The sequence below is a fragment of the Erythranthe guttata genome, chromosome 2, assembly GCF_056151865.1.
Source record: "Erythranthe guttata isolate IM_541 chromosome 2, IM_541, whole genome shotgun sequence".
NCBI lineage: Eukaryota > Viridiplantae > Streptophyta > Magnoliopsida > Lamiales > Phrymaceae > Erythranthe > Erythranthe guttata.
Genome location: NC_142534.1, coordinates 11,443,064 through 11,587,242, shown reverse-complemented (window position 1 = coordinate 11,587,242; position 144,179 = coordinate 11,443,064). Strand labels below are relative to the sequence as shown.

General features: G+C 35.9%; 5 protein-coding genes, 1 long non-coding RNA gene and 1 pseudogene across 7 annotated transcripts; 3 read left to right on the top strand and 4 right to left on the bottom strand.

Moving 5' to 3' along the window:
* Positions 1 to 42,406: 42,406 nt before the first annotated feature.
* LOC105969771 (uncharacterized) lies at positions 42,407 to 45,552 on the top strand. Its single transcript, XM_088814990.1, has 2 exons — positions 42,407 to 42,722; positions 44,072 to 45,552. The coding sequence occupies exon 2, from the start codon at positions 44,167 to 44,169 to the stop codon at positions 45,550 to 45,552; it is 1,386 nt and encodes a 461-aa protein (XP_088671116.1). The 5' UTR covers positions 42,407 to 42,722; positions 44,072 to 44,166.
* A 6,319-nt stretch (positions 45,553 to 51,871) lies between these two features.
* LOC148772331 (uncharacterized) lies at positions 51,872 to 52,396 on the bottom strand. The gene has a single exon (XM_088814989.1). The coding sequence runs from the start codon at positions 52,394 to 52,396 to the stop codon at positions 51,872 to 51,874; it is 525 nt and encodes a 174-aa protein (XP_088671115.1).
* Positions 52,397 to 75,104: 22,708 nt separating this feature from the next.
* Positions 75,105 to 76,933, bottom strand: LOC148772330 (peroxidase 27-like). Its single transcript, XM_088814919.1, has 4 exons — positions 76,664 to 76,933; positions 76,012 to 76,200; positions 75,749 to 75,914; positions 75,105 to 75,669 (listed from the first exon to the last, which is right to left on the bottom strand). Exons 1-4 carry the CDS (start codon positions 76,871 to 76,873, stop codon positions 75,260 to 75,262), a joined length of 975 nt encoding a protein of 324 aa, XP_088671045.1. The 5' UTR covers positions 76,874 to 76,933; the 3' UTR covers positions 75,105 to 75,259.
* A 3,443-nt stretch (positions 76,934 to 80,376) lies between these two features.
* On the top strand, positions 80,377 to 92,382 carry LOC148772329 (uncharacterized; annotated as a pseudogene).
* A 6,699-nt stretch (positions 92,383 to 99,081) lies between these two features.
* On the bottom strand, positions 99,082 to 100,779 carry LOC105969717 (beta-amyrin 28-monooxygenase). The gene is made up of 2 exons (XM_088814987.1): positions 100,774 to 100,779; positions 99,082 to 100,573 (listed from the first exon to the last, which is right to left on the bottom strand). The coding sequence occupies exons 1-2, from the start codon at positions 100,777 to 100,779 to the stop codon at positions 99,239 to 99,241; spliced, it is 1,341 nt and encodes a 446-aa protein (XP_088671113.1). The 3' UTR covers positions 99,082 to 99,238.
* A 2,097-nt stretch (positions 100,780 to 102,876) lies between these two features.
* Positions 102,877 to 104,783, bottom strand: LOC105975407 (putative protein FAR1-RELATED SEQUENCE 10). Its single transcript, XM_088814986.1, has 3 exons — positions 104,716 to 104,783; positions 103,621 to 104,345; positions 102,877 to 103,507 (listed from the first exon to the last, which is right to left on the bottom strand). The coding sequence occupies exons 1-3, from the start codon at positions 104,740 to 104,742 to the stop codon at positions 102,877 to 102,879; spliced, it is 1,383 nt and encodes a 460-aa protein (XP_088671112.1). The 5' UTR covers positions 104,743 to 104,783.
* Positions 104,784 to 104,914: 131 nt separating this feature from the next.
* Positions 104,915 to 106,947, top strand: LOC148772328 (uncharacterized). Of its 2 annotated transcripts, XR_016035136.1 has the most exons (6): positions 104,917 to 105,249; positions 105,618 to 105,685; positions 105,793 to 105,862; positions 106,330 to 106,424; positions 106,532 to 106,597; positions 106,713 to 106,947. It is a non-coding gene; the product is annotated as an uncharacterized LOC148772328 (long non-coding RNA). The 2 variants fall into 2 exon arrangements; XR_016035135.1 differs by having other exon boundaries at positions 104,915 to 105,249; positions 105,793 to 106,424.
* Positions 106,948 to 144,179: the final 37,232 nt, after the last annotated feature.

Here is a 144,179-nt window from a genome sequence, read left to right as displayed (position 1 = left end):
AATAAGCATGTGTACCCTCGTTAAAACCTTGGCGAGTAACGAAAACCATGTGGAAAAAATAAACCGTGCACGAAGGAAAAAGAATACTACAAGGCACCCGGGTATCTTCTAGATATTGAGTACCTACACGGTACTCCCCCTGATATGTACAAGAAAGTGAATCTGGATAATTTACTCAAGTCAATAGCCTTAACATGTTTTCAAAAGTTTACTTTAGGCAAAACTTAGTCTAGAAGTTGGAGTAGTTATCTCGAATTTTGATCTGCGGGATCATTATTTGTTTAAGCTATTGTTGTTGCAGATTGAAGAAAACTTCAAAGCTATGTACTTGGTTGTCACATTTAATGAAGCCCATCTTCATTTGCTCAATGTATATTCTATTACAGTAAAATACAATCCCGTGGGATCTTCAGTGTTAGTCAGTTCAACATGAATCTCGAACATGCCTAATCATGGCTTCGGGCCATGTGCATTCACTCACTATCTCGTGATGCAAACATCATGCATGATTTAACTTAATAACAACTAAGGTACATTTCATAGAACCCCAAAACATAGGTATTTTTCCAATACTAAACCATAGATTGTAAACGAGCTTTGTCTGAATATGACTTCTAGGCAATGCCAATATAAACCATAAGCTTCGCATCATTCAGTAATGCATACGGCTTGTCGGTAAGGTGAGCTAAGTCTACCTAATAAATTTACCAAAAATGCTAAATCATACCGAGTACATGGAGTTAAGTATAATAATCCATATATAATACATTTACATATGACACTTCTAGTGCTAACATTTTCTCGTTCTCTTCCATGGGACGGAATGAATCATTCGACCTATTCCATTATCGAACTCCCATAGGTGTTACTCGATAATTTATCTTTATCCATAACATCTTCTGGATGTAATTCGATTGATGGACAAAAATCTAATTGAAATGATAAATTTTAAGTCGGTGATACAAAAAATTAGTCTCATTTAGATCTTTGATCTTCAACTCAAATTTTCAAAAATTGAGTTTTTCTTACTTGACTTCTTCAGGAGTCCAAATCAAGTTCATGTCCTTAACATAAATTCTAGTAATAGAAACAATTGAAACCAATTATTGTTCACATATTCTCTTCCGGAGCAATTATTTACTTTGGCGATTATCATATATTCTTCGAGAATATTTCAATCCATAATTTAAGTGAACGTCACGGCCCAACTAAGTTTATGTTCCGTGGTCTGGAACTATGGTCTCGGGAAAACATAGTCCTTCATGAACTTTCATGTAAATATTTGTATCTAGATCCATCTAAGATACTTTGTGACCACATATTTAATAACATTCATCATGAAAATCAATCTTAGGTTGCTTGGGAAATCCTTGAACTGAGATGAGTCTTCGAGCTCCCAATCTTATTTGCTCATAAATCATTGTATATGAGATGAGTCTTCTGGCTCCCAGTCTCGATCGAGCTATGAGACGAGTATTCGAGCTCCCAATCTCGTTTAAGCTAAGAGATAAACCTTTTGGTTCCCAATCTCATTTCATTAATTGAGCTATGAGATGAGTCTTTTGGCTCCTAATATCGTTTGATCTATGAGATGAATCTTCTGGTTCCCAATCTCATTTCAATCCTTGAGTTATGAGATGAGTCTCCTGGCTCTCAATCACGTTTGAGCTATGAGATGAATATTATGGTTTCCAATCTCATTTCATTCCTTGAGCTATGAGATGAGTCTTTCGGCTCTCAATCTCGTTTGAGCTATGAGATGAATCTTCTGGTTTCCAATCTCATTTCATTCCTTGAGCTATGAGATGAGTCTCTTGGCTCCCAATCTCGTTTGAGCTATGCGATGAATCTTCTGGTTCCACAAGCTATGAGATAAGTCTTCCAACTCTCAATCTCATTTTTCTTCTTTATGAGTACTCACTTATATCCCATGGGTGAAATTCAAGGAGGCGTAGGAACTAATGGTCTCTGCACTATTCATTTTTCAAGGAATCAAATTCAGCTCTGATTATTTTTTCTCATTTCGGCCCATCATCCCATTATTTACACTTATCAATTGATCGAGGTTTTATATTATCACTCGATAAAAAGTTCAGTAGCTAATTTGTAAGGAAATTTCTCATTGATGATTATTTCTGCTCGATACCACATCTCATTCATGCATGAATAAGTAACCCATATTTTCCTATTCACGGGAATGGATATTGATGTCGAGGCGTCCCCCGACTTCGTTTACCGGACGAATCCTTATTATGGAATTATTTTATGAGATGGATCAGGTGGGATACCATTGGTACTAGTGCTAGCCGGATTCGACTGTTGGGAATTCATTCTCTTCCGGAGATGAGAATCCTTTGATCTCATTACTCTCCCCCTCTTCTGGGCAGGGAGGCAAGATTGGTTAGAATGGATTGATGACCTACCTATATTTTATCCTTCTAGGACATCTATTATTGCATGCTTATTTTACATCTCGTCATTTTTTCAAATAAGAGAATGAGTCTGGTATTATTCGTCATACAAGACTTCATGTTGTTCTTCAGGAACATTAGTGTTGACATTCTTTGCAGATCATTTAGCAGTCGTCCCACACGATTTTACATCGTTATTCAGGAACGTTAGTGTGGATGATCTATTAATCTATATATCATCATTTCTCTGACATAGGGGATCTTGATGAGACACGGTGGGGTCGTCCCACACGACTTCACGTCGTTCTTCAGGAATGTTAATGTGCAAGTGCTTTCCTCCCCCTAATAGCGGGAAGACAGCCTCATCAAAGTGACACTCCGCAATTTGAACGGGTAAGAAATCGTCTGTCTAAGGTTCCAAATTTAAGTTATGGATGGGGATACATAGCCCCCATATATCTTCCAAGAAAGGAATTGAATCATTACATATATGGGCATATGACATATAATCAAATAACTTGATTTCAAGCAATCGACAACTTATGCTTCTGCCATTCAAATTGTGGTTCTACATAATCGTGTCGAAAATTCCTCTAATTTTCCAAATGTACGCTTCTCGCCGTACACGTTAAAGGTGATGCACATATTTTTGATTTATTTTCTTCAATGGTTTCAACATAGTAACCATTAGCTCAAATAATTTTTTTAAAGTTCAACAACGTTCTATTGGAACGTGGAGGAAAAAAGAGCTACTTTAATGGCAAAAGGCGGACATTACCACAACCATTTATCAAAACTACATCTGCCTCATTTAGTTATCCAAGATGGTCTTTGCTACTAATGGACATGAAATTGATAAAATACGACTTATCTCTAGGGATAGTATGTGTAGTCCCACTATTTGCCAAAGATTTATCCTCACGTGTCATATCTAGAGAGTTATATATTCTAGTCACGTATTTTTCAGTACTTCAGCAACTGAATAAAATTCAACAGGTAAAAATAACTTAATCATAATATCTAATTTATATACATATAATCACATAAACATATGATCTAGAGCATAAACTAAAAATCCACATACGAATATGGTTTATAACAAAAGCATATGAATTAAGATGATTGAAATTCAATAAACTGATAACTAGAAATATAAAATGAACATAATACATATTTCAGGAAATTAAAATTCAATCATATCCCAATATGGTTTAATTGATAAGATGCGCCCAAGTATGGTATTGAGCAACATGCTCCACATTGAGAACATTATCTATATCGGACTAGTTTATGCTTGTGCATTGTAATTTACAATTCCAGCAACAACGTTTATCGCACTACAGGTGAGTGACCAATGCCCATATCCACTACATAGATAGCATATATCCATATTTTTATTATGATTATGATTTTACATGAACTAGGATCGAATACACATGTTCCTTGCTTCAGGCAATAGCAAGGTTCTAAAAGGCGGTTATCGGGTACGTGGCGGTTAGGGACCGCCACACGATAAATCGGCGCGGCGGTGATTTATCGGAGATAAATCGGAAATATATCGGTTTTAAATTTAGTGTAATATATTTCTAAATATTATTTGTAAATACTCAAAATATATATAAAAGAATATTTAAACATAATTCTATCCTATCATTCATATGTTATTATATAATTCTAATTACTCAATAAATAACAAAAATTTAAAAATAATAAGATCATAATATAATAAAAGATTCTTACGAAATACAAATACTACGCAAGTCTTTTGCATCAACAATTAATATAAACACAACAAAGCATAAATTGCGGGGTAGTACTTTGTTTGGTTTTGGAAGTTGAAAGAATTGGAGAAAAATAAAAAAATAAAAACATATTTTTATTTTAATTTAAATTAAAAAAAAAAAAAAAAAAAAAAAACCGATTTTTTGACCGATATATCGGTTTGACCCGCCAAAAACCGCCGCAAACCGCCTCGCCGTAAAAAACCGATATTCCAAACCGCCTCAACAAAATCGTAAAGGTTTATAACCGATACCGATATGGCGGCCGATATATCGACCGCCACGACCGCTATTTAGAACACTGGGCAATAGTATAGTATATTGGGGTTCAAAACAATTTGTGAGTATCAGCCCATAATTTTAAGGATTTTTACTGATGAATATAGTCTAAACAAAGAACTTCATCTAAGTGTGTCTTCATCAGAATCATAGCCTCGGTTTTCTGGACTTTGACTAGAAAATTGCGCTCGACAATTATTCTCAATTTCATACTAAGCAAGTGCATCTTAACATCCATTTTTCACCTAATACAATCTTCACCAAATACATTAAGATGGGTGAACTCAAGATTGCTCATGTGTTTCATGTTGAATCAAATACAGCATGGAGTATTAGTGCTTTATGGAAATGTAACCTCCATAAGCAATTTCATGAATATTTGAACTTATTAAAACTTCCGGTCTAATAATCATACACCACATGTTCATACACATTCGTGGATTTCATAAGATAAATCATAACGAAGAACCAAATATTTTTTTATCGCACTTAGTGGATCAATGTAATAAAATTCTCAATTAGAGATAGACCAAAGTCTTCATGCAATTAAGCCAATGAAATTTTTCCAAACACCAAAGACATAGTGCGATAAAAACCCGAAACCCGAAACCCGAAACCCGAAACCCGAAAACCCGAAACCCGAAACCCGAAACCCGAAAACCCGAAACCCGAAAACCCGAAACCCGAAAACCCGAAAACCCGAAAACCCGAAACCCAAAACCCGAAAACGCTCAGTAGTATTCGTATAAAAGATAATCAAAACCGCATAACTTGCCATTATATAAATCATAATTATCATGTATATAAAACTCATACAAATTCTACGAACCAATTTGAAATGACTGAGATAGTTAATTATTAATTAACTAAGCAGATTCATAATGAAAAATTTATACAATCACATTGGGCATAAGTGATAATACGTAAAGAGCATGAGACAAAAGAATATACCACCAGATTTCATCACTTTGAATCTCAAACATTGACAAGAATCATATAACGTGATTGAAACGGTCAAATTCATGACGATATTTCATACTTGAACATGCAGTACTTTTGCCAAATAATAAGATATCATTTCACATGCTCATAGAAATTATTTTATGAAATAGGAAGAAATTTTAATCACACTATAGAATAAACATTACCAATCAGCTCACTCTTGAACACATATATATATACTTCATATATTTCATGCCATTAAATAGATCTATCATGCATCTCTTACGAAATCAAAGTTGCAAGGAGATTAAAGTTTATTTGAAATGCTTAAATCCAAATATTACGAATGGTGATACATTCTTCCGAGATTACCGTTTCACAAACCCGGATCACAAGTTCTCCAAGTAACCTTGTCCCGCGAACAATTACCTTTCCATGAGCACCTCGAATTTTTTGAGTATCCTATCCCCAAGAACCATTGTCTTTCCACGATAATGGCGAGCACTTTGTATTGGTAACGTGTTGTAAAATGACCTATTTAATCTAGCTTTTTGTTTTGTGATTGTGGAAATACATAAGAACGTAATAACAATAATTGAGAGAGAATGAGAGAACACAAGTGAACAAGATCCCTAGAGAGATAATTGCGTTTAGGGAAGGGGAAAATCTCATTTATATAGGTGTAATTCACCGGAAGTTAAAAAGTGTGGAGATAATGGGGCAGTGGAAAGTTTAGAATCTATAGTAGAATATGAGGTTTCAACCTCTTATGTGTTGGGACAAGAAAACACCCTTTTCCATATTATTTACAAAAAAATATAATATTTTTCAAAACTTATACAAGTGATATAAAGTGAATAAAAAAATTATAAAATTAATTATATTTAAGTTCTACAATAAAAAAAGTTTGAAAGACAAGACGGCCAGCGGTGGTCGACAAGTTTGATACATATTACTTACAAGAAACAAGATTCAAAAAAATTAAACGGTGAAAATTTGGCAAATGAGAATAGACACGATGAAAGTTGAAAGTTTGATGAATGAAACCCCAAATTAATTTGAATATATAGATTAGCTATTAAATACAATATATTTATACGGGTCGGTTCTGGGTTGATTCCAATAAGATCTGTAACCCGAACTAGAACCGTCCGGTTCTAGAAGTTTAAACTCATTACCCGACCTAGAACCATTTAACTTACCCAGACCCGCCCCAAACGGGTCGGTTCCGGGCCTAAGACCTGGCAAACCCTTACCCATTGCCATACGTACCTATTTATCACGGTAGAATAAGAGTACTTGATAACCTTCTTTGATGATGTGACACGATTTGATTTGCTCTTTTTAAATTAATATTTATCTTATATAACTTGAAAGATAAGAAATACTCCTATTGGTCAATAACTAATGGGTGAGCATATGGACGGATCCCCTATTAATAAGCAAAAAACGGACTCCACTAAAAATCTAACACGTGTACATGTTTAATAAAGAAATAAGAAGTGGAATATTATGCTCCAGTTACATATTAGAATCCATTTCAAAATACATATTACTCTATTATATATATATTTTTTGTATCTATTTTTATGGGGGAATACGATGCTACACCCGGTGATTTTCACCGGGTGGCTCTTTTCTTGACATGTGTCCTTTTTTATTTATTTTATAATTATATTTCTAAAACCCATTGGGCCATAACTGAACCCGTAGTGGAAATCTTATTAATTTGAGTGTCTGGTTATATTCACCAGGTTTAGCATAGAATTTCCCATTTTTATGTATCTTTTTAATTTTTTAGCAACCCTTGTTTGTTCATTAAAAAAAACTTTGTAATTTCTTTGTAATTTCGATGTCGATGTAACTTTTTATTTCCTATATATAATATTAATTAAAACAAACAATAAAATTAGTATATTAAATCTTATAAATTAATACAATTGAGACTGACAAAATTAGAATCTTTTTAATTAATATATTACGACATATGATAATAAAAAATAACATTTAAAAATAAATTACAAAGTGTTATAATGTGCATATAATTTATCAAAACAAAAACGTACATATAAGTTTTATTTAAATAAAATGGAAAAAAAAGGGACACGAATTAAAAAAAAAAAAAGAATAAAAAAATTTAATTGCCAATATAAACTCGTTACTGTTAACTAGAGTATTTTGAAATAGAAGCATATTCATTGTTGTAAACTAGAGCAGTTAAAATGGGTTGCAATTTAATAAAAGTATGTACACGTGTTTCTTTATTAGTGGCGTCCTATTTTCTCACATTAGCGGAGCGTCCGTTTTCAATTTAATCTCATAATTAATTGATAATTATCTTTTATTATTTAGAATGGAAGAAATAATCGTATAAGCTAATAATACTTATTTAATAATTATATTAGAAATTAAATCCATATTATATAAATAAATATAATAAAATTTGACCTTTTACATTGACAAAAGATTAAAAATCACTTGAATTAAGAATCAAATATCCAACTTTTGCATCTACTTGAGTACCCATTTTAATAGGCAATTCCACATATCTTGGAGAAATGAGTCTCTAAATGGGCAGTAAGCCCATGAGAAGCAACTTCCAGTATAAACTTAGAAGCCGTATCAAACGTTATCTTTAAAAATGAGCATACAGAGTTGGAAATACCCCATTGTCTGCTCGGGGCTAGATAAGGACCCGTGTGTGTCATATAGTCTGCAATGAAACTGAAATGTTTGTATTTGATCTTCACATCGTAAATATCAAGCGCGTGCTTCACCTCTCGTAGGATAGTTTCTCTAGTTCGTTCCACTCCGTATGTAATCAACATAGTGTGTGTATTATTTGATTACAGACGATTGAGATCCTTATGATCGTGTATCTCCTAAAGCGATGTCTTATTCTTCGAGGTTCTTTTCTCCTCCTCTATTTTATTTTTTTCTTAGCGTTCCAGATTAAAATTATTTCTTCTGGGTCGTATTGTTGTATTTAGGATTTTGTGTAAAATATTTAGTTATATTAATATATCAATTCCCTATTATTGATGCTAGGTTTTAGTTGAGAATCTTTGTGTAGCTGTATATTGTAGTGCTCGTTTTCTATGTTATTCCAACCCCAACGATAGTTAATGGACAACGTACATGTACATTCACTTTCTAGTACCGAAGTGTTTACATTTTCTTTTGGTTGATATACAAATTAATTACACTTCTATTTATACTACTTTGCATCTCTAATAATTGGACGGTGGTAATTGATTTAATTTCTATAGCACTCCATAAATTGTATATACATATTCTAGAAGATAAGTAAAATTGAGAGGCTTTTTAGAGAATTTTAGATAAATCTTTACAACAATTTCCTATATATATTTCTAGAATATCCACATCTATAAGTACGCTAATTCGAACATTGTCTTTTGAACTAGTTTATTAGTTAGATTTTGATCAAACTCGTACATAAATAAATTATTTTATGATAATGGCCGTGGGTCGTTCTATCACATCAACAAATTATGGAATGAATTAAGAAAATGAAAAGATTAGAATTCATCTTTGAGGAAAAATCAATAGACCGGAGTGGGTCTTTGAACAATGTTGCGGAAAATCAAACTCAAACTGATACCAAATTGAATCTTATATATATCGAATTGTCCATGATTGAGAGAAATAAGCAAAATATTTGACTATACATGCTTTGAATTATGGAAGTTAGTTGTTCTCCTTTGTTTTTCTATTTATTTTAAGGGTCTATTAGTAAAACTCCTCTAGTGTTTCTTTTTAATAAGAGTGGATTCACTCACTTTTTCAACACTACTTTTATTTACTAAAAAATATCCCTCTAGAAGCCACGACTCAATTAGGGAAAAATGGCAAATGAATGGGGCCTTAGAAGAACTGCTATAATCACGTTTCTCAAATCGCCAATTTTTTGCACTCGCATTTCTTCCAAAACTTCCACGTCCAAACACAAAATCTAGGGCGAAAACACCAAAGCGCCGACGACAATACGTAGAGCCAAAAAACAGCGGAAGCTACAAAATCAGAAATTTAATCGCTTGGAGACACTCAGTCTCATAAAACAACTGCAAAATTGTCCTAGTTGTTGTCGTTGAGTACCCATCTACGTCAACGAGAACAAGTATACCATTCTTTTTTCTAATTTCGGACGTCATAATTGAATGAAGAAGATGTCTGCACAATAACTTCCCCTCACCGGTGTTCGAAATATACTACATTATCTTCCACAAAATAGCATGATTTTGCTTTTTTCCCTTTTTTGTTTTTTTTTTTGGGTTCAGGAAACATGGGATGAAATCACTGAACCATATTGGGAACGTGGATGCGGATAAACAAATCTACTATTTTTTTTAATAAATAGTTAATTTCATATGAAACTATCCGAATAAATCGACTATCTATTTTTACAATTAGTCAAATTTACATGAATTGGGTGTAAAAATTACAGGATTGGTGTGAAAAAAGTAGATTTACATGTATATGTTCTTATATTAGTATCATAACTCCAATTTGTGGTAGGATGACAAAAATAGTCGGTTAAAAAAACAGCTGATGTTGTTAAATGTTTAGTCAAATCTGTTTGATTTGTACTGTATATGATGACTTCGAAGAAAAGTTGAATTAAGAAAAAAACTAGCCGATTCTGTAACCATTCTAAACACATGCAACGTAGAAATATTCGGTTTTATAAAAACATAGGCAATTCTATAAAAGATAATCATTGTTATGAAACTTTTTTTTACATGAATTGAGTGGAACAAAAACTACAGGTGTTGTGTAAAAATTGAGGTTCAGGGTTGTATATTTTTTTATAGTTGAATTGGTGTTCCAATTTGTGATCGTTAGATGGAAATGGATCGTTGTTTTTCAGAATAAATAGTCGATTTCATATTAACAATAGTTGATTAAAATTAGGTGATGTTCTTAAATTTATATTCAACATGTGTTTTTTTTTTTTTTTTTTTTTTTTTTTTTTAATGCAGGAACCCGCAGCCAACCATATAGGTGCACTGGGTAAACCTACACTCTCGTATAATAGCTTGCAAACCATACGAGAGATGTAAACCACACTAGGCTAACCATGTATACCTACACTCTCGTATAATAGCTTGCAAACCATACGAGAGATGTAAACCACACTAGGCTAACCATGTGTGACAAGCTCGACCTAGCGACCGTTGGCAAGGGAATTCGAACTTGGGTCAATTGACCCAAACTCCCTTGCTCCAACCGCTAGGCCACCCTTGCGGGTAACATGTGTTTTGATTTATATTATTTATGTTAAAGGTTTGATTTAAGAAGAGAGCATTCCATTTCATACACTAGAAAAATAGCTGATCTTATATTAAAATAATTGATTAAAGAAAATAGTTAATTATGGTGTTGTTTGCATACCTTGTTTGATGTCCAATTTCTTTTAATATGATTTTGATCTATATTGTTTTAATAGAGTGCACAAAAAGATAATACTCGTTTCATACACTAAATAAGTCTTCGAGCAACAATCAATCACCAAGGAAGAAGTTGAAATAGACTTTTCTTAATGTTCGAGATACGTGTAGACTTTTCTTTTGTTATAGCTTGTCTTGTCCTATTATATAAATCTACATTAGTATAAATCATTGTTATGTTGCGGACAATATTATGTAAAAACAACTATAATTCTTCAATTAAAACAACTATAATTATATAACCAACTACATTTATGTAAACAACTATATATGTCTATGAATAACATAACTCAACTGAAAAATTGTAATTTTCAGTTGAAACAACTATTTTCAATTAAAATAACTATGTTTCAGTTTAAATAACTATTTCTCATAACTTATCTCAAAGTGCACCTAAAATCAACTACAAATATGCAATTCCACTATAAAACTGCGATAATGCCAAAAACAACTAAAGTTAATAGAAAAAAAAAAGTTTTAATCGTAAAATTATTGAAAATCAAGTATAAATTATCGAAAACAACTATAAAAAAAAAGGGTTTATTAGGGATAACCCCTTGTTCATATTTTCTAATGAGGTAGATCCAATTAATTTTTCCCTTTTTGATATACACCCAAATATGCCAACTTGGCACAATATATTATTTAATTTCCCTTTAATACCCCTGCTTTATTTTTGAACGGCATTTATTTCCTTAACTACATGATATGAGATTGCTGATACGTTGCCTAAAATCACGGAATAAAATTACGTGAGTATATTGGCGGTTTCGTTATTATCACAACGTGTACAATCGGTTTTGAAGAATTTCTCCATCGATTCATCGTTTCCATCGGCTTTGAAGAAGTTTTCACCGGCGTGGAGGTAGGTTCGGATCTGAGCGTTCATCGTTGTCCGTCGTTACGAGGGTATGAACTTTTTTTTTTCGTTTTTATTTTCGCTGTATTTGTGCGGGGGTTGTTGTGTTATGGTGGGTAGACATTTTAAGATTTGTGTTGATACGTTGATTATATTGGTTGTAAAGTAGATCGTTTCTTAAAAAAATTACGTCGTCACATATACATCCTTATTTTGTCTCATGATGTTTGTTTGGAAGAGGATTCACATAGTTGCCAGAGGATGGTTCACACAGTCGGACCAGAGTTGTTTTATATGAGTGTCGTAGTTGGTTTACGCAGTAATCGAAATAAATATTTGGTGTGGTCGAGTTGATGAAGTTGAAACTGACTGATAGTTGTTTTGTTTGTTTACAGCAGTCGATTTTAATGTATTAGGTAGTACATTGGAATGTATTTGGTAGTCTATTTAATCAATTATTTGTATTATGCATTTTTTAAGTTCATATGATGCTGAAGTTGTTATTTCTGATGATGATGGAACAGGGGGTGGGGGTGAACTAGTTGGAGCCGTTGATGCCACTGGAAGTGAGGCATTGAATGCAGGCTTTGTGCAGTTGTTCGAAGAAGAAGTCGACTGCATTCCTGATGATAGCGACGAGGACATAAACTCAATGAATTCAAATGATTCCGATGGTTGTTATTTTCCAAACCGCCCTAAGATTTGATATGTTTAATTAATGTCGTGTTTACGATGTAATGGCTCGGTAACTTCGGTTAAGTGTTAAACCGTTGTAATACAGTAGTATACTATTATGAATACCGTATGATACTACCATTATCATTTTATTATACTATTATGAGATTATTAATGTACTAGAGTTTTTTAACTCGACATATTGGTTTGATTGTGTTATGATGTGTTTTAAGTATTTTATCAAAACCCTAGATTGAAATTATGAGATTATTAATGTACTATTTTATTGGTTATGTTGGAATTACTTTGCGTTGGTTTTGTTCTCAATGTTCTTGTCATTTCAGTGGTATATTGTTTGTAACACAATTTCATATCACTACTATAACCGTAATATACTATCATAGCAGATTAATGTACTATATGAAATTATTAATATACTATGTGGTTGAATAATACGGGATCCATAGTCGATTAACGAGATCCATAGTCGAATTAGATCAATGAGATATCCTATTACATGATATGGGATAGTCTAACAATATTAAAACACAAATCTGCCGCCATCACTTATCAGATCTAGGATTTTGTTGATTTTTCGGCCCAATAGTCAAATAACTAAACCCATAATCGAATTAGATATATAGAATAGTCTATTAAATGATATGAGATAGTCTATTAATTTTAAAACACAAATCCGCCGCCGTCACTTCTCAAATCTAGGATTTCGGAGTGCAGAAAATCGTCAATCGCCGGTATATAAATTTATGGTTTTCTTTGGGACGTTTGCAGATTTTGGTAGTGGGTTTGTGGGGATAGAGTTTTAACGGGAAAATATGGAGGGATTTGATATTATTTCAAAAGGTAAAGTAATGGGATTTGTGGGATTTGATTGAGGGTACTGATATAATTTAGAAAAATATGGGTTTTTATCAAAATGACAAATTTGAGTTTGGGTCTACCCCTATTATTTGTAAGACTAAGGGAGTTATATCTAATACACCCTAAAAAAAATAATTGCGTTTAAATAGCAACAACACGGAGTTGTATCCCATCACAAAAACCCATTGAAATAACAAAACAAATTCATTGCATCAAAATAACAAAAAAATAATTCTTTCAACTATAAATTTGTATCAATCAATAAGAAAACAAAATCAACTACGAAAGTGTTAAAATATATCAAATCTATACTATCTATAAAAGTGGGAATGTTATGGGAGGTTTCTTCCATTTTATGTGAAAACTAAAATGACCTTTTCAATAGATAATGTACTAAGTTAATACAAGGATAATTAAGTAATAACATCTAAATTAATAATAATACATTACAAATGTCTCTCTTTTACAAACTAATAATAGTCTTCGAGTGAAAATCAATTTAATAGAAACTCTTCACCATCTTGACGCATTAAATTCTCTTAAAAAAATAACTCCCCACAATTCTCTTGAAAAACACAATTATCTTTAAAAAAAAAACACTATCCACATAAAATTGCAATCTACTATTATCACAAGACGTTTCCACTCATGTTTATTTTTACTTTGATCTAAAAAGGTAATCCATACGTCCCTTATTATATGTTGTTTTTTGTGGTGTGCCAAATATTAAGAAATTCAATAAATTTGTATAAATTGTGTATCGTTTTTTCGCAATTAAAAGCAGGTTACTACATATAAATACGTACTTGAAAAATATAATGGATATCTTTTATGAACCATTTATCTAAGGCTTAATAGCATTTCGCCACCTATACTTTGCCCGTTTTTGCACTTTACCACCTTAACTAAAAAAAGTTGCAAGGGCACACTAAAACTCACTTTTTTTACGCACATAACCACCTACGGGGAATATTCCGGCGAATCTTCTCATTTTCCGGCGCACGCGCGATGCACATGCTTAATGGAAGGGTTTTTTGGTCATTTCACCTCAAAATTTTTGTGGGGCCTGCTTTTTATCTCACCTCCCTTTCTCTGTCTCTCTCCCTTTCTCCTGTTTTACATGCTTAATGAATATATTTTATCTTTATAAGAAATTAATTATTTCTTCATATACCCATCTAGCAGATGTGTGGACTGGGCCGTATCCTTTAATAGCAGTGTATTCGTTGAAGTACTGAGGCACCGATAAGCCCAAAAATATCGGAACTGCTAAAATGAATTTGTTTCGGAAACTGTTTAATTGGCAGAACTGAAGGAAACTGAAGCCACCGGCACCTATTTATGTTGTATAAAATAAATGATTATTCTATTTTAGTAAAATGTAAAACAAATTCAGAAAAAAAAATTAAAAAAATCGAGTGTTGTATAATTACCGGCGTAGGCAAAGAAAATGCAGTACAAAGCAGCAACGATGGGTGCGGGAATCGAAGCAAAAACTGCTCCGAATTTACCTGTTAAAAAAATATGTATTGTCGTTAAAAGACAAGGACTGAAAAGAAAAGCATGAATACGACAGATATCTGGACTACCCGTCGACTGCCGACTCGAGTCAGTCCTATTAGGCCAACATTCTCACTGCAACGAGAGAGAAGTAAAATGATTTAAATATATATACTATAACAACGTTGTTGCGTTGTATGGTGGTGCTGTTGTGATCGGGGGAGGCGGCCTCCTGCAGGAACCGCTAGAATGCCCACTTCGATGAGCTGCAGTTCATCCCCATCATTTTCGAAGAGGACGCAGCGACGGCGGCGGAGGAAGATTGATTCTTGAGAAAAGCACAAAGAATGAAGAGAAGAAGAAGATGATGATGGGCATGCCTGTATATGTGTGGGTGTCCGAGAAAAAGAGAGAAAGGGAGAGAGAGAGAGAAAGAGAGAAAGGGAGAGAGATAAAAAGCAGGCCCCACAAAAATTTTGGGGTGAAATGACAAAAAAATCCTTCCATTAAGCATGTGCATCGCGCGTGCGCCGGAAAATGAGAAGATTCGCCGGAATATTCCCCGTAAGTGGTTATGTGCGTAAAAAAAGTGAGTTTGGGTGTGCCCTCGCAACTTTTTTTAGTTAAGGTGGTAAAGTGCAAAAACGGGCAAAGTCTAGGTGGCGAAATGCTATTAACCCTTTATCTAATATATATAACGTTTTTCAATACTATATTTGAAAGGATTAATAAAGTATTAATTAAATATAAATGTTACAAATGATATCTAATGCATCATAAAATTATTATTATGTTTATTTCATTGCATTTCATGTATATGACCCACTACAACTACATAATTATTCAGTGATGAAATAAATTGAAGGCATAGAGGAAGTGATTCTTAAAGTGACATATACATAATTTTATTGTAAAAGGTTTATCGTTGTTTATTGAATAATTTTTGAATTAAACAATACTCTGTTCAATTTATCTGTGATAAAAACAATCAATATAATTTAACCATTGATGTAGAATCTCAATTATTTATAGGATATCCATTTTATCGTTTATGGAAGTGTAATTTGACGGAACTATTGATAGGATTAGTAGGACTTTTAACAATAATCACCCCTTTGTAATGTCTAAAAGTATAACGAGTCCTTATGAAAGTAAGTCAAAGCCAACAAGGTTTCTGCGAGTTGCACGATGCACTTGCCATAAAAACGAATGGTGATTGGCTTTTAGACTTAAAGAGACCTATATACCCTTAAAATTATAAATTTTGAAAATAAGCCACAATACGAAGTTTTCAATATTTTCAATTAAGTCTGTTCAATTTTTCAGAAAGGCCCTCTTCTTACTTAAGTCAGGGAGTGAATTGCAATTTTTCCAGTAATACACTGAACATAGATGAGCCGCTGATCTCCTTCTAGCGAACACCCTCTCCGAAGGGGCTGTGAAGATGGGGTTTTTTTTTTGATATATTTAATTTGTGGTTTTTTCATTTTGTATATTTAAAATCAAAATGTTTTTTTTTAATATTTATTAGGGGTAATTTTGTCATTTCACATAAGTCAACAAACATTTTTTATATAAAGGACAGTGTGCCTTACAAAATGTAGAGGAATCATTGCTATTTATTTTAACATAAGGGTTTTTTAAACGATTAGAGATTGCACAAGGTTGGTTAGTGCTACAAGCTGAAATTTAATAATAAATTAGTAATATGAAAATGTATTATGCCAATTTGCACGAGCTATAATATGTGGGATAGCATCTGAAATAAATTACAATCATGAAAAACTACATGTATAATGCCAATGACCAATGTAATACATGTTTATAAACTTTTCACCCATATTCAAGCTTGTGATATTGTATTGTTTCGTTACCGTTAGATGTGGATTATATTGATACATTATACGAGATATATATTAAAATAATACATTTATCACAAATTCATAATGAATACCTAACAAAAATACAGCATCAAGTAATTTGTTAAAATAATAATTATTCTCTCTTTTATTTATATTTATATTTAGGAAAAATTAGCTCACCCCCTAATTTGAGATAATTATGTGAGGTAGACCCCCCTCTAAATAATAATTTGAGAAAACCCATTTATCTTAGATATAGCATTCCTCACATATTTAAATTGCCCAATATATATTTTCAAACTCTAATTCAATTATTATTTTTTTCTCTCCCTTCTTCTCTTTCCCCCGTTTCTCTTCTGAATATCCATATCCCACCACTCTCTGCAACCACCATGGCCTACCATTGCTCCTCCGCCCCTCCACTACCGCCCACATCTCTCCACCCGCACCACCCACCTTTCAATTCCATTCCGATAATAAACAAGAAGATAATTGGCGAAGGAGGCGGCGGCAGCTCCGGAGGACGAGAGCAGCAGCTGTAGATTCGGTGGAATTGGCAGCAAAGGACCTGGAATGGGTGCAAGTGTTGGTGGAGGTGGAGGGGGCATTTTTCGTGGTGGAATCGACATTAATAATGGGAGTGGTGGACTGGGTATAGCTGCGGGGTGGTGATGGTGTGGTGTGGCGACGTTGTGGTGACGATGGAAGGCGAATCTAGGATTTTTTGGGTAGATCGGGCGGAGAACGGCGCGGACAGAGAAAGGTCGATGCAGGTTGGACCTGTAAGCCACTACTGAAAGTTTAATCCATTATGTTCAATAGTCGCTTAAGGTTTAATCGACTATGTTCAGTAGTCGATTAAGGTCAATCGCTACGTTTTTCAATTCATTTTTGGCTTTTTAGTTATTGATTCCATATTTTGCCGCGTGTAGTCCGACTTGGGGCATAGCGGTAGTGTATTCCATAAATCAATACATTTGTTTTTGTATATTTGTTGTTTTGTAAAAAATAGTTGGTTTTTTTTTTTGTTTTTGTTATTCATTTCGGTTGGTTATTGTATGGATTCTTTTGTTGAATCGGGTTGGCTTTCATTGACGGTACTATGGTTGTTTTTGTTACATTTAGTAGTCAATTTCATTATTCAACAACGATTTTAGTAGTCGGTTCCTTAATCGACTATAGCTCAGTTCATAGTCGATTAATACACCTGACAGTCAAAAAAAAGTTAAGAAAACGAGAAAAAAGAAATAAAAAATTATAAAAAAAATAAAAAAAATCTATAAAATAAAAAATCGAATAAAATTAATTGAAAGAAAAAAAAACGAAAACGGGGATGAGAGTAGTGGAAAAATATAGTGAAAGAACAATTTTTGGATTAGAAAGAAGGTGAAAGGAGTATGAATTTATCTCAAAGAGTAAAATATGGATTGAGTCTCCCTCTATTAATGAAATGTTTGAGGGGATTTTCTCAAAAAGCCCCTTATATTTAAAATGTATATTACTATTGTAGTTTAATGTGTATAATTTGGTAGAATCATTCATTCAAATAGTAACAATTCACATTTTTTAATTGATAGAATAGACATTTGCAATAAAATTATTATATTGATAATATATGTTTTATTTTTAATATATGAAACTGAGCAAAGAGCGGTGTCGTCCCCAAAACTAAAAGATTACGATTGTTGTAGAGCTGTGTGTTGTTGGAAATTTTGCATATTTTCGTTGAGAATTTTTAAAGGGATAAGTAAATAAATTGGGACACAAATTGGAGGAGTAGGAAAGAGTAAGGAGGGTTAGGGGGAGACTAAGCAGTGGTGGTGAAGAAGAGCGTAAGTGAGAACGTAAGTGCCCTAACCAAACTCAGGGGGTTCGTGCATGCCTAGGTATCCGGTAAAAACTGCATGAAATGTCAATTTTCGAGGATCGTGTAACAAAATAACAAGTTTGTATAGGAGGCAAAGTGCAAAATCGACCCTTAGTTTGTGGGAAACTGTTTTGTCCTCCATAAAATCATAAGATTTGCTATGGTCTCTTGAAAAGTTGCGAATTGTAACAGAGCATGTTATGAAAATTTTGCCTAGAGAGTTCTGTCGATAGCATGAAATCACTATTTACTTATGGTCGTAACGTGAAATTTGGAGTCACAAGATATGCCCAAATTGCAGTGTGGGCTTCTGAGATGTTGTGCTTGTAATGTAAATCGACATTTTGCACATCTTGTGATAAAAAAATTCGACAAAAAAAGATATACAAAGAATGAATTACGACAAGTTTTGACATATTTGTAGCCTCTTTTTGAGAACTTTATACCAAAATATGTGGTCCATTTATAATATTGTATTCAAATAGTTATATATTTGAAGGATAAATATACATGAGAAGGTAATATTTTAAATAAAAAACTAATATAATAATTAACGAGACACGTGTAACGCACGTGCATCTTCCTAGTACAAAAAAAACACTTCAATTCCAGCAAAAACTACTATAAATTAGGGTGAAAACGGCTATTAAAATAGGGCAAATGACAAAAAGGGACATGACAAGGTAGTGTTAAATGCACATCGGTCCAAAAAAAAAAAACAGTCTATCAAATAAACCCATCACCATGTCTTTAATCTAAAATACTCTCCATAATATAATTTTTATCATTTCCATCCATTTTACTCTAACATCCTTAATATTACACATTGACCCCAGATTTAAACAAATATATTACATTAACCCCCATTTTAATTTTTTTTGCAAAAAATATATTTTTTTTTAGAAAACCATTTTTTTCTGAATTTGTTTTCCAGCCAGATTCCGGCGTTGACATGGCGGTTCTCAAACTTTGACTTTTTTTTTTATTTTTTTTTGATATTCTGTTTTTTCTTAGAAAAAAATATTTTAATTAATATTACCGTCTTTCTGCGAAATTACTGTCTCAGACCTTATTTTAGATTTCCGGGCCCAAACCTTATTTGAAGGTGATTGGGCCTCGGTGGTAGTGGTCTTCAATATTGAGCTCTTGGCTCAGTAGGTAAAGAAATTGTAGGCCCATTGGGTTTACCCAATTAGGCGTATCATTATGCCCCCACTATCGAGTCGATGTGGGGGCCATGTCGGAATGGGTTCCGGATCGTATCGAGAGTAAAAATTGTAATGGTTTTGCGTTGACGTGTGGCCTGGTGGTGTGCGAAAACACGTTGAAGCGTGGGTCAAAGAGACGGGAAGACGCGTTGGCGCGTGGCCGGAGTCTTGCACTTCGGATATTCAGAGAGAACAGCTGGAAATGTGTTGGTCTACATGCTATATGTAAGTTAAAGCTTATCACAACTTTACCTCTTTGGAAAACTAGTAAGTAGTACGTGCGTCACGTGAATCCTAAGATTTTAATCTATATATTACATTGTCTAATATTAATTGGTTACAAATCAATATTTTGTGAGTGATTTAATAAATAAGTAAATAAATAAATCTAAATAGCCTTAAATTAATAAAAAATACTTCATATTCTAATTATTGATCAATTTGGTTCATCTTGTAAAATTACCGAAAAATTAATCTCATATTGACCAAAAATAAAATATTGCGAAAATAAGGGATAACGCCTTTATTACATATAATAATAAAGTGTGGGTCCAATTTATAAAGGGTAATGATATACGCAGGCCAAATTAAACATTCAGGCACTTTTTTACCATGATTTTTTTACCTTTTTACCATAACTATTTACCTTTTGTAATATTCCTACCAAATCCTATAAAATATAAAACTCAACATTCAAAGTGAAAAATTTCAGATATTCAACAATTTTTGCGATGGATCCAAACAACTTAGACCCGAATGTAAGTTTTTCGTTTTTTTCCCACAACCGTATATGCTCGTGTGAATTTACGCGAGCACTTGCCAAGTGCTCGTGTAAATTCACACGAGGAGATGAATTTTATTTTTTATTCATGTGCTCGTGTGAATTTACGCGAGCACTTGGCAAGTGCTCGCGTAAATTCACACGAGCACATGAACATATATTTTTTTTTTTAATTCGCTCGTGTGATTTCACACGAGCAGAGGAGGTTTGCTCGTGTGAAATCACACGAGCAGAACGTCTCTGTTCGTGTGAAATCACACGAGCAACACTAATTTTTTTTTTTGTTTTTTTTTTTTTTGAGTTTTATTCTTTAGTTTTATAATTTGCTAACTACATTAATATAAAAACAGGAAGTATACATAGATGTGGATGAAGATTGTGAAACATTCGAGCTACATGATTTCAGTGAATTTTTCACAATTTTGACTGCATTTGATAGTAAAGATGCACTAGTCGAGTGGGCGATGAATATGGCCATCAGTCAAGGACATGAGATTAGGCGACAGTCTTACCACGAGGGCCGACAATATTTGACTTGTAAAAGAGCCTATAAGAGTCGAGGAAAAAATGCAGAGGTCAAAACAAGCCGGAAGTCCGGTACAATAAAGTGTAAATGCCCTTTTGCGCTATGGGGTAAAGAGGGTCGTGATGGATTATGGCGCCTTACCATCAAAAATGGCAATCACAATCATAATTCTCATAATATCCACAAGGACTACGTTCGCTAAGTCGCCTGAGTGAAGAGCAACGAGAAGTGACAAAGATACTGAAAAAGAGCCATGTGAAGCCGAAGGAAATTTTGCATCATCTGAGACAGATGAATCCGGATACGGCTGCGTCCTTGAGAGATGTGTACAATGAATCACAGAAAATTAGACGAGAGGAAATGAAAGGAAAAACAGTTATACAACATCTGTGGCACGAACTAAGTGAGAGTGGATACAGCAAATGGCATCGAACAAATCCAGCTGGTGATGCAGTGCAAGACGTTATGTTTGCGCACCCTGATTCAATAAAGCTTTTGCAGTTATTTCCATATGTCATCCTGATGGATTGCACGTACAAGACTAACAGGTAATAATTATTTAAATGTGAATTACACTTATTATATTATATATATATATATATATATATATATATATATATATATATATATATATATATAAGAGTTGACTAAATTATAATTACCTTCATGTAGATATGAAATGCCTCTTTTGGAGATCATTGGGGTTACTCCCGTGGGAAGGAACTTCACTATTGCCGTTGCTTTTATGTCACGTGAAGATGAGGACACTTATGCATGGACATTGCTATGTTTGCGAGACATATTACCAATCGGGATAGAACCAGAAGTGATACTGACAGATCGTGAGTTGGGCCTACTGAAAGCATTGCCAAACGTGTTTCCACATTCGCATCACATGTTATGTTTATATCACATAAACAGAAACGTTGAGGGCATGTTCTGATGGTCATCTTCGCACTATTTCTCAAATTCTCAGTTATCCGAGAAAGGATCTTCCTATCATTTATCTTGGAGCTCCACTATACAAAGGGAGGGACCGGGGCAGTTTGTTTAACACTTTGCTTGATCGCATGCAAGCCAGGATTTCGGGTTGGGCTCGAACTGCTTTGGCTTTCGGGGGCCGTCTTGCCTTGATCCGGAGTATGCTTTCGACTATGGCTTTGCATCTTGTTCAGGTTATTCAACCTCCGCAGTACATTATTCAGCAGATTGAGCAGTGCATGGCCCGATTTCTCTGGGGAACTTATGGTAATCAGCGCCGGCCTCATTGGGTTGCTTGGGAGACGATTTGTCGTCCTGTTGGTGAGGGTGGCTTGGGGTTGAGGCGTTTGACGGATGTGATTGACGCCTTCACTTACAAGCTCTGGTTCCGATTCCGTGCTCAGGATTCTCTTTGGGCCCGTTTTCTCCAAAACAAGTATTGTCGTCGGAATCGGTTCTCAGGTTCATCCGTTGTGTCTTCACTCTATAGCACGGTGTGGAAGCGCATGTGCCGTGTCCGAGAGCGTGTCCAAGCTCAAATATTTTGGCGGATTGGTCCAGGTCATGTTTATTTCTGGCACGACCACTGGTTTGGCGATGGTCCCCTTTCGGGCATTATTGATGGTGGTCGGCTAACGTCAGTTCCTGTGGAGTATTATTTGGTTAACGGTCAGTGGGATCGAAACAAGCTAGCTGAGGATATTCCTTTTGAGTGGATTGATAGGATTTGCTCGGTCCCAATCTCTGGTGCTTCGGGTGATTTGCCCATTTGGAGAGCTTCTTCGGATGGCAAGTTTTCCTTGACCTCGGCTTGGGCCTTGATACGACAGCAGCATACCCCTACCCCTCTTCTTCGTATATTTTGGGGATCTTATCTTACTCCTACAATTTCTATCTTTCTTTGGCGTCTCCTTCTTCAGCGTCTTCCAGTGGATACCAAACTTCAGTCTCGAGGTACCTCTCTTGCCTCGAGGTGTTATTGTTGTCCAGATCCATCTTTTCCTGTGTCGAGTCTTGTATCCCAGTTTGTCGAGTCTCCTTCTGTTGAGTCGATTGATCATATCTTCGTGGAGAGCCCGACGGCTAAGAGGGTATGGCATCATTTTTTCTATCTTTTTGGCTATACACCTGCACACACTACGCACATACCCCAGATTTTACTTTATTGGCAGCACTTCACTTCGCACACACTCACACACCACACACACATCACGACCATTGTGCCTTGCTTGATCTTGTGGTACTTATGGATTGCAAGAAATGACAGCAAGCACAAGGATATCACGGTTCGTGCTTCTTCCATCATTTACAGGGTCATCCAGCACATCAGGATTCTTCAACAAACCAACTTACTTTCGGCGGACAGCTGGACTGGCATTCCCCACGTGGCTGAGTCTCTTGGCCTATATTACCGAGTCAGAACACCAAATCTCACACCTCATCAAGTTGTTTGGCTTCCACCGAATCCGGGTTGGGTGAAGCTAAACACAGACGGAGCCCGTAGAGCATCCACCCAGATTGCAGCTATTGGGGGGATTATCAGAGGTTCGGACGCTGAGGCCATACTTGCATTTCACGAGAGGATCTCTGCCCCGAGCAGTATTGCAGCCGAGCTTGCTGCCCTTGCCTCGGGGCTGCGATTTGTTATTCAGAGGGAATTCACTAGAGTTTGGATCGAGCTTGACACAGAAGTCGATGTTCGACTTCTTTCGCACACGGACCAAGGTCATTGGAGTCTTCAGAGTTCTCTCACGGCGATCCGGAACTCTCTTTCTACTTTGGAGTACAGGATTACACATATCTACCGGGATGGCAATACAGTAGCTAATGCATTAGCTAACTTGGGGGTGTCAGACCGAGTTGGCTCGTACCTTCACAAAAGCGGAGCTTGCCCGACCTATTCAGCAGATGATTCGGATGGACCAGCCTGGATATCCATCCTTTCGACGACAGTCTCGCACATAGGTGCCATGCATTCCACGTTGTTATATTATTGGCAATTTAGGAATTTTCGTGAACTTTACATGTTAGGAAGGGTTGGGGTGATTATGGATTGTTTGGGTCTATCAAGACTAGACTGTTTGCCGAAACGTGGTTGATTTATAAGGAGAGATTTGTTAAGTGTTGGACCAACAACATCGTTCATTTCGGTAACACGACGACTAACAGGTATATAAATTGATTTTACTATAAACTCGTTACGTACAATCTTTTATACACATGTTACATTTATTCATTATTTGAGTGTTTTCTCGAAACAGGGTAGAGAGTGCACATCGTGCATCGAAGCGTTGGATCCAAACATCGACTAGAGCTATGGATACAGTTCAAAATGCACTAGATGCGCAAGTTGACCTTCAAATTAATGAATTGAAGGTGGAAAACGAAAGCAGTAGAACAGTCAGGATGTACAGTACTTCACTGTCGTGCTTCGGTGCTTTGGTATGTAACGTATCACACAAAGCACTGGACCTGTTGGATAAAGAGTACGAAAAGTTGGAAAAGAATCCGGATAGTTGCAACTGTTACCTAAGGCGAACCCACGGACTCCCGTGTGCGTGTATGATTGTAGTTAAAATTGCAGAGGGAGATACTTTTTATCCGCAACAGTTACATCCATTCTGGAGAACGTTGGTTGTAGAGCCGAAGTCGGATCCATGGGAGGACGAGGAGGAACCGTTTGATCGCACAGTTGCAATTAAGAAAGTTCTTCTCGATGAGTTCGAGAAGTTATCAAACAAAGATTACATGTCCCTAAAAAATGCGGCCGACTATTTACGGGACCTAAATAATCCTTCTTCAACGCATTTACAAGAGCCGTCATTTGTGAAGGCTAAGGGACGACCTAAGAATAACTCGATGAAGAGGAACTTGTACGGACATGAGCACATGATGAATCGGAAGTCCGAAGTTAAATCTTCTTCGGGCTCTAAGGGTCGCAAAACCCCGACCGAAAGGACGCCACAGTCAAAATTTGAAGCTGGTACGCCAGAGTGAAAGGTTAAAGGTCGTCCTCGCGGACGTACTAAATCGACGGAAGAATCAGTTGTTACTGCCGGGGACCGGGTCAATTTCTTTTCCTTCCTTCCTCCGTTTCTCGCACAGTCCGTAGCCTCATATGTTAATGTGAGGGCCGATGGAAATTGTGGCTACAGGTGTATAGCCGAAGTTGTTTACGGCAGTCAAGAGAGATGGCCACAAGTCAGAACAGACTTGGTTGAGGAGTTTATGGAGCGTTACTATCTATATGCTACTATTTTTGGTGGGGATGAGGGGGGTCGAAATACAGTCGCTGATTATATCTTGACATGCAGTCATGAGAGGGGACCGGCGCCACGGACGAAATGGATGTCAACAGATATGGAGTTGGCGATCGCTACAAGATACAACGCAATGGTATTAATATTCACTGAACGGGGTAGCATCACTTACCTACCACTAGTTGGGAACCCCGCTTTATCACGTATTATTCATATGTCGCTACATAACGATCATTTTATGATCATACGAGAGCAGTGGATGCGCTCGTGTAAATCCACGCGAGCAACCCAAAAAACCGATTTTTTTAAGAAATAAATTTATAAAAAAAAATATATATATATATATATTAAAACCCTTGCCTGAATTTACGCGAGCGCAGTGGATGCGCTCGCGTAAAATCAGGCGAGCGTTCCGAAGTTTCGATTTTTTTCGTTTTTTTTTTCGGATTCGTAATCTACATAACAAGAGGATCGTAAAAACGTAAAAATTACCTCCGATCTGTTGACGATTTGCACGGGCTTTGCGAAAGAAAATCGAAAGGGTAGAGAGAGTTTTTGAGTTTTTTACCTTTTGTTTTTTGAGAAATGGTAAAAAATGTGCCTGAATGTTTAATATGTGCCTGCACAAATCATTTCAGATTTATAAATGACCATTTATTAACAAGGCCATATAATATTTATTATTAGACCCCCTAATCTTATGTTAATGTCCATTATACCCTTCATTACCATATTTTCTCCTTTTTATCACCCCATTTCTCTCTCTTCCATTTCTTTCTCTCATTTCCGTTCTTTTTCCATCTCTCTTCCCATTTTCTCTCTGTTGCACTCTCTCTCTCTCTCTCTCTCTCTCTCTCTCTCTCTCTCTCTCTCTCTCTCTCTCTCTCTCTCTCTCTCTCCTATTTCCTTTTTCTTTTCTTTCGTTCTATCTCTTTCTTCTTCATCTTATTTTTTCTTTGTGAGAATCACTCTTCTTTTCTACTGTACGGATACCATATGCCTTTTTCTTTGCCTGAAATGAGGTTTTTCTTGTGGGAATTCCACTTAGAAACACTCCAACCTCATTCTTAACTGAAAAATACATAGTTAATTGATTAAAAACTATAGTTGACTATCACTGTTTTACAGTTGACATGGGAAAATTTATAGTCAACTACCCATATAGTTGACTTTAGGAACAATATGGTTGACTACCAAATTTTCAAAGAAAAAATTGAATCGTCGCCTTGAACAACTATTCCTCCATCGTCGACTGCTACACAAGCCCAACGAACGCGTTCTCTGCGTCTCCTTTCACGCCACCGCCGCCAGCATCATTAGGTCTTCACGGTAGCAATCAAGCGCCCTCTGCCAACATCTTTCATTATGGCGTACGACTCCATGGAAGGATTATAGAAGGGACGCCATTTTTTGCAGGCACGCGGCGAAGAGAAGAGGTGGCTGCAGCCAGATCTCGATTTCATAGCAACCTACCTCTGTTCGATTTCACCATGTTTTCATTCTTTCTTCTCCGCAACTCGCACGAATGTGATTTTTTTTTCGAACAAATGTAGTAATCTAGGGTTCCAATGAAGGTCGTAGAGAATGGATAGATTTTCTAGCGAAATGTTTGGAAGAAATTTTCCTGAATCGCGGGGCTTTAGAAAGATGTTTATTTTCGTATGAATATCCGTTGACTCGGTGGGGTGGGGGCGGGGGGGTCGTCATTTCTAACACAAAATGTGAGGATAGTTTGGGTAAGGCAGATATTAAGAGTGTTTGACTTATTAAATATAATAACGGGTGGTTAGTTCTAATTTTTTTTCTTAATAAGGGGTTATATCTCATAAACCCTAAAATATATTATAAATCAATTATTTTGATTTAAACTAATGATTAAAATATAGTAAGATAATATCTCATTAGAAAGCAATTGAAATCTACTTTAATACGAATAATTTATTTCTTCCCGAATTTAAATTATTTTAGGAGTTAGGATAGAAATTAATAAGATATAATAAAAAAAAGTAGAATATGAAAAATTGTTAATAATTATTTGTATTATTGTCTTTGGTATAGACATAGTTATGGCAAACTTATATTATAAATTTAAAATACTTAATAATATCTAAATTAAAAATATAGAACTACTTAAAGAAAGTATTATACATGCATCATGAGCTAGGTTTTGCTCTAAAAGTTCTCAAATATATGTGAACTCCCCTAGGAAATATTTACCAAGTGATGCTATGTCGCATTTCATCTATATATAATATAAAAAAAGAAAGAGGATTTATGCCCTATATGAATGATATGTGGCAAATGCCTATGTCATTCATCAAAATTGCTTAGTTGGAGTTCAATTGATGAGGTGGATTCCTCAATTGGTGAGTTTTTATTTTTAATTTGGTATGTATTTAAGTTATTTCCTATTTAAGATTTGTACAATCATTTAAATATTTATCACATGTATATATATTAAGTCCAAATTTAATATTCTATAAATTCGAAAAAAAAAATCTTATTTATATTGGCAATATTTCAAAAAATATTTATTGAAGAAAATCACGATACTCAATTTTTTTACGAATATTCAAATAATTTTCAGAAAAAATATTCCTTTTTAATATTGAAATATTAAAATAAGGGAATACGTTTTTTTTCTTTCAATATTATGGAATATTCGAATATCCATTCAATAAAAAAATTGGGATATCTGTATAAAATGAATATATTAATAAATTAATATATATTTCATAATTTTTTCATTTGATTTCAAATAATTCCAGCTCATTCAAACTTATATATTTGCAAATAAGGAAAATCCTTTTATATATACCAAAATTACCCTCAATTCATTGAAACTCAATCAACTTCAATTTCATGATTTACTCCTCAATTTAGCCCAATTTCATCAACTAACCAATTTTAACCCTAATTTCAATTTTGACTCGCCACCACCGGAGACCGCAACGCCGGTCTCCGGCGTTGACTTCTTTTTTTTTTTTTTTTTGAAAACTTTTTTTTCCTGAAATTTTTTTCCGGCCGGTCAACTGCCGTTGACCGCTGGGTCTCCGGCGATGATTTATTTTTTTTATTTATTATAATTTTGTTTTTTCTTAAAAAAAATATTTTAATTAATATTACTGTCTTGGCTGCTAAATTACTGTCTCCAGCAGTTATTTAACTGTCAGAGACAGTAAGTTAACTGTTAATTGACTTTTTTTTTTCTTCAAAAATATTTTAATTAATATTACTGTCTTTGCTGCTAAATTACTGTCTCCAGCAGTTATTTAACTGTCGGTGACAGTAATTTAACTGTTAATTGAATTTTTTTTTAATATTTTAATTAATATTACTATATTCGTTGCTAAATTACTGTCTCCAGCAGTTATTTAACTGTCGGAGACAGTAATTTCACTGTTAATTGACTTTTTTATTCTTAAAAAAAATATTTTTAATTAATATTACTGTATTCGTTGCTAAATTACCGTTTCCAACAGTTATTTAACTATCGGAGACAGTAATTTAACTGTTAATTGACATTTTTTTTGTTGAAATTTTTTTTTCTTAAAAAAAATTATTTTAATTAATATTATTGCCTTGGCTGCTAAATTACTGTCTCCAATAGTAATTTAACTGTCTTAGATAATTATATTAATAATATTACTATTCGGGAAAATAATATTCATAATATTACTGTTTGAGACAGTAATTTAGTAGCCAAGACAGTAATATTAATTACAATATTTTTCTCTAAGAAAAAAAATTCAAAAAAAAAAGAAAAAAAAAGTCAACGCCGGAGACCGGCGGTCAACGGTGGTTGACCGGCCAGAAAACAATTTCAGGAAAAAAAAAGTTTTCAGAAAAAAAAATATAGTCAACGCCGGAATCTGGCCGGAAAAAAAATCAGAAAAAAAAATTATTTTCTGAAAAAAAAAATATTTTGGGGGTTAATGTGATATATTTGTTTAAATCCGGGGTCAATGTGTAATATTTAGGAAGTTAGAGCATAATGGATTGAATTGATAAGAATCATACTATGGGGGGTATTTTAGACTAAAAACATGGGGATGGGTTTAATTGAGAGACTGTTTTTTTGTGGACCAATGTGCATTTAAATCCCATCTGATGGGCCTTTTTGCCATTCGCCATATATATATGGGTTCTTTGAGAAAACCCCCTCATTACTTTTTTTAATGGAGGGAGGCCCAAAATATTTTAGTTCATTTGAGAAAAGCCCACACCCATTTTCAGCCATTATGTTTTCCAGCTTTACCCCCGCCCGCCACCTCATCACTAGGTCACGCGCTCAGCGATTTTTTTATTTTTTTTTCCGTTTTTTAATCGACTATGAAGCATAGTCGATTAGTCTTAATCGACTATGCTTCATAGTCGATTAAGGAAATTCCTTAATTTTTTTTAAAAAAAATTGTTTTTTAATTTATTTTTTAGTTTATTTTTTTATATCAGGTATATTAATTGACTATGATGAAGCATAGTCGATTAAGAATCTGCTACTAAACATAACAAATCAAAACTGCGAAAAAATGCAAAATCAACTGTATTTTACAAAAAACAAAATATACAAACATTATAATTGATTTATATACTTGGAATCAATAAACAAAATATTCAAAAAAGAAAAAAGAAAAATTAACCTTAATCGACAACCAGAGCATAGTCGATTAACTTAATATAATCGACTATTGAACACGTACATAGTCGATTAAGCGTCCACATTGAATTATAAATTTTTGTGGTCATCATCATCTTCTTCTCTCACTACCTCTCCTCCTGCCTCTGCCCACAAAATTCAACAAACTCTCCAAACAGTCAAATGACTCAACACACCCCATTCTCCAACCTCGAATCTCCCACCATCAATTCTCTCTGCCGCCCATTTCCCCCAACCCTCAACTTCACTCTGACTTGCCTTCTTCAAAGCCCATAAAACCCAGCAGATTTTGTATCCAGCCTCTGAAAGGCTCAGTTTCAGATCCGCCCCATTTGGAATTGGCCAGGAATCAGAACTATGTACTCGTCGAGGTAGCGAGAACTGTGGTGAAATTATCTTCCGTTAGCACCCCTTCGACTCTCACGCACGACGGATCGCCGTTGGGGATCGGCGTTCGCTTCGGGGCTGAATTAACCAGAACTCCTGGCCTTTGCTTCAACGAGTTCGATACGAGGTTTTCTGTTGATAGGCGCCGACGGTTAGACTCTATGCATTTCTTCATCTTGCGACGGCGATGAGAAGATTTGTCGGAGAAAACAAAAAAAAAAAAAACAAAAAAAAAACAAAGAAGAAAGAAGAAAGAACAGAGAATAGAGAAAAAGATAGAAACGAAAAACGAGAAAGGAAAATGGTAAATGAAAAATGAGATAGGGTTTTGAGAGAGTATATTGAACAATTAAGGGTAGTTTTGGAATTATGAAAATAGTATTTGGGTGGAATATTAACTAAGGGGTTTTCTCTAATTATTTTTAGGAGGGGGTGTTTTCTTAACTACATTTCCTAGATGAGGGGGGTCTTGCTAATTATCCCATATATATATATGGGATAATTTGACAAACACCCCTCATTAGCCCCCTCTAATTACAATGAGTCCAAATATTTTTCTTATTTTTGAGTTAAATCCAAAATAATTAAAATTAATAAAAATTAATATAGTTTGACAATTATAACCTTTTCTCTTATCACGTTTATTTATATTTTATATTTTATACTCAGTTATTCTCAATTTCTCTGTTAAGTCACACACCCAAACCCTAGATCTGTCGTCCATCCTTCTCTACACAGACCATACCTATGCTGCCCCGCGCCACCACCACCACCACCACGGCAAACAATGGTCGTTGAAGCAAGTGACGACGGCGGAAGTTGGGGGCAATCTTCTCCCCTAGAATCCTCTCGTCAAAGGTGGTGCTGGGGTTGTATTGTTGACGACGGCTGATTCACTCAAGCGCACGATAGGGTTTCCGCGCGGCGACGATAACGGCTGATTTCGATCGTCTCAACCACGCTTTCTTTCTTTGGCCGCAAAGGTAAATTGATTCAGGAATTCTTTATTTGGTTGAAAATGAGATTGGAGAATAGATAGTGAGAATCGTGAGAGAGATGAGGGAGAACAATAATACGCTAATTACTATATTATTTTTTGGGCGGAAAAATGGATGAAAAAAATAAAATGTATTTAATCCATATGAGATGAAAGGTACTCTACGATGAAATAGGTGGTGATGGTCAGAACACATAATTGAATATTTGGTTTTATATGTTGATTGATTGTTGCTAATTTTTTAATTGAATTTATATCCTGGATTTAATCTTTATCATTTTGTCAAGGTTAAGGCAAAAGAGAATATTAAAAAACCATTAAAAATGTTCCTAATTTTATTAACAGAGTGAGAGACTAAGATCTGTTGGATGTGTAAATTAAACTGTGTGTGCGCATTGAGTGAATGTGGTTTGATGCGTGGTTGTACAGTGGTGAATGTGGGCAATGTAGTTGTTTTTTTCTATTTACGTAATTCTTGTAGTTGTTTTTCGTATTAGATTACGTTAATATTTTAATGGATTTCAATATTTTTGTAGTGGGTAGTGATGCGATTGTAGTGGATTTCAAATTCCTACTTTGGAAGATCAATTTTTTTAATGAAATAAATTTACACATTGTTGCCTTCTTTTTCTTCGGTTCATGTCCTTAGCAGGCGCACGCCGCCGTTTGTTAACACCCCATGACGACGGAGGCCTTGCATCAGAAATAATTGCGGCGGTCGGAGGAGGAATCGTAGTAGGTGGTGGCGCGGATGACTTGCTACTTGATTATCTTTCATTAACTGTTTTATTTTTCTATAGTGGATTTTGGAGTATGCTTGTTCACATATGTTTGACACAGAGTGGTTTTCAAATAATTTGTAACTGGAAAGGTGAAGTGGTTTTCAATAATTATTTACAGATTTTTTATAGTGGGTTTCAATAATTATGTACAGATTTTTATAGTGGTTTTCAATAATTATTGTACATATTTTTATATAACTGTATATACAAAGTGGTTTTTATGTTGACATAGTTGTTATATATAGTGGTTTTCAAGTTTACATAGTTATTATACAGAGTGATTTTCATGTTATATAGTTGTTATATAGAGTGGTTTTTATGTTTATATAGTTGTTTATACATAGTGGTTTTCATGTTTATATAGAGTGGTTTTTGTTTAAAAAAACTGAAAAGAAAAAAAAACATTTCTAAAAAATTCGAAATTAAGAAAAAAGAAAAACCATGAAAAAATGAAAATAAAAATAAAACCATCTTTTTAAATTAAATTAAAAAACATGAAAAATATAAATAAGAAAAAAATATTTAAAATAAAAAAACCGAAAATAAAATAATTACAAAATTTCTTTTAAATCAAAATAAAGAAAACTATTAAACAAAATAAAAAAGAAAAGGAAAAAAAAAACTGAATTGGCGTGATGAGGGGAATACTTTTTAGAGAAGATTTGGGTGTAGATTATGGTATAATTTTTTTTAAATTAAATAATTACACTAATATATAATTAGTGGGAGCATATATGGGTTTTCAGGTCCATTGGATTTATCTTAAATATCATTTATAAATAAAGAATTTATTAAGAATTAAACTCCCAATGAAGGGTGTTTGACATATATATATATATATATATATATATATATATATATATATATATATATATATATATATATATATATATATATATATATATATATATATATATATATATATATATATATATATATATATATATATATCAATATCATATTTATTATATATTGATAACTTATGGAAATAATATCACCATAATTAATTTCAATTTATGTAAAGTTCGACGTTCAATTATTAATTATTAGTAAGTTATGTGACTTTGCATCAAATAAAATCAATCCACCGGATTTGTTGTCAATCATGTCTATTTTTTATTTTATGAAATCAATTTACATTTAGTTTAATTATATCCAATTATGGTGAAATATATATGTATACATGTTTTAGTATATATGTATTTATATATACATTAACTAATATAAACAATTTATGATATCCTTAAAATCGTTTTATTTACTTATTTAGTGTGTGAAAATTAAGTATAAATACCCCCAATCTCAACCCCAACTCATTCATGTCACTCTTCCTCTACATATTTTGTTATAATCATGCTAAACTAATGTCCTCATCCTAAAATTCTTTTTTTCCTATTCCTTTTGTTTTGAAAATTCATAATACAATTAGTATTTATCGATGTGTTCGCTTAAAGCATTTATTTGTCGTTGAATATTTATGATGTTATTCATTTATTATGTATGTGTACATATAATAATCTAACTTATGTTTGTTTTTTTTTTTTTTTTTTTTTGCAGATCCATGGATAGCATCGTTTGTGTTTTACGCAGCGACATTAGCAAGAGAGAAGCCCTGCGACGTTGTATAACACGCATAAATATGATCCGCGTATATTGTAAGGATGGATTAAGAAAAGAATAATTATGCATTTCCATCTCTTGATTATACGTGAGATGGCTGTAAGTTTGGTTTCGATAAAAAATAAATTGAGATTAATGAATTTGATTGAGCATGTAATAGATTATTTAGCATTTACATATTTTTTGAACAATATTAATTTTTTGTCCATTAATAATGCTTATTTTGATCTATTTTGTTCATATGTACATATATTATTATTAATTTGTACGTTCATATTAGTTTCTATGATATTATTTCAAAATTCTATAAATTCAAAAACTATTATCTTATTTATAATTTTAATTTTTCGAAAAATGTAATATTTAGATTTTTTTTTACTATTATTTTTATTTAAATTTTTATTTAAATAGTTATGTTAATAATTTTGTAATTTAAATAAACATTTGAATAATTTATGAAATTTTAGTGTATTTGAATGATTTGAAAAAATATATTCATTTCGTTTTAATTATTTTAAACATTTTGGGATATCTATATAAAATTTGAATATTTATATTTTTTAATTTAATTATATTTTAATATTTCTCGTCTTAAATTAGTACATTACAATCAAAACTACAATATTGTTTTAATATTTTTTAATATTCGGATAATATTTTTACAAATTATTAATAATTCAAATGAACTTATCAATGAATTAATTTATCAACATACATGGAAATGATTAAATATAGATCATATAGTTTCAAATATAGATCATATCATTGATTGATATGGATTACAACAAATGTACTTTATCAATCAATTAAAAGTCTATCATTTCATATATTTTGATATCATTTTAATTTGCATTTATTTTAATTCTTTGCAAATGTAGTATATTTTAGACTTTTATGTTTATTAAAATTCATTTTAATTTAAATATGTTATGAAATTTATATTTGTTTTATTATTAATATACAAAAAAAAAAAACGTGTGTATACTTGCACATATTTTGAAAATTTAAAGTCCAGATATGTATTTATTGTATAATACTAAATTTTCATTTATTACATATTTACGTGCCATGATTTCAAAGAATTTTGTAAATTTATAGAAACTCTTTGACTTTTATTTACCAATTATTTCTTCCGCATTTTCCCCCCTGATTACTTCATTTTTTTCTTTTTTTTTTCCAGATTCTTATTTATTTTAAAACAATATTAAATTCAAATTCAAAATTGGGTAACTTATACTTATTTTCTAGTGTATTCAATTATTTAATTATTAAAATTCAAAATCGGGTAACTTATAAATATCAACTCATTTGTGAGGACAAAATAAAATAAAATCATTTATAACATTGTAGAAATGATAATTAATTTTTGTTAGAAACAATTACGGAAAAAAATATATTTATTGGGGCTCATTAATGCCTCATAATTAATTGATAAATTTCATATATAATTATGACCTTACCATAATGTTAATAATTAACACAAGAAAGCAAATGTAATGTCAATTCCATTTCAGAAAAGAACAAATCATTCGATTTTCATTTTAATGTTAATGATTTCTTTTACCATCTTTAAAAATTAATTTTTTTTTGTCCCTAAACACACCTATAAAACCCTCCTACTACCTCATTCATCCACACCATGCGAATTCATTCATATCACGACTCAGTTTATATTTTTTTTTCTCTTTCATTTTGTCCTTTTATTTTCGTTCTTTATATTCATGTTTATTTTTTACCTGGTCTATAATAATGCAGATATAAAGCACTATGGATGAGTGGATTGATGTTCCAAATGTATGTTTATTAGTTTTTTGTTTATCGAATATTTTTTGTTCTCGTGTTTTATATATTTTTGTCTCAGTCTCCCATATTGTTTAATGGTATCATTATTTGTTTGTTTATCTATTTAGTGCAATGTTTATTGGTTGATTGATATAGCATAATCAAGCCATACAGTTTAACGTGTAATACTACTCATCAAGAGGACTTATTATCTGACATGTACAAGGATTTAAGATCTAACAATACATGTTGCCTATTAACTTTTACCGGATACCACAATATATTCTTCGAAATTAATCCAGTTGTCTAGAAAAATCATAATAGAATTGTTCTTTGCCATTAATTTTTGTATACAACAAGAATTATAAATCACATTGGCATTTATTTTTTCTATTATTTGTTAGTTAATATGAATATCAATTAATATTTATATATTTCGTTGGTTAATATTTATACACTATTTTTTGATACCTATAACGATTCGTTATACTATGTAATCAATTAGTATATTTTAAATAATACGTGGGTGTGTGAATATATATATATATATATATATATATATATATATATATATATATATATATATATATATATATATATATATATATATATATATATATATATATATATATATATATATACACTCTGCTATATTAAATGGTCAATATAAATGTTACATATAGATGATATCCATATATTTTTTTCTATATCAAATAAAATATTTAAAGATACCCACATATTTTCTCGATACCCATTATATATTTAGCCGTATTTCCAGATTTTTGTTTAATAATTTGCTATTACTTTATATAATATGTGTCAATCTTCTTTTTTCTTTTCGTTTAGCAATTTCCTTTTGCTATTTAATTTATGTTTAATTATATAAATCGTAAACTTATTTTTATTGTTTATCATATACAGAGAAGAATTAGAAACAAAAAGAATTAATAATGGATATTAATTGATATGATTCTACATAAAGTTTAAATGGAAACCATAAAGTTTAAATGGAAACTATATTTTTAACAAGTGGTAGTACCTACATTTGACACATGCTTTATGTATCTTCTTTTAATTTGTTTCAAATAATAATAATTGTATTCAACTAACAGTAAACAAATAATCACTAATTTCATTATGCGGCAAAATTACTAAATTTAAACGTTTAATTTATAATTATGTCAACATTACTTACGTATGAGTATTAGTATCAGTATCAGTATCAGTATCAGTATATATAAGTATCAGTATCAGTATTAGTATCAGTATTAGTATTAGTATTAATATTAGTATTAGTATTAGTATTAGTATTAGTATTAGTATTAGTATTAGTATTAGTATTAGTATTAGTATTAGTATTAGTATTAGTATTAGTATTAGTATTAGTATTAGTATTTGTATTAGTATTAGTATTAGTATTAGTATCAATATCAATATCAATATTAGTATCGGTATTAATAACAGTATCAATATCACTATGAGTATGAGTATGAGTATAAGTATGAATGAGTATAGTATGAGTATGAGTATGAGTATGAGTATGATTATGAATATGAGTATGAATATGAGTATTGGTATGAGTATGAGTATGAGTATAAGTATGGGTTTAAATATCAACATTAGTATCCGTATCAGTATCAGTATAAGTATCGGTATAATTATCAGTATCATTAATAGTATCAATATCAGTATCAATATCAATATCAATATTAGTATTAGTATTAGTATTAGTATTAGTATTAGTATTAGTATTAGTATTAGTATTAGTATTAGTATTAGTATTAGTATTAGTATTAGTATTAGTATCAGTATTAATATCAATATTAGTATTAGTATGAGTGTTGAGTGTAGATTTTACGCTCAATACGTTTACTTTAAATGGATATTTTGTTTAGATTTAATTATATTTGTGCTTTAATTGATTGATTTTGTGTTTTATAGGTGAAAACGAGAATTAGGTGTCCATGAAGGAAAAAAAGATCAAAAAGAAAGGAAAAAGTTGCAAATAAGGAAATAAATCAAATTGGAAGAAGAAATCTCGCCAGAGCTTTGGCAGTGTCAACCATTTAGAGCATATCTCTCTCATACGAACTCCAAATAAGCTGATTTTTGCGGCATTGGAAAGCTAATTTCAAGGGCTACAATTCTTATTCACGCAATATTCCAAAATTCGGACTCCAACATGGAGAAAATCGAAGAACAAGTTATGATGGGGAAAGTGGCGGAAATTGATTCCTATTAGGTTTCCACTACTTCCTTATGAAGAAAAGCCTATAAAAGCAACAAGTCTCTACACCATAAGCACGAAATTTGACACCACAATACGCGAGGAACGAAGATCAACGAAGACTCAAGCATAGTTTTTCTTATTTAATTTATTTTCTTTATCATAAGAATCACGAGTAGCTAAGTCTTTAGTTTCTAGGATTTTGTTTGGAACCCTATGTGGGATTTATGAACCATTTTCTATGATTTTATGCAAGTTTTAATTCCGGATTATTTCTTCTTCTTGTTTTATTATGTGCATGAACTTGATCATCTTATGTGCTTTTATGTTATTGTTAATTGCATGAATCGGAAGATCGGGTTAATAATTAGAACTGTGGTATAAAAGCCTTTGTGGTATTAACATAAGAATATAGTTAATCTCTTAGGTAGCCATTATTGAGATTTGTGCTTAATGTTGTGTTCTAGAATTAATTGCATAGGAATATAGTAATTGAATCTAGAGTATTAGAATCGTAATACACGCGGAAGCGGGTTATGATTATTTTAGCATCTCAGGTTAATAATCCGGGTTAATTGCTTGCGTAATTGAAAGAAATGGGGGAGTAATAATCACATAGGGGGAAGAATAAAATCCTAGGCTTGTTTACTCTGATTAAACTTTTCTGCTCTTGTCTTTTTAATTTGTTTTTTAATTTAGTTTAATTTAGTTAATTCTCTCAAAATTCGACTGTGTAGGGTGGGCTTGATAATAATTGGTAGGATTTAGCGTCTATGATTAAATAATTAAATATTCCCTGTGGATTCGATATCCGGACTTTTAGTCCACTATATTACTTGTACGATACGTGCACTTGCGTGTAGGTATTACAACCAACAATGAGCATCAATATTAGTATCACTGTCAACATCAATATCAGTATTAGTATTAGTATTAGTATTAGTATTAGTATTAGTATTAATATTAGTATTAGTATTAGTATTAGTATTAGTATTAGTATTAATATTAGTATTAGTATTAGTATTAGTATTAGTATTAGTATTAGTATTAGTATTAGTATTAGTATTAGTATTAGTATTAGTATTAGTATTAGTATTAGTATTAGTACTAGTATCAATATTAATATCAGTATCAGTATCAATATCAGTATCAATATTAGTATTAGTATCAATATCAATATCCATATTAGTATTAGTATTAGTATTAGTATTAATATTAGTATTAGTATTAGTATTAGTATTTGTATTAGTATTAGTATTAGTATTAGTATTAGTATTAGTAATAGTAATAGTAATAGTATTAGTAATAGTATTAGTATTAGTATTAGTATTAATATTAATATTAGTATTAGTATTAATATTAGTATTAGTATAAGTACTTGTATTAGTATTAGTTTTAGTATTAGTATTAGTCTTGGAGTATTAGCATTAACATTAGCGTTAGCGTTAGCATTAGCATTAGCATTAGCATTAGTATTAGTATTAGTATTAATAGTAGTGTTGATATTAATATTAGTATTAGACTATTAGTATTAATCATCCTATTAATATTAGGATTAGTATTATTAGTGTTGGTTTTAGTATTAATATTAGTATTGGTATTAGTATTATCAATGTTGGTTTTAGTATTAGTAGTAGTAGTTGTTGTTAGTGTAAAATTAGTGTTAATATTAGGGTGACATCAGCAATTTTACGTTGCAATGTCCAGAGTTAAAAGTAGATTTGAGATAAATATATTTATCAACTCAGAATCGGGCGATATAACTAAAATTACGAGCAATGTTGTGTGCACAAAAGATTTTCAGCGAATATGAAGGTAATCACAAACAAATGTATATCTTGATTCAGTAAAATATGTTTTTTTGGTATTATTTACATGTATGTCAATTGTTCAAAGTTTTCGTTCGTTTTATTTTATCCAAAATATTGTTTTTAAAAATATTGATTCCGTGCATTGCACGGATGAATTACTAGTAATTTTATAAGATCTTGTATCAAATATTATAATTTAATATACTAAAAATCACACATATGAAAAAAATAATAATTTAACATAAATATTTATAATATTTTTTGAAAAATATAAATTTTTGCTATTTGGATAAATGGTTGAACTACAAAAGGAATGTGTTATGTTAAAAATAAATAAAAATTTAAGAGAGAAAAGAACTTTTATTTAACAAATAGACATACCATTCAACAACACAATGACGGATGCATATCAATGAAAATTTTGTAAACATGTTCTCAAAAAAAAAAAAAAAAAAAAAGAAAAAGAAAAATCATAAGCAGAAGTATTACAGTGGCATTGTTTCCAATTCATCATGATCATGATGTATTTCCGATTATATTTTACATATCACCACCACTGCAAAATTGTGGCGAGAAATTTTATATGATAATTTTTTATTTTTTCAATTTGGTCAACAATTACATTCCAACAAATATTATTTTATATTTATACTACTTATAAAAGTATGAATAGATAGGTGGTTTCTTCTCTTCTTTATATGTACAAAATTACCCCACAAATTAGGCTTTAGACAGAATTTTAAGGGCAACTGTCATTTGATTAATATACATTAAACGTTTAGGATCCATCTATAAATCAATTAGAATAAATATTATGGAACAGATGAAGTATTTAATTAACATCAATTCCATTGATTTCAGAATTTGTATAGTTCAGTATTTAACGTGTACGTTGTTATTAATACCCAACCAAATTGCTTATAAATAATCCAGCAAAAGCAAAATAAGATATATTTTTTCAACAACTTCACATTAAGCAAAAATACAAGACATTTAATTCCAGGTAGGGGCGAGTCCATCCAAGGGGTAAGAAAAAATATAAGACATTTAATTCCAGGTAGGGGTGAGTCCACCCAAGGGCTAGGGTGGACCTTATATATATATATATATATATATATATATATATATATATATATATATATATATATATATATATAATTATCTCAGGATTCTTAGAAAGAAGATTACGGCCCTTGAAAATTCTATTCTAATTGGGGAAGGGATTAGGTAGAGAAACAATTTTGTTGTCCAGTCCTTAAAAGATTTTAAGAAGACTCTAAGACTTCTGAAGAAACAAGCTTCTTTAATGGCGATTTAAGGAAAATTTTATCTTAGATATATATATATATATATATATATATATATATATATATATATATATATATATATATATATATATATATATATATTATATTCTATTTATTTTTTAGTCTGCCCAATTATATTATTTAAGCACACTTATTTTTATTCTACTTATTCAAAGCCCCCTCATGTCTGACTTGCCCTCATTTTCTATTTCTCAACTTTATTATGTTTTTTGGGAAAAAAAAAAACTTTGTTCTTTCTCACATTCGCATTAATAGCGGTTAAATTGCCACCCATCGGCGATCATTTTGCATTGGACAACTTCTCCATCATCTTAATTTTCAGATTGGATATCAATTAGAAGTCGATTGTGTCAATTTGATAATCAACTTGATATTCATGTTTCTTAATACCCAACATAGTTGCCCTTAAAATTCTCTGTCTAAAGCCTAATTTGTGGGGTGTATTTTGTACATATAAAGAAGAGAAGAAACCACCTATCTATTCATACTTTTATAAGTAGTATAAAATAAATAAATATAATATAGATAATAGATATAGATAGATAGATAATATATAAATATTGAGTTTATTGCATTCACAACCTCTATGCTATATGAATTGCTCAAAAAATGGATAGTAACGGTAAACACGTATTTCAAACTTATAAATAAATAAACAATAAATAACGCATAAAATAGAATTTTATTGAATTTAAATAAAAATTTGGTCCCTTATTCCTTCTCCTCAGCAATGGTAAAATTGGAATTTGTTTCCCCTGGATAGAATTAATGCTTTGATCTCTTCTGTTTGGATTTTATACTTCAATAAAGTTAATTTGAGAGCTCAGAATACCGCAAAACTTTGATGCACTTGCAGAGAGAATTTGTATAACCTCTAGAGAGAATTTGCATCGTCACTCTTGTAATTTTTGAGCTACTTCACTAGGCCAAAATGCAAGACTGGTGACATTTTTTTCGCGACGGTTATGTGTTCGTCGCCTCTTTGCGACGTTTCAGAGCTACAATCGTCGCTTAAAGTGGAAAATCCAGGTTTAGTTCAAAACCCTAGCGACGATTCTGCGTAATCGTCGCTAGTTCGCGACGCAACAGATATAAACGTCGCACGTATGGAATTTTTTTTTAAAATAATTATCTTGGCGACGTAAACAATATTTCGTCGCAACATTTACATTTTTTGGGATTTTATATTTCAAATCTCGCGACGTAACACTATGAAACGTCGCAAATATTATTTAAAAAAAAAAATAATATACGTTGCAACGTTTTCTCAGAAACGTCGCTATGAATGCCCAATTATTTAATAATAATTTATATATGGCGACGGAAGGATGTAAAACGTCGCCATAGTTTTATTAAAATTTTTTTTTTCTCTTTGCGACGGATGTTGAAAAGCGTCGCAATAAATGTTTTCAAATTTTTTTTTAGGATTTATTTGCGACGTAATGTTTGATTCGTCGCTAGTTTTCCCTAAAAAAAATTTTTTTGTTGCGACGAAAGATGTAAACGTCGCAAAGGTTGATTTATTATTTCAACCAGACCCTAATTCGATCTATTTGTTTCTCTCTCTAAATTTCTCCCCTCTCTTTCTTCCGATCTGCCCACCGCCGCCGCCGCCCGCCGCCCACCGCCGTCGCATGCTGCCCGCCGCCTGCTGCCCGCCGTTCGCCGTCATCCCGCCGCCCGCCGCCTGCCGCCTGCTGCCCCCTAATTCTAATTCGCCCCCAATCTCCGCTGCCGATCCCGACAGCCCTCCGCCGCCAGCCGTTGCCGTCGCCGACAGCCCTCCGCCGCTAGCCGTTACCATCTGCCGCCATTCCTCCTCCGTCTGCCCACCTCCGTCAAGAATTTCAAGGTAATTTTCCTTTTCTTTAAATCTTTAAATGTTGACAATTTCGTATGTGTTTGATTATTGCGAACTGTTTTTGGGTTTTTTCTCGGAATTACGTGTTTGTTTGTTTTATGTTGATTTGATGAGCCTGTGTTGCTCGGAATTATGGTGCTCGGAATTATGCGAACTGTTCTTGGGTTTTATGTTGCTCAGAAATATGTGTTTGCTCGGAATTATGTTGCTCGGAATTATGTGTTTGAAATACTTTCTTAATCATGGTTATTAGGCATGGTTTATATGATTAATTGTCGAGTTAGTTTCTCCCAAAGCCTTGTTTTTTTGTTTTTTCTCCCCTCTGGAATCACAGCATGAATTTGTTCGTACTTGAGAATGAATACATATACGAAGTCTTTTTGAGTTCAATGATTATGACTAGGGGGTGGAAATTGGAACGAAAATTCCGATTTCCGCCGAATCCGATCCGAAATATTCCGATTTTGGAACGATTTTTTCAATTCCGAATTCTGAAATTCCGATTTCCGAAAATTCCGAAAAAAATCGGATCGGAATCGGAAAAACATAACAGAATTTCGGAATTTCCGATCCGAAATTATTCCGATTTATTCCGATTTTTCTATGGTTGTTCGTTTTTTTTTCTTCTTTATATTGGGAGTTCGTGTTATTTCAAACTTGAATCGCTCTTTTTTTTTTTTATGTTTTATTTGGAGTAGAGTTGTTGATTTATATTTATCCTACGAAGTTGTGTGCTTTTATTTGGTTTAAGAAATTGTTTGTTGTTTATTAAGAATATTTGTTTGGATTCTATTTTCAATTAAGCTATGTTTGCGAGTCTGTTGTGTGTTTTGGTGCGTCTGTTGTGTGTTTTTGTGCGAGTATGTTCTGTTTTGTTATTTGTGTGCATCTCTTGTATTTGTGAAGATTACTTATTTGATGTTTCTTTCTGCAATTTGGCTACTGTGTCGGTGATCAATTTTTCCCTTTTTTTTTTTTTTTTTTTTTTTTCTTTGGAAAATTCCGAAAAAATTCCAAAAATTTCCGAAAATGAAGATTTCCGAAAAATTCCGATTTTCCGAAAATTCCGAAAAAATCGGAATCGGAATCGGAATCAATTTTTGAATTCCGAAAAAATCGGAATCGAAATTGGAAGGCGTTTTGGACTTCCGAAAAAATCGGAAATTTTCCGAAACACCCAAATCCGATCCGATCCACCTTAATTTAGTTTTTGAAAATTGAAAATTGATGTCAATTAAAAATTGAAAGCTTTCCCGTTGCGACTACCACCTTAATTTAGTTTTAGTTTATGAATGTAACTTTGACTTGATAGAATAATTGTGACCCTTCCCAATTTCTAGGTAATCTTGTTAATTAAAGCATGCCAAAAGATAGGAGTTGAGTTTTATTAGATGATCGTCGGTTAGAAGTATATCAAAATGGTTGTGTGGAATTTATGGATTTTGCCTTCGCTAAATGTGACGTTGATAATAAAATAAGATGCCCATGTAGAGACTGTAAGTGTCGTAAATGGGGGGATCGTGAATTCGTGCATAAACATTTACTTTGGAGGGGTTGGGATAAACTTTATGGGCAACGCCGATGGACTCTACACCGAGAGTCCGAAGAAGAATACATTGGCGAGGAAATGAACAATACTAATCATATAGAAATTCCCGAAGTTGCAATTTTAAATGAACCTGTTGATGTACGTGATAACATGGAAGACTTACTGCATGCGTGTCTTCATCACGATCATCATCACGAAGAACCCAACCCCGAAACTGATGATTTTCGTAAACTCATTGAAGAGTGGTGCATCCCCGTTTATGATGGATGCCGGGTATATACTAAACTTTCTTTTATCATGGAGTTCTACAAAATTAAGTCTCGTGGCAAGATGAGTGATAATACATTTACTGAAACCCTTCAGTTAATGAGAAAACTTGATTTTTTAAATATACCCGACTCTTTTTATGAAGTTAATAAGCTCATCGGTAAATTGGGGTGTGGTTACGTCAAGATTGATGCGTGTGAGAATGACTGCATGCTGTTTTGGAAGGACGACTTGAACTTAAATGCATGCAAAGTGTGTAATGCTTCAAGATGGAAGAATCCAGTAGAAAACCAACCGAGTTCTTCAACCTCTCAGCGCAAAAGGGTACCGAAAAAAGTTTTGCGACACTTTCCATTGATTCCGAGGCTCAAGCGGCTATTTATATGTCGAAAATCAGCAATTAACATGAGATGGCACGCTGAGTCTCGATGTAACGATGGCGTTCTCAGACACCCTGCTGATTCTGATGCTTGGAAAGAGTTTGACAAGAAGCACGAGTCATTCTCTTTGGACCCTCGAAATGTAAGGCTTGGCTTGGCTACTGACGGTTTTAATCCCTTTGGATCATTGAGCAGCAAGCATAGCACATGGCCTGTAATTCTAATGGTTTACAACTTACCACCAAATATGTGCATGCAACGCTCTAATATGATGATGTCATTGCTTATTTCTGGTCCTAAAGGCCCGAAAAATGGCATTGATGTTTATCTACAGCCGTTGATCGACGAGCTTAATGAGTTGTGGGGTTGTGGGATAACAACTTTTGATGCGTACACCAAGCAATATTTTAATATGCGAGCCGCACTTTTGTGGACTATCAATGACTTCCCTGCGCTTGGTAACTTGTCGGGGTGGAGTACAAGTGGCTATCTTGCTTGCCCAAGTTGTGCAGAAAATACCGTGTCTGAACGTTTGTACAAGTCCAACAAACAGTGCTATATGGGTCATAGTCGTTTTTCTGAAGACGGGGCTCCACCTCCGCCTTCAGGAGATGAGGTGTTATAAAAAACGGAGGGTATAAATGTTACATTTGACGTAGGACAAACAGTGCATCGAGCTTCCCAATGGAGAAAACGGAGTATATTCTTTGAATTGCCGTACTGGAAAGATAATCTCATTCTGCACAATCTTGATGTCATGCATATTGAGAAAAATGTCGGTGAATTATTGCTTAGGTGGTTATTAAATATTCTGGGCAAAAATGACGGGTTTGACAATGCTAAGGAGGACATTGGAAAAATAAAAAAGCAACCGTCAGGCAAGCCCGGTCCTCGATTTCCCAATCTCGTTCCAACTCTCTACAAATGACCCTCTATTTATACTTGTTGGGTGAAAAATTCTTCCATAATTACTTGATGAGGTGGCGCGATATGATTGGCCCCTCATGACTTGATTGGTATTAATTTAATAAATCATAAGATACGATTTGTAATACCAAAATCATGTATATTCTGTGGCACCCCTCTCTCGATTACTCTAATAATATGTAATCTCAGCGGAAGACTTTTTAAAAACGATTATTGTGGATAAATTTACGTAAAAAAGTTTCTTTCAAAATCAGAGGGAGAGAGGTCACACTATACTAAACCCTAATAAACCAATTAACACAAATACATGCTACATTCAAGACTAGAAAATAACTAGGCATGATGGACTTAATGCAAGTTCGGGCAGATTAAGTGCAAAACTTTAAAAATTAATTCCTCTTAAACTACTCATACCTATGATCCCAAAATAATACCATACCATCTAAAATGGGTCGAAATCACTCATTTAAAACAGTTTTGAAAGATGCTTGGCCATTTGGGAGAGATAAATAAAATGGCACAGTCACTCAATTTAAAATCCAGAAACGGGGGGGGGGGGGGGGGGGGGGGGGGGGGTTGAAAATTCGTAATAAATTCCTTACTGACCCAAAAACTACCACATTTTACCCCAAGGCAAAAAAATAAGTTTAAAACATTTTCCAAGTGGAAACAAGGAACTTGAGTGAGTAAAACTCCAGTTATACCAGAAAAATACCCGAATGACCCTGTTTCAGTGCAGTAGTGAGAAATAAATCATAACTAATTCAATACTTACCCAAATCATGCAAAAGACCTATAAAAATGATTAGAACAGAGAGATGCAAAGACTCCTAAAATTTCAACCATCAATCACTAGATCTTAATATGCAAGACCTTAGATCAACAATCAATCACTAAATTTTAACATGCAAGGCCTTAAAACAACAACCAACACAAGATCAACACATGCAAGATACCAAATAAACCAAATAAGCAATTTTAAGCACTTTACCTCAAAAATTCGAAAGTTCCATAGCTGCCAAAAATTCATTTTCTTTTCACAAATCAACAATCAAACATTAGATTAACACATGCAAGACACTAATTAAGCCAAATAAGCAATTTAAGCATTTTTCCTCCAAAAATCCGAAAGTTTCATGGCTAGGCCAAAAATTCATTTTCTTTTCACAAATCAACAATTAAACACTAGATTAACACATGCAAGGCACTAATTAAGCCAAATAAGCAATTTAAGCATTTTTCCCCAAATTTTCGAAAAAGTATAAAACTTCAAGAACAAAGTTATCTTTTCAAAACACTAACATGCAATCATCATCTAAGCCATATAATCACATAATATGCAAGAATAAACACATAAAAACCGAAAATACTAGTGGTGTTGCATGTTTGAGCAAGAATTCAAGAATTCTCACCTCTACTCTTTAGGGGAAGGATTTGTTAGCTCTTTTCTCTCTAATACAAGAAGAGATCAAGAGTTAGATTATATATTAAGAAAAGAAGAAGAAGAACAAGAAGAACTTGGATGAAGAAGAGCTTGGCTCTTTTCGAAAAAAAAAAGAAGAAAGAAGAGGAAGAAGAAAGCTTACTTAGCCTTGGCCGAAAATTCTTCTTCTATTGAAATAGAAAGAGACTTTGAACTTATAGATAGTAAGAGTGGAGTTTGAGAGTGCATTTTGATCTTGGGCATGGGAGGTATTTATAGAGTGTTTGGAGAGTTCAAAGCCAATGGAGAAAAAAGGAAAATACATCTTTTTGTGGGGGTGATTTAGCAATTTCCGAAAATAGGAGTGGTGGTGGTTCTTGGGTGGTTCAAGCTTGAGAAAATGGTGGCTATGATGGTGGGGGTGTGGCTGCCGAAATGAAGAAGGAAGGGATAAGAAGAAAGAAAGACCTTTGGTGTTACTTAAAGTGGAGTGTGTGAGTGAAAAAGCAAGCCTAGTCTAGACTGTAAGGAGGCTAGCTTTATGTATTTATTTTAATGCTCAAAGTACAACCACACTAATGCATGTCTATTCCTAATTAAAATGCAAATTTTTAAATCATGTGTGTGTGTGTGTGATGTCCGAAAATTTGAAAGAAAATGAGGGGAGGATTTTCTAATTTTCTCCATTAATTAAAAATCCTAAAATGCATGATAAAAATTTATTTTCTAAAATTTTGTGCATGCATAAATATGATGAAATGCTCATTTAAATTCATATGCAAGAATAAAATCTTAGTTCATGAAAAATAATTCGAGAAATAATATCTCAAAATATTTCCTAAGCACATAATTCACATAATCACATATTTCACATAATCACATAATTCACATAATCACCTAATTCACGTAAATACTAACCATGCAAAAATTATTATAAATTCTAATTTCACAAATATGCACTTAAAGGTGGTAAAATAAAATAATATTATTTTACCTAAAATGCGGGGTGTTACAATCTCCCCCCCTTAAAAATAATTTGTCCCCAAAATTTGTACATTTTTCAATTAGTTCCGGATAACGACTCACAATCTCATCCTCAAGTTCCCACGTTGCCTCATCCAGAGAATGGTCTCTCCAAAGGATTTTTAATAAGCGAATTTCTTTGTTTCCGAGTTTCCTAACCTTTCGGTCTAATATTTGAGAGGGTTCTTCGGTAAAGGATAGGTTCGGGGATAAATCAAGTGCTTCGGTTTCAAGAATGTGGTTAGAGTTGGGAATATATTTTCGGAGCATAGAGACGTGAAAGACATTGTGGATCTTGGATAGTTGAGGTGGTAGGGCGAGGCGATAGGCTTGGCCACCAATTCGGTCGAGTATTTCAAAGGGTCCAATGAATCGAGGGCTTAACCTTCCTCGTTTTTCGAATCGCATGATTCCTTTGAGTGGAGCGACTTTCAAGAATACGTGGTCACCGGCTTGGAATTCCAAATCTCGTATTCTTTAATTCGTGTACTTTTGTTGGCGATCTTGGGCGGTTCTCATTTTCTCTCGAATATTCTTGATTATGTCGACATTGTGTTGGACTAGCTTGGATCCTATTAATATTCGCTCTCCTACTTCGTCCTAATGGATTGGAGAACGGCATTTTCTTCCGTACAAGGTTTCGTAAGGTGCCATTCCGATCGAAGATTGGAAGCTATTGTTGTTCGAGAATTCTATGAGAGGTAGAAGGATTTCCCAATTACCACCAAAATCCATTATACATGCTCGAAGTATGTCTTCGAGGGTCTTGATTGTCCTTTCCGATTGTCCGTCGTTTTGGAGATGGTACGCCGTGCTAAAGGCTAGACGGGTTCCCATTGTTTCGTGCAATCTTTTCCAAAATTTGGAAGTGAATCGGGGATCTTGGTCGGAGATGATTGATATCGGAACGCCATGGATTCGGACGATCTCTCCGATATAGAGTTCGGCCAACTTTTCGAGACTAAAAGTGGTATTGACTGGTAAGAAGTGTGCGGACTTAGTTAGGCGATCGACTATTACCCATATCGAATCGGATCCTTTAAGAGTATTCGGGAAACCTTGAACAAAGTCCATGGTTACCCTTTCCCATTTCCATTCGGGAATAAGGTTGGATTGTAGAAGTCCACCGGGCCTTTGGTGTTCCGTTTTGATTTGTTGACAGATTAGGCATTCGGATACGTATTTGGCTATATCCTTCTTCATGCCTGGCCACCAATACAACTTCTTCAAGTTTTGATACATTTTGGTTTCACCTGGATGGCAAGAGTAGGGCATTTTGTGAGCTTCATCGAGAATTAATCCCTTTATCTCTTTGTTTGCCGGAATGCAAATTCTCCCTTGAAATTTCAAGATGTTGCCGTCGGTTATCGAGAAATTTGGATTTTGACCGGTTGCTAAGCCTTCTCGGATTTTGATAAGTTGATCATCATGGTTTTGAGCGGGCTTGATAGTTGATTCGAGCGGCGGTTTAATGATCAAGGCGGACATGGATTTTCGGCTAAGAGCGTCAGCGACAACGTTGTCTTTACCGGGATGGTAAAGGATTTCGCAATCATAGTCCTTGACTAATTCAAGCCATCTTCTTTGCCTCATATTGAGCTCTTTTTGGGTAAAGAAGTACTTGAGACTTTTATAGTCGATGAAGATCGAACATTTTTCGCCGTAAAGGTAATGTCTCCAAATTTTCTAGGGCGAACACGATTGCCGCGAGTTCCAAGTCGTGCGTCGGGTAATTCTTCTCATAGTCCTTCAATTGTCTAGAGGCATAGGCAATTACGTTCCCGTTTTTCATTAAGACGGCTCCGAGCCCGTGCTTGGAGGCGTCACTATAGACCACATAGTTTCCGAATTTGTAGGGTAGAGCGAGGATTGGTGCCGAGGTTAATCGCTTCTTGAGTTCTTGGAAACTAGCCTCGCATTCGGGAGTCCATTAATACTTGACTTCCTTTTGGATCAAACGAGAGAGTGGAGCGGCTATCTTGGAAAAGTTCGGAACGAACTGTCGGTAGTAGGTAGCCTGCAAGGGCGAGGAAACTTACGAGAGATTGACCAATTACAAACGGCTTCAATCTTGCTTGGATCAACGGCTATGCCTTCCTTGGAGATTACGTGACTAAGAAAGTGGACTTGTCTTAACCAAAACTCACATTTAGAAAACTTCGCATAGAGTTGGTTCCCTCGGAGAGTTTAGAGCACCATTTCCAAATGATTCCAATGTTCTTCATCATTTCTTGAGTACACTAAGATATCGTCGATGAATACGATCACAAATTGCTCGAGGTATTTGCGGAAGATTCGATTCATGAGATCCATGAAAGCGGCTGAGGCATTGGTTAGACCAAACGGCATCACTACAAATTCGTAATGGCCGTAACGAGTCCGAAACGCGGTCTTCGGAATATTTTTTTTCTTGATCTTCAATTGATGATAACCGGAACGGAGGTCGATTTTGGAATAGACCGTGGAGCCTTGAAGTTGGTCGAAAAGGTCGTCAATTCTTGGCAAGGGATATTTATTTTTTTACGGTGACCTTGTTGAGTTCTCGGTAATCGATACACATCCGGAGGGTTCTGTCTTTCTTTTTCACGAAGAGTACCGGAGCACCCCATGGGGAAAAACTAGGGCGGACGAACTTCTTGTCGATAAGATCTTGAATTTGGTCTTTGAGTTCCTTTAGCTCTAACGGCGCCATGCGATAAGGTGCCTTCGAGATAGGAGTGGATCCGGGGATCAAATTATTTTCGAATTCGATTTCGCGATCGGGCGGAAGACCGGGGAGATCTTTAGGAAAGACATCGGGAAATTCTCAAACGGTTGGCACTTTGGAAATGTTGGCTTTATCTTCATTGAGAGTTTCCACTATGTCGACCAAATGACATAGATGTCCTTTTTGAATAAGTTTGCTCGCTTTGATGGCGGAAATGATAGGAATCGACGGATTGTACGAGCTTCGGAATTCAAGGAAACTTCCGTTCTGTAAGGAGAAACGAACGGTTTTGTGAGCGCAATTAATTTGGGCGTCGAATTTTGATAACCAATCCATTCTGAGGATTATTTCGAAATGTTTAATGGTTATAATGATCAGATCGGAGGCTATGATTTGGTTACAAATCTGAATAGGGCAATCTTTGATAATGAAATTGGATTGAAGTTCATCACCGGAATGAATAAGTATGCTAAACAAGGCATCAGCTTGACTACGGACTAGGCGGAGTTCGGCAACGAGGGTACTTGAGATGAATGAGTGAGTTGATCCGGAGTCGATGAGGGCATACACGGAATTATTATACACATTAACGGTACCTGCGATCATTGACGGGTCGGCTTCGGCTTGGAATCTAGTCATGGCGAATACTCGTCCCGGCACTTGTCTCGGGGTGATAGGGCAGTGTCGGACCATGTGTCCGGGCTTCTTGCATCCAAAACAATGGTTGGTTCCGGCAACACAATCGCGTAAGTGTTCTCGATTGCATTTAGGGCAAAAGGGTTTGTTGCTCGGGGTCACGGTTGCTCGGTTGATCGGTTGCTTTCCTTTGGCGTTGTTGAGGTTCGGTTTCTTCCATGGTCGAGATTAGGCATCGTGAGGAGGTCTCCATTGTCGGATTTCCATCTCGTCTTGTTCGACTTCCAAGGCTTTGTCCACTACTCCGCGGAAAGTAGAAGCAGAGGTTAGTCGAACGTCGCGCTTGATTATCGGGTTGCGGCCCCTTAGGTAGTGATTCACTTTCTCGGTGTCGTCCTTGGATATGAAAGGTGCGTAGAGGCTTCCTTGCTCGAAACGGCGAGTGAATTCGGCAATGGTTAGGTTTCCTTGTTTGAGTTCGAGAAACTCCTTAAGCTTTTGTGCTCGGACATTCTTGGAAAAGTAATTTACGAAGAAAAGAACTTTGAAAGCTTCCCAAGTGGTATTTGCTAGATCGATCCCACTCTTTGCGCCTTCCCACCAATTTCGGGATTCGTTCTTCAACAAGAATAGTGCGCAATGGATTCGGTCGCTGTCGTTCATCACCATGTATGCGAAGATAACTTCGAGGGATTTGATCCATTCTTCGGCAATAGATGGACTTGGGTCGCCGTGGAATTCGGTAGGATGCATTTTCAAGAAACTCTCGTAGGTGGCTTGTGGGGCTGTATTTCTAGGTGGGGGAGGAGGAGGAGGTGGTGGAGGAGGGTTTCGGTTTTGAAGGTTAACAAGGCAATTGATTTCTTCATTTTTTTCTCGGACGAGGGCGGTGAGGTCTTGGATGGTACAAGATTGATTGTGAGGATCGTTAGCGGCATTTTAAGCACTAGTTCTTGCTCCCGACATTTTAATACTTAAACATATACAAACAATTCACATTAGCCATAAAAAAAAAAAATTCAGATAAAACATATACCTACCCGAGTGCTTAGTTGGAGTTGTACTTTGAGAATCGTGAAGATCTTTAGGTCGTTTGGAGAATTTCGGGATCGTTGCTCTGATACCATGCGGCTGTGGCACCCCTCTCTCGATTACTCTTATAATATGTAATCTCAGCGGAAGACTTTTTAAAAACGATTATTGTGGATATAAATTTACGTAAAAAAAATTCTTTTTAAATCAGAGGGAGAGAGGTCACACTTTACTAAACCCTAATCAACCAATTAGCACAAATACATGCTACATGCAAGACTAGAAAATAACTAGGCATGATGGACTTAATGCAAGTTCGGGCAGATTCAGTGCAGAAACTTTAAAAATTAATTCCTCTTAAACTACTCATGAAAATGATCCCAAAATAATACCATACCGTCTAACATGGGTCTAAATCACTTATTTAAAACAGTTTTGAAAGATGCTTGGCCATTTGGGAGAAATAAATAAAATGGCACAGTCACTCAATTTAAAATCCAGAACAGGGGAGGGAGTTTTGAAAATTCGTAATAAATTTCTTACTGACCAAAAAACTACCAAATTTTACCCCAAGACAGAAAAATAAGTTTCAAATTTTTTCCAAGTAGAAACAAGGAATTTGAGTGAGTAAAACTCATGTTATACCAGAAAGAACCCGAATGACCCTGTTTCAGTGCAGTAGTGAGAAATAAATCATAACTAATTCAATACTTACCCAAATCATGCAAATGACCTATCAAAATGATTAGAACAGAGAGATGCAGAGACTTCTAAAATTGCATGATTTTCTAAACAGAGCACATGTATAAAGATAATTTCTAAACATCGAGACAAAACACGAAGAGGTTACTAGCCGAAAAGCGTGCATGCATATAGATAGTAAAATTTTATTTTGGTTACAAAATACTATGGATTACCGATTAAATATCCAAAATGGGGTAATCCTAATTACTATTACACATATTGTCTTTTAGTAATTTCCACCGATCGGAGGAAGCGAACGATAGAAAATACCTAAAACCTTATCAAAAGTCGTTACAAGCATATTATACCAATAAAACCACATAACTAAATTAAGAGCCAACACAATCCACAACCCCTCTACACGATATCCTTCCGATTCTGGAGCTCGATTCCCAACTTCACTCCTCGGGCTACAAATCGGGTATACCTACAAACATACAACACCTATATGAGCCTTTGAGAACTCAATGAGAATCTTGAAGTATTATCGAATACACATAACACATAGAGCATACATATATATATATATATATATATATATATATCCTAAACATGGACATGCAACATAATTGTCACACGCATAGAGTGAGATAAATTCCCACTTTTATAACCCTATGATCCCAAGACCATAAAGTGAGAATTTCCCACCTGTATAACCGTATGCCATGACACGTATTGAGGATTAGGGGATGAGAATTTCCCACCTTTATAACCCTACGATCCCAAGACCATAGAGTGAGATTTTCCGATCTAAATCCTCAACACCATAATGCAACATGCATGACATGAAAAATCATCGGGAATCCCTCGGAAGAGTCAATCTATGTTCCCGGTTAATAACCTCGTATATTTCGAATCCGTCTATCTACGTGGAATCAAACCACCCTAGGCCCTACGGTACCGACTCGGCGTACTCTGGATATTTACCGTAACCTCGAAAGACTTTCCATCATATTTTTACCTTTTAAAAATTCATGACACTAATGCACCCACACATGCACCCTTCTATTTACCCTTCTCTCATCCTCACACCCAATGATCCACATAAGCAAGCAAGAGCACATAGAAAATTACAAATAAAGTTTCATACAATCATTTAGCCATAAAAACATAGTAACCGAAATTTTAACATGCAAAGACAATTTGTATTCAAAATTCATTAAATCTAACATTTTTACAAGAATAAAATTCAAGACTTCCATCTTTACATTTATTCAAGTAAATACACTAGATCTACACATGCAAGAGTATTTTAAATCAAGTTAGCACAAATTCTTAGTTCCTTCATCATTTTTCATAGAAAACACTAGATCTTAACATGCAAGACTTTAGATCAACCATCAATCACTAGATCTTAACATGCAAGACCTTAGATCAACAATCAATCACCAAATCTTAACAAGCAATGCCTTAAAACAACAACCAACACAAGATCAACACATGCAAGATACCAAATAAACCAAATAAGCAATTTTAAGCACTTTACCTAAAAAATTCAAAAGTTCCATAGTTAAGCCAAAAATTCATTTTCTTTTCACAAATAAACAATCAAACACTAGATTAACACATGCAAGACACTAATTAAGTCAAATAAGCAATTTAAGCATTTTTCCCCCAAAAATCCGAAAGTTTCATGGCTAGGCCAAAAATTCATTTTCTTTTCACAAATAAACAATCAAACACTAGATTAACACATGAAAGGAACTAATTAAGCCAAATAAGCAATTTAAACATTTTTTCCCAAATTTTCGAAAAAGTATAAAACTTCAAGAACAAAGTTCTCTTTTCAAAACACTAACCTGCAATCATCATCAAAGCCATATAATCACATAATATGCAAGGATAAACACGTAAAAACACATAAAAACCGAAAATACTAGGGTTGTTGCATGTTTGAGCAAGAATTCAAGAATTCTCACCTCTACTCTTTAGGGGAATGATTTGTTAGCTCTTTTCTCTCTAATACAAGAAGAGATCAAGAGTTAGATTATATATTAAGAAAAGAAGAAGAAGAACAAGAAGAACTTGGATGAAGAAGAGCTTGGCTCTTTTCATATGCAAGAATAAAATCCTAGTTCATGAAAAATAATTCGAGAAATAATATCTCAAAATATTTCCTAAGCACATAATTCACATAATCACATATTTCACATAATCATATATTTCACATAATCACATAATTCACATAAAATCACCTAATTCACGTAAATACTAACCATGAAAAAATTATTATAAATTCTAATTTCACAAATATGCACATTAAGGTGGTAAAATAAAATAATATTATTTTACCGAAAACGCGGGGTGTTACATATTCCCTTCTTATTAACCAATATTTGATTTTGGTTACTAAAAAGAGATAAAGTTTGAATATGTTAATTTAATATTTAGGAATAAAATTTAATAAAACTCCTAATATATAAATTATTATAGGTCCCTATGACAAAACTTATTAGAACTAAATGACAAGCTGAACTAAACAGTTGTTTCATATCCTTTATAAAATTCATTCCAAAAATGCCACTCCATTCACAAATTTGAAATGTGCATTAAGTAAATTTCAAACTGCATTTATCATTTTATTTATTATGCATTTAATTTTTCATATCTTCATTTAATATTTTTAATTGTTTTTACAGAATATTTGTTTATCTTCCCTTTTGTTTTTTTCAATTTAGCATTTTATAGACTACTCAAAAAAAAAATATTCTACACAATATTGAAAATTACAAAAAAAAAAAGAAAAACTGTTATGTTATTTTTATTTTTTTCAATTTACATATTTTCGATTTGTAGTAGACTATGGTGTACTACGGTGTACTATAGCATACTGCGGTGTACTTATACGACGGTGTACTATAGTGTACTACGTTTTACTATGTTTTACTACTAAACCATAGCCGCCAACAACTCCCAACCGTCGGCAACCCTAGCAGCCAACACTCACAGCTGCCGCGACCGTTGGTACATTTGAGAAAACCTAGATCTGCCATTTGAACCCAAACTAAGCAAAATCTCTTAAAATATAAGAAAATCAGATGCAATTAATTATTCAAAATATGCTTTCATTAACATCCCAATTAATCATAACCACAGCCCCCGCCGCACAGCCCATGTCGTCGCCACCATAGCCGTCACCACCTACCATAACCACCGCCACCATAGCCGTCGACACCCATTATAATCACCTTACCATAGCCGTCGACACCCATTATAATCACCTTCATAGCTTCCATAACTCTTCAACTATAATTGAATTTAATTATTTATTACATATAAATCTGTTAAAAGAGAAAAAAAATTAAAAAAAAAAAAAGAAAAGAAAGGGGGAGGAGAGGGGTTGGGGACGACATGAGAGAAAGAGAGAGAGAAGAGAGATAGAGGGGGGAGGGGGTGGGGGAGAAAACGAAAAAGTCAGAAGAGAGAGAGAAGAGAGATAGAGGGGGGAGGGTGTTGAGCGGCATGAGATAGAGGGGAGAGGAAGAGAGAAAAAGAGTGAATTTTATTAGGTATTGTAAGGGTATTTTGGGGTTAAATAAAAAACAATGGATGTGTATTAATTTTTATTTTGAAATAGGGATGTAGTTAAAATATTTTATTTGAGGTTGTCACTCATATCTAATTAGGTTTGGTTTGAGGGGTGTGAGGCATATTACCCCTTAAATTAATTCATTTTTTTACATGTCTACAAATGCCCCCACGAGACTTGTTCGCGGACAATACGTATTGGAGTGAGTATGTCACCACAAACCTTGTAGATAAGTTGTTCAACGGGAGTTCATTTAGATTTGAGCTTGTAGATAGTTTATACTCGTATCAAGGAGTATTGATTTAATTTGACTTTGTAGATAATTTATACTCGTATCAAGAAGTTAGGATTTGGATTTGAATTTGTGGATAGTTTATACTCGTACCATGGAATATCGTTAACACTTAGATCTTTTTTTTGGTTTGACGGAACTTAGAATATGAGTCTAAGCTGCCTATGTACCCTCCTAAAAGAGATCAAGTCATAACGTAGTTCAAGCGGATAACTTAGACCATTTTTTTTGTTCTTCTGAACTTAGAATATAGGTCTAAGCTGCCTACTTACCCTCCTAAAAGGGATGAAGTCATAATGTAGTTCAAGCAAACAACTTAGACATCTTTTTTTTTTGAGTGAACTTAGAATATGAGTTTAAGCTGCCTACGTGCCCTCCTAAAAGGGATCAATTCATAAAGCAGTTCAAGCGAACAACTTAAGAACATTTTTATTTTGGTTTGACTAAACTTAAAATATGGGTCTAAGATGCCCACGTACCCTCGTAAAAGAGATCAAGTTAATTATAACAATACAAATGGTGGAAATGTTGAGGTGATTGTCTATTTTTACTTGGATTATTTCGGCTTGGGTTAGCTATTTGATAACTAATTTAAGGTCCAATTATGTAGACGTTTGTGAGTAGGACAAGATATGGAAATGTGATGTTCTTCAGCTGACCATTAAGGTCCAAGAAATATGATATGTTCACAAACAATGGAGGAGAATCTTCACAGGCAAGGTTCAATAAATAAGCCCTTTTGAATTCCTAGTTTATGGTGTTCAAGTACTGGATATTGTTAATAATTTCTGATTTTATCGTGTATCGATTGTGGATCGGATTCCTGATCTGTGGATTATGTGCTGGATTAGGCTCTTCAAGTACTAGATTTATGTGTTTATATAATGTTGTTTAATGCTTTTAAAGAACTGTTTTTTTTTTTCCTTATAACTTGATTCGAGTGATTTATGCAATATTTTTATTACAATCATTAATGTAGGTAAAAAGAACTCCATTTCTTATTGGTTCAGCTCTTTACAAAACAGTTAGGAAAATGAAGCATATAACTAGTACAAATATCTTCATTATTCTCCTTATATTAATGCACATGGAAAGCCCCACATTTTAGTATTATGACTCTGTCTTCATATTGCTTCAACTTCAACATCATGTCTTAGTTGGCTCTTGTCATATTTATAGCAATTTCATGAAATTTTTTCATCGTGAGCTTTCACTTTTTTTATTCCCCAGCTCTGTTGTCTTCATCCATTCATTCTTTTGCTCAATGAAACTCTGATATCTTTGCTCAATTATCAATCCTTTGGGACAAATCTCAGGCTCAATCCATTGAAGAAATTTACAGCCATTTGGTTTCTATTACAAGCACAGACTATATTTACATGTATTCATTAGAATATTTGAAAATGAATAAGCAAATTAATTTACATCCCAATGTGGACACCGTGTCCAAGCAGTTATAATGTCGGCTTTTCTTTGACATTTGTATGTGGTTCCTAGAAATCTAGCCAAGTAGTTGTTGGATTTGTAACAAAAAAAAAACACAAGAATCTTATGTAATGGAACTGCTACTAGACATTTTTCAATGTTTAGAGAGTAAATTTGTAAGGAAAAAAAATCAAGTAAAACTAGCAAAAGAAGAGCAAGATCAGTGATAGAAAATAGGAAAAAATAGACAAAATGTAGAACAAAAAAAAAAACATCCAGAAACCGTAAGAAAAATGTGAAAAACAAAATTGGAAAAAGAAATCCTAAAATCACCACATTATATATAAGTGTATTGGATGACCAAAATCGTCGAGAAAATGTCGAACGGATATAAAGCAAAAGTCAAACCTCCACCTCAGCACTTGTAGACAACACATTAACGAAGGGGTTCAAACTGTCCAGTTTGCACTTGATGGGACATTTTGGGTCGCAGCCTATAGTTCAGGACGGTTAACTGTACTTACTCCATCTTTTTACACATTTTTTGGTGTTTACAAATAGTATATAAAAAAATATTACGCTAAAAATGAAAAACCGATTTATTTTCTATTTATGGAACATTAATCATCGCATTGCCAATTAATCGTGAGGCGGTACCTAACTGCCTCCAACCCGACTCATGTTTTATAGAACCTTGATATTTATTAGTCTGGGGTTTGCTACATCGACTCACCTACATCAAATGATTTTTATCACCGACTAAGCACACATATATATCGGGTATATCTAGGGGTGGTAAACGAGTCGAGCCGACTCGTGATCTCGATAAGTCGGCTCGAAAAAAGCTCGACAAAATGGACACGAGCTCGAGCCAAAAAAGAAGGAACTCGACGAGCTCGAGCTCAAGCCTGCCAAAAAAGGCGAGCTCGACCCCTCGTTGAGACAGTAAGTAATTTACTCTTAACTAGAAATACTACAATTTCATTTACGAACAACGATGAAACAATGATTTCACCTTGTCAGGTTCAACACATGCCGGGTGTACTATTACAATAAGTAAAAACAATAAATATACAAGTTATTCTTTGTTTACCGTGATCAAGGCCAATCACCCAATTATTGTGATATAATTTTTTGTTACCAATGGTGACCCGGGCCAGTTTGCCTTTACGTTAATAAGAGGTGTTGGACCTGTTTGGGCCAGTAGGTGATACGAGCCAGTTTGCCTTCACCTTAATAAGAGGTGTTGGGCCTATTTGGGACCAATGAAGCTAGGCAATCTTAACTTCCGTCAAAGAAAAGTACCAATACATGTCTTCCACATGTCAAAGTATAGTAGGCAGAGGGCGACAAAAGAGCCAATGGAGCCTTTCACGTGGCAAGATGGGGCCGAGAAGACTCATACGGTGTTAATTGGAGCTTTTGGTGTATTTTAATGAAAATTGGTGCTTAAAATGTTGATTTAATGTATTTTATGTACAAATTGAAGAACTGGAAAAGTATGGGGTAAAAATGCAATTTTGGAGAAAATATGGGCCAAAAATGAAGAAGTAAAAAATCTGAAGATTTATAGCCCAGACGGCCATCCGAGTTTTAGTACAAAATTCGGGACGGCCGTCCGAGATGACGAAAAGGCGCAGTAAAGGGATTTTAATTGCACAAGGAACCTGCCTTCTTCTCCAAGTTTTCCACCCTATATGAGACTAAGCCAAGCACACAATTAGGGATCCAACTTTTACGCAATTTCAAGAGCAACGAAGCAATAACGAAGACGAAGAATCCGAAAATTACAAGCATAATTTATCTTTTCATGAATTATTATTATTTTGTTTTTACTTTAATCATGAGTAGCTAATTTACTTATTTCGAGGATTTTATTTCGAGCCCTATGTGGGATTTATGAACCCTTTTCTATGATTTTATGCAAGTTTTAGTTCCGGATTATTTTTTCTACTTATTTTATTAAGTGCACGAACATGATCACCTTATGTGCTTTTATGTTATTGTTAATCGCATGAATTGGAAGATCCGGTTAATAATTAGAACTTTGGTAAAAGAGCCTTTGTGGTATTAACATAGGAATATGTTAATCTCTTGGGTAGCCATTATTGAGATTTATGCTTAATGTTGTGTTCTAGAATTAATTGCGTATGAATACAGTAATTGAATCTAGAGTATTTGAAACGTAATACACGCGGAAGTGGGTTATGATTAATTTAGCATCTCAGGTTAATAATTCGCGTTAATTACTTGCATAATTGAACAAATTGGGGGAGTAATAATAACATAGGGGGAAGAATAAAATCATAGGCTTGTCTACTTTGATTAATCTTTGTGTTTAAATTGCGTTCTTGCTTTGTCTTTTTAATTTTGTTTAATTTAGTTTGTTTTTATTTAATTAATTTTCTCTAAAGTCAACTGTGTAGGGTGGGCTTGATAGCAATTGGTAGGATTGAGCGTCTAGAATTAAATAGTAAAATATTATCTGTGGGATCGATATTCGGACTTAAAAATCAACTATTTTACTTGTACGATACGTGCATTTGCGTGCAGCTTTTACCACCAACAAGTTTTTGGCGCCGTTGTCGGGGATTATTTTAATTATTTATTTTATTCTAGCTATAAATTTAAACAATTTTCACGATTCACCCATTTAATATTTGTTTTATTTTATTTTTGTTTTAGGTACTGTGTATGAGTAGGAGGCTCAATCTCGCTAGAGAACCATTTGATCCCAAAATCGAACGTACTTTTCGAGCCGCTAGGAGACTTCAACATACAAATAATATAATGGCAGACGAAGAACGCAGAGATGCAGAGGGTCCTTTACTCAATGCCAACGGAAACCAAGTCCAAGACCCACCCTCTCAACTTCCATTACAGCCAACAGTTCGGCCACCGGCACTTCAAGACTACATAATCCCGACTCTCGACGAATTCCACCCGAGCATTCAATATCCACCCATTAAGGCGCACAATTTTTGGATCAAGCTAGGCCTCTTGACGATGCTCCAAAATAACGGGCTATTTAGTGGATTGGTGGGTGAAGATCCCCATCTTCACATTGTCAATTTTCTAGATACCTATAATTCCCATCGTCAAAACTACGTTTCCCAAGAGGCGCTTCAGTTAATTCTCTTCAAGCAATCCCTACAAGGAAGAGCTCGCCAATGGTTGATGTCCCAAGCCCCCCACTCTATCTCGGCGTGGCCTCAACTCCTAAAACTTTTCATGTAAGTTTACAGCTCACTAGAAAAGGACGAGATAATACGACGGAAAATTCATAATTTCGTCCAAGATCAAGGCGAGCAATTATACTGGGCATGGGAGAGATTTAAGACCCTTTTGAGGCAGTGTCCAACACATGGCGTAGAGCAATGGCAGAAAATTCACATGTTCTACCAAGGGATTAACGAGAATGTACGAACTGCCTTAGATGCATCAACCGGGGGTAACTTTACGAGTCAATCGATACCGGATGCATTTATTATGTTGGATCAAATTGCACAAAATCGGTTTTCCAAGTCAAGCGAAAGGACGGTTAGTGAAGCCAAGAAAGTTCCCTGAGTGTTGGAGTTGGATGCAATTACGGCCCTTCAAGCTCAAGTGACCCAAATTGCTCAAGAAAATCAACTCTTTCTGCAGCACATCAAAGCAAATCCACCAAACAAGTCCAAGCCATTGATTCTCCATGTTGTAAAATTTGCGGTGGAAATCATTACACGCTCCAATGCCAACAAAATATGGAATCGCTCAACTATGTCAACAATGCGCCTCACCAATTCCAAAATCAAGGGTGGAGATCACAAGGGAAATACGGAGGAAATCAACAAGGCCAAGGGTATCAAAGACCTCAAGGTCAGTTCCAAAATCAAGCCCCTCCTCAAAAAATCTATCAAGGCAACAACCCACCGGCCCAAAACTCAAACACAGACGAAATATTGGCCTAATTTATGACCGCTACCCAAGCCTCGCTGCGGAATTTGGAGAATCAATTCGCTTTGAATCAAGAGAACCGTCCGGCATGAGCATTGCCATCGAATACGGAAGATCGTCGAAAGCAAAAGTTCGAGACGTGCCAAGCTATCGATTTCAAGGTCAAGGAAAATGAAGAAATTAAAATAAAGCCGCAAGTCACTATAGCCGAATGGGTATAACCAATCCCATATCCCCAATGATTGCAAACGAAAAAGATCGAGGTCGTGATGTGCCAAGCAGTCACCTTGAAGAATGATAAGTAATTGTAAGAAGCACCACGAAAAGAGAAGAGAAATACGGTAATCGAGAAGGCGAAGGTGATTGTGGAAAAGGAATCAATTCAAGAAGATTCGCCATCAATAGTAACTGCACGAGCCCCACCAATTCCATATCCTCAAAACTTTATAAAGAAGAAGCTCGATGCCGAATACCAAGGATTTGTGGATAAGTTGAAGGAAATTCGCATAAATATTCCTTTCATCGAAACACTTCAAAAAATGCCAAAGTAGGTTAAGTTCCTCGAGGAACTCATGACGAAAGGTAAGAGCAAGGGAACGAGATGATCCAACTTACCGAGCAATGCAGTGCAATTCTTACTCGGCCTCTTCCTCAAAAACTCAGTGATCCAGGTAAGTTTACTATTCCTTGTACTATAGGAGGTACAAATTTTAGATCGCTGATTTATTTAGGCGCTATCATTAATCTTATGCCTTATTCCACTTTTAAAAAATCTTGGGTTAGGTGAGATTGAACCAACGGCTATAACTCTTCAATTAGCCGATAGGTCTTTAGTTTAACCAAAAGGTATTTTAGAGAATGTGCTAGTTAAAGTTAATAAATTTATCTTCCGAGTTGATTTCGTTATACTTGATATAGATGAGGATAGGGAGATACCTCTTATCGTAGGGAGACCGTTTTTAGCCACGTCGAAAACTCTTATTGATTGTGCTAGTGGTGATCTTACAATGACGGTGCATGATCAAACAATCAAATTCAATGTTTTTAGTGCTAATAAAAATCCATGTGATGATAATGATTGTTTTGCTATTGAGCTTATGGATATTACAAATCATAAAAAAATTGATGTTTTGATCTTGGACAATGGGAAAACATCTTTGAGTGCAGGAGATGATGGCGGAAACGGGAGTCGGATGGAGCAATTTTATTTTGTGAACTCAGTTTCTACTCCTCCGAGAGAAAGTCATAAGATTTGGGTCTTAACGACGATGAAAGTGCAAGGAGGATGTTACCACCCAAAGAATCGAGCAAGCCACGAGAGAGGGAAGAAGAAAGCTATTGGGGTCGTAAGGATAAAGTAAAAAAGAAATTGCACAACGGACAATTGGTGTTATTGTACAAATCCCATCTTTGGTTATTTCCAAGGAATCACAAATCAAAGTGTTCGGAGCCGTTTATTGTCCAAGAAATTCTTCCTCACGAAGTAATCAAGATAAAGGAACGAGATTCAAATCGTACGTTCAACGTGAAATGGAGCCGTCTCAAACCGTATTGGGAAGCGAGTGAAGATTGCCAAGTGACTTTGGTCACTTTTGCTTGAAAATAAAGAAGCAACGTCCGGCTGAAGACTTTAAACTTAGCGCTTCTCGGGAGGCAACCCGAGCTTTATTGTTTTTCGAATTTTTCTTTAATTTTGTGTTTTATTTTTACTTTCATAGACATGCATTCTAATTAATTTATTTGAATTTTAATTTTCAGGGTCGAAAACGTGGTCAGAGGGTCCAGAGGACCGTCTGAAATTGCAGGCAAAATCCTAGATGGCCGTCAGGGAAACAGAAAGCCACAATTTGCAGCAGTGCATATCAGACATCCTTCAAAAAATGTGACTTAATTTTCAGACAACCGTCTGAAATCCAGTATGAAAGAATTTATGGTCCCGAATTCGTTTAATACAGAGATGTTGTCTTAAGTGTTATGAAACTTAAATAAATATGCAGCGGAAAAATAACTAGATAAAGACAATACTCAGATATTAAAATGTTCACAAGTAATAACTTGTGAACTTGCCCTTTACAGGACGGAAAAATTATATTAAACAAACAGTATTCCAAGAATACAAATGGAAGATGTACGAAAACTTCTTCCTTATGAATGAATCATTCTCATGATCATTCTTACATTCAAATCTAGAAACAAAAAGAGAAATATTAAAAATTCTAGATTTCAAATAATGTACTCGTAAGGAGTACGTACAATAGATCCTAGAAACACACTAAAACTCTCGTAGATAAACTTCAGCACTCGGGTTTTTTTGTTTCTACGAATCTATCCTTTCTTGAGTCTTTAGTTTGGTATTTATAGACTTTCCAAGCTTCCACTACTCAGCCCATGATCTGCAAGAAAACCAACCACAAGAGCACTCAAGATAATGGGTTAGTGGGTTAGTTTAATGAGTTAAAATAATATCCATAATTAAACCCACTAAGCACTACTTAGCCCACTAAGTCACAACACTTAGCCCACTAAGTCATAACTAAAATTTAGTTTGAAAGTAAGAGAGTTAAAAACACTTTTGTAGAAACCACCAACGTGTTTCACAGTAAGGGGAGAAGAAATTTCGCACTGCCGTCCGGAAAATAGTATAAAAACGGGGACGACCTTCCAAATTAAATATGGGGCATATTAAATAGGAAAAATCAGATTTCCGAAACCCTTGTCCTTCTTTCTCTCAAACCCCCACACACAATTTTCCCAGTTTTTTTCGAATTTCTCTTCTAAAATTCATAAAATTCTCATACATGATTCGATCACACATTCTTGAACTCTTTTATTTTTTTGGTATTGATAGGGAGGCTAGAGAATCGAACCAAATTCTCCAAAATCTACTTATTCAAGGCACGCCCACAAGGTGTTCGATAACAGGCCACCAGTAGAGCTTTTTGAGATCTTGGTACATCTTGGTTTCTCCGGGGTGGCAAGTGTACGTGGTTTGGTGAGCTTCGGTTAAGATTAGTCGGCGGACATTTGGATCATCGGGGACGTAAATGAGATTTTGGAATCGAACGAGACCTTTTTTGGAGATTCAGAAGTTTGGATTGGATTCGAGGTTATCGCTGATTTTGAGAATTTGCGGATCGTGTTGTTGGGATGATTTGATTGATTCTCCTAAGTTAGGTTGAACTATGAGGGCGTTGATCGATTTGCGGCTAAGTGCGTCGGCGACCACATTTGCTTTGCCGGGGTGGTAGAGTATCTCGCAGTCGTAATCCTTGACTAGTTCGAGCCATCTTCGTTGCCTCATGTTCAAATCCTTCTAAGTGAAGAAATACTTCAGGCTCTTGTGATCGGTGTAGATGGTACACTTTTCACTATAAAGGTAGTGTCGCCAGATCTTGAGTGCGAAAACGACGGAGGCTAATTCGAGATCGTGCGTTGGATAATTGCGTTCGTACTCCTTGAGTTGACGTGAGGCGTAGGCAATGGCTTTCCCATTTTGCATGAGTACGGCGCCCAAACCTAATTTCAAGGCATCACTGTAGACTATGAATTCTCCAACTTTCTCTGGTAGTGCGAGAACTGGTGCCGATGTGAGTCGAGCCTTTAATTTGGCGAAACTAGCGTCGCATTCGGGCGTCCACTGGTACTTCACATCTTTCCGAGTTAATCGGGTGAGTGGAGAGGCAAGCTTCGAGAAATCCTTTACAAATTTGCGGTAGTAGCCAGCTAGTCCAAGGAAACTTCGGATTTCCTTTGCATTCTTCGGAATTGGCCAATTCGACACTGCTTCTATCTTGTTAGGATCGACGGAGATTCCTTGTTCTGAAACAATGTGACCAAGGAAAGCCACATTCGAAAGCCAGAACTCGCATTTGCTGAACTTGGCGTATAGTTGATGCGATCGGAGAGTTGGAGTACAGTGCGAAGGTGAGACATATGCTCTTCTTGGGTTTTGGAGTATATGAGAATATCGTCGATGAAAACAATAATGAACTGGTCCAAGTATTGATGAAAGACTCGGTTCATAAGGTCCATGAAAGCTGCGGGTGCGTTGGTTAGACCGAAGGGCATGACAACGAATTCATAATGACCATATCGGGTTGTGAAAGCTGTTTTGGGGATATCGGATTCTTTGATTCTGGGTTGGTGATAACCGGATCGGAGATCGATTTTAGAGAAGACCGATGAGCCTTGGAGTTGGTCGAAAAGATCATCGATTCGAGGAAGAGGGTATTTATTCTTGATTGTGATTTTATTGAGTTCACGGTAATCGATGCAAAGGCGAAGGGATCCGTCTTTCTTTTTGACAAAAAGAACTGGTGCGCCCCACGGGGAATGGCTGGGTCGAACATAACCTTTGTCGAGCAATTCTTGAACTTGGTCTTTCAGCTCCTGCAATTCCATGGGGGCCATACGGTACGGGTCTTTGGAAATTGGCGCAACTCCGGGAATGAGATTGATTTCGAACTCGATTTCTCGATCGGGCGGGAGTCCGGGAATGTCATCGGGAAATACGTCGGGATATTCTTGTACAGCTCGAATGTCGGATATTTGGGCTTTGGGATCGGGCTCGGATTTCAGAATATCCACTAAGTAGCCGGAATGACCTTTGTGAATGAGTTTGACTGCTTTGATCGCGGATATGATTGGAATCGAGGTTTTGGGTTGGCTTTGGAATTTTAGGGTTTCGCTGTTCGGAAGGGGAAAAATAACCGTTTTTGAGGCACAATCGATTTGGGCTTTGAATTTGGTTAACCAGTCCATGCCTAGTATAACTTTGAAGTTTTGGATCGGTAGGAGGATTAAATCGAAACTCATGGGTTTGAGTGTGAACTCGGATTGAGCAATTGATTATGGCTAGATTGGAGCACATTTCTTCGCCAGAGGGAATGAGAATTCGGTATTCGTAATTTAGTCGATTCGGTTCGAGATTTAAGTGCGCAATTATGTCTTTCGATATAAAGGAACGAGTAGAGCCAGAATTGATGAGAGCATATATGGGTTCTTCGAGGATAAATATGATACCTGCTATCATAGACGGGTCTTGCTCCATTTGCTCTTGAGTCATGGCAAACACTCGACCGGGGAAGTTCGGTGGAGGTTTCGGACAGTCCTTTACCATGTGTCCGGGTTGATGGCATCGGAAGCAACTTCTCGTTCCTTGAATGCATCCTCCGGAGTGACTCTTTCCACATTTTGGGCAGGTTGGCCTTGGCGGCGGTGGCGGTTGTCCGGTTGGTTGGCGGATGGGTTGCGTTCCCTTTCCTTGGAATGGGCGGGCGGTTGCCGAAGTTGTTCTTTTTCCACGGGCGTTGGAAATTTGGTGTCGATCGGCGTTTGTTTTGAATTTCTCCCTCGTCTTGGGCAGCCATGAGTGCTTCGTCTACTAGTTGTCGGAAAGTCGAGGCGTCGGACATACGAATGTCTCTTCGGATCTCGGGTTGGAGGCCGCGAATGAAATGGTTCTTCTTTTCTTCGGCGTCTCGAGCAATGAATGGGGCGTAGAGGCAGCCACGTTCGAAACGGCGGATGTATTCGATCATTGGTAAGTCGCCTTGGCGGAGTTCGAGAAACTCTTTGAGTTTGTGGGCTTGCAACATCTTTCAAGAAATATTTTTCGAAGAATTGGAATTTGAAATCGGTCCATGGCAGAGTCTCGAGGTTCGTTCATTCTTTGATTCCTTCCCACCAGTGACGAGCTTCGTTTCGGAGTAGGAATATGTCACGATGTACGCGATCGCGGTCGGTCATTTGCATGTAGTCGTATATGACTTCGAGAGATTTGATCCGCTCTTCAGCTATGGCGGGATCGGTTCCACCGTGGAATTCGGACGGGTTCATTCGGAGGAATCGTTCATATATAGCTTGAGGCGCGTTATTTTGAGGCGGGGTTTGGTTACGTTGGAGGAGTTGTTCGATTTGGCGTTGGTGGTTTTGGGTTTGTTCTCGGATTAAGTTTGAGAGATTATTGATAGTTTGATTGTGGTCTTGTGGTGCATCGGAAGGATTGCTCGGGTTTCCTCGGGTTATACGTCTCGCCATTATTTCTATATTAATTCACAACTAATAAATAAAGCAAGTAAAACACATAAAGAAAATAATGCACATACTTTACCGGATGGTCCGAGCTTCGCGTTTCGAGTAGTCTCTAAACCCGTGAAGTTCGTACGAGTATCTATGAACCATGCTCTGATACCACTCTCTGTAGCACCCCCCTTCTAGACGGGCGATAAATCGAACCGGTTTATCGGAATATTCATTAAACTAGCGGAAGCAAAGGATCACTTTGTAATTTTTAAAACTTTGAAAATGGGACCAAAATGCAAATATTAAAACTTTGCATTTTTCGAAAACTTTCTTAGGTGACTTTAGCCGAATAAAGGTTTCATTGGAAACAAGTTTCGAGGGGAGGTATTTCGTTCGGGTGCTACAGTATCAGGTTCGAGAAGCAATCAGAGTTCGGAAAGGTTATTTTGGTGAATAATTCAGAAATCACTAATGGAGGCATTAAAATAGCAAAATTATGAAACTTACTGTATTATAATAGGGGTTAAGTACGATTCATATATCGGTAACGAGTTTAAAAGGCACGAAAAGGAAATAATTAGGTTTTAACGTTACATCACCAAAAGAAAATAACCAAAAGATTTTAGCATCGTTCATAGGTCCTCGTACGACTTCCAAAACCCCGGGCAAGACCTCGATCCGCTACTCGATCCATCCCGATTGAGGATTACTAGCACTACTACCTGCAATTAAAAGACATCTATATGAGCTATAAAGCTCAGTAAGAAATCCGATTAAATATCGAACATTGAAAATACGTTATACATAATATATAATATTATATATTCATTCTTACCCACATTCCAACAACACAACCCAAAGGGTACAACCACATAATTCACGGAAACACATCATTCGCACATAATCACGTACTTATGCAAAATGACTAAAATGCCCTTTTTATGAAAATCATGAAAAACACATTTTTCGTTTTATCGGATCCGTGAAAGATTAATTTATGAACCTGAGTAATAAACCTGTTACGAGCCCATTTTCACTAAGTGGAATCAAACCACAACACATCATCCTAGTTGGATACCGGCCCTCGGTATTCCATTAATCTTTCAATTTGAAAACCATTTAATGCAACTTTTCGAAATCATGCCTATGACCCACACATAACATCACAAATATCAATCAAGTGCCACAAAATCACACAAATATCACAATTTACCTCATATTTATACCTTTCGGCAAAATTCTCCAAATTCACACACATAAACACACAACCACACACGGCACACACCACATGCACATTCAGCACACACACTCACACATATTCAGCACACACACATGCAGTCACACATTAAACATCACCATTTAATATTAAGCCATGCTTGTAAAGCAAGCACCCCTTTTTCACCTTTCATTAAATGAACTTATTACCACATCTAGGTAATAATCCATTCCAATAAATTCTCACATCAATTAGTCCACATCCAGGCAGCAATTAAAAGTATAAAATCCCGAATCTCATCATTCATAGTCATTAAATCAAAGACATGAAAATAAAAGCACAAAACATAATAAATGACATGCAAATTATCGTAATTTCGAAATAATAGCAAACTAATTCCAAAAATTCCCAAATTAAATCCTAGAACTCCTAACTGATCCAAGTTTCAGATTCTAAAACTAATTCAAGTTTTCACAAAGTTTTGAATTTTCTTGAAATTAAAAACTAGAAAAAAACCCTTTTTAATTTAAAAATCCAAAACTCTAACATAACTCTAATTATTTTGAAAACTTTGTAAATAAAAATTTTCCCCATTTAATACTTGCTGGAAAAACAGATTCAAACTTTAGAAATGAGAGATTTTTCGGAAATTGGAGTTTTGACCCAAAGTTTCAAGATTTACACATGCAACCACACTAGAAGTTCAAAAATCACTTTTTCATGAAAAACCACTAACAATCTAAAATTACTTTAATAAATGCAGAAAACCAAGTTAAAAAGTTCTTTTATGCAGAAATTTCTGAAATTACATATTTTACCCCAAAATCTCTAGATCTACACATGCAAGACCACTAGAAGTTCAAAAATCACATTCTCTTGCAAAACTTCTTGAAATCCGAAATTTTTGTTCAATAAATGCTGGAAAACAGTTTTGAAAACACATTAGGACTGACTTCACAAAAGTTACAGATTTGACCAAAAACTTTTTAAGATCTACACATGCAACCCAAAAATTCATTTTTCTTGAAACCCCTTTTTGAAATCCGAAATTTTTAATACTTTTGGCCAATAAAAGTTGTATCTACCCACTACCAACATAGATGATGCATGCAAGAACAAGAAATCAACATTAAACACCTCTTTTCCATTTTTCCCCAAAAAGCCCTAATTTTTCAAAATCACTCTCAATCTTTTAGAAAATTTTGAAAACCATTTTAATACTATTGATGCCATTTAATTGCAGCAAGAAATCGGAATTTCTTACCTTCAAATCGAAGAGAAGAAAACAACCGAAGGAAGAGAGGATTTCAAGCATCGAAATTTAACCAAGCTACTTTGATTGTGAATGAAATGATGTGAGCTTCAAGGAGGGATGAGTTATTATCTCCCGTAAGGAGGCAAGTAGTTTTGATGGTGTTTTTGGAGTAATCTATAGCAATGGTTAAATAGGGGACGCTCATTTTTATTTTTGATTTTCTTGAAAATTTGGAGGTTGAGGTGGAAGAAGGAGAAGGCCGATGGTGGTGGTGATGGCTTCGGTGGAGAGAAATGGAGAAGACAAGTAAGGTGTTGAGGTGTTGAAAGGAAAAAGATGAAGGGTGTCTTTTGGGTTACTTTGAGTGTGGGATTAGAGAAATCATTAGGGGGTGCCAAGTGTAAAAGCATGCATACTTAACACTAATTATTTTATTTATATAAATACAACTTGCACACCACACACACACAATCCGGACACACACACACACATTCGGTCATATACATATATACTCAAATATATATAATGCATGTAATAGTATGTATATGTATGTATATGCATGCATGAAAAGGTATATATATATATATATATATATATATCTATATTTATATTTCACACAAGTTACCACGTTTCGAAAATAATCCACTAAATTAAGACATGCAATTATTCACGAAATTCACGAAATTCTTAGAATCTCAATTAATTTTCGGGAATTTAAATGATACTAAATCACATAAATCACACACACACACACACACACACACACACACACACACACACACACACACACACACATATATATATATATATATATATATATATATATATATATATATATATATATATATATATATATATATATATATATATATATATATATATATATATATATATATATATATATATATATATATATACTCACGAAATTCATGAAATCACCATATAATAACGCACGTAAGTATTCACGTAATTAGATTCACGTAAGGCATATAATTAATATCACGTAATAATATTACCTAAGGATTCTCGAGTAAGAAATATTAGTTTCGGGTTTTAGGGTTTTCGGGTTTTGGAAAGGTGGGGTGTTACAATTACTGTGTTAAACTGATGTTTAATTAATTTTACTGTGTTTAACAGTAATATAGTTAATATTACTGTCAATCACAACAATATTGTTGTTTAAATGAAAAAAAAAGTTACAGAAATAAAGAAAAGAAAAGAAAAAAAATCGAAAAAGTCAACGCCGAAATCCGGCGGGAAAAAAACGTTTTTTAAAAAAAGTTTTGAAAAAAAAAAGTTTTGGATCAAAATTGAATAATTTGTGAAATTTGGGGTCAAATTGAGGTTAAATTAAATTAATGATGAAATTGGAGCATATTAAAGTATGACGCGTTATTTTAGTCATTTACAAAAATCTGGACCATGTGTGGACTTAATGGTACAGGAGTTTTTTGTATGGATCTCTTTATGAATAAGTACCCATTGATGGGCTTATTTGTAATCACCCATATCTATATATATATATATATATATATATATATATATATATATATATATATATATATATATATATATATATATATATATATATATATATATATATATTGTAATTGTATTTTTGAATTGTTTTTCTATTCATGTTTTGCAAGAACTATGGTTGCTTTGATAAACAAATTATGTTGTTTTTACGAGCGTTTACATTTCATCTAATTGAACTTTGCTTTAGATTTTTGCCTTTTGCTGGGAATTATTAAGGAAAAAAAAACTAAAAATAACCATTATTTCCAATTTTGGAACAAAAAATTAAGAATTAATGCAATTTCCGAAAATTCCGAAATTCCGCTGATTCTGAGGTATTTTGAAATTGTAATGGATTTTGAAATTCCGATTTTTTTGGAACGGAAATTGGAACCTATTTTTAACTTTCCAAAAAAATTGTAAAATTTCCGAAAAAGGTATTTTCGATCCATTCCGTCCGATTCCCATCCCTACGGGCTCACGAGGTCGCCCCCCAAACCAAATGAAATTATAGTGGAACAAATCGATAACCTAAACTAAAATGACGTCATTTTGGTCATTTGCGGACAACAAGGTCGTTACTAAAATTACTTGAGGTATTAGCATAGACCACCCCTGTGTCATCTTTAATTGACAAGAAATCCCTCTGTTAAAAAAAATTAATGAATAGCCCCCTACGTCGTGTTTTGTGACTCACACCGGTCCTTGCATCAAAATTGTCTGTTGACTTTCATGAAAAGACGAAACTACCCCAATAAATTTTAAACAATTCAATTTTAAATAATAAAAGGAAAAAAAGATGGAGGGACGTCGGAGAAGACACCGGAAAAACACGAAAAATAGTATTTGTTCGTGTAATTACAAATACCACAGAGATCTTACAATTATTTTAGCATATCTTAGGGGTGTAGGTGTAATTTACCCTAGATTTATCTCTCACGAGAATTGTTTTTTGTAGTAATATTTCTAGGAGCTAATAGCACACTCCCCCTGTGTTATTTCTAATTGCCAAAAAAGTCCTCGTGATAAAACAATTAGCAAATTTCCCCGTATATTGTACTTTATATTGCACAATGCCCCTTTTATCAAATTTAATTGTTGAATTGAATGAAAAGACAGAATTATTCCAAGCATAATACCCAAAATCCAATGAATCTACGATTTATTTATTTACTGGGCCACAGGCTCAGTTCACAAGTTATTACTACAAAAGTCCAAACACATTTAAAGAAGGTTTGGGGCTCGATAAATTGAGATCGACCAATTAAGGAACTATAAATAGAACTTAATACATTAAATTAAGGTACGTTATTTTTACTGAAGCAATTGAGCTATCACAATTCTTCGAATATTCTACGAATCAAGTATCTAACTTAAGCATCGGAGGGGTTTCCGCCGGGTCAACCCTCGGCTTAGTTCACGTGTACTTTTTATGCAGGAATCTCCAAATTATTAAGGTGTCTCAGTACCATCTAGCACGTGAGCAATTGATCCATTCTGCTCTCCGAACTCTTTCTATTTCTCTACCCAAGGTGATCTAAGTAATAGCATCATCACAATACTTTTTGAATTGTCATGATGGCTCAAAAGCTCTTCGAGAGTATTTCTATAGGGTAAATTACGGCCACCCCTGAAGTAAAGTCACGAAAAAATCTCTCATGTTTGGATAATTATAATCACCCCCATCAACTATGAATCTTCTTATACGCCCACCCTTGCGGCGGTCAAATTTAGTGGAATCTTCTAGATTATGTGGAATATTCTCCAGCTTGTACCTGTTTTACCACATGCACAAGCTCCACATTTTGAAATAAGATGATCATAAGATGTGTTTCTTGGCTTGTAAATATCAAATTGTGGTGCATCACAAAGAGCATTTGTGAAGAAAACGGGTACAAACTAGAGAATATTCTACTAAATAGATGGATGTGAAAGAAAATCTATAGTTGAGGTGGGTATTTGTAATAATCCAAACATGAGGATGTTTATTTGTAATTTAATCTTACCTTAAAGGATTGGTTGTAAGTTACCCCCCTATTTCTATAAGCTTTTCATAATATATACTTGTTTCTTGTTTTATCATTCTTAATTTTACAAGTCTTTGACCATTCACCTTTTGATTTAATTAGAATAAATAATCGAACACATAATTCAATTTAGATATTGCCAATAATATTTTCCATATGACTTAGAATACACGATCCAGATCTTTTCATGATCTTATTCAAACATGATTGGAGGAACAACTTTTATTGTCTGAACCAGTACAAAGAAACCAAATAGCAACAGAAAAAAAAATACAAGTACAAATAACACAACTCATTAATTAATTAATTAAACCACATGTTTTCCTAATTTCGCCTTGGCTCCTTGTCAAAACACCAATCTTTGATTTCATTATAATAAATTACAAATATCATATGATTTGGAAATCCCTATCCATAAATAAGAAATTCTCAATATTCATAGATCTTAAGTACGACCAAGAGATCGAGGAACAACGTTTTATTGTCTGAATGAACCAATACAAAGAAACCAAATAAACAACAAGAAAATGATTGATAATTGTAACAAACAGGAGAACAAAAAATCACAAAGAAGAAACACCCACACACAATAATTAATTAATTAATTTAATTAATTAATTAATTAATGAAACCACATGTTTTCCGAATTTCACCTTGACTCCCTGTCAAAACACCAATCTTGCCCATTTTGACCATTGACTTTGCAAAGTCCTTCAAAAAATCCTTTGACCCTTGAGGAGTAGCATGGCTGGTGACGTAAGCCCTAGTTTCACTGTCGGCAAGAAGAGCTGCGTCAGATGTAAAAAGTCCTCTTCTTTTAGCAACAAGAGTGTAATACTCGGTGTCGAATGTCTTAAAACTCCCAGGATCCATTTCGACAAGTGTAGTGGTATCGGTTGCACTGCATCTTGTTTTCAAACGAGCGACATAGTTCGAGTCCAACGAAGGGTCACTGTCTCCTACTCCGGTGAAGTTGTACAAGCGGTTAGTGAAACTCGAGCAGTGCGATGTTCCTATGGTGTGTCCTCCTGCAAATTTAGGGTTTTTAGAACAAAATTTAAAAAATAATGTAATTAATTAATAAAATAAGTGATAAATGATTATTACCCGAGAGAACAACAAGATCCTTTGCATTCAAACCCTTTGAGGCAAAGCTAGCTTTCAATTGAGTGATGTTGAAGAAAGGAGGTGGAAGATTGAACAAAGCTTCTGTGCTGTTTGATACATTTCCGTCTCTTCTTCCCAATGGTACTGGCCACGATGCTCCATTCAACTAATTTACAATATATACATACACATAAATAAGTATACTTTTAAACAAACGAGATTTTATTTATATATATATGTATGTAATCATCTGCAGTACTTACAAGTGAAACTGCATCTCGTGCAACGAGAGCTAATATATCGGCACAAGAAACAACACCAGGGCACTTCTTTTCCACCGCGGATTTCACTCTATCGATGGATCCATATCCTCTAAGGGATAGATTGGGGAATGAATCTTTCTCGGCCTGATTATTAGTTGTTGAATTTAATAAGATAGAAGCGTCACAACCCTGCAAAACCAAAATGTATTGCATGCATCAACATAAACATACAGTTTTTATTACATAAAAAATGATCTAAGAAAGCCCCATTTTTCGTTTTAAGGAATTAGTTAAGTCATGTAACAAGTACGAGTAGTACTCGATAGACAAAAATAATGTTAGAAGTTGTATCGAGGTTTAGAGATTTATTATGTGCTTTATTGAACCTCTCAACTGTACTTAACTTTGTCTTCAAGTTACTTAGAATATTGTTTATGCAGTGCTCTAAAAAGCCACTACCAACCATATGATTAAATCAATTCTCACCCTCCATTAAGGAGGTGGAGGCGTATAAATATGAGTAGGATTCCGATTGTAAATTAAGCAAAACAATACTTACAAACATGCATTGAGAGTAATAGTAAAATATACCCATTAAAGTAGTTATAAAGAGAATATAAATATCAGAGTGAGAGAGCTTAAGAAAACATACTCTAACAAAACAATCGTGAAAATGCATTCTGAGAATAGGGGCGGCAAGAGTTGGAGCAACAGACATAATGTTTGCAGTTTCTTTTTTCACGATTGCTTCAGCTGATGGACAAGTTTTCTTGTAGAAGCCAAGTTTCAATCCTTGAGCATTACATGTGTTGAATATTCCAACCAAAACAAGAAATACAAGAATTTGCTTACTGAAAGCCATTGGAATTAATTGATATCTTAAACTAAATGTTTTCTTGGGTTCTTGTTTTGTTGTTGTGTAATGAGGATCTTGCATGTATATATATACTAAAATAATCTGGGAGGAGGGTGGCTTCAACAGAATTAGTAATGTTAATAGTTGTCAAATTGAGGAAGTGACCAATTATAATTGTCAAGTTGATGATATTTTTTGTTGGTTGACATTGTACGTGTAATGTATTTAATACTTGCAACCGTTCTATATTTTATCTCTTCTCACTTAATGTGATCGAATGAGAACAACCTTTTAGACAATTGAATATATAAATGTTGATTTTGGTATAGTTTGATTTTTTGCAGTAGTTGTTCTTCAAAAATGAGTTTTGAGGTTTCAAGAAAATTATGTGCTAAAAAACTTCAATTTTAGAGTTTACGGAAATCTAAATATTGCATTCGAATGATCTAAGATTGAATTTGGAGGGAAGGTTAAGTCTTATAAATAATCAACTAAACTTGTTTGGATAAATTCATTTATTTACAATGAAATCTAAATTCTCTTAGCTTTAATTATGAACTAGTTTTTATGTTATTTATATATATAGCTTGATACCAATTCAATTGATAAATCTTGTTATAGAAGTTAGAGCAATCCAGTGGAGGAATTAAATGGGGAATTAAGTGGAATAACTTCTATTTTGATGCTCCAAAATATAAATTTTCATCTCCAATGGGGGAATTAAATTGGTAGTTATTTTGATATTCAACTTCCCGAGATGCAAAAATGCATCCTGGAAAAAGAGGTATCAAAACATTAACTACTCAACAAACCAATTAAAAATTGACACGTGTAAATTTTAAATATATTTATTCTTATATTTAAAATTAGATGATTCATTTGATGCTTGTGGTTGAAGTAAATGAGTATTAAAATAATAAAACGAGTATCAAATTAATATTTTATGATGGATTTTGATACTTTACCATTGGAGTTGCTCTTAAGGTTAACATTTAGGTATCATTGACTTGGTATAATTAATGAAATAATTTAGTTTAATTTAATATTTTTTTTAGTACAATAAATTTTTGGTTCGTTTTGTTTTTTTGAATTGGTATGATTAATTAAAACCTAAGTTCAAAATAATCCATGAACAAATAGACCGTCTATAAAGTAATATATAAATAAATGATTTCCAACTACTAGATTAATAATAAATAACAAAAACTTGACCATAATATATAACTTGACCTTCATGTTACCCTTGAAGTTGGCGTGTGCAATGGAATCTCATCATCTGATTCGATGGAATCTTTAAATTTCTTTTTTTGGGTCAATAATATAAAAACAGGTTGATAATAAAAAAAATAAAAAAAAAAACATCGATTTAATTCGTTCAACGTTACATACATGTAGCACACGCCATGTTTTTGTTAAGAGTAGTAATTAAGCCATGTACCGAAGGCAGTACTAATTAAAGACTGTAATATTAATTAATCTACAATTATTTTTCATGTTTCATTTTGATTAGTAATTGAGATGTGATTAACACAAACCATTACCTGTCAACTACTCACGCTGCGGTCTAAACTATGGCACTATGCCATAACTAATGAATTGTACACCATTAAAAAAATGAATAGTCTTCTTATTGAAATAGTGGTAAATTACAACCACACCTTGAGGTATGGTCAAATTACAGAAACCCCTCTCATGTTTGGGTAATTACAACTAGACACGGCCATGGGCCGGTTTTGGGCCCGGAACCGGCCCGAACCGTTGACCGGTGAACCGGCCCGGAACCCGTGAACCGGCCCATCGTCCCCGGGACGGGCCCGGTTCTATGAATTGATGAACCGTGAATCGCCGGGCCGGCCCGGCGGTTCACCCGGATTTAAAAAAAAATCAAAAAAATTCAAAAAAAAGCAAAAAAAGGCCGGTGAACCGGCCGTTATTTGCTATTTTTTGAATTCCCCCCCCCCCCCCCCCCCCCCCCATTTTTTCTTATAAATACCCTCACACCCCCATTTTTTCCTATAAAATTAAGTTAAAGTCATTTTATTTATTTCCTATTTAAAAGTAATTTTTTAATTTATTAATCCATTAAGTATTTTTTTTTTAAATATATATATATATATATATATATATATATATATATATATATATATATATATATATATATATATATAAATATAAATTTCCGGGCCGACCCGGATAGGCCCGGAACCGGATTGAACCGGCGGGCCGACCCAGCCCGCCGAACCATGCATATTACGGGCCGGTTCCGGTTCCGGAAAAAAGTGAACCGTGAACCGGTATGAACTGGCCCGAACCGGCCCATGGCCGTGTCTAATTACAACCACCCCTCAACTATAAATCCTCTTACAAGTCTACCCTTGCGGTTTCAAATTTAGAGGAATCTTCTAGATTATATGGAATATTCTCAATTTTGTACCCATTTTATCTCATTCGAGCTCCATATTGTTGAATTTGACACCATGGGGATGGAGGTGTAAGAAAATTCATAATTGAGGTGGCAAATATAATTATTTAAACAAGAGGGGATTTTTCATAATTTGATCATATCTCAGGAATGGTTGTAATTTACCCATAAAATTATTCAAATCTTGTTATAGATGATTAAGTATACATGCATGGTGATTTAACTACAAGAAAAAAGGCTTAATTCTTATGAGAAGAAGCTCGAGAATAAAAAGGATGATTTGAATATTTATGAAAAAAACGTAAACTTTTGGCTCATGGCTGGCTCACAAGGTCGCTCCCCAAACCAAGTGAAATTGTAGTGGAACGAATCGAGAACCTAAACTAAAATGACGTCGTTTTGGTCATTCGTGGACAACAAGGTCATTACTAAAATTACTTGAGGTATTAAAAAATTAACGAAAACCCCTATATGTCGTGTTTTGCGACGCACACTAGTCCTTGCATCAAAATTTGTCTGTTGACTTTCATGAAAAGACGGAACTAGCCCAATAAATTTTAAACAATTCAATTTTAAATAATAAACGGGAAAAAACGGAGGGGTGTCGGGGAAGACAACGGAAAAATATTAAAAATAATATTTGTTCGTGGCTTTTTTTTGTGAAAATCTTGAATTATTTCTGTTTTTTTTCTGAAAATATCGATATGGGCTGATGTTTCCTGGGATTTTAAAGGGGTTTGAGATCTGTTTTCTTGTGGCGAATTTGCACGGGTTGTTGCTGGGTTTTTTGCAGTAAAAAAACGAGCTTGAAGCTTATTTCTTTTCCCCTGATAGATTTTTTTTTGGATCTTGATCAGAACAGAGCTTGAGGCCTCGAAATTTAGAGAGAAGAATGAGTTGAAATGTGCTTTACAAACCAATCATCTGAATCCTCTTTCTTCGCCGTCGAAGAGAATTTTTTTTATTTTTTTCTTGTGTTTAGGTACTGTGTAAGCGCAGGAGGCTCGATCTTGCTAGAGAACCGTTTGATCCCGAAATCGAACGTACTTTTCGAGCTCCTAGGAGAATTCAACGCGCAAATAATATAATGGCAGACGAAGAACACAGAGACGCAAAGGGTCTTTTACTCAATGCCAACGGAAACCAAGTCCAAGACCCACCCCTCAACTTCCATTACAGCCAGCAGTTCGGCCACGGGTACTTCAAGATTACATAATCCCGACTCTCAATGGATTCTGCCCGAGCATTCAGTATCCACCCATTGAGGCGCACAATTTGAATACTAAGCAAGGCCTCCGATACGCGTTTTCCTCACGTATAAATTACCGCAAGTATACAGTATCGCATTTTGCAGAACAGTGGTTCCGGATATCGATCCACAGGGACCTTGTAGATTCACATGCTGAGTAGTGTAATTATATTATCGTTATATTATCTAGCCGATCGTAAATATTTGGATTGGTGATAAAACCTAATTTATAAGCATGCAAGATCGTAAGCATGCAAATATGGAATGTACGTAAATAAAGTAACTACAACTCAACGCGGGGGGACTTCGATTTAAAGGGGACTTCTAGGGTCGAATCCACTTATGTATAATCAACAACGATCTACAAATCCGTTATCTAATGCCACATTCCTATTCGTTAACCCAGACGCTAATGTACTCTAACCCCCGTCTCCAGTGTAGTTAGAGTCTACCCATAGGTCCGACGTCTCCGTTCAGAACCTGCTATTAAGAGAGCATTTAGGTCAAGTCCTTAAGGGCTACCCGAAGTGCATCACGTCTCCGTTTCCACACCCCGAGCTATGTTTTCCTAACTTCAAACAAGAAATCCTCTCTCGAGTTCATTCCTATTTAATATCAATCCGAGAGCTGATCAAACAATCAGAAGCATTTAATACAGGAAAACATAAACGAAATCGAAACACGACAAATATATAACAGAAATGACGATCGAAATCAATATATACAAGGCTTCATTGCCCTAGAAGAAAATGTTCTTAGTTCATAACAAACATAGTATCAAAAGAATGTACAAAGGAAATGAAGAACAAAACGTAAAGAAATTGCGTAAGAAAAACCCAAGTCGAAACCCCCGTTGATGATTCCCACGAAGAACTGTCGAAAACCGTAAAAAGTCGAAGAAGAATGAAGAATGAAAGGGCCTTTCTATTTATAGTGAAATGCAAAGCGTCCTCAAGAAGCTTTGCAAAACAAAATATCTTTCTCAAAAGGCGTGCCCAGATCACGATCCGGGTTGTTTGGATCGCGATCTGGCAGCCTCGGGGAACTGCCCACCGCCATGCCAGATCGCGATCCAGGAATGTGTATCGCGATCTGGATCTTGACCCATTTCAGCTCTGTAAGACCCCCCAGATCGCAATACGGATTGCTGGATCGCGATCAATTTCAGCTCTGTAAGACCCCCCAGATCGCGATCCGAAGTGCTGGATCGCGATCTGGATCTCGATCAATTTCAGCACTGTGACAACCCCCAGATCGCGATCTGGGTCTTCTTGGCCCCAAAATTGGCTTGAAAATTTGGTTTCGCTTTCAAATGGCTTCGACTTGGCAAAAATACCTAATAAACCCTGAAATAGAAATAAAACAAGAAATGAAATAATATATACAAATAAAGCCGAAACTTGGACGAACGAAGACCAAAACTCGAAGATTTGATAAGTAAAAGTCGTGCAAAACGAACACTTATTAGGCCTCTTGACGATGCTCCAAAATAACGGGCTATTTAGTGGATTGGCGGGTGTTGAGTGTAGATATTACACTCAATACATTTATTTTACGTGGATCTTTTGTTTAGATTTAATTATATTTGTGCTTTAATTGATTGATTTTGTGTTTTATAGGTGAAAAACGAGAATTAGGTGGCCATGAAGGAAAAAAGATCAAAAAGAAAGGAAAAAGTTGCAAATAAGGAAACAAATCAAATTGGAAGAAGGAATCTCGCCACAGCTTTGACAGTGTCCACCAATTCAAGCATATCTCTCTCACACGAACTCCGCATTAGGTGATTTTGGCGGCATTGGAAAGCTAATTTCAAGGGCTACAATTATTATTTACACACTATTCCAAAATTCGGACTTCAACATGGCACAAATCGACGAACAAATCGTTATGGGGGAAAGTGGCGGAAATTGATTCCTATTAGGTTTCTACTATTCCCTTATCAAGAAAAACCTATAAAACCAACAAGTCTCTACACCATAAGCACGGAATTTTACACCACATAACACGAAGATCGAAGATCAACGAAGACTCAAGCATAGTTTTTCTTATTTATTTTATTTATTCTATTTTGTTTATCATAAGAATTACGAGTAGCTTAGTTTTTAATCTAGGATTTTATTTGAACCCTATGTGGTAATTCGAACCCTTTTTTCTAATATTATGCAAGTTTAAGTCCATGATTATTTCTTCTATCTGATCTTTTTTATTGCATGAACGTAGCTAATTTATGTCGCTATGTGTTATTATTAGAATTGAATCGACAAATCGTTTTAATAATTAGAACAAGGGTAGGAGAGCCTTCGAGTAGTTTTCACCGGATGAGTGTGTCAATTGCATGTGGTGTCGTAGACATACAGATATCACCTTAGGTAGCCGTTTACGAGACTTGTTAGTTAATGCTTTATTCATAATTGGTTTGCATAGACATATAGTGAATCGGTTATAAATAATAGACTCATAATACACGCAACAGCGGGTTATGAGTAATTTCGTGTCTCGGGTTAATAATCAGGAATTGTAACCTGCATGATAGAGGTTTTACTGGGTGATGAATTATCGCATAGGGGGAAAATAAAATCTTAGATCCGTTTTTATATTGATATTCTTTCTTGTTTATTAGCTTTCATAATTAGTTTAATTAATTAGTTTCTTAAATTTGCCAACCTTGCGTAGGCTGGATAAGAATCATAATTGTTAGAATTTGGTACTTAGAATTAGGTAATTTGAGTATTCCCTGTGGGATCGACATCCGACTCTCATGAGTCCACTTTTACTACTTGTTTGCGATACGTGCACTTGCGTGTTAGGTATTTAGCCCAACAACGGGTGAAGATCCCCATCTTCACATTGTCAATTTTCTAAATATTTAATTCTCTTCAAGCACTCCCTACAAGGAAGAGCTCGCCAATGGTTGATGTCCCAAGCCCCCCACTCTATCTCGTCATAAAGTGTAAGTATAAATATCAATCTTGAGGTACAAGGATAGATCGAGAAATATACCTATCTTGCCATTTTTACATATATAGTCTCTTCTCGGAAAAACACCCAACTGACTTAATCGTCGGAGTACTAACGCCGGGAGACTCCTCCCGATATTCCTTTTCGCAGGTCTCTTGTGGTTGGAGTGGGCATTACTCTTTAGGCCTTCTTTTGATGGTCCTTCAATCCATCACATACCTTAGTTTCTCTATCCGACCACTTATGTCAAATCAGGTGAGGACTATTTTTCAAATCAAATAATAACAAAATGTGGATGCGACTTCATTAAGCCTATGAAATGGATCGTCGACGGTGACAAAAGTTATAAGGAATAGTTGGATAATGCGACTAAACAACTTACGGTTGTTATCGTAAAATAATTTATTTTCTGTATAATTTTGATCGAAATATACTTTAATAAACTAGTTCAAAATACGTAGTTCAAAGTAGCTTACCTTATAGATGTGAATATTGTAGAAATATATAGGAAATTGTCGTTTAAATTTTGAAGATTTTTCTAAAACTCTCTAAAATCTAACAATTGTACTTATTGTTGGTCGAAAACCTACACGCAAGTGCACGTATCGTACAAGTAATAAAGTGGATTTTTTAAGTCCAAGTATCGATCCCACAGAGAATATTTAATTATCTAATCCTAGACGCTAAATTCTACCAATTGTTTTCAAGCCCACCCTACACAGTCGAATTTGGAAAAGATTAACTAAATTAAACTATATTAAAAAGCAAATTAAAAAGACAAGAACACGAAAGCAATTTAAAAACGAAGATTAATCAAAGTAGACAAGCCTAGGATTTTATTCTTCCCCCTATGTGATTATTATTCCCCCAATTCCTTCAATTATACAAGCAATTAATCCGGATTATTAACCTGAGATGCTAATTTAATCATAACCCGCTTCCGCGTGTATTACGATTCTAATACTCTAGATTCAATTACTATATTCCTATGCAATTAATTCTAGAACACAGCATTAAGCACAAATCTCAATAATGGCTACCTAAGAGATTAACTATATTCCTATGTTAATACCACAAAGGCTCTTCTACCACAGTTCTAATTATTAACCCGATCTTCCGATTCATGCGATTAACAATAACATAAAAGCGCATAAAGTGGCCAGTTTCATGAACTTAATAAAACAAGTAGAAGAAATAATCCGGAATTAAAACTTGCATAAAATCATAGAATTGGGTTCATAAATCCCACATAGGGTTCCAAATAAAATCCTAGAAATAAGAAATTTAGCTACTCGTAGTTCTTATGATAAAGAAAATAAAATAAATAAATTAAATAAGAAAAACTATGCTTGAATCTTCGTTGATCTTCCTTGCTCTTGAATTTGCGTCAAAAGATTGATCCTCAATTGTGTGCTTGGCTTGGTCTTATATATGGTGAAGAATTTGGGGAATAAGACAGTTTCCTTGTGCAATTAAAATTCCTTTACTGCGCAATTTCGGAGTCTCGGACGGGGGTCTCACAATTTGCACTAAAACTGGGACGGGGGTCTCAGCTTTAAATCTTCAGAATTTTGATATTTTCACTTTTGACCCATATTTTCGCCAAAATTGCAGTTTTGACCCCATACTTTTCCAATTCTTCAATTTGTACCTAAAATACAATAAATCAACTTTTTAAGCACCAATTATCGTTAAAACACACCAAAAGCTCAAATAAAAAGATATGATAAAGTGTAAAAATATACACTTAACACACCCCCAAACTTGAACTTTTGCTTGTCCTCAAGCAAAATTTACCAATAAGCAAATAATTCAACGATAACATCTCATCACATAGATCAATGACCAACTTCACGTTTTCAGAACTTGTAATTATAATGACAATTCTTAGGCATTCGCAAGCTCAAAATTCAACAACACTTAGTCACTCACCATTACCAAAAACCACAATTCATACAATTGCTTCAAGTATCCAATATTTGCAAGTTAAAAATAGAGAAAATTTATACTTCCATGCGTATGCTTGACTCCAAATACTCACCAAATTATTCTACTCTACTAATATCGAACATTAAGCTATTGGGATCATTGGGGCTTTGTGACTTTCAATTGTTAGGCTCTTTGGTTCGAGGTAGGAAATATGGGTATATGTGGCTATTCTTCTTGAATTTAGGTGATTACGCCAAAGTTTGAAAGATAGGCGCTTGAAACAATGAATTCACCTCAACGGACTCTAATAAACTCGATTCTCAAAAGTTCAAAAGTCTCCACTTTTGCTTTTGAGGCAATGGATCGAGTTTTCAAAAATAATTCAACAACTAGTCCTTATTTCTCCCTTCTAGTCTCTTCTTCTTCTTCTTTTTCTTTTTTTTTTTTTTTATTTTTTTTTATTTTTTTTTATATATATATATGGAAGCAAAGATATTTGTCTTTTTTTTTTTTTTTTTTTTTTTTTTTTCGAAGAAGAAGAAGAAGGACCTAAAAATTTTTTCGACCGAACTCCAAGGGGTACTTTTTTCAAGAATCTCCACCTATTCTACCTTACACATTGGCTAAAAGAAAGAACACCTTTTCTCCGAGGCTCAAAACAAGGTTCTAAGGATAATTTTGATAAAAAGGTCGGCTTGAAAGGCTCAAACGGTTCAAAGAAGGCCCAAATCATATCCCAAATCACTCACTACTCAATACTTCGTATCATAAATTTCCTAAGGTGAGTCTTAAAACCGAACATAGCATGATCTAGCACAAATTAATTCCAAATTTAAAATACAAAACATTCAACAAAAGCAATGCACAAAATGTGATTCCTAGCAATAATTCGCTTCTAAGTCCCGTTGAATCAAAAGCTAAACAAACATCAAATCCTTATCACATAAAACAAGCAATTTCATCATCAAACATTGATCATCTCTCATCATCATAAATCATAGATGCATTCGACTCAAGCAATTTTTTTTTTTTATTTTTTTTTATTTTTTTTTTTTATTTTTTTTTTTTTTCGGAAAAACGAGAAAAACAATAAAAACGAATAAAACCTAATGCATGCAAACTAAAACAAATAAGCACAACACCCCCAAACTTAAAATTTTCGTTGCCCTCAACGAAATTAGCACAAAGTTCAAGGATAGAAAACACCTGATTTAGTCGGAGTCGATGTGATCGGGGTGTTCCTCCCTAGCTCTCTCATGCTTCTCATCACCGGAAAGCTCTCTCGCTCCATCTTCATTTGGAATCGTCGATCGGCACGGGAGCTTGAGGCTTCGGGGTCGTCTCGGGCTTGAGGAGCGGCTTTGGAAGAGGAATCGTCGTTTTGGTGGCACTTTTCTTGCCTTTTCCTTTGCCTTTAGAAGATGAAGCTTCACTCGTGCGGCTTCTTTTGTTGGACAAGAAAGTTGGGAGAGAGATTGGAATAGATTCGGTAAGAATTGGTTGACAATCGAACACAAAATTTGGTTGGAGCAAATTATCGAACACCTTGTGGGCGTGCCTTGAAAGAGTAGATTTTGGAGAATTTGGTTTGATACTCTAGCTTCCTTTTGTGTGTGAGAGTTGGAGAGAAGGAAAGAGGAGGGTTTAGGAAATAATGGGGGAGAAAATCTGATTTTTAAACATTTAAAACGCCCCAACTAGGTTCGGACGGCCGTCCCGGTTTTTGTGCTAAATTTCGGACGGCTGTCCGAAATTTTTTCTCCTTACTGGTTGTGGGACGGGGGTCCCACATTTACACCTATTTGTGGGACGGCCGTCCCACAGGCAGTGGTGCAAATTTTTTTTTTTTTTTTTTTTTTTTTTTTTTTTTTTTTTTTTTCGGACGGCCGACTCGACCCTCGATCACGTTTTCGACCCTGAAAAGTAAAATTCAAATAGTGAATTAGAATGCATGCTTATGACAATAAAAAAAAAAACGAAACGAAAAAATTAACGAAAACTACGAAAAACAATAAAGCTCGGGTTGCCTCCCGAGAAGCGCTAAATTTTAAGTCTTCAGCCGGACTTTGCTTCTTGAAATTGTTATGTCCAATCCAAAGCCTTGTAGATTGCGCATCCATCCATGAGCTTTGTCACTTCAATTGCAACCGATACAGGGATAGGATTGCAATATGTCAGGGTCCACCTTAGCTTGTAGTCTTTCTTAGTTGTAATCAATCGGTACGAAGCCAAGTAGGGATCTTCATCACCCGCTCCCTTAAATCGGTAAACAAAAACCTCACGTCCGCGTATAACCTCCACTTCAAACACATTCGCCTTCTTATCAACCTCTATTGATGCCTTCAAAGCCACGTCAGGAATAATAATAAGATCATCAATTTGAATATTTGCATTAACCACATCCATCTCCTTCTTCTCTTGTTCCGAGACATCTTTGGAGTTGAGCTCGATTTCATTGTCTGATTCATCATCTTCAAGTGTCTTCGTAATTTCTTTTTCCCTCTCATCGACACTATTTTCTAGGTCTAAAGGATTTTTCTCATCACAAGTTTCAGACGAATTTTCTTTGTTGCAACCATTCTCGATATTGTCTGAAATATTTTCAAGAGACCTCTTGAGCTTCATCTCTTCCAACATTATTTCAATTCTTCGGATAGATGCTTGAGTGGATTTCATAAAATCTTCAAGGATGGATCTCCTATAACACTCCTCAATAGTGGGTTCTCGTGGCTTTGCATAATAGGTTTGAAAATCATCAAATTGCGGCTCACGATGTTGAAAATTGTGGAAATCTTGGCTTGAATTGCTCTGCTCGTACGTGTTGGTGTATGTGTTCCAGTAACCTCTGTTGGTATTATCTATGAAATTATTCGCCTTCGGTGCATACCAACATTGGTTAGCGTAATGTTCTCCACCACATATTGAACAAAGCAACGGCATATTATAGGTATTTTGGAGGTATTCGCCAGACGGAAGCCATTCATATCCCGTTTGAGTTGCGCGAAAATTGTAACCTGACATGTAACCAAAGAAAAAAAAAATATATTAAAACGAAAAAATAAAAAAATTAATTTGGGTGAATCGTGAAAATTGTTCAAATTTAGAGCTAGAATAAAATAAATAATTAAAATATTCCCCGGCAACGGCGCCAAAAACTTGTTGGTCGAAAACCTACACGCAAGTGCACGTATCGTACAAGTAATAAAGTGGATTTTTTAAGTCCAAGTATCGATCCCACAGAGAATATTTAATTATCTAATCCTAGACGCTAAATTCTACCAATTGTTTTCAAGCCCACCCTACACAGTCGAATTTGGAAAAGATTAACTAAATTAAACTATATTAAAAAGCAAATTAAAAAGACAAGAACACGAAAGCAATTTAAAAACGAAGATTAATCAAAGTAGACAAGCCTAGGATTTTATTCTTCCCCCTATGTGATTATTATTCCCCCAATTCCTTCAATTATACAAGCAATTAATCCGGATTATTAACCTGAGATGCTAATTTAATCATAACCCGCTTCCGCGTGTATTACGATTCTAATACTCTAGATTCAATTACTATATTCCTATGCAATTAATTCTAGAACACAGCATTAAGCACAAATCTCAATAATGGCTACCTAAGAGATTAACTATATTCCTATGTTAATACCACAAAGGCTCTTCTACCACAGTTCTAATTATTAACCCGATCTTCCGATTCATGCGATTAACAATAACATAAAAGCGCATAAAGTGGCCAGTTTCATGAACTTAATAAAACAAGTAGAAGAAATAATCCGGAATTAAAACTTGCATAAAATCATAGAATTGGGTTCATAAATCCCACATAGGGTTCCAAATAAAATCCTAGAAATAAGAAATTTAGCTACTCGTAGTTCTTATGATAAAGAAAATAAAATAAATAAATTAAATAAGAAAAACTATGCTTGAATCTTCGTTGATCTTCCTTGCTCTTGAATTTGCGTCAAAAGATTGATCCTCAATTGTGTGCTTGGCTTGGTCTTATATATGGTGAAGAATTTGGGGAATAAGACAGTTTCCTTGTGCAATTAAAATTCCTTTACTGCGCAATTTCGGAGTCTCGGACGGGGGTCTCACAATTTGCACTAAAACTGGGACGGGGGTCTCAGCTTTAAATCTTCAGAATTTTGATATTTTCACTTTTGACCCATATTTTCGCCAAAATTGCAGTTTTGACCCCATACTTTTCCAATTCTTCAATTTGTACCTAAAATACAATAAATCAACTTTTTAAGCACCAATTATCGTTAAAACACACCAAAAGCTCAAATAAAAAGATATGATAAAGTGTAAAAATATACACTTAACACTTATCTCCTAGATTATGTATATAATATTCGTGGAGTGCTTTCAAAATTAAATCAACTAGTACCGTCGATTACAGATTTCAAATAATATAAATTGTAGTATAATTAATTTCTAAATCAACCAAAATAATGGAAATACTTCCGTGGTAAAAAATATTGAATGTACATTTATGTTTCCCTTTAACCAGAAAATAACTAAAAGTTCCTTTTTGATTTTTATTTTTTTCAAGTTCGTTTCGAAATAAGTAGTGCATGAATTGACGAGGGAACCCATCAAAGGTAGAAAGCATGGTGGTGCTGTCCGGTTTGGAGAAATGGAAGGAGACTCCCTTCTTGCTCACGGAGCAACAAATATACTACCCAATAATTGATTTTTAAATCAACCAAGAAAATGGTAATACTTCCATAATAAAAATATTTGAATGTGCATTTATGTTGCCCTTTAACCTGAAAATAACTAAAAGTTCATTTTCTATTTTTAATTTTTCCAAGTTCGTTTCGAAATGAGTAGTGCATGAGTTGACGAGGCAACCCGTCAAAGGTAGAAAACATGGTGGTGCGGAACATCATATATGATACACAATAGGTTATATATAAGCTCTGATAGTCACATTGCTTATGCGTGCTACCTTTGTGGAAGCATCTTGAATACAATCCTCATCCAATTAAACACAAGAGAGCTACATGATACGATCGTAAGGGTCCTGCCAAGTGCCACACCCCCTACACCAAGAAGGTTACATTTGTTGTCTGCAAAACTAGTAAAGGAATGGAGACTGTTTCCATGCCTTGCGTCTTCATATATTAGCCGTAGAATCGGCAACCATGAACGTTCAAATGACTCTAAGTAAAAGCAATAGTGGAGTAGTAGCTTAACATTTGAAGGTACAAGGCAAAATTAGTTGAAGGTTTAGCTACAAGGCAAAGGGGTAAACTCTTACAAGAGTAGGTAGGCTTTCGATTCACTTGCTAGTTGATCTCACTTTTTGAATCCCTTATTTAGAACATTCTATCACATAGATACTCACATTTTAGATGTTTGACATATGTAAGATTGTTTTTAAATATTTGTTTTTGGCAATGATTAAAGAGGACTATTGTTGAAATGGAATGAATTTAAATATGTTTGTTTTCTAAGGATTCATTTTAGAATTGATCTAAAGTATAGATGTTCCTAATATCCATTATAATCTAATAAATATTAGAATTGATCTAAATCATAGATGTTCCTAATATTCATTATAATCCAACAAATAGAAGCACACTATCCACTATGAATGGCCCCAATAAAAAAGAGCACCAGTCATTAAGGAGATAACTCAACTTTTAAAAGGGAGTTTCATCGTATTGTCCATTCACATGTCTTTATATCCTGATTCCAATCCATTATGTTATGTCATATTTAAACTTTGGCATGAAACTGAATCAATGTAAACAAGTAAACCATTTCTGACCAGATACAGATAATAAGCCCGTCACACACAAATCTTCTGATCCCAAAAACCCTTAATCTATCATATTATCTTCTTCTTCGTCCTCATATAACCAATTTAACGATTAGGTTGTTGTTACTGCTATTTCTCCTCCTTTTTGTATACTTCCCCACTCTCTCCCAATCATAATCATTAGAGCTTTGTCACCCTCAAGACAAAATTGCACTTATGTTATTCAAACACAACTTCTCGAACCTCAACAACCCTTTCTCCTCGTGGGACCCACTTTTGGACTGCTGCGATTGGTATAGAGTCACATGCAACTACACCACAAACCTCATAAATCAGCCTCGTTGTAACATCCCATGACCTAAACAACACAATTCCCTAGTCACTCTCCAACCTAAAATACCTTGAAATTCTCCGTCTCCAAAACATCCCTAATCTCGTAGGCTAAATCCCTCTCCAAATCTCGAAACTCTCTTATTTTACATCCTTAATTATAAGTTCGACTAATATCCCCTAACGTTAATCTAGTTGTCCTGTTCATCTCAAGAATCTTTCATATATTGATTTATCTTTTAACAGTTTATACGGTTTGATCCCACATTCTCTTGCAAAGCTCCCATTCCTGAGGGCTGTTGATTTCAGCCGGAACCAACTCACCGAACCCATACTGGAATAATAATTACCCCAAATTTTTGTTGATAATTTTATCGCACAACAAGCTCTCCGACGAGATTCCGTCATCGTCGACAATGTGAAATTTTTTTTCATAGACATTTCATCGAACACCTTGTCCGGATATGCTTCAATGTTCTTTGGTTTGGTGAGTACTACGATTATTATTGTGATCTGAAGGAATGATTTCGAGTTTGATTTGTCGAGAGTGGGGCTTATAGAGTTTATGATTAATTTAGATATTGCACATAAAAAGTTTATAAGAATATTCCGAAGTAGATTACTGATGTTGTGTTCATGTAAAAATTGAATGTTAGTTATAATAGGCTGTGTGCTGAGATTCCAACCGGCTGGAAATTAAAATGGGATTATTTTAGGGACCCGTCATATGAAAATTATATACAACTAATTATTAAGGGTATTATACCTTGGTGTAAATCCCCCCATTTTGAAATTAATTTGACATTCCCCTCGCCCACCCTGAAGTACCTAAAATGCTCTTTTTAAAATCAGTTTTAAACCCTAGCCAAGTCACAACCGTCTTTCTCTTCCTCTCTCACTCTCAGAATCAAATCCGCCCCCCATAGATCTCCAACCGGCAATGTTGCTTCCCGAATTCATAACTCTTTGTCCGGTGGTAGGAATTCGATGGTTTAACTACCTTGGATTCCTCTCGTCGAGTTCATTCTCTTCGTGGTGATTTCATTCCGTTTGGAGTACTATATCTATTTATGCAATTATTTTACTGTCAGAGCGTATTTTCGACGACGGTGGGTCTTGCCGGATGAGTAATTTGTGTTCCGACATTCAGAATTTGACGGGCTACCAACCGTTGGATTCCTCTCGTCGAGATCTATTTTTTATGGTAATTTTGTTCAATTTATTATTTTCAGATTTGTTTCAATATTTTTTTTCATTGCGAGTGCGGAACATTGGGTTGTTGGCGACGGCTAGGGTTTTGGTAGGATGTGCTTGGGGTGAGGAGTCATTGGCAGTTTGGTCTAAAAGTCGTAGCATTTCGCAGCTATGGCCCTCTCTCTCTCTCTCTCTCTCTCTCTCTCTCTCTCTCTCTCTCTCTCTCTCTCTCTCTCTCTCTCTCTCTCTCTCTCTCTCTCTCTCTCTCTCTCTCTCTCTCTCTCTCTTAGTGTTTGTTGAATTTTGAGTGTTTTGATGTTTCTTCACCTTTTTTGATTTGCACTAAAATATTTTTTTTTTATTTTGCAATTGCAGCTTAATGTAAGCCATTGATCCTCTCATTGAAGATGTCAAAATATTTGGTTGAAGTTACATCTGCTTCAAGTTACAGTGTTCTATAGACTATATACATTACTGTATATTACTATACATTACTAGTTATATATAGTAACATGTAGTTACTATATGTTACTATAGACTGTATACATTACTGTACATTACTATACATTACTAGTTATATATAGTAACATGTATAATTATACTATACATATGCATATATTTGTGTATTTCGATTTGTATTTGTTGGTTATGAGGTGATTCATATTATAAATATTGAAATTATAAATTTTTATTGTTGGGGTTTATGAATTTCTTTTGTATAAGCCAATATTCGTGTATGTACATAGTTGGTGGACTAAAAATTTGGGATAAAAAGAAAGAACATAACTAAGAATGATTATAGTTTACTACAGTTACATGTAGTTATTTTCAGTACAGTTAACATATCGATTTTAAAAGAAATTTAAAAACATTAATAAATAAATATATAAATAAAAACAAAAATGTAAACAAATATGTATTTAAAAAGATTTAAATAAATAAATCAGTGAAAATGCTAAATGCAGGGCAAAAATGTTGAATGCAGTTTGGCCGAAATTTGCATATAAGGGCAGTATAGTACTTTTTCCTCTCCAAGGGGATATGCCAAAGGATGATTTTGGTTTGGGTTTATCCCTAATTTATTAGGTACCTAAGGAGGTATATAAAATAGGGGCGATTTGATATAGGTCATCATATAGTAGATTTTATGTGTATAAATTCAACTAATAAATCCTTATTTTAATTAAATTTATTGCACTTATTGTGACTAAAATACCCCTAACAATATATGGAATAATAATCCAAAATAATAGACCACTTAATACTTTATTTTTATCCAAAATATACGTAACCAACCCCTCTCTAAAATCCCCCAAATCCCAAAAACCTTAAAATTAAAACATATCGGCAGAGATGAAAATCAACCCATCCAAAACTAATGTTCGAATTAAAAACCATAACAAAAAAATGCATCGCGTATTAGCAAGGGCCTTCAGATCGTTTGAAATCTTCAAACTTCGTTTATGTTTGTTGTTTGTGACGTGGTAATTGTTTGTTCGTTCTTCGTTTGTTGTTTTGGTGCTTTTTTTTTCGTTTTCGCTTTCTTTTGTGTTTGCGATTTCCACTCCTCCCGCAAACAATGGTTCAAACACATACGAATCTCGGTAAGTAACTGATGATGCTAAAAATAGATCACCTTAAACAGTTGAGATCGAGGGAGCTGGGAGAGCAAAGTGGATCACTGCTCACGTGCTAGATGGCCCTGAGATACTTGCGAACAAAGAACACGTGAACTAGGCCGGGGGTTGATCCGGCGGAAACCCCTCCGACGCTCAAGTCAGACGTGAAGATAGTACGTAATTGTAGAGCGAATTCGAATAGAAGAATTGATTGAATAATAATAGCGTACCGTAATTCAATGAACTTAAGTTGTATTTATACTTTATTGATTGGGCCGAGATCAATTTATCGGGCAACCTTATTTGGATGTGATTGGACTTCCGTAGAAATAGCTATTAAATTGGGCAGTGACCCAGTAAATATGGGTTTATTGGGCTGGGCCAATAGACATATCAGTAACATATGTTATGGATATTATGCAGAGAAGTAAAAGTGTGGGTATGTAATTATCTTTTTTGCAATGCTTCCATTTGTTTTTAGATGTTTTGATGATGATTTAATGACAGATGTTATGGGTCTTTTTCTTATCTCAAGGGAATTTTTTTGCTGATATTGGAGTATCGATGTCGTCCATTATCCACACACTTCACAGGTTTCGATTGAGATATTTTGTACAGCTCTTTATCGTACTTTTTATATTATTGTTTGCATTTTTATTTTTATTTTTTTGCAGTTTTTTATTGCTTATTGACAATTAGTTGTTATAGCTGTTTGTATTTTTGATTGTATGAAATTTATATTACATTATGCATTATTGAATCTTCATATTGACCTTTATTAGTTGTTCTAGTGATGGTGTGCGTTTTGTTTTTCTTGAGTTTTGCTATTTATTATTGTTCATTTAGTTTGCAATTTGCTATTCCTTTATAATTGAAACAGCATGTTCTTGTTTGCAATTTGAAGTATCTTGTTTGCAATTTCTTGTTTGATATTCCTTGTTTGCAATTTCCGGTTAATTTGAAATTATTGTTTGCAATTGCAGTTATTGTTTGTAATTTGCTATTTTCAGGTTCATCTTTGCAATAGAAAATCTTAGTGACTGTTATTTTGTTTTTTTGTGCCAGTTCAAACAATTACGTCAAAAAAATGGGGTAGAAAACATAACATGACTCCTCAACAACTTCCTAAAAAAGGCAAAAACAACATTAAATCAGAATACAAACGAAGCCCTTAAAAGCAACAATTTTCGTCGAGTACATTGCAGGACACCACTCCTTGCAACTACCTTTATTGATTGAGCCTGTATAAATGTATTTGAATGTCTTTTATTCATTAGATCTTAACAACAACTATATTGTTAACTTTCATTAGAAAATTGTAATTATTGGTTTGTATCTTGCATAAATTTGTGTTTAATGTACTAATTTGTTACTAGTCAAAAATTAGTTTGTTGATTTTTGTTATACCATCTTTTGTTTCACATTTTGGATTTTAAAACTATTTCATATTGTTCGGAGGAAAAATTGCACTTGAGTAGTTCTTGTTGCGTTTTTTATTTTGCTGCCGTAAATTGCAGTTTGTTTATCCTTTCTTTTGTATTTCTCTCTTTATTGTTGCAATTTATATATTGCAAATTATATTTTGCATTTTGCTATTACAACTTGGAAATATATAAAATTTGATACATAAAGAATTGGATAATGAAAAATATGACAAAAAATTATGCAAATACATGTATGAAATCCTGCCAAAATGTGACAAGTAGATGCACATATTACAACGATTTTGGGACGTTAAATATGCGTTTCAAATTCGTTTTGTTTTTTACATAAGCATAATTAATTAGAAAATGCAAATAAAAATAATAAGCCTATTAGAAATAAGTAATAATAAATAAATATTGAGATAGAGAAAGAGGGGGAGAGAAATTCACGTGAGACAGGGGAAGAGAGACATAGAGAGGACATATTGAGAGACTCACGTGTGATTTGGTTAGAAGAGTGGAGTGATATGTGGGATTTGCTCCCCCATTTTCTATAAATACTGATTTTCAGATAAATATTAATTGAGGATATTTATGTCTATATACTATTATTTTAATTTCATTTATATTATTTTTTTAGGTCAAAAGACTTATACCTATATTCATCTAACAAATTAGATCTCTACCTATATAAGTATAAAATAAGGGGTGTTTAGCTAATTTCCCCTATAAAATAAGCTCAATTGAGATATGGGAAAGATGGGGGAGAACTTTTCTTCTTTCTTTATAGTAATAGATCATTTCTAGGGTTCATTTGGATATTTCATGCAAATGCTAATGTATGATGATGCAATTCTTTTTCCCTTTCTTCTTCTTTTTTTCTCTCTCTTTTTTTTTTTAATCTTTTATGATGTAGTTTTGTTTGATTTCTGTAAAAATTCTTGTTGAATAGACTATGATGATCTCGTGGACTAATTTTATTGTTTTTTTTTCTTTTTTTACTGTAAACCTACAATCTATCTACATATCTATGTAAAAAGAGGATCTATTAAGGATGGCCAAGGGATGGGTTTTAGAAAATCTGCACCCATATCGCTAGCAAAATGTCCCACTCCAAAACCCCCTCCCCCCACCCCATAGTCATTTCTGGTTTGATTTTATTAAACCCATCCTGTACCCGCCCCACCCTGGACCCGTAATTTTTTAGTTTATTTATAATTTAATAAATTAAAATATCTCTAAAAATAAGTATTTTATAATATATAAAATTAATAAAAACATATAAACGGGTTGGATACGGAGCGTGTAAGGGTGTTTATGTTCAAAACCCATACTCGCCCGGTCCCGCTAGGGGTGAAATCTTTAAAACCCGTACACGCCCCATTAGCTAACGAGCGGGGATTTCTCGATAAATCCGAGGCGGGCACCCATTGGGCAGGTTAAATTTTCATCTCTAGGATCTATAGTCTCAATGAATGACATGTTTCCAATTGCTTATGTGTAACTTCAAATTGCTTAGTTGGAGTTCAAATGTTGACGTGTTATCTCCAATTGCTTAGGTGTATTAATCAATTGCATAGTAACGAATTATTAGTAAAGGGTCTATTAGCGAGACCCCGTCATTATTCTTTTTAATAATACAAGATCCACTTTGTTATTCACAATGTTGTTAGAACCGGACCAAACCGCCAGGTCGGACCATCAAAATCCGGTTCGACCGGGTAAAAACGAGAAAGCAGCGAGTCAGCCAAGGAACTCGAGTTTTGCCCAAAACACTCAAACCACTGCTGAGTTGGTTATTTGTGGCTAGATTTGAGTCAACCTTCACGGACATAGTGGTGGGTGGTCGGATCTAATCATGAGTGGTCGAAGGATTGCCATATATGATCATGGGTGATCGAATAGAGGTGGATGGTTGCCGAATTTGGAGAATAAAGAATGGGAAAATATAAAGTAGAAGCAATATATCTTATATGATCATGGGTGATCGAATAGATGTGGATGGTTGCCGAATTTGGAGAATAAAGAATGGGAAAATATAAAGTAGAAGCAAAAGAAATATTGTAAAAATTGAAAATAATAAGTGCTAGATTAAAAATATAAAGAAAATAATATAAATATTAAAATTAATAAAATAATATTAAAAAAATCAAAAATCCGGTTGAACCGGTTCGATAATATAAAACCATGACCCGAATGGTTGTTCGGTTTCATAGGCGGTCCTGTTTTGAAAAAATTGGTTATTTGCATTTGAGAGACCCCTAAGTTTTTTCTTTTCTTTTTTTGAGAAAAAGATGGATATATTAGGCACACATGACCAGATGTGAAGGGAGAAGATACACATTTGGAATTGCACAAAAAAGACTCTTCATCTCAGAGAGGTTTGAATTTTGTTTTTTTTGGGAAAACGTCAACTACCATGTCTCTTAACAAAGGAAAAGGAACACGACGACAAGGAATTAACGAGAATTAAACAATTATCCAAAATAGCCCCAAAGGAGTGGAGCGAGATTTTCGGGTTTCGGATTTTCGGGTTTTCAGGTGTTCGGGTTTCGAGTTTTAGGTTTTCGGGTTTCGGGTTTCAGGTTTTCGGGTTTCGGGTTTTTGGGTTTTGAATTTTCGGGTTTTGGGTTCTCGGTTTTTGGCTATTCGGATTTCGGTGTCACCCTTTCGTAAAGCTTCCATTATTTGAACGCAATCTCCTTCAATGATGATATCCTCCAAATGCCAAGAGATAGCGAATAAAATGGCTTGGCGCACCGCTTCGGCTTCACCTTCAACTTCGGTAATCACCTTCAATAATTTTTTTTAATAAAGTCGTCTTTTTTTTTTTTTTTGTCAGGCAGATTTATCGTATCGTAAACAACTACAGATACAATAATCAACTACATTTTTTTTTTGGTTATTTTACATAACCCTCTAGCCACCAAATAAACTAAGGATAAACCCAAGCCCAAATCATCCTTTGACATACCCACTGGAGAAGTAAAAGTACTGTACTACCCTTATATGCAATTTTCGGCCAAACTGCATTCATCATTTATGGTCCTGCATTTATCATTTTCGCTGATTTATTTATTATTATTATTAAATTATTTTTATTTAATAAACCTATTTGTTAAATTTATATCTATATGGTTGAGGTTATGCAATAATGGATTATGCTTTCTAAAAAATAATGTAGCAATATTACTTCAAAAAAAAGTATAGAAGTGAGATAGTGAAGTAAACGAAGATATAAACAATAACAAATAAAGACGTTCAACGCACAAAGGAAGGGTATCCAAATATAATATTTAAACATTTCCCATTGAGATAATCACATCATATAATACTTCATCAAGTAAGCAACTAAAGTTATGACAAACCAAATCGAAATAAAAAAAAGCTCAAACTATCGGAGCTAGTGGAATGAATAAAATAATTTACTATTATGAAATAATCGGATTAGTAAGTAAATAAGGTTTAATTTTGGTGAGGGAAGAGGCGGATAGGAAGACCCTTGGCGGGAATCGGCATTGGATCGACAACAAATTTACCATCATTAGGAATGACCTTCTCGAACTTGAACCTCTTGACAAGATGGTGCATGAACACCAGAATCTCGAATCTTGCGTACTCTAATCCGGGGCACATTCTCGGTCCCCCTCCGAAAGGAACAAAAGTGTAGGGTGCGGGCCCCGCTCCCTGAAATCTTGATGGATCGAACTTTTCCGGTTCCGAAAAGATTTCCGGATTTTTGTGAGTTGCGGTGGCGCTCCAGTATAGCTTGAAACCCTTTGGAATAAAGTAACCCCTGTACGAAAAATCAGCAATGGCTTCTCGGAATGTTCCGGGGACTGGTGTTGCAAGTCTCATGACTTCACAAGCAACGTTCCATGAATATTTCATCTTCTGTAGATCTTCCCAGTTGAGCGGATCGCCTGGAGATTTTGATTTCAAAATCTCCATTTGTTCGTTGTAGACTCCATCGTAGATATGGGGAAGCTCGGCAAGATACTTGACGATAAAAGTGCAAGCAACGCTAGCACTATCACGACCTCCAATCAGCAAGCCCAAGATCTTATCCGCAATATCAAACTCTTGCATGAAATTGCCATTTTCATCGCTGGTGAGAAGCATGTGGGATAGAATATCTTGTGTGGGCGAAGCTTTCCCTTCGGCCAAATCGATTTTCCGTTGTTTGATGATGGAAACAAGCTCTTGTCTGACAATCTTGGAGGCCTTAATACCCTTATTGAAGGGTGTTCCGGGCAAGTCAATGGGGACGGCAAATAAACTTGAGGCCAAGAGATTAAAAGGTTTCGATAATCTATCAACCTGTTGAGGATCCTCAACACTTGCAAAAAGCCTGCAAGCTAATTGGAAGGTGTAGTCTTTTGCAAGAGGTAAGACTACTACTTCTTTCTTGTTCTCCCATCCCTCCTCAAAGTGTGTTTGGGCCATATGGTCCATTTTACCGATGTAGCGACGAAGGGCTTCGGTTTTTAAGAAAGTGTGGAGCATTCTTCTCAACTTGATGCCCTCTTCTTCGGAAGAAGATCGAGTGGAAGACGGGAAAATTTTGTCGATGCCACTTGGGAACCATGCCTTGACAAGCTTGTTCTCGTTTGAGAACAAGAATTTGTTGCCGCTGGCACCGCTCAAAACGGCGGCTTTCTCGCCCACAAGGTGAGTTCTGAAAACAGTGGATGAGTACTTAGCCACTCGGTCCAAGACGAACTTCTCCGGGTGTCCCTTCCACCCGGCCCACAGGAAATGGAGGCTCTCCCCCACTAGGGGCACTACAAGAAAAACTAGCTTTAGCGACCAATTTTTCAGCGATGATCAGAAAATGGTCACTACATATATGCATATAGCGACCAATAATATTTTGGTTGCAATAGTCAATTTACGTATTTTTTTTGCAACCAACTAATATTTGGTAGCTATAAATGGTCACTATAATTTGTCCAGAGTTGAGTAGTTATATAGTGACCAAATCTCTACTCGTTAGCGACCTTCATTTAATAGTCACTGTAAATAATGTTAATAGCGACCAATTTGATAACAAAAATGATTAATGGTAGCTATAAATTTTCGGACTGAACATTAACCGAATTGTTTTGGCTGCTAATAGTATTCTAAAAGCAACCATTTGAAATTTTCAAAATTTATTTAATTAAACCAATTAATATATGAAAATCCTAATTCCAAAATTAATATATATATATATATATATATATATATATATATATATATATATATATATATATATATATATATATATATATATATATATATATATATATATATATATATATATATATATGTGTGTGTGTGTGCGCAAATTTGTATTAATGTATTATATATAACTGAAATGATTTGTGCAGGCATAAATTAAACATTCAGGCACATTGTTTACCATTTCTCAAAAACCAAAAGGTAAAAAACTCAAAAAACTCTCTCAACCCTCTCGATTTTCTTTCGCAAAGCCCGTGCAAATCGTCAACAGATCGGAGGTAATTTTTACGTTTTTACGATCCTCTTGTTATGTAGATTACGAATCCGAAAAAAAAAACGAAAAAAATCGAGCTTAGCAACACTCGTGTGAATTTACACGAGCGGAACCACTTCGCTCGTGTAAATTCACACGAGTGTGAATTAAATATTTTTTTTTTTTTTTTTTTTTTTTTTAATTTATTTCGTAAAAAAATGGGAGTTTGATTTTTACTCGTGTGAATTTACACGAGCGAAGTGGTTCCGCTCGTGTAAATTCACACGAGTAATTAATTTTTTTTTTTTTTTTTTTTTTTTTTTTAATTTATTTCGTAAAAAAATGGGAGTTTGATTTTTACTCGTGTGAATTTACACGAGCGAAGTGGTTCCGCTCGTGTAAATTCACACGAGTAATTAAAATTATTTTTTTTTTTTTTTTTTTTTTAAATTTATTTCGTAAAAAAATGGGAGTTTGATTTTTACTCGTGTGAATTTACCGCGGCTTGTTTGGCGCGGGATACAAAGTCACTTTCCACGCTCCTGACGGCATGTGGCAGAACGAGTACGCCAACTTCATTGACCTGTCGCAATACCCTGAAGCCTGGCCGCCGGAAACAGTTGCCGAGGAGTACATGAAGTGGTACATCGAGCGGACGCACCGGTTCATTAGCAACCCTGATAGAGTTCCGCCTGCAGAACGGGTTGTTGCTGCGGTGCCGCCAGACCAGCCGTTCGCCAACGATATAGCTCGGCTCCTAGTTCCGATCGTGTTCGGTTTGACTGGTGACGACGCAGCAGAGGCATTCCTGAGCATTCAGCCGCAGCTGAGGGACTTGTTGACGCCACATGCCCACTATTTGCGTCTCTTACCTAGGAGAGGTCGCGGGGGAGGTCCGAGGACTCGGGGTCGGGGGTCGAGGGGTGGACAGTAGTACATGTTATCTATTTGTGTATTTGTTTCGGATTTTTTGCACCTGACAATTGGTATTCGTGTGTTGTGATTTGTTGTTTGTTTTCGGATTTAGTTTTTTGTACGGATGTTTCATTTTGGATTTGCGGATATTTCTTATTTGCCCGTAATATGTTATTTATTTATTTGTACGGATTATAATTATGTTGTATCGAACGAAATTATATTTTTATTTGTAGTATTAACGGGATTTAAAAAAAAAAAAAAAAAAAAAAAAAAAAATTACCTCTGCTCGTGCGTTTTCACACGAACAGAGGTGTTCTGCTCGTGTGAAAACACACGAGCAAAACGCCTCTGTGCGTGTGAAAACGCACGAGCGTATTAAATATTATTATTATTTTTTTTTTTTTTTGTTTTTTTTTAAAAAAAAGAAAAAAAAAAAAAAAAAAAAAAAATTACGTGGAAATACGCTCGTGCGTTTTCACACGCACAGAGGCGTTTTGCACGTGTGTTTTCACACGAGCAGAACACCTCTGTTCGTGTGAAAACGCACGAGCAGAGCAAATTTTTTTTTTTTTTTTTTTTTTTTTTTTAAATCCCGTTAATACTACAAATAAACATATAATTTCGTTCGATACAACATAATTATAATCCGTACAAATAAATAAATAAGTAAGTCCGATAACAACGTAAACAAAATTACAGTAATACAGTACTACCTATGCCTAGAAGTCAACGTCGTCCAAAAAGCAAGTCGATCCGCGTAAAAATCTCGTAGAGGTAGTAAATTGGGAGCTGCAAAATACCTCCACTGAGGATGGAGACGAGGAAGAGGGCATGAAACCGGTACTCGTATGATCATAAAATGATCGTTATGTAGCGACATAGGAACAAATCTCTCCTTATAAATCAACCACGTTTCATTGATGTAAGTTATCAGCTTCTGATATTGCCCGTACAAACTAACTATCTCGCTATAGTTGCATTCGTATTCTTCCTCAGTCTCAGATTCGACTAATTTTGCCCACACCGTCCTCCGGAACAGTATACCCAACTTGGTGTTACCCAAGAATTTTGACGCGTTTGCCTCAACGTTTCTGTTTATGTGATATAAACATAACATGTGATGCGAATGTGGAAACACGTTTGGCAATGCTTTCAGTAGGCCCAGCTCACGATCTGTCAGTATCACTTCTGGTTCTATCCCGATTGGTAATATGTCTCGCAAACATCGCAATGTCCATGCATAAGTGTCCCCATCTTCACGTGACATAAAAGCAACGGCAATAGTGAAGTTCCTTCCCACGGGAGTAACCCCAATGATCTCCAAAAGAGGCATTTCATATCTACATGAAGGTAATTATAATTTAGTCAACTCTTACATATATATATATACATATATATATATATATATATATATATATATAATAAATGTAATACACATTTAAATAATTATTACCTGTTAGTCTTGTACGTGCAATCCATCAGGATGACGTATGGAAATAACTGCAAAAGCTTTATTGAATCAGGGTGCGCAAACATAACGTCTTGCACTGTATCACCAGCTGGATTTGTTCGATGCCATTTGCTGTATCCACTCTCACTTAGTTCGTGCCACAGATGTTGTATAACTGTTTTTCCTTTCATTTCCTCTCGTCTAATTTTCTGTGATTCATTGTACACTTCTCTCAAGGACGCAGCCGTATCCGGATTCATCTGCCTCAGATGATGCAAAATTTCCTTCGGCTTCACATGGCTCTTTTTCAGTATCTTTGTCACTTCTCGTTGCTCTTCAGTCAGGCGACTTAGCGAACGTAGTCCTTGTGGATATTTATGAGGATTATGATTGTGCTTGCCATTTTTGATGGTAAGGCGCCATAATCCATCACGACCCTCTTTACCCCATAGCGCAAAAGGGCATTTACACTTTATTGAACCGGACTTCCGGCTTGTTTCGACCTCTGCATTTTTTCCTCGACTCTTATAGGCTCTTTTGCAAGTTAAATACTGTCGGCCCTCGTGGTAAGACTGTCGCCTAATCTCATGTCCATGACTGATGGCCATATTCATCGCCCACTCGACTAGTGCATCTTTACTATCAAATGCAGTCGAAATTGTGAAAAATTCACTGAAATCATGTAGCTCGAATGTTTCAATATCTTCATCCACATCTATGTATACTTCCTGTTTTTATATTAATGTAATTAGCAAATTATAAAACTAAAGGATAAAACTAAAAAAAAAAAAAAAAAAAAAAATTGTGGTGCTCGTGTGATTTCACACGAACAGAGAGGTTCTGCTCGTGTGATTTCACACGAGCAAACCTCCTCTGCTCGTGTGAAATCACACGAGCTAATTAAAAAAAAAAAAAAAATTTGTTCTTGAGCTCGTGTGAATTTACGCGAGCACTTGCCAAGTGCTCGCGTAAATTCACACGAGCTCAAGAATAAAAAAATTGTTCTTGAGCTCGTGTGAATTTACGCGAGCACTTGGCAAGTGCTCACGTAAATTCACACGAGTAGATGAATTTTCGGGAAAAAAACGAAAAACTTACATTCGGGTCTAAGTTGTTTGGATCCATCGCAAAAATTGTTGAATATCTGAAATTTTTCACTTTGAATGTTGAGTTTTCTTCTTTTATAGGATTTGGTAGGAACAGTACAAAAGGTAAATAGTTATGGTAAAAAGGTAAAAAACCATGGTAAAAAAGTGCCTGAATGTTTAATTTGGCCTGCGTATATCACCACCCTATATATAATAATAGTTTATACGGCGATTGAAAACCCCTCTCTCTTCACTTATCAAAAAAAAAAAAAAAGAAAACCCCTATCTCTTCCAATTGTATCAGATCCATTATTCTTCCCTCTTACAGCCTCCCTCGACCCATAATCGGCTCAATCGATTCATCACTTGATAATCGGCTCTGTCTATCTATCGCATAGTAATCGGCTCCGTCGATCCATCGCATATTAATCGGTAGTATATGAAGATAACTATCATGAACCCTCACCTCATCTCGCGTCGTCTCTACAGCCCCCGTCGGCCTTGTTGCAGCCCACTTAAGCACAAGTTCTTCATGATTTCTCAGGTTTCTCAAAAATCCCAAATTTTGAAATCGGAAATCAAGAAATTATATAGTTTATTCATATTTATATCCATTTTGGAATTTATTTTGTCATGATGAACGACTTAAAATTAAATTCTTAATTGAGATTTTTCAGATTGAATCTGACTTCTTATTTGTTTGTCTCTTATACATTGGATAAAATTGAAATATTTGGTGGAGGTTTTTGTGTATTGCACTATACATATGTCTTTATTATTAATTGGGTACATATAATTCTCACATATTGTCAATGAACTAATATTTGGTTATGGGTTACTAACAGTAAAAATGGAGAAGTTTTTATATTTGGTCATTAGTTACTAACAATAAAGGGGAATTTTTTTTTATAGATAGAATGCTACCCAGTTTAAATCCGAAAAAACATGAATAGAGGCCATTGATGCCATTTGTGCATGAGGTTTGTTATCCTCCACACTTGCAGTCATTGATTTTCACTACCAATGTTGGTGTTTATTTTCGGACTTTAAAAGAGCCTAACATATATACATTGTGAAATTCTTTTAGGTAGTTTGAGGCGGCACTACATTCCCGAATACAATGTCTGGAGCAAAGGTTAATGGATTTAGAACCACGGGTGAGTAGGGAACATAGTTATTGTATCTTATCTTCTACTTTCAATCCCAGCTAATTCTCTTGTCTTCTTGCACTTGATTCATAGGAGGTAAGTGGAATAGCTACTCGTGAATAATAGGATAACATGAGAAACAACATAATTCTTTTATTTTGCAATTTTGTTTTACGTCTAAGGTAATCCAAAAAATGTTATTAAATAAATAGTGTATGTCCCTCGACTTCCTAGATAAAGGCCCGGTCGAGTCCTGACCTCTTATTAACAACTTGAATTGGGATCACATTTTCTTTGGTAATAATAGCTAAGGCTGTTCAGATTATTAAGTGGCATTGTGTTCAATTCAAGTTTGTTTTCCACCCCTAGCAGAAATTGACATACAAAAGGTATATGTTCATGTCTTACATATAGCTGGAAAATCTAAGTTTATATTTATGCTAGCTATTGTATTGTTTTTTCTGTAATTATTTCAGGATGAAATTGCCATTATATTGTTGGATCTGATTAACAAGTGTTATGTTTGACAGACCTGTAGAAGGTCAGGTAGTAACTGGTGCATTTAAACAGGGTAAAAATGGTGCATCATATGCATATTTCATTTCATGTTTCTTTATGATAAATTAATTGAACTTGGTTTCTCATAAACTTGGATTCCTATTTTTATCTCTTACGTAGGTTATAACTTATAGGTGCCAAATTTGCAATTGAGGGTAAAGTTTAGTTAGTGGCTCTACTGATAAGGTAAATCGATTCATTCCATAAGATTTTCTTTATTGTTTTTGTTGCTTATATAATCACTACATTGGGAAAACTATTGCATGTATGTCTTCTAATTTTTCGTGGCATCCAATTTCAGGCACCCAGAGAGAAGCAGAGAGGCAGTTGAAGCTCATGATGTTACTTCAATCAAGTTCCGGATGTGAATGTTGTCATTGCGGTGTTTAGTTCAACTAGTCTGCAAGACAGTGTTTGGTTTCTCCTGTATATATATTAAATTATTAATCACTGATTTAATTGACTTGTCAACAATTAATTAGTTAGTTACTAATATGTACAAACTAGCTATCAATTTTAATTTTTTTTCTTTACAATTATTATTTGTTTTTTTTAGCAGCAATAAATTTATTATATGCACATAAATTGAGATATATATTGTGATAGATAAAAATTTATTACAACCAACTATTCTTGTAGTTAAATTATTATTTTGAGCAACAAATTTATTGGTCGCAATGTGGTCACTAAAATATGTTATGTTTGTGACCATATAAATCAATTGCAACCACCTACTTGGTGGCTAAAAGAATATCATTTATCAACCAAAAATATTTGGTTACTATTTATATATCTATAGCAACCATATTAATATTATTGCGACCATTAATTTTAACATTAGCGAGTCTAAAATTTGTCGCTAATGATTCCATCTTTAACGACCATTATTGGGTGGTCGTTAAATCTATGTTTGTAGTGTCCAACTGATTTGCTCGTCACTGATACTTTTAGTAGCCACCCTGTTGTGACCACGAGTGACCAAGCCTAATTTGGTCGCTACAAGTTTTAGCAACCATTTTCTTACTTTTAGCAACCATAACAAATCGTCACTAAAACCATTTTTTCTTGTAGTGGGGCCACCCCATTTGTCCTGGCGGCAGGGGACCGGCGGCGGTGGTGGTGGAGGATTTGTTCTTGTTGAAGAACAGGTGGTGGTGGAGGCCGAAAAGGAATGCAAAGAATATTGAAATCGAGATGGAGACGACAGAGACTAACAGGATCATCGTCATCACTTCCATAATATTGTGTATGTAGGCTTAATTTCTATTTGTGTATGTTTATTAACTGATGAATGTTTTGGTTATGTTTTCTCGAAGCTGGACAGTTACATATATATACACTATACTTCGTAAAGAGTCAAATATTAATCTAAGTTGGCGGCCATCAAGAATTAAATAATGACTTAATTATATATACATAAACTATATAGTTTGATATAATTAAGTGTGTATATAATATATGGATGGTCAAAAACAAGGTGCTGTACTGAAGCATGGGACAGTTTGTCGTGTAGTGAAAATGCAGAATCAAAGAAGGAGCTGAGAATCCATGTCTGAAGTCTGCACTACTGATAGGAAGTTCATCAGCAATTACATCCTTATTAAACTACATTTTCTGTTACTATTAAATATATACAATAAGAAAATAGCTAGCAAGTACCAATTTTATTTATTTTTTATTATTTCTATAATATTATTATAATATTATTAAATGTAAAAGTACGCAGGAATGTTTTATGGTTTTTTAACATATTTTTTGCTACACTTTTAACCCACAATCAATAAATGGCAATGTGTGTTAATTATGTGTATATAATATATAGAAGTAGAAGAAAGTAAATTATATTCAATTAATTATCCTTTTTAATTAATTACGCAATTAGGTTGTCATTGGTCATACAGATACTCTCTATAAGTGTTTTGTCAAAAAACATTGACTAGCATTTAACACATACAAAGTTTTAAATACTACTAATAGAAATGTGTGCATTATGAAGTGTTGTTTGGTTGCAAAGTTGGAATCAAACATCCTTCTTTTATTCCAGCCATATGATAGTATTTAATTGATTAATTTGTCAACTTCTTTTATTTTAATTGGCATCATGATATTATGCCATAATACAAAAACTCCAAATTTATTTTACATTCACGACAATTGAATATAATTACAACAACAATAATAATAATAATTATTATTATACATATAGTAATAGGAATAATAATAAAACACTAATTAGGGATGACAGTCTAACACGCCCCTCTCCGCTCCGGATTTACTGGGTAATCCCCGCCCCATTAGCTAATGGGGCAGGTGCAGATTTTAAAAAATTTCACCTATAACGGATACGGGTTTTGATCATATACACCCTTACCCATCCCATATCCAACTAATAATACCGGCGGTCTCCGGCGTTGATTTTTTTTAGTGTTTTTTTAAGTTTTTTTTTTTTTTTTTTTTTTTTACATCCGCCGCTAAACGTTTGACCGTAATTGTGCTGTCACTGACAGTAAATTAACGTAATATTATTATTTTTTGTTTTTTGTTGTTTTTTTTTATTTTGCTTGATTTGTTGACAAGTCGACGTAATTATATTACTGTCGTCGACAGTAAAATAACTGTAAACACAATAATATTACTGTAAACAACATCAATATTATTATTTTTTTGGGTTTTTTGTTTCGTTTGAGTTATTCACGGGGTAACGTAATAATATTACTGTCTATTATTGTAATATTACTGTAAACACAATAATATTACTGTGGTTGACGGTAATATTACTGTTGTTATAGTAATATTGCTGTCAACCACATCAATATTATTATTATTTTGTTTTGGATTTTTTGTTTGTTTGAGTTATTCACGGAGTAACGTAATAATATTAATGTCTATTATTGTAATATTACTGTGGTTAACGGTAATATTACTGTTGTTATAGTAATATTACTATCACTCACAGTAATATTAATTCTTTTGGTTTTTTATTATGTTTACATTTGTTGAACGGTCAACATAGTAATATTACTCTATTACAAAATAATAATGAGTTTTGTTGTGTTAATATTACTGTATTAGAGATTAATATAGCAATATTACTGTGTTAAACTGTAGTTTAGTTAATTTTACTGTGTTAAACAGTAATATAGCTAATATTAGTGTCAATCACAGCAATATTGCTGTTTAAACGAAAAAAAAATTACTGAAAGAAAGAAAAAGAAAAAAAAAAATTCGAAAAAGTCAACGCCGGAAACCGGCGAAAAAATCCGGAAGAATTTTATTTTTGAAAAATCAACGCAGGAGACCGGCGTTGACCGCCGGTCAACGCCAGCATCCGGCGGGGAAAAAAAAGTTTTTGAAATATTTTTTTTTTTTTGAAAAAAAAAGTTTTGGGTCAAAATTGAATAATTTGTGAAATTAAATAAAGTTAAGGATGAAATTGTAGCATGTTAAAGTATGAGGGGTTATCTTAGTCTTTTACAAAAATGTGGACCATGTGTGGACTTATTGGTAAATGAGTTTTTTGTCCGGATCTCTTTATGAATAAGTACCCATTGATGGGCTTATTTGTAATGACCCCTTTAAATTTAAGTTAATAGAAAAAAAAAACTATAACTGAACTTAAACGCAATAATAATAACCGTATATTATAATAATTTGATATATATTATGGTTAATTATGATTACAGATAGTTTTAAAAATTATATTATGGATATTGATAGTTATACAAAATTGAGAAAACATAACAATTATTATAATATATAAAACGTTTCGTATGGGCGGATATATAAAGGGTGATAGGACCAAGCTTGCATTTCATGTAAATTTACGTGAAATCCCTTAAAAATAATTGAAGTTATTTAATACGAGTTTTTATGCATGAACAAGAACAAGAATCTCACGATTATAGTCACTTTTAAATGTTGTATTTTGTATTGTAATGTAATTTTATTGCGTGTTATAATTTCAATAACAATCGTAATAAGCGTAATTTTGTTCTTTTTAATGATTAACTTGAAATGTTGTATACTTTATTGCAATATAATTTTTATTTCGTATTCTAATTTTAATGACTACTAGTACATCACCCGTGCATCGCAAAAAAAAATTATTTGCGCCAAAAAAAAAACCCATCCTGTTCTCCGCCATCCACATTCTATCATCCACCATTTCCGCCACCTCTCTCCGCTGACCAAGAATTGAAGTCTGGAGATGGAAATTTCAAATAATACATCCGCCGTTGGTGAATTAGATTTGACTGATTACCTCCATTGGCGGCGGCTCCGTCAACTGCAAATCCATTCCCCAATCTTCTAAACCCCTTCAAATATGTCCTCTCGGCATCCATATCGGAACTCTGAGAAGATGCAGATGGTGGTTGCCGGTTGGTCTCCACACCGTCGTCAAAGAAGAAAAAGGGGAAAGAGGGTTTTAAAAATGTTTCTAAAATTTGCAATTTGACCCAAAAATTTGTATTATTTATATTTAAGTTCTATTGAATTTATGTTTATTATAAAAAAATATTTTAGGGGCATTTGAGACTTTTCAAGTCAAAAAACCATCAACAAGTCGCACTAAACGCTCGTACATCATAAAATTTGCAGGTAGGGGGGCGGGTGACTTTGACTTGTTAATATAGGGGGGTAAGTGTTAATTGTTTTTATATAGGGATTTTTTCGGCAATTTGACATATCATAGGGGTGCCGCTTGCCAAAAGCTCTAGTTTATCGACTAACAAAGTTTGGAGTAGGCGTCGACAATATTCACCATGAGACCATATTGGGAAGATATTTTGATAGGATGAATAATTGGCGGTGTAATTCTTCATGAATACTCCTCTTATATCTTGCTCTCCAAAATAAAGAGAAATATAAAATCCATTATTTTATGGATTTATTATTATGAAAAGTAATGTATAGACGACCACTTGACAAATAAGCCCATCAATAGGTACTTAATCATATTGAGGTCTGGACAATAAACTTTTTTACAAAAAAATCCACACGTGATCCGCCCGAAAACCACTTTTTGAAACTTGATGGGGCAGCTTTAAGAATCTGGAATTGAACTTGGGTATTAATCTTCTCCGCAGCTCAGTGCCCCCGAGGAGTATTTGGGCCCTGGCCTTTTCTCCGTTGGGCCTAATTGAGAAAGCTTACACAGTATATTATTTTGACTTGGGCCGGATGAGGCCCCATAAACTTGGGCATGTATCCCTTCCGGATCAACTAGTCCCCCACTCCGAGCCTTATACGACTCTTGGGGAGATTTGGGGGTCGGAGTACTCAAGGCTTCTGCCACGTGGCCCATCCTCAGTCTTGCTTATCGTCCTTTCGTGCTTTCACCTAGAAAATTGTGACTCCTGCGTGCGGACCCCTCGTTTCATGTGTTCATTTATTAGGGTCCCCTTATTTCAAAAAAAAAATTATTTGCTTTTCCATCCTTACCTCTTCCCATTTCCTTTACACTTTTTCATCTCTTTTTCTACATTCAGACGTTTCCTCTTCACCAATAGGTACTCCTCCTCCTTTCTCTGCTTGATTTTTGTTTTGCGAAAATAAAACTGGTCATCAATGGTTTCTCGAAGCACCTCTGCTTGTTCATCTGAGAGAACGACCTCTCTTCCTCCGCCGGCTCCGGCCCCTCGGGGGCGGCGCCATCCTTCCCAAAAGAAGGCCTCTGAGCCCTCTTTTTCCCGGTCCCGCACCCACAAGGTGAAGGTCGTTCCCAAAGGGAAAGTTACTCATTCCTTAGTGGATTCCTTGGACCTTGACATCCTTCGTTCTTGTCAAGGTCTGGATCCTTCTTTCGAACTTCTTCTTCCGACCCCCTCTCAATTGCCTTCTCAGCCGACTCCCAAATATCTTACATGGTATCTCGACCAATTTAGGGCAGGTTTAACCCTTCCTCTCCATCTCTTCTATGTTGGGGTTAGTCAGGTTTACTAGATCCCTTTGCACTACTTTCATCCGAATGCGATAAAATTTATGTCATGTTTCTATATAGTGTACGTCGGCCACAGCATAGATCCTAGGCTCGATTTCTTCTTTCAACTTTTTACTCATAACAAATCCGTCTCGGGTTATTTCCATCTCTCTACCCGCATTTCCGAACGCCTTTTCAGCGGGATGGATACTAAGATCGATTCTTGGCAACGACGGTTTTTTTTCGTTCGCTCGCCCTCTCCCTGGCCTTTTGACCCCACCCCTCTCTCCAAATCTCCTAAACAGGACAAAACTGACTATGGTTATGAGAGTGAGACAACCTCGTTGCTTGCTCTTGCACAACCCCGTGTTTGGAATGTCGAGAAGATAGTGAACAATCCATCTCTTTTCTCTCGTGCCCATCTTTGGCAAACACCTTCCTCCGACCCTCGCTCTTGGGGTACACCTAATCTGACCCTAATGCCTTTTATCTTTTTCCCTCTTGTATTTCTTCTGTTTTTCCAATTTTTTTTCTTTTGTGTGAGTCTTCAGCACTCCTGCTGACCTTTCTTTACTGTTTATTAGCGCTTTTGCTTTTACGGCCTCGTTATTGATTCTTATGATTTTTTTTCCAGGCGAGATGTGTTGGAGTAGGTGACCAACAAGCCAACTTGTGGCTGTGGTCTTTCCTTTTATCTTGTAATAAAACAATCGTTTTTTCGTTCGTAATAATAAAATATCTTATTTGGCATTCTATATCTGTTATCCCATGCAAGCAGCATAGATATAGTCCTAACGAGTTACTCTATTACTGTGAGTTGATCTAGTAGAATCGTGAGATAACTCAGCAATGTAATGTAACTGTTAAACCTTGTTCCTAGTCGATGGGTTACGCCAATAATGAGGATACCGGCCTTTCCCTTTTTGAGACTAGCACTTAGTGTATGTGTACTGCGTCTCATCAGTCCTCGGTGTTGTGACATCGGCATACTTGAGTGGGTGCTCATACTGGATGAGTTCACTGAACTCCCTCGCCCTAGAAATCTATAAGTGGTTCTCATTCATCGAGTAATAGGTTTCTAAGATATAGTTGTACATCATTAGTCCTTAAGACCCAGACATCACCGTGACTTCACTAGAGGACCGATTGTATCGTGACCTGTCCCTGAGTCCCACCGCGGACCACTCCAAGGGCCAACGTTCGTGCAATCCGAAATCTAGTGTGAAGTCTGTGCATTGTAGTAGGGGATTCGAGCGCTTGGGTAGTCATGGATGTCCTGTGTGTTCTGACGGTTTATAATCCATGTAATCTCTGGCCAAAGTTGATAGTGGGGTGATTAGGGAAATGTGTTTCCCTAAGTCGCACACGAACGGATTTATAATACCTAGAACGTTCGCACGGTTATTGAACTTTATAAGAGGTCTCGGTGAACCAATGCCTCTAGTTCAATCGGGACATGTGCTACGAAGGGATCGTACTGTACGCTAACTATATCATAAGGTTCTTGCAGGCACTTTGTTTGTATCTAGGGAATCATGATGCGTAGTTGCTAGACGCCAATCTTGATTCGTTGGGCACCGATTTGATCGGGGATTAGGTAAAATGAGTTTTACTCTAATCGGGACTCTTGGGAGGAGTTCGTATAAGAACAATGTGTTGTTCGAATCACAAAGAGTTGTGAGCCCACAGCTAGCATACACCTGAACCATTGAGGGTCACACTTCTCGTGTAATATAGATCCTTGATAACAACAAGCATAGATTAATGTGTTAATCTTTGAATGATTGGATGTCGATATGATTGAATCCAAGATTCGTAATTGTGAATTGCGAATTGGAATAAACGTGGAGAAAGAGAGAAATGCGGAATTTAGTGAACTTTCTAAATTGGGAAGTTTCCCGATTTAGCAAGTCCACTGAAGTGGAAGTTTCCAATTTTGGAAATTGGAAATTTCGAAGAGGCACTCGTATCGACGAGGGCTTTGAGCTCGTCACAAATATAATTTTGTTATAATTTTGTGAACGATCGTTTATTAGAAACGAGGCCGACGAGGGAATGGGTTTAATGCATCAGTGGGTCAAGCCCAATGACTTAAGCCCGCTAGGGTTGAAAACCCTAGGTATAAATAGACCTCAAACAAGAGTTTGAGATCATATTTTCAGCACCAAACCCTAGCCGCTCAAGCCCTAGCCGCTCCCCTCTTCGGCCGTTGCTCCACCGGCGCGCCACCGCCGACCACCGCCGGAAAACCGCCGTTTTTTCTTCTCTCGTTTCCTTCGTTTTATTCTTGTTGTTGTCTAACTCGTTTACATCTAGTGTTGTAGTTCGAGTGGGTCGAAAATACGAGGTGAAACCTAATTGGAGAGGAGCTGCTGCCCCGACGAATCCACGCACCGCCGCACGCGCCGATCCGCCGCTCACGCGCCGCCGCTGCTGCTGCTGCCACGCGCCGCCGCTGCTGCTGCCGTTCACCGCCGTTCGTCGCTTGCTGGATTAGCTTGGTCCAGCCGTGAGTTGCAGCCCCGAGGATTGGTAATTTGCAGCTTGTACGTGTTTGAGTTTTGGATTTCGATTCGTCGAAATCTCACGCTACAAGAGGTAATTAAATCGGAACTTTCGTAATTCAATTCGAACATGTTTGTATGATTTTTAATTTACGAGCATGAGCTATATGTGATTACGTGTTTCGATTTTATTGAATGATGAATAAGCATGTTTCGTGATTTTCGGTTTTACGTATTTTTCAATTAAATCGATAATTACCATATGTATGGCGGAAGCGTTAAGGTACGTTGACTATGTGATTAGTTTATGCATGTAATCGAAATTAGTTCGATCTAAAAATTTTAAATTCCGCTGCGTATACATGCACGATCCCCAACAGTGGTATCAGAGCCACGGGTTAATCGTTTATTTGTCAACGTGTTTATCGTTTTCGAAAGCATGCTTCGATTTGTTGAATTGTTGAATTATTGGTGTTATCTAATTGGGTGTTTTAATATTAATTAAATATTTTGAATATTTCAGAAAATATAAAACAAATTTTTAATTTTGAAAAATTCGATTTTTGCTGCTGTTTTTCAGCTGACCGAACCGGTCCGGTCGGACCGGTCCGACCGGTCCGGTCAGCACAACAAAAAAAAAAAAAAAAAAAAATTCTAATTTGATTTTCTGAAATTAATATTAAAAATTAATTGATTTTTAATTTTTGAAATTATTTATCAATTAAACCCAAATTAGATAATTGATCCATTAATTTAATTTGAATTCAAAGAATAGTGTTGGATTAATTATTTAATTTAATCGTTAAATTAGTTTAATTAATGGAACACAAATTAGATAGCAAATAATTAATGGACTTCATTCTTATTTGATTGATTTATGAATGAAGGGAGTCCGTTAATTATATTTGCAATTAATCGTATTAATTAATTAATTCATGAGATGAATAATTGTGATTAAGTACGATGATGATCGTATGTCTCTCTTAGGATCAATATGCGTTTCCACATACCTAGAGAACATAGTTGTAGGAATCACAAACGATCATAACCTAAAACTTCCGATGAGCTAATAAGATTTAATAAATAAAATCCCTCATTCTTAATTAAGAATAATTATCAAGCTATAAAGAAAAACCAAATTGTTGAATTTTTCTTTCCTTCTACCAACAATTAAATTATGTGTAGCCTCTCATAATAGTGCAGTAAGCCGTGTTAGCGGGGAGTGCTATTGTGGGATAAGCTGTAATTTAATTGACATTAGATGGAGATACGGTCATAGATAAAATTATGTTGGATTAATGTGGTCGGCTAGATTAACTAGGGATTGCATTAGTTTGATATAGTTGGATCTATGATATCTCATATTGGTAGGCTAGACTTGACACACGAAGATTTTGATATTCGCTAGATTAACTTAGGTCATTATCAAGTGTGAGGTAAATCGATCTTTAGGGTCACATAGTGATGTGATTGATAGTACTCTACCTTTAGGCTTATGTAATCGGGATAGATTAACTACGGGTTACATTAGCGCTATTGGACCTAAAGCCCATTAAAGAAAAATAAGTTTTCTCGATTGTCTGCTAGAGGGTGGTGGAATTCGATAAAATTAGTGGGAGAACAATTAAAACATAAAAGTCCAAAATTTTAATTGTAACGATTATTACAAACTAAACTCTAATTATTGTCTTCTTAAAATTTTCTCAGCAACAATGTCCAAACATCCCCTTTCCTCAATCCTCGACCAAAACAAACTCACCGGTCCAAACTATTTGGATTGGCTTCGCAATCTGAAACTTGTGCTCCAAGTCGAGGAGCGTCTCTATGTGCTCAATGAACGTCCCCCCGCTGCTCTTCCTGCGACTGCTACTGCTGACGAGACTGCCACTTTCGAGGCATGGAAGAAGGACGACCTCCATGCGAGGTGCTACATGCTAGCATCCATGGTGCCAGAGCTCGCGAGGAAGTATGAGTCTCACGTGCATGCTTATGATATCAAGCATCATCTTGAAAGCATGTACAGTGAGAATACTAGGGCATCGAGGTACTCAGCTACCAAGGAGTTGATCACCATGAGGCTGCGTGAAGGGGCTTCGGTCCACGAACACGGTCTCAAGATGATCACTCTCCTTGAGAAGTTGGTGAACCTTGATGTCACCCTCCCGGCCGAGCTCTCGGTGGATTTGATCCTACTGTCCCTTCCTAGTTCTTATGAATCGTTCATAGTGAACTTCAACATGAACAAGCTCGATCCACCATTGGATGAGTTGTTGAACATGTTGGTCAGCTATGAGTCCACGATCAAGAAGGAGAAATCAGTTCTCCTAGTTGCTCCTTCTGCAAAGAAAGGTTCTTTCCAGAAGAAAAGGAAAGAAAGGAGTTTCGGCCCGAGCAAGAAACTTGAGAAGGGCGAGTCGAGCGGAGTGAAGAATGACAAGGTCACCAAGCAAGTTGATGACGCTTGCCATCATTGTGGAAAGAAGGGCCATTGGCGACGCAACTGCAAGGCTTACCTCGATCAGAAACGTTCTGAAAAGGGTACGTATTTAGTTGAAGTTAACTTGTCCGTTAAATCTTCTGCTTGGGTATTGGATACTGGTTGTGGCTCACATCTTTGTAATGATTTGCAGCTCATGACAAGAAGTAGGAAGCTTAATGTGGGTGAGACCTACCTAAGAATGGGCAACGGAGCAAGGGTTGCTGCTGAAGCCATTGGGACAATTTATCTTTCTGTTTTGGATTCTAGTTTTTCCATTGTTTTGAACAATTGTTTATTTGTTCCGTCACTTATTCGAAACCTTATTTCTATTCCTGTTTTGGATAATGAAGGTTTTACTTTTGTTTTTGGAAATTCGATTTGCATTATACAAACGGAACAAAATATGATTTGTAAGGGACAACTTATAAACAACTTATATGAACTGAATCCAAGTGAAATACCTATTAACGTTATATCAGCAAAACGAAAAGATATAAGTCTTAACCCCGCACAACTTTGGCACGCTCGACTAGGTCACATTTCCTTGAGAAGGATGAACAAGTTTGTTAGTGAAGGAATGTTCTCCTTGGAGGACGTTAAATCACTTCAAACTTGTGTATCCTGCCTTAAAGGAAAAATGACCAAGACTCCCTTCAAAGGGAAGATGGAACGGGCAGAGGGTCTTTTGGATTTGATCCATTCAGACGTGTGTGGTCCACTAAGCGTTAGTGCAAGGGGTGGTTTTAACTACTTCGTTACCTTTACCGATGATTATTCTAGGTATGGTTTCGTGTACTTAATGAAGTATAAGTCTGAAACTTTTGAAAGGTTCAAAGATTTTAGACACCAAGTAGAAAACCAACTCGGTAGACGTATTAAGAAACTACGATCCGATCGTGGTGGCGAATACTTAAGTACCGAGTTTATAGACTATCTTAAAGAGAATGGGATTCTGTCTCAATGGACTCCTCCTGGAACTCCTCAACTTAATGGAGTTTCCGAACGTCGGAATCGAACACTGTTAGACATGGTTCGATCTATGATGGGGTTCACCGAGCTACCGGCATACCTGTGGGGTCATGCACTCCTAACTGCCGTGTATTTGCTGAATAGTGTTAATACCAAAGTAGTTAACTCCACACCTTATGAACTTTGGCACTCCAAGAAACCCACGTTTAAACATATTAGGATATGGGGTTGTCCCGCTTACGTGAAGCGGCTAGTGGGAGATAAGTTGGATGGAAAATCCGACCTATGCTATTTTGTGGGGTATCCCGAGGATTCCATGGGATACGAATTCTACTATGTTTCCGAGGCAAAGGTGTTCGTCTCGAGAAATGCCGTGTTCCTTGAGAAGGAATTTCTATCGGATAGAAAGGGCAGTGTAGTTGATCTCGAAGAAGTTCGAGAACCACAATCTGAAGTTCAAGCACAACAATCAGATAATGAACCAATTCAACAAACCACTAATATACCTCCTGAACCGTCACTGCGTAGATCCGAAAGAGTTCGGAGAGCGCCCGATAGGTTATTCCTCGTTGATGAAGTTGACCAAGGATGTGATCCTAGAACTTTCAACGAAGCTGTATCGGATACAGACAAGGGACATTGGCTAAATGCCATGAAATCCGAAATGGACTCTATGTACTCCAACAAGGTATGGACCTTGGTAGATCCACCCGAGGGAATCGTTCCCATAGGCTGCAAGTGGATCTATAAGAAGAAAATTGGAGTAGATGGAAAGGTATCGACCTACAAGGCTAGATTGGTGGCGAAGGGTTATACTCAAAAGCAAGGAGTTGACTATGAGGAAACCTTCTCTCCAGTTGCTATGCTTAAGTCCATTAGGATTTTGCTGGCCATTTCTGCGTGGTATGACTACGAGATATGGAAAATGGATGTGAAGACCGCTTTCCTTAATGGGGACATTGAGGAAGAAATTTACATGGTGCAGCCGGAAGGCTTCATATCTTCTGGAGATGAGCAAAAGGTTTGCAAACTCCAGCGATCCATTTATGGATTGAAACAAGCATCCCGTAGTTGGAACAAAAGGTTCGACACAACTATCAAAGAGTTTGAATTTGTGAAAAACCCGGAGGAACCTTGTGTCTACAAGAAGGTTAGTGGGAGTGCAGTGACTTTCCTTGTACTTTATGTTGATGACATACTACTCATTGGGAATGATGTAGGGATGTTGCAGTCAACTAAAGTATGGTTATCCACACGTTTCTCGATGAAGGATTTGGGAGAAACATCCTATGTATTGGGAATACGGATCTATAGAGATAGATCGAGGAGATTGCTTGGCTTGTCCCAATCCATGTACATAGACACCGTTCTTAAACGGTTTAGCATGGAAGAATCCAAGAAGGGATTCTTGCCAATGTCCCATGGGGTTCGTCTCTCGAAATCAATGCGTCCACAAACGCAAATGGAAATCGAGGAGATGAAAATGACACCTTATGCATCCGCTATAGGAAGCATAATGTATGGCATGCTATGTACACGACCTGATATTGCGTATGCTGTGAGCGTCAGAAGCATATATCAGTCCGACCCCGGCCCAGCCCATTGGAAGGCTGTGAAGGACATTCTCAAGTACTTGCGAAGAACTCGAGATTTGTTTTTGGTCTATGGGGATACCGAGTTGAAATTAGAAGGCTTCACGGATTCTAGTTTTCAATCGGACGTGGATGAATCAAAGTCAAACTCGGGGTATATATTCAAAGTCAACGGAGGTGCCGTGTGTTGGAAGAGTTCCAAACAAAGCACGACGGCTGATTCCACCAACGAGGCTGAATATATTGCAGCATCAGATGCTTCAAAGGAAGGGTCATGGATTAGGAAATTCATCCAAGAGTTGGGTGTATTACCGAACGCTAGCGATCCAGTACGGCTGTACTGCGATAACAACGGAGCCGTAGCGCAAGCTAAGGAACCAAGAGCTCATCAGAAGTCGAAGCACGTGTTGAGAAAATACCATGTGATCCGAGAGATCATAGAGAGAGGTGAAGTCAAGCTAGACAGAGTCACCTCGGAGGACAATATTGCAGATCCCTTCACCAAGCCATTGTCAGGATCAGTCCACTAGAAACATCGAGAGTCGATGGGACTTAGATTTATGAGTAGTTGGCTTTAGGTCAAGTGGGAGATTGTTGGAGTAGGTGACCAACAAGCCAACTTGTGGCTGTGGTCTTTCCTTTTATCTTGTAATAAAACAATCGTTTTTTCGTTCGTAATAATAAAATATCTTATTTGGCATTCTATATCTGTTATCCCATGCAAGCAGCATAGATATAGTCCTAACGAGTTACTCTATTACTGTGAGTTGATCTAGTAGAATCGTGAGATAACTCAGCAATGTAATGTAACTGTTAAACCTAGTTCCTAGTCGATGGGTTACGCCAATAATGAGGATACCGGCCTTTCCCTTTTTGAGACTAGCACTTAGTGTATGTGTACTGCGTCTCATCAGTCCTCGGTGTTGTGACATCGGCATACTTGAGTGGGTGCTCATACTGGATGAGTTCACTGAACTCCCTCGCCCTAGAAATCTATAAGTGGTTCTCATTCATCAAGTAATAGGTTTCTAAGATATAGTTGTACACCATTAGTCCTTAAGACCCAGACATCACCGTGACTTCACTAGAGGACCGATTGTATCGTGACCTGTCCCTGAGTCCCACCGCGGACCACTCCAAGGGCCAACGTTCGTGCAATCCGAAATCTAGTGTGAAGTCTGTGCATTGTAGTAGGGGATTCGAGCGCTTGAGTAGTCATGGATGTCCTGTGTGTTCTGACGGTTTATAATCCATGGAATCTCTGGCCAGAGTTGATAGTGGGGTGATTAGGGAAATGTGTTTCCCTAAGTCGCACACGAACGGATTTATAATACCTAGAACGTTCGCACGGTTATTGAACTTTATAAGAGGTCTCGGTGAACCAATGCCTCTAGTTCAATCGGGACATGTGCTACGAAGGGATCGTACTGTACGCTAACTATATCATAAGGTTCTTGCAGGCACTTTGTTTGTATCTAGGGAATCATGATGCGTAGTTGCTAGACGCCAATCTTGATTCGTTGGGCACCGATTTGATCGGGGATTAGGTAAAATGAGTTTTACTCTAATCGGGACTCTTGGGAGGAGTTCGTATAAGAACAATGTGTTGTTCGAATCACAAAGAGTTGTGAGCCCACAGCTAGCATACACCTGAACCATTGAGGGTCACACTTCTCGTGTAATATAGATCCTTGATAACAACAAGCATAGATTAATGTGTTAATCTTTGAACGATTGGATGTCGATATGATTGAATCCAAGATTCGTAATTGTGAATTGCGAATTGGAATAAACGTGGAGAAAGAGAGAAATGCGGAATTTAGTGAACTTTCTAAATTGGGAAGTTTCCCGATTTAGCAAGTCCACTGAAGTGGAAGTTTCCAATTTTGGAAATTGGAAATTTCGAAGAGGCACTCGTATCGACGAGGGCTTTGAGCTCGTCACAAATATAATTTTGTTATAATTTTGTGAACGATCGTATATTAGAAACGAGGCCGACGTTTATAATTTTGTCAAGCCCAATGACTTAAGCCCGCTAGGGTTGAAAACCCTAGGTATAAATAGACCTCAAAAAAGAGTTTGAGATCAGATTTTCAGCACCAAACCCTAGCCGCTCAAGCCCTAGCCGCTCCCCTCTTCGGCCGTTGCTCCACCGGCGCGCCACCGCCGACCACCGCCGGAAAACCGCCGTTTTTTCTTCTCTCGTTTCCTTCGTTTTATTCTTGTTGTTGTCTAACTCGTTTACATCTAGTGTTGTAGTTCGAGTGGGTCGAAAATACGAGGTGAAACCTAATTGGAGAGGAGCTGCTGCCCCGACGAATCCACGCACCGCCGCACGCGCCGATCCGCCGCTCACGCGCCGCCGCTGCTGCTGCCACGCGCCGCCGCTGCTGCTGCCGTTCACCGCCGTTCGTCGCTTGCTGGATTAGCTTGGTCCAGCCGTGAGTTGCAGCCCCGAGGATTGGTAATTTGCAGCTTGTACGTGTTTGAGTTTTGGATTTCGATTCGTCGAAATCTCACGCTACAAGAGGTAATTAAATCGGAACTTTCGTAATTCAATTCGAACATGTTTGTATGATTTTTAATTTACGAGCATGAGCAATATGTGATTACGTGTTTCGATTTTATTGAATGATGAATAAGCATGTTTCGTGATTTTTGGTTTTACGTATTTTTCAATTAAATCGATAATTACCATATGTATGGCGGAAGCGTTAAGGTACGTTGACTATGTGATTAGTTTATGCATGTAATCGAAATTAGTTCGATCTAAAAATTTTAAATTCCGCTGCGTATACATGCACGATCCCCAACAAGATGATGCTGGATATGCTTATGGAGATGGCTGAGGACGAGAAAAAGACCACGGTTGTACCTGCGTGTCCCCCCACGGGGACTATTGCTGTTAGCGAACCATCTCGGGGAGCTGAGGCACCTTCTCTCAGCTCGTGCTCACTGAGCCGTCGTCCCTCTCCTCCTCCTGTCGAGCCTATCGAGACTCCTATGTTAATCATCGATATACCTGGGAGTGAGACGGAGGGCAACATGGTTGTCGCTTTGCCCAGCCAAAGTCATGGGTTTATCGAGGCCCAAGGCGAGTCGGCCGGGGTGAGCTCCAAGCGCCCCGCTCGGATTCTCCGTGCTTATTCACCGTCGAGGATTCCGTTACCTCGGCTGACTTGGTGCTTCGTCAGCTAGCTCGAGCGCAGGGTTCTCAAGACGCTGCGTATCTCCATGATCTTCCTCATTCCTCAAGGCACGCCCGATTGGCTTTGTGTTTAGCCCAGGTACTTTTTCTTTCTTATCCGATCAACATTATATTTCATATTTATACATGTTCTTGACGCTATCCTTCTTTCCGTACCCTAGGCGAGCTCCATTATGGCCTCCTGGTTTAGTGACGAGGACCCCTCGGCTCAATGCAAAATCAAGCGTGAGCTTAGTGGTCAACTAGCTCAAGCCCGTGCTGAGGGTGAGAGAACTTCGGCCCGTCTTCATGCCCTGATGACTGAGAATGGGGCTGTAGTTAAGTAATGCGAGGATCTTTCAGAGAAACTCACTGATGCTATGGCCAGATACAACGTGAAAAAAAGCGTGATGGAGGGCCGGTCAGCTCGCACTTGCGAAGAGCGAGACCGGGCCCTAGAGCGGCTCGAGGTCCATGCTAGCGAGAGACAAGATGAGATGGAATGACGCCTTGCTGAGGAGCGAAACAAGTCCCTAGGGGAATTTCTTGCTATGAACGAGGGCCTAGCCGTGGTTGATCAGTACCGAGCCCTTCTCTTTGATAGATATCCCCATACCAAGCTTTTCCTTAGCCAAGCCCGCCCCATTGGGATGCATTATGTGAAAGAAACCATTCGGGCCTGCGAGATCCTTTCCGGGGAGCAGGGAGCGACCGTTGATTTTCCCCCCACGTTGGTTCTTCACAAGATGCGCCGGGAGCTTCCCCTCTGGAAAGGCAATCCAAAAGAGCTTATCAGTGATCCTTGGTGGGAGCGCCTTACTAGGCAGCTGCTTGCCTCTCTTGGGTCTTCCGCCGTTGGTGATTCTGCTCGTGTGTTGGAGCCTCATGTTCCTGCTTTGTCGGCAGCCAATAGTCAGGCTCCGCCTCATGCGCTGGTCGCTTCAGTTGCTTAGGAGGCTCCCTCGAATTTGGCTTCCTTGCCTGCTCTATCTGCACCCATGGACCCTTCTGTCTCAGTGGCCACCTTGTACCCTCGTGCTTCTTATGCTCAATCTTAGATGTTGTTGCTTGTGCTTTTTATTTATTCTAACTTGTCTATCTTTTAATTTTTTGTAACAAACTGTGTCTTTGTTTTTTACTTTCTGAATGATGTTTTATTTTGGCTGTTCATATATGTCTTTCTAGTTGCCTTATTTTTCCCTTTTTTTTTGTAAAAAAATTTCCAAGGGCCAAAATCTCGCCCCAGAGCTCGAGCTCGGGGGTAAACGTTCTCGGTTTCCAGGGAGCTCGAGCTCAGCTGGATCAAGTTTTATGTATAGGACTTGGAAAAAAAAAATTCGGTGAAATTTTTTCCAAGGGCCAAAATCTCACCCTGGAGCTCGAGCTCGTGGGTAAACGTTCTCGGTTGCCAGTGAGCTCAAGCTCACTGGATCAACTTTTATGTATATGACTTGGAAAAAAAATTCGGTGAAAATTTTTCCAAGGGCCAAATCTCGCCCCGGAGCTCGAGCTCGGGGGTAAACATTCTCGGTTGCCAGGGAGCTCAAGCTCAGCTGGATCAACTTATAGGACTTGGAAAAAAAATTCGATGAAAAATTTTCTAAGGGCCAAAATCTAGCCCCGGAGCTCGAGCTCGGGGGTAAACGTTCTCGGTTGCCAGGGAGCTCGAGCTCAGCTGGATCAACTTGTAGGACTTGGAAATAATTTTCGGTGAAATTTTTCCAAGGGCCAAAATCTCGCCCCGGAGCTCGAGCTCGGGGGTAAACGTTCTCGGTTGCAAGTGAGCTCGAGCTAACTGGATTAACTTTTATGTATAGGACTTGGAAAAAAATTCGGTGAATTTTTTTCCAGGGGCAGCTCCATCATTGAATTAAGACAAAACATACGCTTCATTTACTATGTCAAAATAAAGAAATTTGAGCTCGACCATTGTGTTCTCCTTTTTTTCTCAAAAACTTCGACTGTGCTCAATTTTCACAAAATATTGGTCTTGCGCTTTATGCGAAAAACTTCTTCAAATGACCTATGTTCCATGGCCGGGGCAACCTTTTTCGTTCTGCATCTGCTAACTCGTATGCACCTCCTCTGAGTATTTTCTTAACAATGTAAGGGCCTTTTTTCTACTGTCTTCAAGGCGTCTGCCTGTTTTAGCACCAGGTCGCCTATCTGCAGTTGTCTCCTCTTTACCTTCTTGTCATATGCATTTTTCATCCTTGCCTTGCTTGCTTCCATCTTGATTGCTGCTTGCTCTCTCTCCTCCATGACCAAGTCCAGGTCTCTTGATTCGTCATTGTTTCTCTCCTCTTGAAAATTTGGGATCTTGAAGGCATCCCTACCTCCAGTGGTATTACTTCATCGGTGCCGTGAACCAATGCGAATGGCGTTTCTTTGGTGGCTTCTTTTGGAGATGTTCTGTATGACCATAGGACCGAGTGGAGCTCATCCACCCAACTACTTTCACTTTTTCCAACCGCTTCTTTATCCCTTCCATCAACGTTCTGTTTATTACCTCCACTTTGCCATTAGCCTGCGGGTGAGCGACTGCACCGAATCTTTGCTTGATTCCGTGCCCTTCGCACCATTTGCTGATCCTGGCTGAATTAAATTGTGTTCCATTATTCGATATCAAGTTTCTTGGTATTCCATAGGTCCATCAAATGTTTTGCCAAATGAATTTCATTATCTCTGTGTCTGTGATCTAGCGAGTGCTTCAGCCTCCACCCATTTGGAAAAGTAATCGATAGCTACCACCATGAATATTCGCTGGCCCGATGCCATGGGTAAGGGACCCACAAGGTCTATCCCCCATTGTGCGAAAGGGAATGGCGCGTCAACAACTGCCATATCTACTCCACGAATATGTATGCGAGGACCATACTTCTGACATTTTTCGCAACTCCTTATCATTCGAAATGAGTCCTTTCTCGTCGTGGGGCCAGAAATAACCTGCTCTTAGCAGTCGCAGCGCTATCGTTCTTCCTCCTATGTGCTCTCCCCAACATCCATCGTGCACTTTCTAAATAGCGTGGGATGCTTCCGCCTCCCCCAAGCACCTAAGGTGCGGCCTTATGAATCCTCGCTTGTACAAGACACCCCCGTCTAAGCAGAAATACCGGGCTCTTGCCTCCATTTCGGCTTGTTCCCGTCGGTCCGGGAGCATCTTTCCTTCTAACCATTGTATGATCCGTGTTAGCCAATCAACGATTGCTTCCGTGCTAAACATTTCTTGCGGGTTCTTCGGTAGTCCCATCAAGATTGTTATTTTCCTGGAGGAGCACTTCGAGGAGAGGCTTCGTACTCTTGCCAGGAAATCTGTTTTCTCGTTTCCTCTCTTGGTATTTGCTCCAAGGTTACTCGCCGGAAATTGCTCATCAAGGCCTTTGCCCTCGCCCTATACTTCTCTATCCTTTCATCTCTTGTCTCGAACATTCTGTTGAATTTATGTACCACTAGCTCTGAGTCCGAATACATCTCCACCACGTCAGCTCCCGCTCCTACGGCTTGCTCGAGTGCATGTATCAGGGCCTCGTACTCGACTTCGTTGTTTGAAGCCTTGAATGCTAACTTGACAGCGTATTCATATTCTTCCTTCTCCGGGCTTGTCATTATCACACCTGCGCTCCCGACCGGGATCGCGGATCCATCGATGTATATCTTCCACACTTGCTCTTCTTCACCCCGCGTAGTTTCTTGTAAGAAATCAGCTAGAGCTTGGGCGTTGATGGAGACCCTCGGCTCGTATTTGATGTCGAATTATCCTAACTCGACCGCCCATTTTACCATCCTTCCTGAAACGTCTAACTTCCCTAAAGTTGCTTTGAGGGGGAAGTTTGTCCTGACGATTATCGCGTGGGAGAGGAAGTATGGCCTTAGCTTCCGCGAGGCGGTAACAAGCGCGAGCCCTATCTTTTCGATTTCCGAGTATCTTTTCTCCGCGCCTTTAAGCATTATGCTCACGTTATAAATTGGGTGTTGTGCACCCTTTCTTTCGCTGAGAAGCACGGTGCTTATGACCTGGTCTCCCACCGCCATGTACACACACAATTTCTCCCATGCTTCTGGTTTCACTAGAAGCGGGAGTTAAGTTAAGGAAATTTTCAATTGCTCGAACGCTCTGTCTGCCACCTCGTCCCACTTGAATCGGTGACTCTTCCGTAAAATTTAAAAAAACTGGTGGCTAGCGTCTGCTGCTCTGGAGATGAAACAGCTTAGTGCGGTTATCCTTCCGGCCAGTGTTTGTACTTCATTTATGCTTCTCGGTGGCCTCATCTCCATGACCGCTCGCACTTTTTCGAGGTTGGCCTCCACCCCCCTTTCCGTTACCATATATCCCAAGAACTTCCCCATCTGCAGCCCGAACGCGCATTTAGATGGGTTAAGATTCATTCCATATTTACATAGAGTCGCGAGCGTCTCCTTCAGGTCGCTTATGTGTGTGGCGGCTTCCTTGCTTTTAACGAGCATATCCTCCATGTAGACTTCCATGTTCCTTCCAAACTGCTCTCGGAACATAGTGTCCACTAGCCTTTGATACGTTGCTCCCGCATTTTCCAATCTGAAAGGCATTACAACATAGCAATACGTTCTCAGATGTGCCCTGCCTTGAGCAGCTTCCTTACTTCCGCTTCTATGACCTTGTCTTTCTCGGTGCCAAAATGTCTCCTCTTTTGTTTGACTGGGCGGGCGTCGGGTCTGATGTTCAGGTTATGTTCCGCTACTAGGGGATCCATCCCACACAGATCCCTGGGTGTCCATGCGAACACGTCTTGGTTGCTCTATAGAAATAACTTCAATTCATCAGCAACTTCTGAACTCATCCTCGTGCCGATTCTGGTTACCCGACTCGGATCTTCCTCGCTCAGATATATCATTGCTAGTTTCTCCATTGGCCGTACATACGCTTCGTCTTTCTCTTCTGGGTCTACTCATGGCCTTTTTTCTTCGGATCTTCTTATGTCATCTTCTCTTAGTCTCTCTGTCTTTCCCCAACTGACAGGATTGATGCGTCGACTTCCCGCAGGGCGAGGTTGTAGCATTTTTTCGCGAGTTCCTAGTCACCTCTAACTTCTGCTACTCGATCCATCACCGGGATGTCGTCAATGGAAAAACGGTTCCAGGAACTCCAAGATCGGATGGAAGGAATTGTTACCCAACTAAAGGAACTACGCAAAGATCAACATGTTCGAGGGTCATACGTACGACGTGATGTTCACCAACCAGTGATACATTATCCCGATAAACAGGTAGATTGTGATAAAAATTTTGGTGTGAACGCTACTAAATCAAGGAGAGAGAGTATGGGATGAGGGTTTACATTGGAAATTTCGAGCTGAGGATATTTTGGTCGAGAAAGACATGGCATAGATCAAAACCATAGCTCAATGAAGTTGATTATACTACCCTATCAAGGTAAGAGTGATCCCGAGGCGTACATTCAATGGGAAAGAAATTATTAACATGTATTCGATTGTGATTACTATTCCGAAAAGAAGAAAGTGAAGCTCGTCACCGAAGCGTTCATTGACTATGCAATGAGTTGGTGGTACCAATTTGTCTTAACTAGGCGGCGTTGTGGCGAACCACCAATTGAAGATTGGGAGTCCATTAAGACAGCTATGAGAAGGAGGATCGTTCCTTCCCATTATTATAGGGAACTGAAGATACAGAGCTTGAGGAAAGTTACTAAGTTAGAAGAAAGAAGATCGCAAACCAAGATAGTGAATCAATACCAAGAGAGGCCACGTCCGATCCTCTGTATAAGAATAAAGAAAGAACCGATTTGGAAAGTGATAATGCGCTACTTGAGGAAACAATAAGTGAGATTGTTGAGTTGCAGCTCGTGGAGGATCAAAAGTGCAAAATCGCCCCACCGCTTGAAGAAGAAATTGAAGATTCGGATTCGAGGACGAATCCTTTTGAAGAGGTGGAAAATGATATGAGCCAGCCATGCAACGAAGTTAACGCCGAGCTAAACAAAGTACAAACTTACATTGTGCATGTTGATGAGATGGCGGTGCCTAGGGAGATTCTTCATTCATTCCTTATACAGAAGTTTGACGCATTGGAACTTCAAGCTACAAAATACTCACGTTCATATCCACTTCAATGGCTGCTAGATAGGGTGTTTGGCGTTGTGGTACAGAGATATGTAAGTTCGCTACCAAATAGAGAGATCAGTCTTGTTTACACTCCTTGTGATATTTGTCCGGATTCGATGACAAATCCTTTTAAAAAGGGGGAGTATGATACGATCCTAGCAAGCTCAAAGATGAAGAATTGGAAGAAGCGCAAGCGTACGAGTTTTAAGAGGATATTCGAGTTTTCCTTGGAGAAGAAAGGCAGGAATCAAATGTTTGAGATGTTTATGGTTCAGAATTGGAAGAAAAGAAAGAGAAAATTTTGTTGGACAAGTCGAATTCCATGCATCCGAGATTCTCGCCTATTCTGGCAGAGTTTACCATTCGAGTTATAACTCTTGCATCTGAAGTCCATTTAAGATTATACAAAATGATTCAGAAAGCTAACTGAAAGATCTACAACTCTCAGGTTTCGAGCAAAGAGATACTCAAAGTGGAACAGTGTCTAAATGGAGCTTTAATTGCATGCACTTGCACAACCAATTGTCTACGCGAGATTAGAAGGGTGATCGAGACGTCGACTTGAAGATCAAGTTATCTAATTGAAGTATGCACGTTTTTAATTACTGTTTATTATGTTTGTAATTATTTTATAGTTCTTAATGGTTATGATTAGCTTATTTATAAGTTTCCTGATTATAGATTAGGTAGGAGTCCTTTTTTCTTATGAAAAATGAGTCTTTTTAGACCTTATAAATATGTTGCCAATTAGGTTTATTTGATTGGACGAATTTTTAATGAATATTTGAGTATTTTGAGAGTTAATTCTCCTTCGCGGTTCTTCAGCAAATTTCGGGATGTTACAAGTGGATTCTTGTAATTTTCTTAGCGACATAATATTGGTTTCTGGTTCTTTATAACCACGGGGTCAATATTCCACCTTGATAATAATGGTTTCTAGCTCTTTCTAGCTATGGGGTCATTATTCCTTGCTTCCGCCAATCTGAATCCTTTGTTTTTGGATGTCTTCGATCTTGCTTCCGCGTAAGGTATTGGGTCTCGTAACAAGTTCTACAGGGTTCGTATCAGTTGGTATCAGAGCCAACATGAAAAACAGGTTTCGCCTATCCTTTATCTTGATTGTTGAGTCGGTCCTTTTTTCGTGTCTTATTTTTTTTCGTTTCGTGTGTATTGTTGTTGAGTCTTCTACTCGTTCATTTTTGTTTATTTAGAGTCAATAAACCGAAAAAAAAATCAAAGCTATTTCAAATTTTATTTTTGTTAGAAGCTTCTTCGAGTCTATGTTAGGTTTTGTCTAGAGTCTTCGTAAAAAAATTTAATAAAAAAAACCAATTCGAAACTTATTTTTGTTTGAAGTTTATTAGAGTCTAATTTAGAGATTGTTAGTGTCAAAAAAAAAAATAAAGAAGATATTGCTCTAATCATGTTCGAGAAGGCCGGTTATAAAGGAGAAAAAATTGAGCAGCGTAGGATGTCGTCTATGGAAAAACGGTTCCAGGAACTCCAAGATCGGATAGAAGGAATTGTTACCCAACAAGGAACTACGCAAAGATCAACATGTTCGAGGGTCATACTTACGGCGTGATGTTCACCAACCAGTGATACCTTATCCCGATAAACAGGTAGATTGTGATAGAAATTTTGGTGTGAACGCTACAAAATCAAGTAGGGAGAGTATTGGACGAGGCTTCAGATTGGAAATTTCAAGCCGAGTATATTTTGGTCGAGAAAGACATGGCGTAGATCAAAATCATAGCTCAATGAAGTTGATTATACCACCATTTCACGGTAAGAGTGATCTCGAGGCGTACATTCAATGGGAAAGAAAGGTTGAACATGTATTCGATTGTGATTACTATTCCGAAAAGAAGAAAGTGAAGCTCGTCACCGAAGCGTTCATTGGCTATGCAATTAGTTGGTGGGACCAATTTGTCTTAACTAGGCGGCGTTGTGGCGAACCACCAATTGAAGATTGGGAGTCCATGAAGGCAGCTATGAGAAGGAGGTTCGTTCCTTCTCATTATTATAGGGAATTGAAGATGTAGAACTTGAAGCAAGTTGCTAAGTTAGAAGAAAGGAGATCGCAGAGTCGGAAATCACGGTGGAGCTGTTCATCAAACCGAGATAGTGAATCAATACCAAGAGAGGCCACATTCGATCCGCCATATGAGAATAAAGAAAGAACCGATTTGGAAAGTGATAATGCACTAGTTGAGGGAAAAGTAAGTGGGATTGTTGAGTTGCAGCCCGTGGAGGATCAAAAGTGCAAGACCGCCCCACCAGTCGAAGAAGAAATTGAAGATTCGGATTCGAGGACGAATCCTTTTGAAGAGGTGGAGAATGATATGAGACAACCATGCAATGAAGTTAATGCCGAGCTAAACAACCGACAAACTTACATTGTGCATGTTGATGAGATGGCGGTGCCTAGAGAGATGCTTCATTCATTCTCTATACAGAAGTTTGACGCATTGGAACTTCAAGCTACAAAATACTCACGTTCATATCCACTTCAATGGCTGCTAGATAGGGTGTTTGGCGATGTGGTACAGAGATATGTAAGTTCGCTACCAAACAGAGAGATCGATCTTGTTTACACTCCTTGTGATATTTGTCTGGATTCGTGGACGAATCCTTTTAAAGATGGGGAGTATGATACGATCCTAGCAAGCTCAAAGATGACGAATTAGAAGAAGCGCAAGCGTACGGGTTTTAAGAGGATATTCGAGTTTTCCTTGGAGAAGAAAGGCTGGAATCAAATGTTTGAGATGTGTATGGTTTGGAATTTGAAGAAAAGAAAGAGAAGAATTTGTTGGACAAGTCGACTTCCATGCATCCGAGATTCTCGCCTATTCTGGCAGAGTTTACCATTCGAGTTATATCTCTTGAATGTGAAGTCCATTTAAGCGGATACAAAATGATTCGGAAATCTAACTGAAAGATCTACAACTTTTATGTTTTGAGAAAAGAGATACTCAAAGTGGAACAGTGTCTAAAAGGAGCTTTAATTGCATGCACGTGCACATCCAATTGTCTAAGCGAGATTAGAAGGGTGATCGAGTAGTCGAATTGAAGATCAAGTTATCTAATTGAATTATGCACGTTTTTAATTTAGTGGTTATTATGTTTTTAATTATTTTATAGTTCTTAATGGTTATGATTAGCTTATTTATAAGTTTCCTTATTATAGATTATATATGAGTCATTTTTCTTGTGAAAAAAGAGTCTTTTTAGACCTTATAAATAGGTTGCCAATTAGGTTATTTGATTGGACGAAGTTTTAATGAATATTTGAGTATTTTGAGAGTTAATTCTCCTTCGCTGTTCTAAAACAAATTTTGGGATTTCACAAGTGGATTATTGTAATTTTCTTAGCGACATAATATTGGTGTCTGGTTGTTTATAACCACGGGGTCAATATTCCACCTTGATAATAATGGTTTCTAGCTCTTTATAGCTATGGGGTCATTATTCCTTGCTTCCGCCAATCTGAATCCTTTGTTTTTGGATGTCATCGATCTTGCTTCCGCGTAAGGTATTGGGTCTCGTAACAAGTTCTACGGGGTTCGTATCAGTTGGTACCAGAGCCAACATCCAAAACAGGTTTCGCCTATCCTTTATCTTGATTGTTGAGTCGGTCCTTTTTTCGTGTCTTTTTTTTTTTTTTCGTTTCGTGTGTATTGTTGTTGAGTCTTCTACTCGTTCATTTTTGTTTTATTCAGAGTCCATAAACCGAAAAAAAATCAAAGCAAATTCAAAATTTATTTTTGTTAGAAGCTTCTTAGAGTCTAAGTTAGGTTTTGTCTAGAGTCTTCGTAAAAAAAATTAATAAAAAAAAACAAATTCGAAACATATTTTTGTTTGAAGTTTATTAGAGTCTAATTTAGAGATTGTTAGTGTCAAAAAAAAAATAAAGAAGATATTGCTTTAATCATGTTCGAGAAGGCCGGTTATAAAGGAGAAAGAATTGAGCAGCGTAGGATGTCGTCAATGGAAAAACGGTTCCAGGAACTCTAAGATCGGATAGAAGGAATTGTTACCCAACTAAAGGAACTACGCAAAGATCAACATGTTCGAGGGTCATAATTACGGCGTGATGTTCACCAACCAGTGATACCTTATCCCGATAAACAGGTAGATTGTGATAGAAATTTTGGTGTGAACGCTACAAAATCAAGTAGGGAGAGTATTGGACGAGGGTTCATATTGGAAATTTCGAGCCAAGGATATATTGGTCGAGAAAGACATGGCGTAGATCAAAACCATAGCTCAATGAAGTTGATGATACCACCATTTCAAGGTAAGAGTGATCCCGAGGCGTACATTCAATGGGAAAGAAAGGTTGAACATGTATTCCATTGTGATTACTATTCCCAAAAGAAGAAAGTGAAGCTCGTCACCGAAGCGTTCATTGGCTATGCAATTAGTTGGTGGGACCAATTTGTCTTAACTAGGCGGCGTTGTGGCGAACCACCAATTGAAGATTGGGAGTCCATGAAGGCAGCTATGAAGAAGGAGGTTCGTTCCTTCTCATTATTATAGGGAATTGAAGATGCAGAGCTTGAAGCAAGTTACTAAGTTAGAAGAAAGGAGATCGCAGAGTCGGAAATCACGGTGGAGCTGTTCATCAAACCGAGATAGTGAATCAATACCAAGAGAGGCCACATTCGATCCGCCATATGAGAATAAAGAAATAACCTATTTGGAAAGTGATAATCCGCTAGTTGAGGGAAAAGTAAGTGGGATTGTTGAGTTGCAGCCCGTGGAGGATCAAAAGTGCAAGACCGCCCCACCAGTCGAAGAAGAAATTGAAGATTCGGATTCGAGGACGAATCCTTTTGAAGAGGTGGAGAATGATATGAGCCAGCCATGCAACGAAGTTAATGCCGAGCTAAACAAAGTACAAACTTACATTGTGCATGTTGATGAGATGGCGGTGCCTAGAGAGATGCTTCATTCATTCTCTATACTGAAGTTTGACGCATTGGAAATTCAAGCTACAAAATCCTCACGTTCATATCCACTTCAATGGATGCTAGATAGGGTGTTTGGCGATGTGGTACAGAGATATGTAAGTTCGCTACCAAACATAGAGATCGATCTTGTTTACCCTCCTTGTGATATTTGTCTGGATTCGTGGACGAATCCTTTTAAAGAGGGGGAGTATGATACGATCCTAGCAAGCTCAAAGATGAAGAATTGGAAGAAGCGCAAGCGTACGGGTTTTAAGAGGATATTCGAGTTTTCCTTGGAGAAGAAAGGATGGAATCAAATGTTTGAGATGTGTATGGTTTGGAATCGGAAGAAAAGAAAGAGAAGAATTTGTTGGACAAGTCGAATTCCATGCATCCGAGATTCTCGCCTATTCTGGCAGAGTTTACCATTCGAGTTATATCTCTTGAATGTGAAGTCCATTTAAGCTGATATAAAATGATTCGGAAAGCTAACTGAAAGATCTACAACTTTTAAGTTTTGAGCAAAGAGATACTCAAAGTGGAACAGTGTCTAAAAGGAGCTTTAATTGCATGCACGTGCACAGCCAATTGTCTAAGCGAGATTAGAAGGGTGATCGAGAAGTCGAATTGAAGATCAAGTTATCTAATTGAATTATGCACGTTTTCAATTTAATGTTTATTATGTTTTTAATTATTTTATAGTTCTTAATGGTTATGATTAGCTTATTTATAAGTTTCCTGTTTATAGATTAGGTATGAGTCATTTTTCTTGTGAAAAATGAGTCTTTTTAGACCTTATAAATAGGTTGCCAATTAGGTTTATTTGATTGGACGAAGTTTTAATGAATATTTGAGTATTTTGAGAGTTAATTCTCCTTCGCTGTTCTAAAACAAATTTTGGGATTTCACAAGTGGATTCTTGTAATTTGCTTAGCGACATAATATTGGTGTCTGGTTGTTTATAACCACAGGGTCAATATTCCACCTTGATAATAATGGTTTCAAGCTCTTTATAGCTATGGGGTCATTATTCCTTGCTTCCGCCAATCTGAATCATTTGTTTTTGGATGTCATCGATCTTGCTTCCGCTGAAGGTATTGGGTCTCGTAACAAGTTCTACGGGGTTCGTATCAGTTGGTATTAGAGCCAACATCCAAAACAGGTTTCGCCTATCCTTTATCTTTATTGTTGAGTCTAGGGCTGGAAAATAATTACCGCCTACCGAATACCACGGTCTACCTACCAAACAATACCGAAAAATTACCGAAACTTCGGTAACCATTACATTTGGTACGGTATTAGTACCGTACCACTATTATACGGTACGGTAGCGGTATTGTCTTTCAGTACCATGGGAATACCGTACCGTACCACAAATTTGAATTTTATAATTTAATTAATGTATATTTATTTTATATTGTTTAATAATTAACTAAAATTAAACTTACTACATAAAATAATTAGGTCGAAACTTAAAAAAGTTAAAATACAGTTCTTAAAAAATTATGAGAAAACATTGAAGCTTAGTGCAACAAAAAAACGTACATCCCATTTGGTTTCATTGAAATAATAGAGCTGCAAATTGAGATTGAAAAAAAAGATCATGAATCTAGTAATCTTATTTTGCAAGGTGTCACTAAATCAATGAAGTTATAGTTTGATAAATATTGAAGGAGCTTTGAAAAATTGAATAAGATCATATAAATAGCCAATGTTCTTGTTTAAAGTATTGTGTTTTTATAAAGATCGTCTTCATAGTATAACAAATTAAAATTAACGGTAGAGTACCATATACCGATATACCGTACCGAAAGTAACGGTATACCGAATAACGGTATACAGCACTTGTTGGTACGGTAACGGTATCGAATTTTTCAATACTATATAATTCGGTAGGTACACGGTATTGATCAAAATATTCGGCAACCGTACCGAAACCACCCCTAGTTGAGTCGGTCCTCTTTTCGTGTCTTTGTTTTTTCGTTTCGTGTGTATTGTTGTTGAGTCTTCTACTCGTTCATTTTTGTTTATTTAGAGTCTGTAACACCCCGCGCTTCCGATACCCGGTTTCCATATTTCCCCCTCTCGTCTCCTTTGCATGAATATGTGTTGTATGTGCGAATTTAATTAATTGCTTTTCAATTTGCTATATTTGCTATTCATGTGAATTTATGTGAACTAATGTGCATTATATGTCTACATGAATATTTTTGATTTTATCCTCTATTTGCGCAACTAAAATGTATTTCATGTGTTTAATATAATTGAACACGTGAAATTACGTGATCTACGTGTATTTAGAATTTATTTTCTCACACTAGAAAGTTTATATGCTTAATTGATAGTAATTTCCCCTCTTTAAATTGGCTAGGATTGTATGTGTTGCATGCATACACTTATTCCATGTGCATTTCCACTTGGCTTTTCACTTAGCATTATTTTTAAGATAACTTAAATGAAATTGCTTAGAAGTCCCTCTAGATTATTTCAAGTTTCTCCTAATTGCAAAAAGACCCCTCTTCATACTTACTTATTAAGAATACAAGCCTCTTCAATTCTATAAATACCACCCCCTCCTCTTCATTTCCTCACACCAAAAATCAGCTAAGTCCCCTTCTCCTTCCCCCTCTCCATCGATCAAAATAGCTCCAAGTAGAAGAAGAAATCTCTTCTTCTAATTCAAGCCTTCCCCTTTAAATCTCTTCCTCTCTTCTTCCTTAATTTCGAAATTTGTAGTGTGGTAAAGTTCAAGAACTCTTTTCATTTCAATAAAAGAAGTTCTTCAAAAAGAAGTGTAAGAAAACTCTTGTTCTTTGTTTCTTTCTTCAATTTTCGAAAATCCCCTAAGAGCTTTCTCTAATTTTTGAATTTCTTGAAGGATTCTCTAGTGGGTTGCAAATATCCACAAAGTTCTTCAAATTTTGAAAAGATCCTAAGGTAAGAATCATGGAATTCTTGCTACATCAAGCTAACATCAATAGTATTTCCTTCTCTTCTCTTTTTGAAAAACTCCCCTTCTTGATTGTTTGAAGAAATCGAATTTTTATGAAATAAAGTGCTCATAGTATGTAATATTATATGTTTAGTCTCGTGCATGTTAAGATCCATGCTTGAATCCTTGATCTTTGATGAGAAAAATGATGATGATGTTTTGATATGTTTAATTTCATGTTTAAACCTTTGCATGTGAGAATCTAACTCTTGATTCTTGATTCTTGAAAGAAAATAGAAGATTGGTGAGAAACCCGAAATTTGATGATGATATGCTATGAAATGTATTATCCTTATGGTTCTAATCATTGCATGTTAATATTATTGACTTACTAGTTGTGATCTTATATGTTTAAGGTTTGGATTTGAGGCATCTAAGTTGATTGAGTCTAGAATCTTGAAATAGATGGTTATATGTAAAATTTACAGATTCATAGATGCGGATGTTAACCCATGTTTCACCGACGAGTTTATTTATGAAAACTACGAAATTTTACATGAGGATAGATCTCTTTGTTATGGTCATATTGATATGTAGCGTGTAATTTTTGGAGTAGAAATATATGAGTTATGAATTATTTACCGAAACTGTACAAAACTAGAGTTAATTTAGAATTAGTAATGAAATCTAACATTTTCCTCTTCCAAATTTAGTGAACCAACTTGGAACAGAACCCCAACTTAGAAAACTCGTTTGAGATAATATTTGGCAGTGTTTGACACAGTAGATAATTTATAAGAAATTTTTGAAGTCCCCTCCCCTGTTCTGAGTTTTAAACTGCACTACTGTACCATTTTACTTATTTATCCTAATTTCCTAAGTATTTTATAAAACTGTTTTTCAGGGGTATATAAGACTCCTGATAGTATATGGAGTTAAAATTTCAAAATTTTTGGATAAATATGTAAAGCGCAATAAATTTTTAAAGTGACTCACTCTGTTCAGATTTCAAAACTGTACCACCTTAGAAGATTATTTATATCTCTTACTCGGATAATGATTTTTCTAAACTGTTTCTCGGTGGTTTTAAAGACATATAAAGGAGTATGTAGTAAAACTTTCAAAGTCTTTTGATTTTTGGTTCAAGAGAAATGATTTTTTCAAAGTTAGGATACCAAAACTGTTTGATTTTCTTAACATGACTATTTTTATGAAAGTATGAATTGTGATCATGGTTCTAATATCTGAGGTAGGAAAGATAGGTTAGTAATTAAGGTGAGAATTCTAAGTTATGTCCTAATAATCTAAGTTTAGGTATCTTGTTGCATGTCCTAAGAGAGAATTATAGAATACTCGCATAGAACGGTGTTATGAAACAATTGCAAGATTAAGGAAAATGATTAATTGATTTCTATGATAAGTTAGAATACATGATTGTTTTCATATATTATGATATGTGGCACTTTTGAAATAATTGTGTATGTATTAAGTGATTAGAGTAAAGTAATGCCGTATGTGATAATTTTCATAATTCATGATATGAGTGATATTGATATGCTATGAATGATATGGTTATATGATTATGTGATTATAATGTGGTTAAAGTTGAAGAATGCTCTTCTTGGTGCTACTATGTGATATTAAATGTTTATGTGTATTTATGAAATGAAATGTGAAACAAAAGTATTATGTTCTATATGATTATGTGTTCAATGATTTGATTAAGGATGTGAAGTATAATTGTTGTGGTACTAGTTACTTTTATGCTTGTTTATGTGAAAGTAAACATAGATAGATCATGTAAGCTTCATGTGATTCATTATTAAGTCTAAGATGCATAAATCACTATTTTTCAAAGTTAAAAATGTTTGGAAATTGGTTGTGGATCTAGGTGAATAAGTATGGGATACGGGGGGCTGGTATTCCGTTAGTGGTATATAGTTGGGGTCCACATAGGGGCCTGTCCACATAGGGACTGATTCACATAGGAATCGGGATTATAAACCACTAACTCGGCTATAGTAAAGTTATAGCCGTGACTATATTCCGGTTAGTGGTTGATAGTTGGGGTCTACATAGGGACCTGTCCATATAGGGACTGATTCACATAGGAATCGGGATTATAAACCACTAACTTGGCTATAGTAAAGTTATAGTCGTGACTATAGTAAAGGTATAGATCACAAGCTCCAAAATACACGGCTTATTGCCGAACTCCACGATTGTTTTTCCAAACGGGCCCAATGTTTTCTCATGAAAAGTTTTTAAAAGTCTAAAGTCTCATTTTCATGCATATTGCATATTAAAGTAAAGAAAAGAAGGGTGTTAAGTACCCAACTTTTGCATATTAAAGTAAAGAAAAGAAGGGTGTTAAGTACCCGACTTTTGAAAGAAATGAAAGGATGTTAAGTATCCTTGAAATATTTGAAGGAAAGGTAAAGGTAAGGTATAGTAAGTGTAAGTTTAAATGATCGTAAGTTTATGTGTTCGTGTATGCCTATATATATATATATATGTGTGTATATGTATAAATTATGTGTAAAGACTTTTTCAAAACCTTGTTATTACTTCCGGATTCTTACTGAGTCTTTTTAAAGGCTCATATAGATGTTATCTTGGTGTAGGTAACCGATGATCCGAATCTGAGGAGCAAAGTTGAACCAAGTTCGGGGAAAGCCGAGGGATCGAGCCGTATGGAATTTATGTGGATTTAAGTAACTTCCATATTGGTACTTAAATGTTTTTAGTGGATTGAAATCTGTAGTACTTGAATATGTTATCGGGAAACGATTTTAATCCTTATGTATAATATAATGTTTTACGACTATTCTAATTATTTTCTAATGTTGATTTCTTAAGAGCTCCACCACAACCCGATTCATTATTTGAAGTAGGAAAACGTTTAAAGGAAAATGTGGCACCGAATAAAGAGAGAATGTTTTTTTTTTAAATCTATGGAATGTTCTACTTCAAAGGTTTTTTTCAAGAAAGATTTTATCGAACGAAAATTGAAGCGAACCACTTCAAGTATTTTCAAAACTAGAGAAAACTTTACCACGCTTCTCTAGAGCTTTGTTTCAAAAAAAAAAAAACCGTATTTTCAAAAGGTCTTCCGCGGCAACTTATTAAAAGAACCTTTATACCATTTTTCGATATAGAGAGTAAAGTAAACGGGGTGCTACAGAGTCCATAAACCGAAAAAAAAATCAAAGCAAATTCAAAATTTATTTTTGTTAGAAGCTTCTTAGAGTCTAAGTTAGGTTTTGTCTAGAGTCTTCGTACAAAAAATTAATAAAAAAAAAACAAATTCGAAACTTATTTTTGTTTGAAGTTTATTAGAGTCTAATTTAGAGATTGTTAGTGTCAAAAAAAAATAAAGAGGATATTGCTTTAATCATGTTCGAGAAGGCCGGTTATAAAGGAGAAAGAATTGAGCAGCGTAGGATGTCGTCAATGGAAAAACGGTTCCAGGAACTCCAAGATCGGATAGAAGGAATTGTTATCCAACTAAAGGAACTACGCAAAGATCAACATGTTCGAGAGTCATACTTACGGCGTGATGTTCACCAACCAGTGATACCTTATCCCGATAAACAGCTAGATTGTGATAGAAATTTTGGTGTGAACGCTACAAAATCAAGTAGGGAGAGTATTGGATGAGGGTTCAGATTGGAAATTTCGAGCCGAGGATATTTTGGTCGAGAAAGACATGGCGTAGATCAAAACCATAGCTCAATGAAGTTGATTATACCACCCTTTCAAGGTAAGAGTGATCCCGAGGCGTACATTCAATGGGAAAGAAAGGTTGAACATGTATTTGATTGTGATTACTATTCCGAAAAGAAGAAAGTGAAGCTCGTCACCGAAGTATTCATTGACTATGCAATTAGTTGGTGGGACCAATTTGTCTTAACTAGGCGGCGTTGTGGCGAACCACCAATTGAAGATTGGGAGTCCATGAAGGCAGCTATGAGAAGGAGGTTCGTTCCTTCTCATTATTATAGGGAATTGAAGATGCAGAGCTTGAAGCAAGTTACTAAGTTAGAAGAAAGGAGATCGCAGAGTCGGAAATCACGGTGGAGCTGTTCATCAAACCGAGATAGTGAATCAATACCAAGAGAGGCCACATTCGATCCGCCATATTAGAATAAAGAAAGAACCGATTTGGAAAGTGATAATGCGCTAGTTGAGGGAAAAGTAAGTGGGATTGTTGAGTTGCAGCCCGTGGAGGATCAAAAGTGCAAGACCGCCCCACCAGTCGAAGAAGAAATTGAAGATTCGGATTCGAGGACGAATCCTTTTGAAGAGGTGGAGAATGATATGAGACAGCCATGCAATGAAGTTAATGCCGAGCTAAACAACGTACAAACTTACATTGTGCATGTTGATGAGATGGCGGTGCCTAGAGAGATGCTTCATTCATTCTCTATACAGAAGTTTGACGCATTGGAACTTCAAGCTACAAAATCCTCACGTTCATATCCACTTCAATGGCTGCTAGATAGTGCGTTTGGCGATGTGGTACAAAGATATGTAAGTTCGCTACCAAACATAGAGATCGATCTTGTTTACCCTCCTTGTGATATTTGTCTGGATTCGTGGACGAATCCTGTTAAAGAGGGGGAGTATGATACGATCCTAGCAAGCTCAAAGATGAAGAATTGGAAGAAGCGCAAGCGTACGGGTTTTAAGAGGATATTCGAGTTTTCCTTGGAGAAGAAAGGCTGGAATCAAATGTTTGAGATGTGTATGGTTTGGAATCCGAAGAAAAGAAAGAGAAGAATTTGTTGGACAAGTCGAATTCCATGCATCCGAGATTCTCGCCTATTCTGGAGTTTACCATTCTAGTTATATCTCTTGAATGTGAAGTCCATTTAAGCTGATATAAAATGATTCGGAAAGCTAACTGAAAGATCTACAATTTTTATGTTTTGAGCAAAGAGATACTCAAAGTGGAACAGTGTCTAAAAGGAGCTTTAATTGCATGCACGTGCACATCCAATTGTCTAAGCGAGATTAGAAGGGTGATCGAGTAGTCGAATTGAAGATCAAGTTATCTAATTGAATTATGCACGTTTTTAATTTAGTGTTTATTATGTTTTTAATTATTTTATAGTTCTTAATGGTTATGATTAGCTTATTTATAAGTTTCCTTATTATAGATTAGATATGAGTCATTTTTCTTGTGAAAAAAGAGTCTTTTTAGAACTTATAAATAGGTTGCCAATTAGGTTTTTTTGATTGGACGAAGTTTTAATGAATATTTGAGTATTTTGAGAGTTAATTGTCCTTCGCTATTCTAAAACAAATTTTGGGATTTCACAAGTGGATTCTTGAAATTTTCTTAGCGACATAATATTGGTGTCTGGTTGTTTATAACCACGGGGTCAATATTCCACCTTGATAATAATGGTTTCTAGCTATTTATAGCTATGGGGTCATTATTCCTTGCTTCCGCCAATCTGAATCCTTTGTTTTTGGATGTCATTGATCTTGCTTCCGCGTAAGGTATTGGGTCTCGTAACAAGTTCTACGGGGTTCGTATCAGTTGGTATCAGAGCCAACATCCAAAACAGGTTTCGCCTATCCTTTATCTTGATTGTTGAGTCGGTCCTTTTTTCGTGTCTTCTTTTTTTTTTTCGTTTCGTGTGTATTGTTGTTGAGTCTTTTACTCGTTCATTTTTATTTATTTAGAGTCCATAAACCGAAAAAAAATCAAAGCAAATTCAAAATTTATTTTTGTTAGAAGCTTCTTAGAGTCTAAGTTAGGTTTTGTCTAGAGTCTTCGTAAAAAAAATTAATAAAAAAAACAAATTCTAAACTTATTTTTGGTTGAAGTTTATTAGAGTCTAATTTAGAGATTGTTAGTGTCAATAAAAAAATAAAGAAGATATTGCTTTAATCATGTTCGAGAAGGCCGGTTATAAAGGAGAGAGAATTGAGCAGCGTAGGATGTCGTCAATGGAAAAACGGTTCCAGGAACTCCAAGATCGGATAGAAGGAATTGTTACCCAACTAAAGGAACTACGCAAAGATCAACATGTTCGAGGGTCATACTTACGGCGTGATGTTCACCAACCAGTGATACCTTATCCCGATAAACAGCTAGATTGTGATAGAAATTTTGGTATGAACGCTACAAAATCAAGTAGGGAGAGTATTGGACGAGGGTTCATATTGGAAATTTCGAGCCGAGGATATTTTGTTCGAGAAAGACATGGCGTAGATCAAAACCATAGCTCAATGAAGTTGATTATACCACCCTTTCAAGGTAAGAGTGATCCCGAGGCGTACATTCAATGGGAAAGAAAGGTTGAACATGTATTCGATTGTGATTACTATTCCGAAAAGAAGAAAGTGAAGCTCGTCACCGAAGCGTTGATTGACTATGCAATTAGTTGGTGGGACCAATTTGTTTTAACTAGGCGGCGTTGTGGCGAACCACCAATTGAAGATTGGGAGTCCATGAAGGCAGCTATGAGATGGAGGTTCGTTCCTTCTCATTATTATAGGGAATTGAAGATGCAGAGCTTGAAGCAAGTTACTAAGTTAGAAGAAGGTGGAGTTGTTCATCAAACCGAGATAGTGAATCAATACCAAGAGAGGCCACATTCGATCCGCCATATGAGAATAAAGAAAGAATTGATTTGGAAAGTGATAATGCTCTAGTTGAGGGAAAAGTAAGTGGGATTGTTGAGTTGCAGCTCGTGGAGGATCAAAAGTGCAAGACCACCCCACCAGTCGAAGAAGAAATTGAAGATTCGGATTCGAGGACGAATCCTTTTGAAGAGGTGGAGAATGATATGAGCCAGCCAAGCAACAAAGTTAATGCCGAGCTAAACAAAGTACAAACTTATATTGTGCATGTTGATGAGATGGCGGTGCCTAGAGAGATGCTTCATTCATTCTCTATATAGAAGTTTGACGCATTGGAATTTCAAGGTACAAAATCCTCACGTTCATATGCACTTCAATGGCTGCTAGATAGGGTGTTTGGCGATGTGGTACAGATATATGTAAGTTCGCTACCAAACATAGAGATCGATCTTGTTTACCCTCCTTGTGATATTTGTCTGGAATCGTGGAGGAATCCTTTTAAAGAGGGGGAGTATGATACGATCTTAGCAAGCTC

Bases quoted from the DNA above. Each gene is read 5' to 3' on its own strand.
- LOC105969771 (XM_088814990.1), top strand. From the start codon at position 44,167: ATGGATTTTGCCTTCGCTAAATGTGACGTTGATAATAAAATAAGATGC.
- LOC148772331 (XM_088814989.1), bottom strand. From the start codon at position 52,396: ATGCATCCTACCGAATTCCACGGCGACCCAAGTCCATCTATTGCCGAA.
- LOC148772330 (XM_088814919.1), bottom strand. From the start codon at position 76,873: ATGGCTTTCAGTAAGCAAATTCTTGTATTTCTTGTTTTGGTTGGAATA. The intron at 75,915-76,011 runs GTAAGTACTGCA...ATTGTAAATTAG, and splicing joins CACGAGATGCAGTTTCACTT to TTGAATGGAGCATCGTGGCC. The intron at 75,670-75,748 runs GTAATAATCATT...CTAAATTTGCAG, and splicing joins GGATCTTGTTGTTCTCTCGG to GAGGACACACCATAGGAACA.
- LOC105975407 (XM_088814986.1), bottom strand. From the start codon at position 104,742: ATGGATCCAAACAACTTAGACCCGAAT. The intron at 104,346-104,715 runs GTAAGTTTTTCG...ATATAAAAACAG, and splicing joins CAAACAACTTAGACCCGAAT to GAAGTATACATAGATGTGGA. The intron at 103,508-103,620 runs GTAATAATTATT...ACCTTCATGTAG, and splicing joins TGCACGTACAAGACTAACAG to ATATGAAATGCCTCTTTTGG.